Here is a 144,179-nt window from a genome sequence, read left to right on the forward strand (position 1 = left end):
AAAAATCGGAACAGAAACGAGTGTCAATATAAAGTAATTATTAAATAAAAATTAAATTAAAAAAAAAGAAAATCCTAGGATTAAAGGGGGATCAAAAAGGCTTCCTGTAGAAGGTGGGATTGTAGCTGAGAGTTTGGGGGGAAACAACTGGGGAAAATGCCCCGTTTCTGGAATGTTTCTGTCTCTGGAGTGCAGACATGTATTGTGTAAGAAGTCTGGGAAGGTTGGAAAGGCTATGAATGGCCGAGGATTTCCCAGCTGATCCTGGAGGTGATGGGCAAAGTTTATTGCATATGGAGGTGTCCTAGTCTGTGCTTTAGGAAGATTGCTTTGACAAACTGAGTAAAGGATGGGGAGAGACAAGCCGCTATTGCTCAGGTGTCCGGTGGTGAGGGCCTGTCCTGGGGGATTGTTAGTGGCACGGGGGCAAGGGTGCACGAATGGGAAAGGAACCAGGGAGGGAAAGAGTCTCGAAAGCAACAGATTGGAGGAGGACATGAGACGGGGTGAGGAGGCAGGTTCTCTCCTTACAGCCTGCAAGCAAGGCAAGCCCCCAAAGTCACGCTGACATCACCAAATTGTGTGAGAGCATTTCCACCTCAAAAATCAGCAAATGGCAAATCAGGACCCGGTTTATTGTTTTGTTGATTATCTAGACTTAAGAAGGGGATGGAAAAAATGTTAATAATGCCAACTAAACTAATAAGCTCTGCATGATCCCTCCCCCGGCCTCCAAAGCTGCTCGTTAAACACACGGAAGCTCACCACCCGGCCCTCTTCCTCCAGGCAGCATTTGCTCTGCCTTCAGACGTTGACTGGGGCCGGGAGCCCGGGCCTCTATTCCCTTTGATCTCTCTGTCCCTGCAGCAGTTTGGCCCGATTATTCAAATGACCCTGGGCTATTTGCCCAAACTCCTAGTTCTCTCTGCTGGCACCTGTGTCCAATGGCTTCTTGGTAGCAATAGAAGTGGCGAGGTCAGTAAATGTTCAATCCAGCACAATGGGAACGCTTCTTAAAGCGGGTAATTAAATGTTTGTTGAACTAGGGGCCTAACTCCCACAAAGGACCCTACAATGGAAAGCTGGGTGAGGAAAGAAAGGTGGGTGCTCACTTTCACAGGCGGTTGGGCTAGGTTTCTAAAGCGAAGGGAAATCTGAGTGTTTTCTCATTTAAGTCTCTTTGAGTAAGGGATAGAGGGGAGGTTACTTAGCATTTTAGTGACTGAATTTCAGGGACTTGGTCTTCTGGAGGCGGGGATGGCGTCTATGGCTGGCCTGTAAGGGGAACTGGCTTTCAGAATCTGCTTTTTCCTAAATCCTCCCTTTCTTCTCCTCTTCCCATCTCTCTCCCTCCTTCTCTTTTCTCTCTCTCCCTCCTCTTTTTCTCTTCCTCCTTTTCTCTTTCGCTCTCTTTCTCTCTCCCTCTTCCTCTCCTTTTCCCTCTTTCCCCCTCTCTCCTTTTCTCTTCTTCTCTCTCTCTTCTCCCTTCCCCCTTTCCCCTTCTTTCTTTTCCTCCCTCCATTTTCCTTCTCCCTCTCCTTCTCTCTCTCTCCTTCTTTTCCCTTTTCTCTTTTCCCTCATCTTCCCCTTTTTTGTGTCCTTCTTTATCTGATCTCCTCTTACCTCTTCTTCTTCCTCTCCCTCTCATCTCTCCCTTGCTTTTCCCCTCTTCTTTCCCCTTCTATTATTTTCCCCTCTTCCTCTTTTCTCCCTCCGACTCTTCTTGCTTCCCCTCCTATTTCATTCTCCTTACTTCTTCCTTCTCCTTCTGCCTTTATTCCCCTTCTCCCATCTTCCTCCTTTTTCTCCTCTCCTCTCATTCTTCCCCTATTTCTGGTATCCCCTTTTTATTCCATCCACTTCTTTCCTCTCCACCTTCTCTTTCTCCTTACCACCTTCCCCCAGCATCACCCTAAATTGAAATGAAGAAAATCTGATTAATATTTCCTATTTCCTGACTTCCCCGAGGGAAGGAAACTAGCTCACTTGGCAGGTTTGATATTTTCTTCTTGCATGGGAGGGGCATTCTTGGATTGGGCAAGAATTGAGATAAATTTAAAGATTTAGTTCTGGAAATCTAGAGAACTAGTGTGATCAGGTAGTGGGGCAGGAAAGCTCTAGCTAGGTAAGCTTATCCTAGCAAATATAGATACTGAGCCTGGCTAGGGATCCAGGGATTTAGGAAACTTGGACAAGAATCTCATACTAAATTCATCTACTTATAAAATTAATTGATAGTGTGTGTAATACATGCTGCCTGAATGAGTCAAGTTCCCGGATTGTGGCTAGCACATTTCCTCAAGGCTCCAGGGGTACCTCTGGGGGATACCTTAAGGCTTCCAGCCATGTTGTTCTTTGCTACATTATTAGTTGAAATCATGGTTTCTTAAACAGATTTTAGAAAGAGGTATTTACTAAGGTATACAGCAAGAATAATTGGCACAAAACATCCCCAAAGTCTGTGACACATAAGTACATACAAGAAGCCAGGAGAAAGTGGGTTCCAACTTAGAGAATGCATGTGTCAAAGGGGCCAGTCATATTATCTATTTTCTGGAAGATTCCCCCCCCCCCTTTTGGGGAATTCTCAAGAAGTTCCTCTTAAGCGTGGATGTATAGATTAATGAATAGGTGGAGAGATGGGTGTGTGGGTAGATGGATAGATAGATGGAAGGATTTTTGTGTGGCTGAATAGATAGGTACATGGATGATAGATAGATGAATGGATGGATGGATAAATAGAGCGGTAGATAAATAGGTGGATCAGCGGAATGACTTCCAGGTCTCAAATAGTTTGCTAACATATAAATTACCCCTAAGGGTATAGTGAAGTTTCCTCAGTCTATTGAAAACACTTTTGCACAACATCACTCCAAGTATTTTTTTTAAACAATGACTATAAGGTTTATTATAATATAGATACTCTTTTTGGGCCAAGCTGGTTTTATCATCCTCAGGTTCCAACGTATTCTGAAGGGTTTATGGGCTGTCACTTTTCTCAGCGGCCATTGGCTTGACATCTCATCAACTATATTCTCTTGTAATTATCCTCCCAGTTTCATTTAACTTTTACATTTAACTCAATATTTATTAGCATTTACACACTTCAAAGATATAATAAGAACAAATGTACAAAGATCTACCTCTCCACCCTCCCCTCCTGCCCCAGGCTACACTTTTCCCTGTACCATCTTGAACTCTGGGACAATAGGCTTAAAACTTGCCTCAGTTTTCTTTCTTTTTTCTTTTTTCCCCCTGAGGCAATTGGCACTAAGTGACTTATCCAGGGTCACACAGGGAGGAAGTGTTAAAGTGTCTGAGATCAGATATGAACTTCAAGCCTGGTGCCCTATCCACTGTGCCATCTACCTGCCCTCTTGGCTCAGGTTTCAAATAGCATTATTCACATCAAGTCCCTACACTTTATCATGGCTGTCTTGGATTCAGACGTCCAGGTTCTCCATGTGTACAGTTCTCTTGGGTTCTCTGCAAAAGCACCAGATCCATCTACTCTCACTTCACTCTACTTTCCACTCCCAGTACACTAAGATAGATTGATTGGTTGATTGAAACATGTTCACCTTGTGAAGGTATCAGGACATCTTATCACTTAAAGTGTAGCAGAATGACTTGGTTGAGTAAATGAACTGAACTCACTTTTACACATATAATCTGGTGACCATCCTCCTAGAGAAAGTGGCTAAGCCCTAAACAACCAGCTCAGTCCTGGCAGCCTTCTGGGGGTTCTGGTCAGCTGACAGATGGTAGGGGCGACATGAGGTTTTAAACTAGAGTAAACACTAGTAGGAATCTTGTATAAATTACAATTACAAATACAGAAATTATGTGTATATATGTGTGTATGCATATATGTATGTATATGTCTATGTATATGTGTATGTATGTGTGTGTATGTAGTGTGTGTGTGTGTGTGTTTCTGATAGTCTCTGAGGCTTGTTTTGGTTCCCCCCAGAATACCCCTAAAGACTGGAGATCTGGCTCATTCCTGACAAGTGTAGAGGCTGTCACCAGCTCTTATAGGCAGAGAGATGTGAAAGTCTTAAACATTTCTCTTTGGGCCTCTCTTTACCCAGACTCCTGCAAAGTTAATTAAAAGCACTGAAACATTGAACAGGTTTATTTAAAACTATGTAAAGGAGAGAGAAGAGATTTTCCATCTGAATCAAGGCAGCAAGGAAATAAATGGTTATGATCCTACAGAGCTCCTGGCCCCAACTAGTTAAGTTCCTGGCTAGTGCAAAGCCATCCCCTTTCCTGGGACTAGGTTGACCTAAGCCGTCTTCTCTTTGGTTCTGAGGCCAAAATACCTTGATTCAGGAACTGCTACCTTTCCCAGAATGGTCTTATAGTTATCACAGCCCCTGGCTTGACCTAGAACTCACCACACAGGCAATGCTGCCCCATTTTCGGCGCCTGTCCCTCATGTCAGCACAAGCCAGGTGGCTTTTGTCTGGCTCATATGAGGCTGCCCTCCCCCAGAGAATGCCCCTAAGAGCTTTCCATATACTTGCAACCCTGGGCCCTCTTCCAAACTGGTCAGAATAGCAGAGAGAGAATGGACTGACCTTTTTCTGATTGTTCTTGGGGCATTTTTGTTATATTCTCCATTCTCACTACTCCCATCCCATCTGATATATAAAGTATCAGATAATACATATTTAGAAGTCTAAAGTTCTTTACTGATGAGGAAACCAAGACCCAAAGAGATTGTGACTTGTCTAATGTCACTGAGTTTTGGAAGTAATTTGTGAACACTGGCCACATGCCTCCAAGGTCAGTCCAATTTTCATTGTACCACATTGTCTCCTCATATCACAAAACATGAATCTATGTTCCAACGGTCACGTGGGAATGTTACCTACAGTGGACCTTACATACAATCTGGGCGCCTTTCCTGGGGGTACTGTGGATCTTTGCACAGGTGTATTTGCTGGCTGGAGAATTTGGGCTTTTCTGCAATGACCCACTGTCCTTCTGAATGCTTGGTCTTTTATCTTTGACAGTAGAGCAGATTCTGGGCCTGCTGACTGGTGCCATGTCTGTGCCCTCTGTACAGGGTTCCCACTTCTGTATTTCTGGACTTGTATAGCCTAGTTCTGGACAGGATGGAATGGTCTCTGGATTAAATTATTCTCCCTTATCCAGGCTGAGTACGGATCCTGCCAGCTTCCCACCCCACCCATTAAGGCAGGAATGAAATCCTGCCTCCTCTCCAGCCAGATAAGTTCCTCTCTCTATAGGCCCCACAATCTAGCAACCACCAGCGAGCCAATTCCCTAATGATGCTTCTGTCCTCCTGGCAGAAGTTTAACAGCCCCATGGACAACAGGCAGCTCTGTACGAGTATGACCAATCTCTAGGATTCTTTACTAGCTAGTCCATCAATATTTATTTAACACTTATATGTCTGGCCTTGTGATAAGCTCTGGGAATATGAGGCAAGGCCAAAGAATGTCCTCCCACTACTGGAATGGGGTGAATCTTCCATCAGTCCATTATTCTGAGATTTCCCAACACAATATTTCAAAGTATAATTTTGCCTCTTGGACAGAGTTCTTGACAATGAATTTCTAGCATTATATTGTTAAGGGTTCTTCTCCATACTCTCCTAAGCCACAGCCAGAGGCAAGCAGTAGACCCCTCTTTGTTCTCTCAGCAAAGAGAGGTGCTTGTTGGGATATTTTCCCCACCATAGAGACTAACAATAATAATAATAATAAAACCCTTGTTCAGTCATGTCCGATTTTATAAGCATTTTTGCCATTTTATTCTCTGGTATGTTCCCATTTTACAGATGAGGAACTAAGGCAAATAGGAATTGTGATTTGCTCAGGCAAACACATAACTGGTAAGCATCCGAGTTTGGATTTGAACTCAGATCTTCCTGACTAGAGGATTGGCGCATTATCCACTGTACTCCCAATAATAATGCCCCAGAGTTACCTACAGACTTCCAGTGATAGTAATTCTCTTGGTTATAATACTGCCTTCAAACCATCCAGACCACCATTGTGCATGACACAAAGGGCTTGATTAAATTGGCCAAATCCAACACTCGCTAAAGTACACTAGGGGCAGCTGAACAAGTCAGGGTAGAAAAGATCTGCCACTTTTCCTGCTTGGGGAATCTTCAACAGGGGCCCAGGGTTGCAGAGGGTGTCATGTCAGAATGTTCTTCTCTGAGTTCCAGGAACAACAACAACTACATTCCAGAAAATTCCTACAGCCCTAGAAAATTCTTGAGATATAACTCTGCTGACAAGATCTTTGATGGTCCTAGGTCCCACATTCACTTCCTTGTCCTTGACATATTTGGCTATGCCCATTGAGAGCCTTCTACAGACCTGCAGACCATCAGATGCAACATCTTCTCAAGTATATTCTCATTTTAAGCAAAATTCAAGTAAAATTTTCTGGAGAAACCAATGTATCTAAGTGATTCAAGTCCCTCACTGCCTTTATTTACCATAAGTTGGTGAAAAGGGAATGAGGTAGACAGACTCTCCACACATCTGGTAAAATCACACTGGATCTTTTAAAGTTAATATGAAAGGTACAGTGGAAAGAGCTCACTATGTACCTTATTTATACATCACTTTTAAGATTTGCAAATATCTCCTTTGATTCTCAAAACCACTCTGAGAGCTGGGTGCTACTTCAATCCCATTTTACAGATGAACAGACACACAAAGTGGTTTGCCTAAAGAGACAGTAAGCATCTGAAACCAGATTTAAACTCAGGTTTTACTGACACTAGGCTCAGTGCTCTAACTACTGCAACACCTAGCTGCCAGCTGCTGTGCAAATTTTGACTTTGGAGAGAAGGAATGGGGGAGTTTTGCCCTGATCTTAGGACTAGCAGAAGAACTAAGTTGAACTCAAAAGTCCTCCCCTTCCACTTCTGGCCTTGGAAGAAGTAGGTTGAGAAGCTACAAGAGGCAAAGGTAGAACCAGCAGAAGGGGTACGTCCATGGGGTTGCAAGCATGGGTTGCTTGGATTGAAGGAGGCCTGAGGAAATCATTCATGAACCATAAGGTAGATCCAGTTTTGTTAAAAATCCACATGAATTGTAGACCAAACTCAGCTATTCTTCAATTATCCCTTTTTCTTCTATCTCTTGAGAAGGCTTAAGTGTCTTCACCCCAGACCCCTTACCTCCAGCCTTGGTTGGCTCACCATTTTTTTTTAAATGAATTTTTTGATAATTTTTTATAGTTTAAATTTACCCCTATACTATTCTCCCTCCCTGTTTCCCAAGAACTATACTTCATAAGTAATTTTTTTAAAGTCATCCAAACCTATTCATATATAATGTTCATGGGCCCCAACTTCTGTAAAGAGGCAACATCATAGGGAACAGGGAGGTATTATCCTTCTCTCTTCTTTGGGTCAAATACGCTTTTTATAAATTTTTTATTATTTTGTTACATCCAGTTTCTATTGCTTTGTTCTTTCCAGTTATTTTGTTGGTAGTCACTGTATAACTTATTTTCCTGGCTCTGCTTACTTTACTTTGCATCAGTTTTATCTAAGTCTTTCCATACTTTTCTATATTTATCATGTTATGTTTTATAGCAGGGATATTGTTCCTTTAATGTTCAACATTTTACCCATTCACCAATTGATATCTATTTATTCATTTAGTACCACAAAAAGCGCTTCTATAAATCCTTTGGTGTACATGGAGCCTTTCTTTTTTGTCAATGATCTTCTACCCTTACTTCTTAAAAGTGTTCAAGCTTTTTTAGTTAAAAGTTTTGTTGTTCAGTTGCAGCCAATTATTCACAAACTTATTGGGCTGATCTTGGCAAAGATACTGGAGTGGTTTGTCATTTCCTTTTCTAACTCATTTTGACAGATGAGGAAACAGCCTGAATTAAGTGACTTGCCTAGGATCACACCAATACTGTCTAAGAGGCTAGATTTGAACTCAGGTTTCCCTGAATCCAAGCTCAGCACTTTATCCACTGTACTATCTAGCTACCCTGGATTAAAGATGTACTGTCTCCTAAGCTGGCAAATACGATAAAACTGTTAGCCATTGCATTGTTACACTTTTGTGTGCAACTGTATGAAAAGAGCCTTGAACAAGGTGGTTGGGAGACATCTAGAGAAGGGGGAAAAAGTAGATTTAAAGCCAGATTATTTTGCTGGACCAAGATCTCTGACAGGCCTGGAGTTAGAAAAGAGAGAATTTATCTTCATAATTTCCCAGACAGAGGAAAAAGAATACATTGGACTTTCTTAGGCAGTTGAGTCAGCAGTAGCAGGAGCTGGACCAGTTATTGGTTGTGCTGGCTCTAGGGTAAGCATCTGTCATTTTCACAGGCCTGGTTTGAAATGAAGATCTTTCCTTGGGGGAGAAAGCAGTGCTACATAGGAAGTTGTACCTCAGGGAAGTTTGAAGCTTGGTCTCCAAAAAGGTGGGGAAGACTAAGAGTGCCTGGCTCCTATCTGTCTGCTTACCAGTTCCTCAGATAGCAACTACCACTGCTTTAAGTGGGAGTTCATCTAGTGATTTTAAAAAATATTTTTCTCTATCCTTTGATTCTGAATACTATTCTGTTTCTTTTAAGCAGGGTTTTCTGACATTACTGTTTTAAAAGCATTGGAGATATCCTTACTATGAAAAGATTTCCTAAAATATATTATTTCATTTATTGGTTGTTTAAATAAAATATGAATGCCATGCCATGCCATATATTACCATGCTATGGATTTAAAGCCTCGTGGGAGTTTACCCATGTTAGGTATGGACCCAGAGTTTAAACATAGTGACATGATGGGTATTGAAAGACACTGTTACATGGATGGGGAAGTAAAATAATAGTTTTGTGCTTTAAAAAGTTTTAAACTACAGAAACAGACAACTAGAGATATGTTCTATGAATTTCTAGGTACATTTGTTTCACTTAAAAATCCCTAGTAAAATCATAGAAGGAACCAAGACCTGGTAATTCCCATGCAAATCCACCTTAATGAGGAGATAGCCAAGAAATTTGTAGTCTTGCTGAGCCAAAGGGATGCCAGAAATTAAGCCAGAAATAGAAGCTCATAGGGGACTGAAATTGAGCCAACCTATGAGTGAAGCAAGAGCTAGATTCTGTGAACTAGACAGCAAGCAGAAACCACATCCTTTTTTACTTTTTTTTAGGAAGGGATCTTCTCCTATGGGAAGAGCAGACCCCTTGAATCAACAGAGAAACAATGACTGGGGTTGAGGCTCAGATAGATGTATCACTGCAGGAATATCATAAGCCTGAGTTAGAAATCTTCTGTGAGAGAGCACCTTGTCCTCATGTGGAACAAGCAGAACAAGTTTGGATCAGCAAGGTGATGGTTGCTATGGAAATTGCAGGCATCTGGGTTTTAAAAGATGAGTACATTAATGGGAATGTTTTAGAGGGTTGGGTTTGTGGACTTGCACAGGACCTGAAGGATATTCAAGCTGGAATCATGTGGCAAACTTGTCTGCAAAAATTAGATTTCACATTGGTGGAACTCTATGGCAATTATGAGATTGCTGCATTAAGACTTCTTTTCAGTGCAAAGGGAAAGAGCCCACTCACTTTGTAGCTCATGTGAAAAGTTGACAAAAAAGATTAGTAGGGAAAGGAGTGATAAAGCCTGAGGAAATGGATTCAGACTAGAACAAAAATCTGATGTCTTGATACACAGTGAAGAAATAAAATGGTACAATTCTGGATATGAAAATAGTCTCAGAAGAGCACAGCTCTTATACATGTTCTCCAAATCTAAAAAAGGCATAAGACTGAATAATGATTAAGAAATTCAAAGAGATAAAAGCAAATATTAAGGAATCATTTATTAAAAAACAAACAAACCCTCAAAACAAAATTGATTTAGAAAATGGGTCAAGGGAAGGTCACTTAAGAAACACTGAAGTTCTTAAAAGTCTGATCCTTTTTACCTATCCAAAATAGCCTGGATACCATATTTCCAAAAATAATAAGCTGAAAATTGCCCATCTCTTTTAGAACCAGAGGGCAAAATGAAGATAGAATCAATTTATTTCCTGAAAGAAATCCCAAAACAAAAAATTCCCAAAAATGTCTTTACCTAAATCCAGAGAAACCAGGTCAAAGGTGAAAAAAAAAAAATATACTGCAAGCAGCTGGAAAGTAACAATTCAAGTATCTAGGAGCCATAGTTATAATCATCTAGGTCTTGACAGTTAGTATTATCAAAGAGAGGAAATGCTGGGATATAATACTTGAAAAAGAAAAGATAAAAGCTTACAACCAAGAATAAATTACCCTGAGAAAACCAAGCATATTCCTAAAGGGGAAAAAAATGGCTCTAAAATGGAATAGAGGATTTTCAAGCATTTTTGCTTAAAAGATCAGAGCTGACTAGAAACTGAAATGCAAACATAAGTGTAAAGAGAAATCTAGAAAGATAAATTACTTTGAGCAGTTGGAAAGAGTTAAATGATGATTAAGTATTTGTATTTTAATTAGGGAGGAAGAACTTTTGTCCCTTTTGAACTGAACAAGAGGGAATTGGAAATACAGAGTTGGTGTAGGAATACATTAAATTCAACAGGGAAATGAGAGGGAACAAGGAGAGGAGAGAAAGGTGGTGGTGGTGGTGGTGGTGGTGGAGGCGGGCGGGTGGTTAAAAGAGATGATCGATTTGAAGATGGAACAGCCACAAGTAAAATAGCTTCTATTTTGGAGGGTAAATTGTGAAGGGGGAAAAAAAAGGGCAAGAATCAGCTATCAAGTTCTAAGTGCAGGTAAGAGAAGGTGGTCAGTATTCTAGAAGCAGAATGCACTCCTCTTTTGTCACCTTTTTCTTCTTTATAAGAAGGGAGTGGCAGGAGAGAAAAAATGTAAAATAGGATATGATGGAGGGAAATACATACCCAATCATAAGTGTGATTTTGAAGAGGATGAACTCATCATAAAATAGAATAGCAGCAGAATAGATTACAAAGCAGACTCCACCAATGTTATTTATAAAAAACACACTCAAAACAAAAAAAGATTCACACAGAATTAAAATGGAGACCGGAACACAACTTTTTCAGGCAAGTTCAAAAAATTAGAGGCAGCAAATATTATCCTGGATAAGGAAATGATAAAAATAGTTAAAAGAGAAAACAAAGAAATTGCATTATGCTTAAAGGTACAAAAGGAAACAATAATATTTCTTAATATTTATGCATCAAATGGTATAGTTTGCTTTAAGTACTTTACTTTAGTACTTTAAAAGAAAAATTGATAGAACTAAAGAGACATAGATTTAACTTTCCCATTCTGCAACAAATGAGGATTTCAATGTCTGGTTTCAAACCTAAAGAAATCTAACAAAAATACAAGTAAGAAAGACTAGGATTCTACAAAGAATTTTAGCAGTTTTTGAGAAAGGCAGTTGACAGAAGACTTAGATGAAGTCTTTTTGCCTAGTTCAGTCAGCATACTTCCTCCACGACAATCTAGAAAATGAACTAGACCAAATTTTGATGGGAAAAGTCAAGAAAAAAATCACAGGGAGTCATTTTTCCCAGCCCAGAGTTTAGGTGAAAGACAAAGAAATCTATGGATAGTAGAACAAGGAAATAACCAGAAGCATAGGTGATAGCAGGAACAGGAAGCATTCTTGACTTAGGGAAAGAAAGGACCAAGACAGATCAATAAGGCGAGAAGAGCAAATCAAGAGATCCTTAGGGATCCTTGAATTAGTGTTGGATGAAGGAATGGCAGCTCTGCTGTTCCATTGACTACTTCTGGGTCATGGATCCAGGATAGAGAGAAGATATAGCCAGCAAGCATGAGTTTGTCTTAGCTGTGTCCTGATTAAGGAACAAGATCCAGAAACATAGTGTGGCTCTGAGCCCAAAAACAGAACAGCTCTAGCCTTCAGCCCAGTACTTAAGCCTCAAAGGAATAACCAGAAATACCAAACCGAAATCTAGCTGGCAGTTCAGTTACTCTGAAATTGCAGAACTTCCAGTAGGCTAATTTGACTGAGTCTGGCAGTGGTTTACTGTAATTCAGCTGCACATAAGCCAACAGATCAAACCTGGGTTAGGAACTTGCAAAGCTCAGACCAAGAAGACAATGAACAGATTTCACCCTGAATCACATCATTAGAAAAACTGAAAACTGTGAAAGCAACAACAGAATGTAAAAGGATAAAAGTGCAGGCTGATCAGCCCTTCCAAAAGAGTCCAGAGTCTAGTATTAAGATAAAGTCCAAAGTTAAGAAGAATGCTGAACAAGAATAGTAAACAAAAAGAGACATACACAAGATATACACAAAAGAGAATGACTTAAAACATCTGTAAGCAAAGTCTCAAAGAAAAATGCAGATTGAACACAAGAGTAACATGAATTCCTAGGCGAAAAAACATTATTATTGTTTTTTAAAAAATCAAATTAGATCTATGAAAGAAAGCTATGAAGAGAGAATTAAAAGAAGTACAAAACCGTTCTGAAATTTAGTATTGGCAAAAGGGAAGCTAATGACTTTATGAGATGTTAAGAAATAATAAAAGTCTGAAAAAATAGAAATATGATATATTTCATGAGAAAAAAAACTGGCCTTAAAAAAAGATTGATGAAAAATAATTACAAAATCACCAGAGTACCTGAAAGCCAGGAAACAAAAAAAAGAACCTAGACATCATATTTCAAGAAATAATTTTAAAAAACAACAACTGTATACCCATCTTAGAAATAGGACAAGGTAGAAATTGAAAGAATTGACTGGTCTATTCCTAAAACCACGCCCAAAATAAAAACTCTCAGGAATATTATAGCGAAATTCCAGAGTTCCCCGATCAAAGGAAAAATACTGCAAACAGCCAGAAAAAAAAAAAAAAAAGCTTAAGTATCCTAGTATCACAATTAGGATCACACAAAATTTAGCATCTGCCATTGAAAAAGAAAAAGAGATTTTGGATTATAATATTCCAAAAAGGTTATAAACAGGGATAATCTACACAGCAAAACTGGGTATAATCCTACAGAAGATATCTTTAATGAAACAGAGGACTTTGAAGCAACATTGATGAAAAGACCATATTTGAGTAGACAATGCTATGCAAATATAGTACCAGAGAAGTATAAAAAGGTAAATATAAGGAAGAAATCATATAGGGCTAAGAAAATTTAAAATGTTTATATTCTTAACAAGTAATAATATTATATTCTAATACAAATAATCTTTCAGAATCTTATCATCATCAGGGATCAGAGAGGGAGTCTAATTAGATAGAGGGCCCAGTATTTATTCTATTATGTTTGGATGATCTTAAAAGAGTAGAAGAGTAGGAAGAGGAATGAATGCATTGGAGGTGGGGGGAGGAAGAGGGAAAGAATGGGGGGGGGATATTTCACATAAATGGAGAGCACAAGGAAGAGTTTATAAAGACATATAGAAAAAAATTAATAACAATACTACCTATGTATACATCAAATGTCATAGCATCCAAATTCTTCTTTTTTTAAATTATAGCTTTTTATTTATAAAACATATGCATGGAAATTAAGACAACTTTGAGATACCACTATACACCTGTCAGATTGGCTAGAATGACAGGGAAAGATAATGCGGAATGTTGGAGGGGATGCCGGAAAACAGGGATACTAATCCATTGTTGGTGGAATTGTGAATACATCGAGCCATTCTGGAGAGCAATTTGGAACTATGCTCAAAAAGTTATCAACCTGTACATACCCTTTGATCCATCAATGTTACTACTAGGCTTACACCCCAAAGAGATTTTAAAGGGAAAAAGACCTGTATGTGCAAGAATGTTTATGGCAGTTCTCTGTAGTGGTCAGAAACTAGAAATTGAGTAGATGCCCATCAATTGAAGAATGGCTGAATAAATTGTGGTATATGAATGTTATGGAATATTATTGTTCTGTAAGAAATGACTAACAGGAGGATTTCAGAAAGGCCTGGAGAGACTTACATGAACTGATGCTGAGTGAAATGGGCAGGACCAGAGATCATTATTTACTTCAACAACAATACTATATGATGATCAACTCTGATGGATGTGGCCATCTTCAGCAATAAGGAGGAACCAAATCAGTTCCAATAGAGCAGTAATGAACTGAACCAGTTACACCCAGCGAAAGAATTCTGGGAGATGACTATGAACCTAACTACATAGGTTTCTAACTACATAGAATTCCCAATCCCTCTATTTTTGTCTGCCTGCATTTTTGATTTCCTTCACAAGCTAATAGTACACTATTTCAAAGTCCGATTCTTTTTGTACAACAAAATAACTGTTAGGACATATATCCTTATTGTATTTAATTTATACTTTAACATATTTAATATGTATGGGTCAACCTGCCATCTGGGGGAGAGGGTGGAGGAAAGGAGGGGAAAAACTGGAACAAAAGCTTTGACAATTATCCATGCATATAACGTGTAAATAAAAGACTATAACAATAATTTTAAAAAATATATGCATGGGTAATTTTTTCAACCTTCTGTTCCAAAATTTTCCCTCCTTCCCCCCACCTCCTCCCCTAGATGACAGGTAGTCCCATACATGTTAAATATGTTAAAATATAGCATCCAAATTCTTAAAGGAAAATGTAAATGAATTATGAGGAAATAGACAATAAAATTGTACTATTAGAGAATCTCAATTACCCCTTTCAGAATTAGAGAAATCCAACCACAACATACATAAGAAAGAGACAAATAGAATTTTAGAAAAATTTGAAATGATAGACCTCTGGAGAAAGCTGAATGGGATTAGAAAAGAATATATCTTTTCTCAGATGTACCTAGCACCTTTACAAAAATTGTCCATGTACTAAAGCATAAAAATCTCACAAATAAATTCAAAAAAGAGAAATACTAAATACACCTTTTTCAGAACATGAAACAGTAAAAATTACATTCAATAAGGGCCTTGGAAGCAAAGATTTAAAATTAATTGGAAATGAAATAAGTTAATTCTAAAGAGTAAATCAAAAAACAAATAGAAATAATAGTTTCATTAAAAATAATGACAACTATGAGACATCATACCAAAATTTGTGGGATACAGTGAAAGTACTGAAGGAAAATTGTATATCTCTAAATGTTTACATATATAAAAAAGAAAAAGAATAGATCAATGTATTGGGCATGCAAAAAGTTAGAAAAAGAATAAATTTAAAATCCCCAATTATAAATATTGAAAATTGAAGGATATAAATTGAAAGCTAAAAAAATTGGGCTAGTAAATAAAATGAAGATTGTTTTATGGGGGGAAACAATGAAATTAAAAAGCTATTAGATAATTTGATTTTTTTTCATTTTTTATTGTTTAATTTTTTTGGTTTTACATATATATTTTTAAAATATACATTTCTTCATGAATCAAGTTATGAGAAAACAATCAGAACAAAAGAGAAAAATCACAAAAGGGGGGAAAAAAACAGAAAAAAAGAAGTGAAGAAGTGAACATAGCATGTGCTGATTTACATTTAATCTCCATAGTTCGCTTTCTGGATGCAGATGGCATTTTCTATCCAAAATTTATTGGGATTGTCTTGGATTATTGAATCACTGAGAAGAACCAAATCTTTCATAGTTGATCTTCTCACATTTCTTGCTGTTACTGTGTAATGTATTCTTGGTTCTGCTTGTTTGTCTCAGCATCAGTTCATGTAAATCTTCTCAGGCCTTTCTAAAATCAGCGTGCTCATCATTTTTTATAGAACAATAATATTCCATTACCTTCCTATATAACAATTTATTCAGCCATTCCCCATGCCAGGTACAATAGACAGAAACAATGAGCCATAACCTAGTGCTTGATAAAACCCAAAGATCCCAGCTACTAAATTTATGATTTGACAAAAACAAAGGAAAATTGAAAAGCAGTTTGGCAGAGACTAGATCTAAATTAACATTTTATATGGTATACTAGAACAAGCTTAAAATGGGTTCATGATTTAGAAATAAAAGGTAACATTAGCAAATCAATGGGGCATGAAAAGAATTACCTGTAAGATCTATAGATAGGGGAAGAGTCCATGAACAAATAAGAAGCAAGCTTCTAGGAGGTAAAATGAATAATTTTGTTTATATAAAATTTAAAAGTTTTTGCATAAACAAATCAATGCAGTTAAAAGTTAGAATGAAAGGAAACTGGGAAAAAGTCTTTGTGCCAAGTTTTTTCTCAAAAAGGTCTCATTTCTAAGGGAATTAATTCATTTCCCCAGTTGTCAAGTAGTCAAAGAATGTGAATAGGTAGTTTTTAGAAAAAGAAATCCAAATAGCTATATGAAAAAAAAAAGTCTCAATCACTAAATCAACTCTGAGGTACCACTTCACACACATCAGAGATTAACAAAGTTAACAAAAAAAGGGAAAATGAAAAATACTGGTGGAATATGGAAAAGCAGGACACAAATGCACTATTGGTAGAATTATAATCAAGTACAATAATTCTATAAAGTAATTTGGAAGTATCCTCCAAAAGTAATTAAATTGTGCATGTTCTTTAACTCAGTAGTATCAATACTAGGTATATTCTCCAAAATGAGAAGTAATCTCAAAGAGAAGGATCTGAGGAGGGGTATGACAGACTAGGAAGGCCTTTTGCAGAAGGAAGGAGTTTAGCTGAGTACAGAAGGAGGCCATGGAAGTGAGGAGATGGAGATAAGAAGGAAGAGCATTTCAAGAAAGAATAGCCAGTGACAAGGTGATTGCCAAGATGGCCCCCTGAAATGGAAGCAGGATGCCTAGCTCCCACATCTCTATTTCAGCAAAACCAGAAAGGTAAATTATTTGAACATTTTTTACCTAGAGAACTACATAAAAAGTCAACTGCCTTAGCCTGCCCTTCCCATCTGCTACACCACACCCCCTCTAGCCATGCCAGTGTCATTGTAGGGAAGCCTCTTGCTATGATCAAAGATGATCTGGACACATGGTAGGTAGGCTGAAATTCTTAGGCAAACAATAAAGGTTGGCCTGAGAACCTCCAAGAATAGTCAGAAAGCCCCAGGGTGGGGACCTTGGAAGCCCAGAGAACAGCTGAGGGCAGTGACCAACATGTCTGACCTAGAAAATAGCTCAAGGAAAGATAATGCAACAATCACTGAACTCACTGAAAATCATAATTTTAAAAAGTCTGGACATTTTATTTCAAAAAATCATAAGTGAAAACTGCCTTGATCTATTAGAAACAGAGGGCAAAGTGAACCTAGAATTTATTGTTCACTTCCAAACAAAACCAAAATCTCAGATCCTCATGAGAGAAAAAATACTACAAGTATCCAGAAAACAGTTCAAATACCAAGGAACCACAGTTGAGTTCCCACAAGACTTAGCAGCTTCTACCAAGCCATAGAGGAAATACTAGAATGCAATATTCCAAAAGGTAAAAAAAAAGATTTACAACCTAGAATCACTTACCCCAAAAAGCTGAACAGGGAAAAAACAAATTTTTAATGGGATAGAGGACTTTCTAGTATTATTGATGAAAAAGCCACAGTCAAGTAAGCATTTTGAAATACAAACACTTAAGTCCAGAGAAGTCTGCCTTGATGCAGTGCTAACATTCTAATAAGGGAGAAGAAACAAATGTCCCTTCAACTTTAATGTTTTTAAAGGATATTGAGGGAGTTAAATAAGAAAAATAGAGATCTTGGGGATAAATTGGTTTTATTCCACATATTTGAAGAAAGAGAAAGAGAAAAGATGATAAAAGGAGGAATATATTAGGGTAAAAAAGAGGTAGAGGTTGGAACTTGTTACATCTAGTAATTGAAATTTGTGAGAAGAACATACAAACATGGAGGAATGACTGTAAAGAATGGGTAGTATATAAACTTTTATCTGAAACAAATAAATGAAAATTGCACACACATATACAGTTTGGTACAGAAATACATTAAACTCAACAAATTAATAAGTTACTGAAGTTGAGAGAGTTATGAGGAAGTTCAATACCAAAAAGATAATAGTCATTACTGACAGAAAAGCACAGAGAAGCAGAAGAGTTTTGAAATAAAGTATAGAATTTTATATATATATATTTTAAATGATAAGCAATGTGAAATGGAGATTCATGGTTTTATTATGTATTCTGCTGTGCATATGAAAAATTTCTTTTTGTATTTAAGTTCTAAATTTAAAAAATTGGAAGATGAAATGTTGAATCTGAAGAATATCAATTAGGCCAGTATAGCTAGAATATAGAGTATTTAAGGAGGATAAGTGTAAGAAAAACTGAATTTTAGAAAGGGTTGTAAAGAGCTTCAAATACCATATCTTTTCATCAATCAAAAAGATACTAGAAAAACAACAAATTAACACTTTCATCTAACTAAACATCAAATTTAGAATGAAAAATTCTACAAATTGAATGGAACTGAAAGCAAAAAGTCCCATTAAATATTTAAATAAAAATATGTTTTTTTAAAATAATAAAAACCTCATTTTTGAAAAATGAGAAACCAAATTGCTAATATAAAAATTTTAAAACAATTAAAAACAAACCACGAAGAAATAAGGGAAATTATTAGAAACTATTTTGCCCAATTGTAGGCCAACAAAACCTGTAACTTAAGTGAAAGTGAGAAAGATATAAATGAATTCCCAACAATAACAACAACAAAACAGGACAAGATGGATTTTAAGTAAATTCTATCAAAGATTCAAAAAACAATTAATTCCACTATTATATGCTGTTTGTAAAACTAGAAAAATTAGGGATACTATAAAAGTCTTACTATGATACAAATATATGGTTTTAACTCCTAAACCAGGTTTCCCCAAAAGCAAAGAAATAAACCTATAGATTCCTATGTCTTATGTTTAATGAATTTTGCAAAAATATTGAATAAAATGTTGGGGAAAAGATTACAGCAACATATTAAAAAGATTATCTACTCTGATTCAATTTCATTTCCACCAGGAATCCAAGATTAGTTGAACATTAGGAAAACTATAAACATAGTAGCTCATAATATAGAAATAAAAATTACTTTTATTGCTAGAGCTACATAAAAGGCTTTTGAACAATACAACAATTTCTAGAAAAACCAAAACCAAACACATTTCCCCTAAACTCTAAAACTAAGAGGAATAAATGAACTTATCTTAGTATGGTAAATAAAATCTATCCAAAGCCAAATGGCTCAGATTAAATATAATGGAGGCCACTACATATGGCCATGCAGGCCTTTCGAACAAAAACATTTCCAATAATAGCAGGGGTAAAGCATAGATATCCATGATCACTATATTATTTTACATAGTGATAGAAATGCATGTAGTAGCATTAAAAAAGAAACTGATGGAATAAGCAGAGATAAAGAGGAAACACAATTATCATTTATTATAAATTATATAATGGTCTAAATAGAGATTCAACTAAAAATTAATAGAAACTGTAGCTACCTTTAAGTAAGAGGATAAAAATAAATCCACATAAATCATTACTTAGTTGTATATTACTAACAAAATACAGGGAGCAGAGAAAAAGAGAAATTCCATTAAAAATAACTACCAAATATATAAAATATTTGGGAGTCCACCTATCAAGACACATAGAGACTATATGACTACAATTACAAAATATTCTTTATAGAAATAAAGACAGACCTAAATAAAATGCAGAGAAATTAACTGTCATAGTTAGGACATGTCAATATAATAACAACACTCCATAAATTTACTTAGTGTCATACAAATTAAATTATCAGAAGGTTACTCTGTAGAGTGAGGGAAAAAAATTGAACTGGAGAAATAAAAGATCAAGAATCTCAAGAAGAATAATGAAAAAAATGGGAAGGGGACCTAGTAGTATCATATTTCAAACTATATTATAAAGCAATATTGATCAAAACTATCTGGTACCGGTTAAAAAAAAGAGATCAGTGAAACAGATTTAGTATTCAACATCCAGAAACATACAAACTAGTATAGTGTTTAATAAGTGTTCAAACTCCCAATAATTGGGGTGAGGGACTGTTAAATAAAAACTCCTGGGAAACTTGGAAAATGGCCTGAAATTAGTTTGCTACCAACTACTGATACCATATGTGACAAAAAGTTTCAAGTAAATATGTGACCTGATTATAAAAGGTTACATCCTAAACAAAATCTAAGCGCAGAAAAGGAGGAAACCTTTCACAGCTTTGGATAAAGGAAAACTTATTGACCAAGAAAGGAATAGAGAGGATCATAGAAAATAAAATAATCCTAATATATAAAATTGAAAATTTTCTGCATAAACAAAATCAATGCAGTTAAAATGAAAGGGTAAACAGTTCCAAACTGGGAGAAAAACATTTTTTGCACCATGTTTCTTTGATAAAAGTTTGATATGCAAGATATATTGAGACCTGATTCAAATATATAAGAACAAGAGTAATTTCCAATAGGTAAATAGTCAAAAGATATGAACAGTCAATTCTCAAAATAAGGCAAGTCACTATAACTACACGGGGAAGAATGTTCCCATGCACTGAGATATACAAATTTAAACTTGGAGATTCCATCCAACTTGCACCCAATAGATTGGCAAAGACCCCTTCCCAAAAAAAGAAAATAACTTGTCAAAGTGGTTTTGGGAAATCAGATACCCCAATGTACTGCTGGTGGAGTTGTGAATTGGTCCAGCCATTTTGGGAAAGAATTTGGAAACTACAGCCTCCAAATCACCATCTGACGCCTACTCTTTGGCCTAAAATTATAAAGTGTATATCCTAAAAAAACAAACAAATAAATAAATAAACAAAGGATCTAAATGTACTTTTGTTGAAGCAAAGAACTGGAAACTAAGGAAATGACCATCAACTGGGGAACTGTCAAACAAATTATGGTATATAAATATAATGGAATATTATCGTACTGCAAAAATGATTGAAAGGGATGGATTCAGAAAAACCAGAGATTTGTATGAATTGATATAGTGAACAGAACCAAGAGAACAATTTCTGTTACACTATAAAGGTCACTTTGAAAAACTTAAGAACTCTGATAAATGCAATGACCAACCACAACTGGAAATGAACAATGATGAAACATGCTTTCTACCTTCAACTAAGAAGTACTGGACTCAAGATAAAGGAGGAGATGATCGTTTTTGGACATGATCACTGTATGAATTTGTGTTGCTGGATTATGCTTATTTGTTATGAGGGAGTGTTTTGAAGTTGGGAGCGTTTGGTGAAGGGAAAATTAAGTCATTGTAATGCCTCATTCCTACTCCTCCCCACAAAAGAGCCGAGTCATTGAAAAAATTCAAATAAACGCACAGAAGAAAAACACTTCAGAAGGAAACAGACAAGTGAGCAGCTTATAAACGAACACATGAAATTTATTATGTAAAGAAAACAAGATGCACTAGAGATCTATGGTTTTATATATAAACCTTTTTTGCTGTTCTATTTGAGAATGTTCAAATTTAACTGTGTGATCTTGGGCAGCTCACTAAACTTCTGCCTGTTCCCTGATTTTTAAAATGAGGATAATAATCCCTATCTCCCAGGATTGTGTGAAGATTAAATAAGATTCTTTAAGAGCACAGTGTCTGGCACATATTATAAAAATCTAAACTATTATATTCACAGGCAGCTAAGTGCATTATGAATTAAGTGTGGTATGGAGTTGCAAACATTTAACTCCCTAAGTTCAAATCTAACTTCCACATTAGCTGTATGACTCCAGGCAAGTCACTTCACCCTGCTTGCCTCATTTTCCTCAATTGTAAAACAAACTGGAGAAGGAAATGGTAAATCACACCAGGATTTTTGCCGAGAGCCTTAAATGGGGGTCACTAAGAGCTGGGCACTCCTGAACAGCAATGACGTGTGTTGGTCAATAATACCAGAATAACAAAAGAGCACAATTATTTAAAAAATATTAAGCACCTGTTATGTGCAAGGTACCAGGCTTGTAATTAGGAATACAAAGGCCCAAATAAAAAGCAGTCCTACCCTTTTGAAACTTCCATTCTATCAGAATTTGCAAAAACAAGTAAATCATATAGGACAACTTGAGAGATGATTATAGGTTTGGATACTCTTCCCCTCAAGCATTAAAAAGCCAGGAGGTTCAGAAAAGGGTTTACACTCACCGGAGTTGAATCTTGAAATAAATTGAGGCAAAAGTAAAGAGGTCCAATTTGGGCAAAGGAAAGTTCAAAGCTGACCTGAGGCTTATTAATCAGCAAGGAACCTGAAATCTAGACTCCAATGTGTAAAGAGGTCTGGGGTCTAATTGGGGAAAAAATTAAAAGTCAGGCTTATTCCCTCCCTAAATCCTAGAAGCACTGGCGAATCACCTAATCTTCTGCACAGATAACATCTAGCCTGTTTTAAAATATTAACGGTAAACGGAGCAATCAGCACACAGGTGCTTCATATAACTTCCCTTGCTTTAGATCTGTAAACATTTACCTATATAGGTGATCCTGGGGAATCAAAGAATGCTTGATAAGGAAAACTAAGTCTTAAGGCCAGAGAATTTCATTCATTCAATTAACACTAATTGCCAGCTTGGGGATCTGAGGCCCTAAAGATTCCCAACCTTACAGAAATTGCCCTTTTATTAGGGCAGATCTGGGCTTGGGTGTGGAATTGGCCAAATGTGCAAAAAAGTCCTTCAGTTTAAGATCACTTTTGGGGAGCCATGGATACTAACAAAAATTTTCAGAGACCACATCCAAGTTGTTTCTGGGGAAGTGTGGAAGAAGCAAAGATGGACAAAAGATGGCAGGATCAGAATGGTTTAGTTCTGATTGGCTGCAGAGGCAAAGCTGAGTGAGGTGAGAATACTAGAAATGTAGGGTAGAGCAACTCAGTTGGTGAGGGCAAAGACCCAATGGACTAGGCATCCTGGTGCTTCAGGGAATTTATTTGTTAGGAGCAGGCCAGAGTGGACAGACTGGTTACATAACCCCAAGGACTTGGTAACCGATTGCTTTAGGAAATGAAAGAAAAGAACTAGAAGTCAGCAGTAGAAATACACTAGGTTGAAAGATGCAAGCCCCCCTTTGAAAAAGGGTTTCATAGAGAAGTGAGGGATGTGAATTTGCATGTGATATATTGGGTGACTTTCATACACCCAGGGGCAGATGTCCAGCAGATGCCTGGACATACAAAATAGGAGTATAAAAACAAGAGCACAGATCCAAACTCAGATGCTCCCTATGAGAATGATCAGAGATGAGGACCTTACAGGACTTGGAGAAACATTAAAGGGATGGAAGAGGTACCAACAAGAGGCAGGGATTCAGATCTGAAGGGATATTTAGTCACCCTTTTATCTTACACAAAGCCAATGGAGTCAGAGATGGGAAGTGATGACCTTTGAGAAGATTTATTCTGTAGCATGAGACTCAATCAGGGATTGAATTCCAATCACAAATTATGAAAACATAGAACTCATTTATTACCTCCTAATTACCAAATCTTTTCTCCAATATGCCAACAGAATGTTCTGGAAACGTCAGGGCAACAATTTAAACCTACTTGCTCACATTGGGGAAGGGCCTGACTCCTAAAGTATCAGTGAGTTGGTCTTAGAAGCCAGGCCTCCAGATTCTCCAATCTGGTGTACCTCCAGCATAACAAACTCTTTTTTCAGCCACATCATCAAGCTGAAATGGGGTAGTCCAATGTGGGACTAGACCCAGATTCTCTGGATTTACACCTAATACTCTGATCACCAAAGAGCCATTTTTATGCTCAATATGAACTGCTGGCACAAATATCCTTAACAAAGTAACTTTGGATTATAGCCTAAAGAATCAACACCACTGGATGATGAAAAGATGACAAGGCACATCCCAGAAAGCTGAAAACTACTGCTAAGAACTCAGATTACCAAAACTGGGCTCCACAGGAAATAGAAAAATATTTAAGAACAATCCAAGCCAAACTGTATCCAGCTTTATTAAAGATACTTTTCATAAACAATCATGGTAATTCAGGCAGGACATGGGCTACGATCGGCAACATTATACAACAACTTTCAAACTCCCCTCCTCCGTGGACTACCAAAAACATAAAGTCACTATAAAACCCAATGAAGAGTCTTTATTTTATACCTTAACAGGGAAAAGTTTAGAGTGAGGGTGGACACTTTCACATTGAGCTTATGTTGTTTAACAACTTTTCACGAGCCTACCCTGACTTTGAGGAAATGAAAACTGCAGAATTCTTAATTAGAAAAGATCCCCAATATGAAAGGAGCTGCGGCTTTTTGGGGGAGGCCTCCTTAGGGCCATAATTCAAGTTCAGATTACCTGAAAAACTGGTATCCAACACAATTGATTTGGGGGTGGAAGCAAAGAGGGAAATAGGGGCAGGTCCTGATAGGCCCCTGGGTTTGGAGGAGTCAAGTTGATGCTTATGGCAGACAGGGAAGAAGTACAAATTTTTGAAGTTATCCACTCCTACCCTCACCAGACAGGCTGAGGGTTATCAGTGTTCATATCTATGAATCTGTGTGTGTGTCTATGTGTCTGAGAGAAAGAGAGAGAGAGAGAATGTGTCAGGGAACCTCTCTTGGCATCCAAGAGAAGTCTTCTCAAAAACTAGGAGGAGAAGAAATCCCCACCTATTTCAATCCAGCTTCTGAGATATCCTATCTGTAACATCTGCCCCATCCCCCCCAAAACAACAACAAAGCGTTCTGTGTGCTAACAACATAGCTTAAAAAAAAAAGTAAAACAAAATTCTGCATTTTTATAAAACTTGATAAAAAATAGTATTTCAAACTGTACAGTCACCAGAAGTACACAGTTATCAAAAATTCACACAATTCACTTGGCATCTCCAGCACCTTCAGCTTTCTGTGCCTGAAAGAAAAAGAAAACAGTTATTAATAGCATGGACAGGCATGACCGGCAGCCAGATTCACTGGAGATTTGAGTTTTAAGAGTTCTGTCTAGGCACTAAATCTCAGTACGCCCCTAGGCAGCTTCCTGCTGCTCTTGGTCCAACTCTAGGATGGGAATCATATCCTTGCAGGGATACAATGAAAAAAGCACTTTGCAAATGATAAAAAGCCCTACATATATCTGTATATATGTGAACAAATGAGTAATCATGAATCTTGCCTGAAACCTACTATTCTATTCCTTTCACTGTTTTCTTCCCTCCCATGACCAGGTTTTAATTTTTTAGATTTGAAGCACTGTTGTGTACTGTAAAGAGACTAACCGTTATTTAAAATGCAGTTAAAGGTCACTACTACATGACTGTGGGCAAGTCATAGCCATAGTTAGAGCTATCAGGGACCTTTCAGGATCTAGTCTACTCCCCTCATTTTAGAGATGAGGGAAACTGAGTCCAAAAAGGAGAAGTGTCTTGCCCCCAGGCTGCCACTCCCTTCTGGGTTCCAATTTCCTCATCTGTAAAATGCTGTTAGACTAGATATTATTTGATGTCCTTTCTGGCTCTTAACATTTTACCATTTTATGAGTGGTGCTTCTGGAGTGGAGGGCAAAAATTTACGAGGTGCATGCAATATTCTCAGCAGTCTTTGGGAAAACTGGCAACACATGGCAGTGAAGGAGCAAATTTCTTATTGCAACTTAAAACGTCAGTTCAGTGAATTCCTGCTTTAAAATGGGCAGAAGGAAAAACTGCATTAACCGGAGGGTACACAAATGTTCAGATCCTAATGAGATTATGCTGTTGCCAATATATGCAATAGATAAGTCTTTGAGATCAATAACTGGCTGAAGGAACAAGACTTTACCTGGTCTGTTTTGGCATCTCCATTCTCTGCAGGGTTGTTCCCATCCTTACCGGAGTCAGCCTTTCCCTTTTTCCCTTTGGGTAACTTCTCTCCCTTCTAGCAAGAAAACAAAAATTTCTGTTAGAAATTGTTAGACTTTATACAATACATGCAAATGGAGTCTCCCACCTAAACTTTTGTAATGCAGCTTTATTTTATTACAACATATATAGGTATGCTGTAAGAGAACCCAGCCCCAAATTCCTTTTTCAAGTTCTGTGATCTCAGACAAGTTGCTTAAATGAGCACATATAGATATAAAACTGTCAGTCATTACAGTAACTTCTTATCAAGATAGTCCTGGTCTTATTCATGTTTCTTACCTCCCCTACCACAGGATCCATAGGCCTCAAGTGTCGAGTTAAATACATAAAGTCAAAACTCGTTAGATATCACTGATCAAGATTTTGTTGAAAATTCTGCTTTGCTTTCCCTTCTTCCCTCCCTTCCCCAACAGATCCACCAACTTACCTTTGCAGGGGCCTTTTTAGGTTTGGGTTCTGGCTTCGGAGGGGCAGGTTTCTAATTTCAAAATGGGAAGAAAAAAGGTCTAAAATTAAACAAACTATAGATTATGAAAAAACTCAGAGCTCCTAAATTCAATCTTTCATTTGAAACCTCTAGTCTCCCTTGAAATTCCCCATTTTATTTTAGGGTATCCTTCTTTAAACGCTGAGGCAGGGTCCGGTTTTGTGGACAAGGTTAAGGGCCAGTTTCCGGCAGAAGCTCGAGAGATCGTCCTGAAATCTCCGCTTCAACCAAGGACTAGTTAATGATAGTTAAGCTTTCTTTGGCGGAAGGATTACTTCTGCTTCTACCCTATCGCGAAGACAGAAAAGGAAGGTACTTACAGCAGATAACCGCGCAGATCTCCTCTGTGGCTAACAAAAAGAATGGGAGAGAGTCAAGTTCGGGCCGGGACCGTGAGAGCAGCTGTCTCCGAGTGCCCCGCGCAGACCATGCCGCCCGGGGCCGGACACAAGAGGCTCGTCAGTGACCTTCGGGGAGGGGGAGGGGCCTGTGCACGCCCGCCACCACTCCACCAGCCCCGCCGGGGTTACTGCGGCCCCTCCTCGCCCCTCCCCCCACCCCCCGCGCCTTCAGCGCTGCCCTCCCCGGGGGAGGAGACCAACTTACTTCGTCCTTAACCTTGGTCTTGTCTCCCTTAGCATCTCCTTCAGCCTATTAAAAGAAGGCGGGGAAAGGCTGTTAATGGGGGGGCTCCCAGGGGCCCCTCTCGAGGTCCCACGGCAGGGACGACCCGGGGGGCCTCCGCCTCCGCCGGGAGAGCCGCCAGGGTTGGGTGTCTCCACGAGAGGCAGAAGCAACAGCTGCAGATGGTGCAAATAACCCCCTTCCTCCTCCCCCGCCCTGGCAGAGGGGAGGGGCCCCGGGTGCCCGTTTCCATGGCAGCCGTCGAGCGCTGGAGCGCGCGCGCAGAGCAGCTGGCGCCGGGGGAAGAAAGGGGAGGGGATAGGGTGGAAAAAAGAGAATAATAAACCCCCGGCGCGCGCCGGCGTGGGGCTAGGGCGCGGGCCAGGGGGGCGTGGGCGGCCTCGCGCTCAGTGCGTCCCACTCCAGCTCTGCCGTCCCGCGCCGAGGGGCGGGGCACGGACACGTGGTGCAAAGCCCCGCCCCCACGGGGGGGGGAACGGTTGGTCCCGCCCCTCCCCTCCCCGCCGCGCGGCGGTTTTTTGGCGGCAGCGCGTCCTCCCCCCACCCCTTTTCTGCTCCCCTCCTCGCCCCCCCATCTCCTCAGCCCCCCCTCCCCATTCCATTAAGCCCCGCGCGCGCCTCGGCTTTCCCGCCCTTCGGGTTTGAATTGTCTGCCCGGAGGGGAGGGGGTTTGGCGCGCGGGGTCGCGCGGGCCCTCGAGGCCGACGGGAGGAGGAGGATGACAGGCCCCGAGGGGTAACAGGATCAACAGCCACCAACATGGCTCCTCCCGCCGCCGCTACCACGGCCCCTTCAATATGGCCCCTGCCGCTCGCGGGCGCCGGAGCTCGGAGAAGCCGCGCTCCTCCTGGCCCTACGGCCTCCCACCGCAGGCCTGCCCGCCCCCAGCAGCCCAAGGGAAGGCGGCGGCGGGACGGTTCTGCGCCCGAGTCGGGCCCCCGCGCCACGTACCTTTCTCTTGGGCATGGTGGTGACGGTGGAGGGGCGGGAGCAGAGGCAGCAGTGGAGTCTGGGCGCGGGTTGCAGCGGCGGCAGCGGCCGGTCCGGGGGTCGCTCCCGTCTCCTCTTCCTCACACTGCTTGGGCTCCGGGGGGTTTATAAAGTTTTTATAGCGCTGGGAGCCCCGGACCGGTTAGAACCGGATTTCACCTCCCGCCGCCGTTCATTGGCCCAGCTGGGGTCACGTGGGCGGGGTTTAAACTCACCTCCTCGGAGGGGATGGGGCGAGATTGGAGGGGGGAGCGCGAAGCGACTGCGCGCGGTGGGGGCGGGGGGCACCAGGCCGACTAGGGAGGCGCGCGCTAAATGCGAGGAGCACAGGGGGGTGGGCTTGGACTCCCGCCTAAGGCTTGGTTTTGCAAAGTTCCTTCCACCTTATGCAAGCGAGCTACTTCGTTTACTAGCAATACCCAGGACACATTCTGGATTCCCTCCCCCCTCCCCCGCCCCCTGCTAGGGGGCCCCAGGGGTGGGGGTTGCGAGTCTCCTCCGAAGGCAGCGGTTTGTTGCGCGCAGCTTGGCAGCGCCCAAGCCACCAGCCTGTGCTGCTCCCGCTGCTTCGCATGCACACAACGCTGAGGCGGGGAAGGAACGAAGTAGGGGATACGGCTTGGTGCAGCCGGACGTGCAGCTCTCGGAACTACCACTCTGCCGACATCTCTCAGACAACTCACCTGCAAACTGCTCTTTTCCCTAGCAGAGAGAGGTTCCGGGCTGGGCGTAACGGTACTATTCGGGTTTCGCGGGGCCCAAGTAGGCCAGATGGGAGCTGTCCTTTCAGCACCCTTCATGATCAGTAGCCACCCCACAAACAGCCCCCCACCCCCCATCCTGACCCCTCTAGTCACTCTCGCCCTACGGAGTTCGAGGCTGAAGGCAAAAAACCTGCCACACTCCGAGCAAAACTATCCTGGTCCTATTGAGACAGCAAAAATGATTAATGACCTCTCATGTCCCCATTAAAAACATTCCCCCCCTTTCAAAAAAAAAAAAAAAAAAAAAAACCCCGCATCTTTAAACAGCTTCACAAAGAGTTGCAGCGGACTCAAGAGATTAGAAAGCAAACCGGGAACGGGCTGTAAGGGGAAAGAGAAAAGGGCGTTTTCCCCGCTCCCTAAAAGGGTCACTAGAACTCTGGAGGCAGCTACTGAAACCATATAAGCAAGGCCTTCCATTGCATTAGTAGCAAACAACTTTTACAGGTGAGACGGATATTTTTTTTAATGTATTTGAAGCCCAGGAGACTACAGATTAATAAATGGGGGTAGATAACAGGAAGGGAAGGCTATTTAAATCGGATACCATCTGATTTCTAAGTCTAGAGTTTGATAAAGGGGCTAGGATGGAGATTAATAGTTCCTTGCAACTAAGGTGTAGCCACCACAGTACAAATTCAAAGCACCTGTATTTTGGAGCTCCTGCTGCAGCCTGGGACTGTGGTCTCTCTTCTTCCAAGCTCATTGCTACAACCCAAGGTGCCCTGAGGTGTAACTCCTCCCTGCTCCACCCCAAACACCTTTCCCAGAACCCAAAGACTGATGGCCAATTAAGGATACCAACTCCATTAATCACCAGAGCCATCCTCCCTAGTAACCCAAGTCAATCTTGACCGATCTTAGGCAGGTTGAGAAACAAGACTATACTACTCTTCATATGTCAATCAAGCTCATCTAAAGGCCAATTCTGTTCATTGCCTCCAGCCCCTTGTTCCCTCTTAATTGTAGGGCTCCAAATTATAGCATTATAATTCATGGCTCCCTAATTAAAGCTGTCAACAATCCCATTTTAAAGCTGGAAACTACATAGCACCTGCTCTTTGGGTACCCTGTGCCAATACAAGTGTTGGAGGGCTTGGGGGAAGGATTATTCGAAGGGAAAGGTAATGGCTTGTAACTTCAATATTTCTGGGGGAAATGTCTGAAAAGTGTTGTTGATAACAAAGCTATCTGAGGCATGGGGGAAGTAAGTCTGGAAATCTCAAAAGAAGGGACAAGAGTATCTGGCATCAGGACAGGATTACAGCCTTACACAGCTTTTGCTGCTATCCCAAGCACCTAAAGTAGAGGAGCTCAAGCAACACAGCCCCTTCAAAGCCGCAAAGGGGCCAGGCTGGTAATCCTCTGATCAGCTTTGCATCTTGGTAGGGCAAGAAGAACGAAAGGAAGGACATAGCCCTTGACCCTTCCCTCTGGTTCCTACTGTGGGGTCCACCAAGGCTGAAGACAGAGAAACTGCTGCCAAGTGGAAGTTTTTCAAGAAGGGTCAGACACGAGCTTTGTTTATCAAAAGGGTCGCTATTGCTACAGCCAGGGCCACGGCAGGCAGATATCAGTGCCAACAGGGAAGAGATGTCCTTGTCTGCTGGCCTTGGCAGGTCGCACGAAAAAGGAGTCCCAGCCAAATGGACATACTGGTTCATCCCAGTTAGCCAAGTTAAGAGGACAAGCTCTGGCAGGAGGGATGAGGCTGGCCCCATGACCCTGCCTGAGAAAAGCATGTGTGGGCTGAGTCAACAATAGGTAATTGGATTGTCTTCGAAGGCCTAGTTCCACCACTGGAGGAGCCTAGCTTTTCAGCAGAGCAACCAGGGCTGTACCTGACAAGTCAGGGGTGGGGGGACGATTCAATAGCAGAGCCCAAGTGGGAAAGCTCACGAGGGAAAGCAAATGATCAGCTTTCCATCTTCTCCTGCCCCCCATGCCCAAAACAATCCCCAGATTTCTGCTGTTAAATCCAAAATGAACTAAAACTTGTGAGGACAAAGGAGGCACAGAGGTAGTAGGAGGCTGGGCTGGGCAACACAGCAGTACTTTCTGGGGTGAGGACAATCCTGTATTAAAAAGCCCCTTAATGAGAGATGGTGTTTGTTGGAAGATAAAGAAATCTGGCCACCAGCAGCTCAGGAGGTGACAGGTCTGAAAGAACAGGTTGACTTTAGGACCTGATGCTCCTCAAGTTACTCATGAGTACTAAGACAGCTACAGGGTGCCACAAGGAAGACATTCACCTTCTGTCATCCCTAACCAAGCCCTCTGTGGGGGTTGGACAAAGGGCATCAATTGACAAAGAATCTAGCTGGGCAGAAAGGCCCAATCCCCACTGCACCTGTTCCCAGGATTACAGCAAAGCTCATTATCAAAACCCACGTTGACTCCCTTCAGGAATGGTGGAGCAGGTCCTCGGCTAGCAGACAGAACACGAGCAGCCCCCTCATGCGGAAGCTGTGCCGAGGCGGGCTAGCCACTCTTCACGTTTGCGCTCCAGAGCCTGCAGGAAGCCCTGGATACGTTCTTCTCGTCCTGATGAGCGTTTGTGCAAGAGAATGCGCCGAAGCTGGCCATCCCTGCCGGGCCCACAGCCCTCCTGGAGCAGCTGCTCTGTCACTGCGGCCTGGTCACTCTCCAGCTGCTGCCTCTTCCGTTCCTCCGCATACATCTCTCTGGCCTTCTGCCGAAGATAAGCAGGGGAAGGGGAGCATGGATAAGGTTCAAGCAGGGCAGAGGCTTGAGCAGGGTGGCCTGGGAGGTGGTGAAGCAGAGTGGAATAAGAACAAGTGCGAGGGATAGCTGAGCGATGCTGGAGAAAACCTTCCCATGCCCACTTAGCCCTTGGAGGACATCACCAGGGAAAGCCATGGGGAAGAAGGGGAAGACTGTACAGCTAACCTCCTCTGTGCCTCTGCTCGCCTCCTCCCAATCCTGCTTCTGCCTGGGAAATTCCAACTCCTGCTTCGGACACCACCAGGCAGCGGTTAAACAGCCCTTCAAATGTCCAGACCACCTGCCTTACAACTAGCTGGGAGAAGGTGCTGCCTTATTTCATAGGTTCAGAGAGGCCAGGAAGTTTGTCCAAGGTCCGTGTCACTTTGTAGGCCTCTGATTTCAAATCCAGTGTTCTTCTGCCATCATCCTGTTTCAACCTAAAAGCCAGAATAAAGCTCCAACTCCCATTGTTTCCTTATTCTGAACTCCCCTAGAATTACATTCATACCTCAGTCTATTTACTGCCTTAAATCTTCTACTAAACTACAAAGTCCATGGTAGTGGTGGTGGGGCATATGAAATAAGCATTTATTAAGCACCTACCATGCTAAACTTTACAGAGATCTCATGTCATCCTCACAGCAACCTTAGGAGATAGGTATTATAACTATCCTCATTTTCACAGTGAAGAAACTGAGGCAAACAGAGCCAAGTGACTTGCCCAGGATCACACACTGCTAGATAGTATCTGAAGTGGATTCAAACTTGGGCCTTCCTGATCCCAGGCCCAGCACTCTGTAACTCTATGACATTACCAGCTTCTTTCTTACTAGATCATCCATATATCCTCCATCAGAGGCATCAAACATGTAGCTCACATTCAGCTCCTTAGTTCGACCTTCTCTGATTTTAATGTGTTACTGTATTAATAAAAAAAGAGAAATATATATATACTTTTCTAAGTCAATGAGCAGGAATTCTCATGTACAGATTTTAGTTTCTGAGTTTGCCATGGCTGCTCTCTAGTGCAGAGCATGGATACTGAATGTCAGAGAAGAGACCTTAGTCTAACTCTCTCATTGGCAAAAGAACTCCCAAACCTGAGTCTACTGGATTCTAGGTCTGATGCTGTTTCCATTAAGCAGAACTTTGCCTTGAAGGTGGTCAGCTAAAATTTATTAATCCAATGCATTTACGGTTTATATCTGTACTTCCTTCAATGCCTGAAGTGCCTAACCAGAGTATGAATATAACAAAATTTTAAAATGAGATCCTGATGCCCTATTTGTCCATAACACCCATCTCAGCATTCACACATTTAAAAAAAAATATAACTGGACTGACATGAAATAATACTAAATTATAAACTCCTTGAGAGCAAGGATCCTATTAAATTTATTCTTGGAAGCGCCCAAAGCCAACCATTGGAATCTACATATTCCAATGTACCCAATGTTCCAATCTACATAATAAACTTCTAGCTAGAAATGGTACTATCTTTCTGTCTCTCAAGTGGCCCTAAATGATGTACACTTGATCAATACTCTGTGTTAGATGGGTAATACTCAGTATACTCCAGCATGTGGCTAGGATGTCTTTTCCAGGAGCATAGACTGGGGATCAGGCACAGGTGACTAGAAAGGCCTGCTGGGTCAGAACCAAGACCTTACTACTATCCCCCATTTGGCATTCTACTGCCAATCTGATGTTTATGCCATCTCATTCTGCCAAATCTATACACATAGAAAACTAATTCTGTTAGTCCAACTGTCTTCCTTCCTTCCCTTACTAATCACCTCTCCCCTCTTTGGAGTGCTTTCCACTTTTACACTATCTCACTTGAATTTGAGGACACTCCTCCATCAGGTAATGTGGCTGTCACATTAAGAGTTGGAGCTAAGTGTCAAAGTGAATCAAGACTTGAGTTCAAGTCCTACCCTCAGACTGGCTATGTAACCCTGAGAAAATTATTTCACCTATTTCCTCATCTATAAAATGGGATCCCATGAGATAATACATGCAAAGTGCTTTCATCATCATATCATCATTTTGAAATAGTCAATGTTCTGTTACAGAATCATAGAGACCTTAAAGGTCAGCTAGTTCAATCCCTTTCTTTTACAAACAAGAAAATTAAGCTCCAAAGAGGTCCAATGTCAGACATGCACTAAGGGCAAAGCCAAAGTTTGAATCCAAGTCCTTTGACTCCAAACTCATTGCTTTTTCAATTAACCACTTAGTGGACAGGACAGTAATCCTGTCCTGACCTACCATCCAAATCCTTGATGCTTCATCTTTAAGTTCATTGCAGTGGAATATAAGTGAATTGAAAGAAGTGACTGTCCCCCTTCTGCATTTACATTCCCAGTGTCTAGCACACAGAGGCACTTCAACGTGCTTTTTTCCCCCCTGAGGCAAATGGGGTTAAGTGACTTGCCCAGGATCACACAGCTGGAAGTGTTAAGTGTCTGAGACCAGATTTGAATTCAGGTCCTCCTGACTTCAGGACTGATACTCTATCCACTACAGCAACTAGCTGCCCCCTCAACATGCTTTTTGATCAAGTGATTGGCTCTATTTACTTATTGATGGACTCATGGCATTTATATAGAATTGCAGGATTTTTTTTTCCTTAAGTGTTGGAATGATCCTTAAAGGTCCACTAGACCCATTGCTCATTTTTAAGAAAGGAAATGGAGACCTATTAAGATTAGGTCAAATTGGATAAGAGGTTTCAAAATGAGGAGGGACACAAAAGTCCCTTGCTAATAGTCTATTGTCATTTAAACTATTTTGCAGCTAAGAAAATATCCAAATATTTGGAAGTTCTACCTCCTTCAGGAAGAACAGGCTTCCTACTCAATCAGGTACATTTGTGACATGAAGATTTTAGCAAGAATTCCTTATCCTGACTCTTGGGCCAACAAACCTACCAGTGATTGCTGTGCTCTGAATCACTATATTGCTATTCTCCTATACCAAACTTATCTCAAAATAAGGAATGAGCATTTAACTCCAGTCTACCAATGACATGTCACTTTCCCTTCCTCCCTCTCAGGCTCCTTGAAGGCACAGTTCTTGCCTAAACTTTCACATCTCACAAAGTACCCAGCACAGTGTTCTGGACACAACAGGTATTTAACTGTTTTCTATTTACATTTACTGAATTCCAGTCTTATGTTGGGAACAGGGAACGGGAAGGGAGAGGATGCCTATGTGCATGTCTAAGGTGCAAAAGGCTTTGTTTTAGGAATGAGATCCACCTTCTGATAAGAGCAGCCCCTACCCTTTTATGAATTAAGGAGGAAAGGCAGTATCAAAAGGGTTCTGAGGAGATGCTGAAGGAGCTCAGGCTCCCAGACTGCTCTGGTGGCTTCTGGCTCAGAGCATCAGAAACAGGAGTGATCCATCTCCTCACATTTGGTCTCTACTCAGTGTAACAAAAGACATCTGCCCAGATAATTTCCCTTTCATAAAATCATTTTTAGAGGTTGAAGAGTTCACAAACCTCTAACTTCTGTTGATGACCCCTTATCAACTAATTTATCACAGTGGGCTCTGTCCAAGCCCAGCTTATGAAACACAGGACAATGAACTACTAAGTGGTGTGATTTCCCGTGTATGACACTTTCACTTCTAAGGAGCTCCCATTTTAGGGCTGCAGCTTAGAGTTATACTGAATACTTTTTAAAAGTAAGAGGCAGAGTATAAAATAGAAAGTATATAGAATTACAAGTCAAGAAATCAGGTTCTGATCCCTCTGTGACACAGACTTTCTTGGTGACTGGGAAAAGAAGTCTCCTGCTCTCAAACTGTTTCTCCAAAATGAGGAGAGGGACAGGATTGGGGAAGGTTTTCAATACCCCTGGATCTCAGGTGCTGGGATTCCAGGACATTTCCAGCTGGCTGAACCACAAGTTTACACTCCTTGATGAAGCCTTACAAAGCCGCCTCTTCCTCTGCACAGAAATGCATGTGTCCAGAGGCTGACAGGTCCTGTCTGAAGGCTGCTGCCCTTCCTGTTCCTCCTCTGTGCCAATGGCCGTGCACACTGTGCTTTCTTACTGCCCGCCTAGATGCCCCCTGGCTTCTGCCTCTTCCTTGGCCCCAAGGTCAAGCCTCTATTAAGTCTGGTCCATCTCAAAGTCCAGATCAAGCTCTGCTTTCTTCACGAAGCTCTCCCTGATCAACTGAGCAAGAAGTGAATTTCCTTCAAAATCCTCTGTCACGTAATTTCACTTTGCAGATGAAGAAACTGAGCCCCAGGGTGGAAAGAAGATTTTTTCCAAGGTTATATAGCTAGTGAGTGGGAGACTTGGAATAAACCCTGGGTCTCCTGACTCTCTTTTCCACATATAATTTATACTATTAGCATACAAGTAACAGCACCTCAGTCTCTCAGATTTAGCTATCAGAGGCCCTCATGTTGCTCAGTATCTCTTTATGGCCACAAGTAATTTCACAACTCGATTCACAACTTAAGAGGCAGAACAACTTATTAATTTTCTTTGTATTAGAGAGTTGTGGAGAAAGTATTTCCCTCAACAGTCATGCTTGTTCCTTGTGCTGACAACAAATAGGAAATTCCTGACAAATCAGTTAATCGTTGTACCTTAATTTTCTACTCTGTAATGGTCAGAGTACATGATAAGGCAGTGCAGGGTAATGGATAGAGGGCTATCCAGAGCTGTCAATCTGCCTTAGAGTTTCCATACCATGTATTCCCTACAAGTATAAAACTGTAGATATGAACCCAAAAAATCCCTAAAAATATTTTTGTATCACAGGATTGTTGTGACAAGAACATACTTGGAACACTAAAATGCTTTACAAATGTGAATTATCGTTGTTATTGTTCTTACTGTTTTGACTGCTGGATCTTCTTCCCTTTAGTATATTATGTCAAATTTTACATTCGTGTCCACCAGTGCTTTCCCAAAGGCACACCATGACACCTGGACTCCTGGACTTCCTTTAATGCTGCTTTGCCAGGGCCAGGCAGACAAGGCAAAGCCCACAACCAGGAAATGCTCTCGACCCCTCTCCTCAGATGCTTCCCCTCATACTACTCATATGCTGGAGAGGAGGAAAACTGCCAACTTCTCCAAGCACTGGTCTGATGAATGCTAGGCCAGGATCCCTGTACTCAACCTCCATATCCCACATTCAATAAACATTTTAACTAATCAAGCTCACAGGTAACTTTTCTGAGAGTCAAACAACAGACTTTTACAGGGTCAAAACAAAATTATGGCTCTGGAAAGCTGACAGCCAGTCCCCTGTCTCTGAATCAGTCAGGACACTTCAGAACAGAGTCTAGACTACTGATTTTAAGGGGGATTGATTTATGTCTGGATTTTGTTTGCTCCTGGAAACCCTGACAGGAGGTTGCAGAATCCTGGCAACAAAGTTTGTTAGTAGATTATAATTCGTGTCAAACATCTGTAGGGTCCTGAACTGAATGAGGGGTGGAGAGAGGAGGAAATTCAAAAGTAAAAACTGCTTCTCAACAGCCATAGTTGTTGTCACAAAGTCCATGTTTCTTGTTCATTCAAGAGAGAGCCCCATAGGCCTCCCTTATTCAAAGCCTAGCCCTCTTTTAATTTTAGATACAATTCTAATTAGGTGAATTACCTAGTCTTTCCAGACTATAATAGATGTGAAGCAGCAAATCAGAAAGGACAGATTAAAAGAATGATTTTCAGTCATCAAGAAGGGTTAAATTATATGCAGTATACTTTGTTTAAGAAAGCAGGGAAGTCTGTAATGTATTTTAGGGCAATTTTCAGTTTTAAAATGGTTAAATTTTAAATGAAAAGATTTAGCTCCTAAATGGGTAAGCTTTAGATAGATGGAAAATTCCCCTTTGTGGAAAAGTTCATTCCCTTATGATATTCAATAAATGAGGCATTACTATATTTTTGAAGCCTGATGGTTAAGAAGCACATTGAAGAAGGGTCCCACGTTCTAGTAATCTGGTGCTTATTGTACAGGACCAAATCATTTTAGGCCAAGCCCTTAGCCTATCCTTTTAGTGACTGCCTTTTTGTTCCTCAGAGTCTGGAATACCCAGAAGCCCTTCTATCCACCCCTTTCCTAGATATTCCACGGGGTGTAGTAAGTATAAGTGCAAGGCCCAGAAAGATCATGGTTTTGTCCAAGAGCCCCTGGATGCTAATCTTCTGCGTGACTCAGGCCTCATTCACCACTGTAGTCTGATAATCTCAGGTGACAGAGGGCCATGGTGCTGAAAAGCCTCCTTTATGGCTCTCCTCCCTTGACTTTTACCCAGGCTGACTCTGGGGCTCTTACCTGTAACATGCTGTGGTTCACCTGGAACTGCAAGATGGCTTCACAGAGGTTCCAGAAGGAGTATTCTGGCCAGAGAATGGGTTGGAACACCAGGCAAGAGTGAGATGTCTAGCAGGGGTGGGCAGAGAAAGGAAGACCGTGAGCACAGCTAGCACTGTCTCAGACACCTCACTACCCCTTCCCGGCAGCCCAGTCCCAGGAGCTGGACCATGACTGAGGGCAGATGCTGGGAAACCCTGGGCAAAGGGAAAGCAGACCAGGGTGGTGGTTGGAACACCAGCCTGTAAGCCAGTCAAAAAGCCTTGGGTACAAATTCCACCCAACATTTACTTGCTATGGGGTCCTGGGCCAAAGTTGAGGTAGCCAGATAAGACTAAGAGAACTGGGAGGCCCTGATTAAATCCCACCTCAGACCCCACTAGCTGGGTGACTCTGGGCAAGTAACTTACCTCCTGTCTGTCTGAGCACAGTGTTGTGCTGAGGATCAAAGGAGGGCACACGTAAAGTATTCTGCAAACCCCACCAGGTCTATACTCTTACCCAATAGTGCCTGATTCACAAAGTGATTGCCAAGTTCAGCAGCAAGCATGTACACAAAGCTCTGTGCAGCCCTCTAAGTGCTGGGTGCTATAATGTGTGTGTGGAGGTCTAAGTGCTATAAATCCTCATGTTTCAAAGCTGCTCCAAAGCCAGAAGGGATCTAGTCCCAAATCCCCTGTAGTTTCCTGAATGGGATTCATGATCACCCCAGCTTGGCTCCAAAGCATAGAATGATGGAGGTGATTCTCCACACAGTAAGAACCCATCTCTTTATTCTCAGATTGAGCGAGAAACCGACCATGATCCCCATTTAGTGGGCACAATTCTGCCTTCCTTGATAAGAAGCCTCCTCAAAAACTCTTTTGAAGACAGTAATCCTATATCTCTTTAGTCTCATATTTAGGTTCACAGCTTGATTGTTCTTCATATGGCTTCCAGATTCCACCTTCTCAAGCATCTTTTTTGCTCTCCTGGATTCTCCCACTTAAAACATGGCTACACTGCCTGAACACAAAAGCCCAGATGTAGAATGACCAGCACTAACTAGTTAGTAGTTCTATCATTTCCCTTGATTGGATACCTACTTCTTTAAGGCAGCTGAAGACTGCATTCACTTACTTCGAAGTCTTTTCATCAAAACTCATGGTTGATTAAGTCCCTACCCCAACCCTTCACCCCTTTTCACTTGACCTGCAGCCAAGCAGGCTCCCCCACAGCTTAGACTTTGTTTTAGAGAGAATCTGCTCGGCTGACAAGGATCACCTCCCCTCAAGGTTCAGCTGGGCCCCAGCATCAATATATATATGTGCGCAATAGCTCTAAAATGCAACAGAAATTTTTCCACTGACAATAGTGAATAAAATCAAATTTGCAGATGTGATTTATAGCACAGGCTGTAGCCCTTTAGTAATAGTTCCACAGTGTCATATGATAAAGACATCACCTCAGAGTCAAAGATGCGGAGTTAAAATCCCCTCTTTCCTATTTAGTAAGTATTTACTCTAAGTATGCGAGTCACTTAAATTCCCTGGGCTTGATTTCTCATCTCTAAAAATGAGAAACTGGCTTCTATAGTCCCTTCAGGCTGTAAATCAATGACCCTAAAAGGCAGCTTTGATTTTCCTTCTTGTGACTTTAACTACACTCCCTGACAGATAACTGGAAAAATCATGGGTGCAGAGGAGAAGGATGAAGAGACAGAATAGATGATCATCAACTACACAGCCTCAAGTCCACCCTTTCTTCAAAATGTCAAACATGCCAAGTGGGGAAAAACAGGAGAGACCATACTCCTTAAGCTCGTTACTTTTCACACATTCTTCCATGGATTTCTGTGATACAGACAGAAACATCACTCAAGACTATTCACTCCACTTACACAAGAGCTCTTCAAATAGCTGAAAAAAAATCTATCATGTTTCCCTTAAAGTCTCTGGGTAAATTTCCTTTCCTAATTTCTCAGAATCCAGATTCCTTACCCATAGTTTCTAGTTTGTTAAAGTTGCTCTTAGAGGATGCCTAAATGGAAAAGATGGGGGCTTGGCTCAGTTAAGTGTGACAATTATTTTCCTTGAATAATCTGTGTGTTTTTATAAATGCTGTCTAAGAGAATATTCTTCCTAGTGGCCAAGAGGAATGAGGAACTATTTATCTTAAATGCCCTCTACTCCTCAAGGTCCATGTCTTTTTAAATCTTAAAAAACTTTCACAACCGTTCGCATTAGTCTTGGCTAAAGGAAAGTCTTTTAGAAGTTATAGGCTTTCACCTCTCCATGGCTTTCTCCTGAAGAAAGGTAGCTTTGTACACTTACAGCCTAGACCTCCTCGCTTCTAAAACTCTACAATCTGGTCTTTGACTGAAACTATTTCTCTGAAATTGCTGACTCCAGTACCAGTGATCTCTTAACTGCCAACCTAATAGCCTGCTCTTACTCCTTGTGCTTCTTGACCTCTCCACAATGGACTGACCTTGTCAGTCACCTTATTCTCTTTTCTCCAGGTGCTCATGACTACTATTCCTCCGTTCCCTTTGCTGACTCTTCATCTAAGTCACTCCCACTAACCCAAAACTCTATTCTGGGCCCTCTTCTCCCTTTATACTACAATGCTTGCTCTCACCTGCTCCCAGCAGTTTGGATGATCATTTCTATGTAGCTGACTACCGAGCTCTATATCCTGACCTAATCTCACTCCACAACTCCTGCAATATTAGCCTTTTACACACTCTGAAGTGAATATCTTATAGGCATCTCAAATTCCACCAGTTCTAAACAGAACTCTTATCTTTGCCTCCAAAGTCTCCCTAGTTCCCTATTATTGTACTACTGACATCCTACTCACCCACGCTGCCCCCCTTCACTCCTCAATCTCCCTCACTCCACACATCCAACCTGCAATCTTCACAACATCTTGTGCATACATCAGCTCTGACCTGAAGCCTGTAATAGCTTTCTGATAGTTTCCCTGCCTCAACTCTCTCCTATTGCTCTTCCATTTCAACTATTCCTTTTCCTCTTCCATTCATCTATCAAAATGATCTTTAAAGCACAAGTCTGACCAAGATTCCACTAGGAAGGAATCTCCCAGGAAATACATTTAATTAGCAAATCTCACTCCTCTGCTTCTCACATCCAGTATCATAGAGCTTTATAGCTAACCCAGTTGCCACTAGATGTATAAATGATTTTTGCATGTTGTTTATAAAGAACAAATGATCAGAGAAGTCTGAGGATGAGGACAGGATTACTAATGGTGCCAGTCGGGGGAAGGGGTGTTAGATTGTAGGAAATTAAGACAATAGTGGAGCTATTAAAAAAAAAAAAAAAACTCACAATGTTTTAAATAAATGAGTTCCACACTTGGAACTGGAAGGATTCTTAGAAGCATATGAATCCAACCTCTCATCCAGCATTGGAATTCCCTCTCCAGAATCCCTGTATGACAGATGGCCATTCCATCTTGGCTGGAATATGTCTGTCAACAATTGGACATGGAGAGAGAAGAACTGCTTCTGGGCATGGCTCCACCACATGCTATACCTTGGGCTCTGCAGTCTGTATTTCCTCATGTATAAAATGAGGGAACTGGCCTCCTTGATTTCCAAGGTCTCTTCCAATTGTAAAACTATGATCTCTCAACTGAAGTAAAGAAAGGTGAACTGTCCCAGATACTTAGGGACACTGCAGAAGGTGACAGATTCAGAGCTAAAAGGACAACAGAGATGGGTCATTGAGTTCAAAGCCCTTCTCTTCATCTGCAGTGCTTGTCTGCTGGTCCCATTAAGTCACAAACACCATCAGCTGGAGTCTTAGTGTGGTGCAATATAAATAGCACTGGCCCTGGATTCAGGGCACGTGGGCTTCTAGCCTGCTTCTGAGATTGACGGCCTGTCCCACTCACCCTGGGGATTAAGGGACTTTACCTACAAAAGAAGGGGTTGGAGGAAGTGGTCTCTGGCATCCTTTCATGCTCAAATCTGGAATCCCTGAGGGGCAGATTCATGTACCTTTTTACATGTAAAAACCCCCAAACTGAACATAATAAACTAATTATGGCTTGACAATGGCAGAGTATAATGGAATTATTGCTTTCCTAAAGGATCCAAGATGATTTCTCAAAGCTTTCATTTATTTTGGTGAGCACTGTTGGACAGCGCTGGTCACAAGAAACGTCTTTTATCCACCTACATCCTCCATCCCTGGCCAATAGATGCCCTGACTCCTCGAGAGGGTGATAAAAGGATTAAAAAACCAACACCTGAAAATTTGTTGAAAACTGAGGGACACATGCCCTGAAAAACAAAAACTGGTGTGTGTGTGTAGGGCTGTTGTAGAGGGTGTGTGAGAGAAATACATGATTGATTACCTAGCCCTGCTGCAAAGAATACTAATTTTAATAAGGAAAACTGAGGAGGACCCTTTTCCTGTTTTAAATCCAGAACCAGAACCAAATCCCAAAAGAGCAGCCTAAAAGCTCCAATGGACTTCCACCATCAGAGGCCTCTAAAGCAAAGAATGAATTGTTGAATTGAGGATGCTGACAAAGGGATTCCTTGGTCTAAATGATCTCTAAGGTCTATTTCAATAAAGACTTGGATCTGTGCTTCAGAAACAACTGTGTTCTCCCTTCCACACACTGAGCCTTCAGCTATCAAAAGTCTCACTGTGGGCTCTTTTCCCACAAGCTATCTTCACTTCAGAATAAATATCTTCAACTCATACAAGAGTCTTCGTAAGACTTCAACTGTCTTCAGCACTCTCCGATATGGTTGGTCTCTCTTAAAATCTAGCACCCAGAGCCAAGCACAATATTCTACATGGAGACAGATCAGGCAAGAATATGATGGGAGCCAACAGCTCCCTAAACTACATTTTATACTAATCTGGTTCCTAATGCCATATGCTCTGAGAGTAGAATGGTGTAGAGAGCTAGTCTGGGGTCAGGAAGAACTAGATCCACCTCTGACATACTGATGTGAGCCAGTCACTTAATCTCTTGGTGTCCTGGGCAACTCTGAGACTATAAATTCCAGAGCAGCTGCTAAATTGCACCAGTAAAAGGAAATTTTCTCACAAGGAAATCAGGATGGATGAGAATTAAAAATTTTAAAAAAGAATTAAAAAAAAGACAATCCAACCTATATGTAGGCAATCTATCAACAACCTCATTGCATCAGGGTTCAATTGTTGTACACAGAGATCTGCCTTCAGGACCCATAGAACAGCAACAAGTAAATGGTCATAAAGCACCTGAACTAAATGATTTCTTCTTGCTAAGCTCAACCCCTGTATGTGGGCCTTGACCACATATACTCCCTTCTTCTCCAACAGACTGAGCTCTCAAACATTCATCTTCTCCTTGCCCACTGGCTTCTCTCTACACCTTCAGCTAGGCCCAAACCTCCCCTTCTCAAGCTAACTCCTCACAGCCTCCACTTCTGACTCACTCCTGAGGCCTTTGCAATACAGCTTCTAAACTTCTCTCTCAACTGAAACAACTCTCTCAAAATAAACCAGTTATCATTAACTTCCCATAATGACCAAATAGGAAGGTTTCTTTCTGTTGCATTTACCATCACTGACTGCGCTCTTTGGGATGCTCTCCCTTCTCTGGAATGTGGGGATGGACTCCCCCTACTTATCTGACTTGTTGCCTTCTCGTTCTCCTTTGCTGGCTTATAATGTTCCCTAGCTGTGGGCTCTTCACAAGATTCTGTCCTATACTTTCTCCTGTCTCTCTGCACCAGCTTCTACTGATCTAACTACCAACTCTGCATAGAGGATTCCTAAATCTCTATCCCCTAATAAGGTGCTAATCTTTAGCACCCACAACCTATATCACCAGTTCCTTACTGGACATTTCAAATGGGATGCCCCAGATATACTTGAAATGCAACACAGCCCAAATGGAATGTATTCTCTTTTCCCCAAACCCTCCCTTTTCCTAAAACTCCCATTTCTGTCCATCATCATCCTTTCAGTATCCCAAGTATATAATTTCAGAATTATTCCAGACTGTTCCTTTACCCTACAAATCCAGTTGCCAAATCTTGTTCTTTGTACTTTCATTACACCTCTTTTATCCAACCTCTTCTCTCCACTCATAGCTACCACCTTACTTTAGACCATTACCTCAACTAGATTATTATAACAACAGCCTCCTACTTGTCTCCCTCCCTGAAACTTCTCATTTTTGTCCATCCCACACACTGATGTCACAGTACTTTCCCTTAAGCACAGATCTAACTACATGACTTCCATATTGAACCAACTTCTATGGCTTCTAGGATAAACTATAAACTCCACTATCTACCTTTTAAAAAAGGGATACAATCTGACCCCATTTTATCTTTCCAGAACAATGAGCATTACTCCTAAGCTTAATAAAATGTTTGAGTCAATTTCTCCAATGATAAAAGATGTCTGACTCTTAAAAAAGTATTTGTTTATAAGAAACAAGTATCAGAGGATACAGGAAAGTCTGTGACTCTAGAGAGCCTTTCAGACTTTCCAAGGGTTAGGTTTAATAGATGCCAATATTCCTGAAATTGCTCCTACTCAACCTTAGCATTTAACTCCTTATTCATAAAATTTAGCATACACTTTTCTTCTGGCACTTAAACACTAGGGATTTTTTAAAATGTATTCCAAAAAAGCAATAAATAACATTTATTTTTAGAAGGACATTAACAAGCTGAAGAACATTCAGAGAAATGGAACCAGAATGAAGGCGAAAGTATGCCAGTGAACTGAAGATGTCTAGCCTAGAGAAAATAAGACTTGGGAACTCTCTCTCTCGTACCCACACAAAGCCAACATATTAATTAAGCACCTACGATGTGCAGGATCTTGTACTGTACTCTCTATAAGTACATGAAGGTCTATCCTGTGGAACAGGATTTCAGTTTGTTCTGCTTGACCCTCCATGGGCAAGACTAAGAATAATGGGAAGAAACTGATTTAGGATGATGTTTAAGGAAAAACTTCCGGATGATTAAAGTTATCCCAAAGTATAATGAACTACTTCAAGTAGTTCCCCACAACTGGAACTTCAAGCAGACTTGCTGTTGGGTATGTTGCAAGGGAAGGTTTATGCTCTGGATTGGGGCTGGACTTGGTCATCTTTGAGAATCCTTCTCTGGGACCTCTGCTAGCTCCAATTCTCTAACCATCTCACCTTCTCCCTATGGTTTCACCTTGTAGGTGGAGAGAGGGGATGAGATCACGAGAGGAATAACATTCTCAAGTCTTACAGGCACGGGGCTCTTGGAATGACCGAATCATCTAAGCACTTTTACCAGAACATTCCTTGCCATCTGTCTATTTCTGGCCAAAGATATGGCTGAAGCGTACCTACCTGCCAGAGCAAGAAGTCACTCAGCCTCACTTCCCCAGAAGTCCGAATCAGGATGTCAGGATTGGGGGAGTTGTTGGTGTAGAGACACTTATCAAGTAGAGACTCTGACAAATCACTAAGGCAGGGAAAACAGAAGCATATTCAGTAGTAAAGTGACCAGCCCTCCCAGATTTGGTGATAGATGTTCATTGCTTCCCTATTACTCACACTAAGTTAAGCACCCAAGAACAAAAAATCCACATCTTTACTGACTGTATAGCATGAAACTCTCTTCAACCAAGGAAAGCTGTTATTTGAAAGGTTTCAATTAGTAGATTCCAACATTTAGCCACTCTAGTTCCCAGAATTATTTTGGCTTCTCTATTTCCAGAAATAAAAATAAGAAATGGACTTTTGCTGGTGTTATTATTTTTGGGGAGATTCAGAGAAAAATGTCAAAAGATTTTTATCTGTTAATGGTGACATAATTGTCTCAATCTCCCTCTCCTCTATTTTGAGGAAAGGGAACATCCATTAATTAAAAACCCACTATAAGATACATAGTATGCTATGCACTTTATCATTTGTTCCTCAAAACAACTCTGGGAGGTGGGGCTATTTTTATCTCTGTTTTACAGTTGAGGAAACTCAGGCAAACAAGTATTAGGTGACTTGCCCAGTGTCACAGCTAGAAGGTGTCTGGGACTGGATTTGAGATTCAGGTCCTCAGACCCAGTTCTCTATTCCATGCCATGAGCTATGCTTGATAAACCTTGGATTCAGTCGATAGCTCCTGGAGAGGGTCTTTGAGGCAGAGCCAACCAGGAGTCTTGGATGGAGTCTTAACATTTACCTGTTAGCCACTGTGGGCTTCCTTGCCTCCTTCTGCTTTCTCATTTGTCAAATGGGGATAATCACTGACATGCGATATCCCTCACAGCCCTGGGAATGGAAGTGCATTATATACTATTTATATACTTCATTGTTGGCACTTGGGAGATAAATGGAAAGATGAAGGCTGCCTCTGAAGAGGGTCACTGTAGCAGGGGCTGGGGTATGATATTCAATCTATCCCTGCAACAGGCTCTGATACAGAGACCTGGCTGGGGAGCCTGCAAGCTTGTGACCTCAGGCACAGCACTTCCCTGGCTCAGCTTCATCTGCAAGACAAGAAAACTTTTTTTTTTTTTAAGGATAGAAAAACTTAACGCCTTCCGCCTTGCTGAGTGCAGACCAGAGGCAGAGTTAAAAACTCAGCCCAAACTAATTATGGAGCCAAGAAAGTAGAGAAAAGGTAGGGACTCACCTGAGCTCTCCCAAATTCCCTCCAGACAATTTAAAATAATGTCTCAAAATGAATTTTGGAGAACCCACAAAAGGACGGGATGGAACCATTTTCCAGGCCAAGAAAGTCGTCAGGAAAGATCTGTACCACTGGAGTGAGGTTCAATGCAAGGCCCATCCCGGCAAACCAGCAGCAGGCCTCAAGGACAACTCCATTAGGAGATCTTGGCCCACAGATGGTAAGGTAGGGCCGGATGACAGGGAGGTTGCAGGGGACCCTTTACTGGCAGTGGGTGAGGAATTCTGCATTGCCTATAGGTGGATTCAGTCCCAAGCCTAGGTCCTAGTAACAGAGGGAGGGAGGTACTAGCAGACTAAAACTTGCAGCCATGGGAATTGGGGGGGGACGACCCCATTCACAGTTCTAGGGTGGAAAAGCATAGTCTCTGACAGCTCAGAGCATAGGCCATAAACACGTCTCTTAGATCATATCATACCACCTTGGAAAAACTGAAAACTTAATCTCCAGAACTGGCTATGGAAAGAACAGCACAAAAAAGTCCTGAAGCTTAGGAATGGTGCCTCTTCAATCCTGGCAGCAGAGCCCCATTTTAATATAAAGTTAAAAGTCAAGAAACAGGCTGAGAAAATGAGCAAAACAACAACAACAAACAAGGAAAGAATCTAACCATAGAAGGCTACAGTGATAAAAAGGAAGATCAAAACATAAATTCTGACAACAAATTCAACATAGCTACATATGTCTTTTACCATTTGGCCTATTCTGTTTTTTAAGATGTGATTTTCTTCAGTATTTTTTGGTGCTTCCTTTACCAAACTGCTGATACTATTTTCCCCCCATTATCTTTTTGCTTCACTTGAATTTCTTTTTCCAATTTTTCCTTCACCTTTCTCATTAGATTTTTAAAATCCTTTTTGACCTCTTCTAGGCATTCTTTTTGGGCCTAAGACCAATTCATATTTTTTGAAAAAGAGAAAGCAGAGGAATGAATTGAATATAATAGGACATTTAAAAAATATCAAATTAAATGTTGGGAAAGAAGGATGCAGTGGGAGAAGGAGGAAAGGAGAAATAGAGTAAAGTAAAATTATCTTACATAAAAGAGGCACCAAAAGGAAATGAAGGGGAAGATGCGTGAGGTAAGGGAGGAGCCCTTGAACCTTACTCTCATTGGAATTGACTCAGAAAGTAACACACAGATCCAGTTGGATACAGAAATTTATCTTACCCTATAGGAATGTCTGAGGGGAGAGGGATAGGAGACTGTTGGAAGGGCAGTTAGATTGGGAGAGACAGGAGTTTCTTTTGGGGATGGACAGAATGAAAGAAAAAAGACAGTGGAATAAATGGGAGAAATTGGATAGAGAGATACAGAGTAATCATAATTGTGAAAGAATTTTTACAGCAAATTTATTTCTAAAATATACAGAGAACTAAGTCAAATTAATAACAACACAAATTGTTCCTCAATTGATAAATGGTCAAAGGATAACAACCGTCAATTTTCAGACAAACTAATCAAAGATGTCTAGAATAATATGAAAAAATATTCTAAATCACTATTGATTAGTGAAATGCAAATTAAAACAACTCTGAGATACCACCTCATACCTATCATACTGGTTAATATGACAAAAAAGGAAAATGATAAATGTTGGAGGAAATATGGGGAAATTGGGATACTGTGGAGAATGGCTATACAAGTTGTGGTATATGATTGTAATAAAATACTACTGTGTTATAAGAAATGACAAGCAGAATGCTCCCAGAAAAACCTAAAATGATTAGATGAATTGATGCAGAATGAAATGAGCAGAAACAGGAAAGCATTATTCACAGTGATAGCAATAATGATATGTGATGATCAATGTGAATGGCTTAGCTATTCTCAGATCCAAGACAATCCAAAAGACTTATGAAAAATGCTGTCCATCTTCAGATGGAGTCTGATTATAGATCAAAGCATACTTTTTAAAGCTTTTTTGTTTGTTTTTTTCTTACAACACAACTAATATGGAAATATGTTTTGCATGACTATGCATGTACAGCTTATCAAATTGCTTGCTAGTCCAGGAAGGAGGCTGGGAGGGAAGGAAGAAGGTACAGAGAGAATTTCAAACTCAAAAAAAAAAAAAAAGTTTAAAATTCTTTTGACATATAATTAGGAAAAGATAAAACATTAAACAACAAAATAGCTGTAGGAAAAAGGGAAAAACATAAGCAGTGAAATACTCAGAATAATGGGATCCCATCAACTCCACAAGGAACTATTCCCAGTAGTAATTTATACTTATAGTATGATTTGGAAATCACTGAATTAAGAGGATTCCATAAATATAATTGGGAAAGTGTCAACTTAAAATGTAAGCAGTATAAAACAAGCAGTCACAAGGGCAGTGTTGAAATGAAAAGGACCTATTACAAAAATAGTAACCAAAAAGAAGAGGGAAAGTTAAGAGGAAAAAAGGAGACTACTATGTTCTAGTACAGCTCAGTAAATAGGAATATTGTGATCATTAAACTATTAGGCTGGTTTTCCAGATGGGGGAAACTCTGGAAAATAAGGAGCAATGAAAATTCTAGAAACCAAAAATGTTTCATTCTTTCTGCTTTGAATATTAATACAGTGGTCTCTTAGTAAAAACTTACTTTTAGTAAAAACTTGACTTGTGTACTTTGTATTACCTTAGAACCTAATCATCTGGAGATTAACTTGAACAGCTGAGTTTAGGACTGAAAGTTCAGACACTGGTAAGTCCTGGATCCAATCTGTCACTCTCTTTATTTACCACTAGACCTATCTCGGTGGACTACTAACTGCTAAAACATGACATACCCTGGAGCCCGGAGGACACGAGTTCAAATCTTGCCTCAGACACTTTATACTCACTAGATGTGTGACCCTGGGCAATTTTCTTAAGTCCAATAACTTTGCAAAAAATAAATAAATAAATAAATAAAAACAAAAACAAAAACATAGAAGTGCATGGGACAGATAGTCTGAATTAGGGGGGGAAGAATAATGGCCCAAGTGCCAGGTGACTTGAGCACTTCATGTTCCATATGTTATTTCCTCACCTACCAAATAGAGAAGGAAACACGGCCTAGCAAAGGCTGAGGGACTTGGGAGGGCCTGATCTGCATCAGAGCTCTGACTTGTCTTTGGAGAATGGGCAGGAAGCCTGGCAGCCTCTCTGGTCCAACACATTCCCCCAGAAGCTTCCAGTTTCTGTTACAGGTTCAGCCTGTTCCTCCTTAAGCAGCCTGGAGGGGATGGATGGACAATCAGGGATGATAGAAGCGGGCAGTGTTTTTCAATCTAAATGGCATTTACCCAAAGCAGACTCCTAGGAGCCTCTCTCCATGGGGTCAATGACTCCTAAGTGACCCCCAGAAAGCAGGAGGCAGCCTTTTCAACAAACCTCGCCTCTAGTGCAGGCGATTGAGGTTGCCTCTTGACCTGACTCTTTTCATCTCTGCTGGCTTTAAAGTGCCATTTCTGGGCAGATAGGTGGTACTGTGGATAGAGAATCGGCTCTGGAGTCAGGAGGACCTGAGTTAAAATCTGGCTTCAGACACTTAATATTTCCTAGTTGTGTGACAAGTCACAACTCCAACTGCCTTGCCAAAACAACACAAAAATTTAAAAAAAAATTAGCATTATCCCTTTCTTGTAGTTTGGGTAGCAGTGAGTTGGAGACAAGGGGATAAGGAAATCCTGAAGTAGGCGGTGGGTACAGAGACCTTAGCCCAGAAGTGGGTCGGTGACTTCAGAGCTGGAGCCAAGCTGGGGATCCCCCCAAAGCTGCTCTTGTAACACTGGTGGCTGCCAGGTGCAGAGGCTGGCCTGGTGACAGGGGGCTGGCCAAATGCAATGTCTATCCAAAGGGTATATTCCCAACCCCAGATCCCCAGGACTACCTTGGGTCCAGTAAACCTTGCTCTACTCCCCACGCCATTTCTTTCACAGCATTGCTGATTTCATGTCGGGATGTGTAGGCAAAGCAGACATTCAGGAAGCACCTGTAAAGGAGACAAACCAAACTAAATCACTAAGAAGTCAGGAGAGGTGGGAAGTGGGGGTGGGGGAGAGCCTAATATAAAGCAGTTCTCATCTGTAAAGGTCACTTGTCAGCTAGGAAAAACGTTCATTCAAGTTCTTAAACTTTGTTCATTCCCAGAGAAAAGGAGATCTCAAAATTCCAAACTAGATTTTAGCTGTCCCTGGGAATCTGGGAGGAGATCCAGTTGTGGTGGCTGAGGAGAGAGAGTGGGAGAGCAGAAAAGGGGGGGTCTATGATGGGCGGAGCCCCTCCTCTTTTCTAGTTCATTTGGCTCTGCTCAAACTAGGTCTCTGCTAAAGCTCCTGCAATGGTCACCACCCTCCCTGAGAGTCTGGGCTCAGAGGGAGCCAGCATCCGATGAGACCAGCACAGGGGAATGTGCAGGGTCCAGCGTCCAACAGTCATTCTTATAAAGACAGCCTAGTGTAGTGAACAGATCACTGAACTAGGAGTTCAGAGAAACTAAGACTGCTTTCTTTTTGTAGCCTTTTTGTTACTTCACCCATAACGTGATTAAGATTTCGAAACGGCCTTTTCTAACATCCAATGATTCTATGACCTTGTGTAAATTTTAATCCTAAGATTGTACCTGCCCCCCCACACCTGGTTCACCAGGTCACTGACCCTACTTTGGGTCAGTATGGTCTCTGGGAATTGGTAAGTCAAACCTTATGCAAAAGAAAGCCAAACAAATCACTTTTTGATTATCTAAATGCCATTCCCTTCTAAATCTGGGGAGCTATTTGACTTTTTCTACATTAGATCAGGACTCCTCCATGACGGCCTATCACACATCGCTTGTGATACTTGTTCTGAGGCCTCTCATGAAAGAGTAGATTGCGCCATGGGCTTGGAATCTCCAGGACCCCAGTTCAAATCATGTCTCTTAAGCTTCCTACTTTTGTGACCCTGGGCAGTATTGCTGAAACTCCTCCACTCAGCTGCCTCATCTGTAAGATGAGGATAATAATCCCACCTGGATGGTTGTGAGGATCGAATAAAAATGTGTGTAAAATGCTTTGTAAATGTAAGTGAGCTATATAAATGCTATTGTTATTCTTCTTGATATTGTTTTGTGTTTCATCTTGTTTAATTTGTACGTATATCCACACACACACGAGGTGATTTTTGCCTCCTCCTACATATTTCTAAAGAGAATGGTTGTATTCCAAGCAATTATCAACAGGACTAGAGTGAGAAATAGATTCAAGTAGAAGCAGTCTTGGGAATAGAATCTCCTATTCTTCCCCTTTCCTTTTCTCACAACGAAAAAGAGTTTGTGAGCACACTGAGAATAGGACATATTATAAAATGTGAACCCAGCTGTCCTCTTCTCATTCCCTAGACAGACAGACGGGTAGCTCTGAATAATCCAAATCATGAGAAGCCCGTCTGCCCATAACCTTAGGGAGGTCCAGAACAGCTAGTTCTAACAGGGGAGGAGGGGGACACGGAGAGGCTGACTGGGAGCTGAGCTCCTCACTTGTTGTAGTTTCGGGTGGCTTGAACAGCTTTGGCAATCAGCTCTTGGAGGTCAAGGGGCAAGAGCTGAAGATCACCCAGGACTCGGATACACACCCCATGCTTCTCCAGCTTCTCCCTGTGCAGAAATCAAGTCACAAAAATTTATGAAGCAATTAATAGAAAAAAGCATTATGCTAACTAATCACTAGAAACACAAAAGCAAAAACAGCTCCTGCCCTCCTAGATCACCCTTTCTGATACAGAAGGCATGGATCCGTATTAGTCCTTGTAAAAGCCCCTGGTAGAGAAAAACCTGCTGTCTGTTACTGCCCCCACTGCCCATGTGGGGAGTAATGCCTTTTGCACTTTGAATGAAAATTGCCAGAGTGCTGTGTATTCACACATGTGGCCCTACACATCTATACACGTCCTTGTCGCTAGACTGAGGTCTCCACCAAGGCGCAGAAACCATGAGCTTTGGGTTATCAATGCTTCTGCCCTGGCAGAGCTTTGCACACAGTAGGCGCTCCACCTCCTTTCCCAATTCTCTGACCAAACCTTCTCTTCTCAGACAATCCCCTGCTGTGTGATGATTTGGGTAAACCTTTCTCCCTCTCTGGGCCTGTCATTGTCCTCTCTCCAAGCTCTGCAGTCCCCAGGAGAATGGCCAATCCCAGAGAGCAGAACTCACTTTCCATTTTGTATCCGTGTCCCCCCGGGACAGGACCGTGCCTTTGCATCCAGCAGAAGCTGAATAGATGCTTGCAGGATTGAGACTGCAAGCTCCTCAAGAGTCGAAACCACATCAGGCTACTTTCAAACTTTCTCGCTGATCTAGACCTTCAGCTCCCATGCACAACCGGGAAGAAGAGCAGATGGGGCCAGAGGGTTAGGGGCACCTGTTCTCACAGAAGACCACCACCAGGAACCAGGCTCTCTACCTTCCCAAAGTGCAGTGTAATAAATGGAAGATCTGGTTGCAAGTCCCACCCTGCCATTAACTAGTCATATGACTTTTGGCACACTAAGCCTCAGCTTCCTTACCTATTAAATGGACAGAATATTTACAAAGTAGGATCAAATAAGAATAAAAACAAGATCAAATGAAAGAATTCAAGAGAGCCCTTTGCAAACCATAAAGTACTTTAGGTCAAGTACTTATATTATAACCTAAAAAGCATTTCTCAAAGGATGAAGGTAGACCCAAAAACCTTGGGTTTACCATAAACTCTTTTTTTATGTTTCCCTCACCTTAAGTACCATGGAACATAAACACAAGTACAAGCACCAGACAACCTTTTTGCTGGAAAATTGATTCTTCAGATGAAGAAATTTTGCACCTTTTATAAAATGATTTCCTAACACCACTTTTGTTAAGGGTAGCCAATCAGACCAAGGTCAAGGATTAGAAATGATACATCATTTACAAAAGGTCAAATAAATTTAAATGATTTGGTTTTAGCAGTGGTAGTGGTGAATGCATCTCTAAAAGGGTCACTTTTATGAAAATGCTTTTCTATCTTCATTTCTAGGTGGTTGAAGGATCCTTATATTGTATCTATATCATTTTAGGCTGTTAAAAGGATAGAGTACTACTTTCAATCAACATCAATATAATTTATAACTAATTTTTAAAATATTTACAATAGCTAGACATTAAACTCTGAAGCGCTTCTTTCTGGATAGCAACTCTGGAAACAGTTTTTATTTATTTCAAGACTAGGGAACATCCAGCACTCGGGTTGTATAAGGCCTTGTGAAATCATTTGCTGAGGCAACTGTAGGTGATGAGCTGATAGCTAGGTGCAACAATCTCCCACTGCTTTAGTTCTATAAGCTGATAATTTTGTATGGCCTGCAAATGATATCTGAATTATCCAAATGGCCCTTGGCAGAAAAAAAGGCTTCCCAGCCCTAATTTATTTATTTTCTATTTCAGTGTCACCTGGCCACTGGATTACTGGGTGAGCCAAGAGAGGCCAAAGTAGCAGAGATAGTTTTCTTTAAAGCTTGTTTTATGGAGCCTCCTTCTTGGATCTGCCTTGGCTAGAAGCCGCAGACGTTCTGGGCACTCATTCTTCCTGCTTGCCTTCTACTGGCCAGCTGAAGTTCCAAGCCTCAGAGTCAGCCATTCATGCCTGAGCTGCTTTCCTCAACAGTGAAAGAGAAAGGTGTCATTCAAGACTTCTCCCATACTCTCTCCCTGGACCAAACTTTTTATCAAACTGAACTGTCATTACCAAGCTTTTTGTAGGCACCAATTCCCCATGAATTGAGCCTTGGGGTCTTATGCCCATCCCAGGAGGACTCAGGATGTGTGCACAAGATCTCTCACACATACTCTCTAGGAACCTGAGGGACACATGGAATATCCTCCCTCCCCCCGCTGAATGACATCTTACTGTTCTTCCATCAATCGACTAAATTTCTGCCTGGCCAGCTCCATTAGCCCATCCACCTCATTCTTTGAGCGTTTGAAGTTCTCAATGCTGAAGGCATAGACAGTCACCTCTCGGATGCCCAGGTTCAAACACCAGCGCAGGGTCTAAGAAGGGAGAAAGGGAAAGTGCTAGGGACCCTGGGATGGGAGGTTAGAAAATAGACACTCCACATCCTGCCTCATAGTTAAGTGGGATAGAACCTGTGAAGATTACAGAGATGACTACCAAAAAAAATCCATTTATACGACAGGATTCTGGCTTTTGAATCCCTCATTAACTTGCTATGTAACTGTAGGTAAATCATTTAACCTCTATAGAACAGAGGAAGTGATTTCAATCTCACAATTATTGAGGAATGATATTAAAATACAAGAAATAATGATCTACAGCATCATTAACTGTTATGATTCTGGTAGAGAGAGAAGGATCAGTCAGTTACATACTACTCTATATCTGAGAATAAAGCTGGTGTCAGAAGATAAAAAGACTAAAAATGCTCGGAGGCTAAAAGGGATAACTTCCTCATGTCAACAGATGAGGGGATGAGGGGACATAGCTTCCTCTAAACCAAAGCATCTCAAACTGATGCTCAGACTTTTAACACTCCAATGAAAAAAGGACACACACCTGGTTCAGATCCAAAAGAATGGCAGCCACTCTGGGAAGTACCCATAAATGCTTTGCAATAAAAGACAAAACTGAATCTCTTTAATGTCAGGCAGAGGCTGACGTCAAACAAAATTCCAGGAGTTTTAGGAATAAGCTCTCTGCTTCCTCATTCAAGTATAAATCAAGAAAATTCAGGTTTTTATTGTGACGGTCTTCACTGAGGGAGGAAAGCAGACAAGCTGGTTGGCTGGGATTCTTGCCAGCATCCAGGGAGACTGACTCACATAATAATTTCTATTTACATAATCCTAAGCAAGAATCCTTCTTTCGACAGCTGGAGGCTGCTGGTGGCATGGTGGATAAAGCACCAAGATCACAAGGGGACCCGAGTTCAAATCTAGCCTTTGAAACTTACTAGTTTTGGGACCCTAGCCTAATCTGTGTCTACCTCAGTCTCCTTATCTGTAAAATGGAGGAAGAGGATCCTAATGGAAACTCCCTCACAAGGTTGTTGTGAGGTTCAGATGAGATAATTTCTGCAAAGTGTCGAGCACAAGTCGAGCCCAAGGTCTCGCATCAGGCACCCAGGCAGCGGTCCTTTCCCCTCCCACCTGTACCTGGGCAGAGAAGCCCCTGCAGTAAAGACCAAAGACTAAGGGTCCTAAGGACTAAAGGTCAAACAGTCTGATGTGAATGTTGATGTACACAAGCATTGCCCGGGGCACTGCCTCCCACCTCAGCCAATTTATTGAAGCCCTGCGTATGGCCCTCCTGGCGTTCCACTTGGCACTTCTGGGCGTAGCGGCGGTTTCCGTCCATGATGAATGCAATGTGCTTTGGCATCGGGCCTGCCTATGGGGGCAAGAGAGACATCATGTGCAGGCCTGTGGCAAGAGAGAAGCCGGGAGGGAGGAAGATGCTCATTCCCAAGCTAACAGGGACTGAGCAGTATGAAAGCCTAAGAATCCAGACCACTCCCACCTCCTCCCAGCTCCCAGAGTGCCCACGAAAGTGTTGTGGAAAAGTATTCCAGAGGAAAGGTAGGAAAACTAGTAACAGAAACTAGCCCCTCTCTTTCCTTTCTCATCAAGAAATTAGAGTGACTCCATATTGCCCCCATGATCAATTTAGTAGAGTCTAAGCTCTCAAAGAGACTGTTTTCCATTTCATCTTGATATCCTAATTGCCTAACCTGGTGTCTTTTTTCATTATAATTGTTCTTTTCTTTTCTTTTTTTTTTTTTTTTTACATTTCCAGTTCCAAATTCTGTTGCTGCAGCCCCACCCCCACTCACTGAAAAAGCCAGCTCTATAACATGAAGCCATGAACACAGAGCACGAACATCACTGACTGAAGAAATGATTCTTAGATTGTAACCTTGACTTCTTTTACCTGTTGGTGAGTTTGCAGCTGCTCTTCCCAGGTTATCTCAAGCCCAGCCTCCACACACTTCTCTGTATTGCCCTCACACCAGCCAAACCAATCTATTTGCTGTCACTAACTACAGATATCCCCAAACTTTTCCAAAAAATTTTCCCCCATTTCAAGTGCCAAGGGCAGGAGCAGTAGGGAAGGAAGGGGAAAGAGTGGCGACAGTAACGTTAACAAACAGCATTAGTCATACATTTAGGGCCTGAAGGAAGCTTCACATCCAACCCCCTCATTTTACAAATAAGGAAATTGAGGTCCAGACCAGTTCTAGTTACCTTACCTAAGTCATACAGGGAGTTAAGTGGCAGGGCAAGGATTAGCAGCCTAATCACCTGACTCTGATGTCCCCTGCTGTCCTCACAAAAAGAATAATCCAAATCTTATGGAGATTGGAATGAAAACAGCAATTGGCTTAAAGCTCTATCTCCTAGATGTTGGAGAACATTCTACCCTTGGGGTAATCTTGCTAACAACAACACTAAAAAAAAGGTACTATATATTGTATTCCTCATTAATGATAACTATTCCAAGAATTAATGAATTCAATGGCATGGTGACTTCCTCTAACAAAAACTGTTCTCAATTCTCTTTAAACCTTTAGGAGGCTGCTGAATGCTTTAAAAAAAAAAAAAGTTGTGGCTAAAAAACAATTTATGATCAAATTTTGAGAAATCTGTCTGATCTCTGCTAGGCTGGTCTTTTAGCAGACTTTCTTGGTCAGCAGAAACTGAGCAAAGCTTCAATCCTGCTCTGATAAGTCACAGAAGAACCTTACTAGAGGAACAAGAGCTAATATAACCATTTCGATGAGCAATTAAAGTATTATTATTGTCAATTTATATAGAGAACAACCAAGGTTTGGCAAAGTTGCTTCTCTACCATTCTTCCTTCACCCCATATATCTGAAATCCTTTTAGGCCTATAGCAAATCATCTTTCATAAAGTGTCACTACCCATTCTTCCAACCTTTCCCCATTTTCATCATCATAGCTTGTTTAAACATGTCAGGTTAGAGTCGTTTTAGTTGTATGCCATATTTTTCTCTTATGTCTATTCTTTCTTCAAGACCAAACTCAAAATATGACTTCTTTAGGAAGGCTTCCAAGATGGAACCTTCTCTTTACCTTTACCATTTTTAAGTCACTTCTGCAAGAACCAGCATTAATGCTATATTCAAAATTAAATAAATTCAAAATTTGTTTGTTTGACTTGCCCAATAGAATTTAAAAAGCAAACTCAAGAAGTAGAATAAGCTATAATTAGTATAGCACTAAGTACACAATAAATGATTAATTGTTTTATCCTTTCAATCAAGTCCTATTCCTGTAACTTCCTTAAGGCCATGCCAATGACCCTGAGGCCCCACACCAAACTGGAAGAGCTTGAAGGATGGGCATGAGCATACAATGTATGTCTGTTCTCTGAGTGCTAACCTGGTTAAGTAGAGATTCATTGCTAGAGGGCTGGGCAAGCAAATGATAAAAGTTTTATCACAGAAATTCATGAAGATCTAACTAAGGTGTGGAAGAGTTGTATTCCAACTGGGTGAAAGAACCAACATCAATTAAATTCTTCAATATTTCAAAATAACTTATTCATTAAAAGATATTCAATATTTCAAGGTGCAAAATGGGAAGAAACTTCAAGATATGAACAGAAATTTTCAGATGAAGAAAAAAGCATCTATAGTCATATGAAAAAAAGGCTCTAAATCACTACTGATTAGAGAAATGAAAATTAAAACAATTCACACCTCTCAAATTGTCTAAGATGACAAGAAAAGTTAAAGATAAATGTTGGGAAAACTGGGACACTAATACATTGTTGGTGGAATTGTGAAATGATCCAGCCATTCTAGAGAATAATTTAAAACTATGCCCAAAGTGTTATCAAACTGTGCATACATTTTGACCCAGTAGTGCTACTAGTGGGTTGGTATCCCAAGGAAATCTTAAAAGATAAAAAAGGACCTACATGTGCAAAAACATTTGTAGCAGCTCTTTTTGTAGTGACAAGGAACTGGAAAACGAGTAGAGGCCCATCAACTGGAGAATGGCTGATTAAGTTATGGTATTTGAAAGTAATGGAATGTTATTGTTCTATTAAAAAAAATGATGAACGAACTGATTTTAGAAATGTCTGGAAAAATTTACATGAACTGATGCTGAGCAAAACAAGGAGAACCAGGAGTAAGTAGATTGTACATAATATCGGCAAGAATGTTCAGTGACCAAAGGACTTGGCTCTTCTCATTGGTTCAGTGATCCAAGATAATCCCAATAAACTTTGGATGGAAAATACCATCTGCATCCAAAGAGAGAACTTTGTAAACTGAATGTAAATCAACACATGCTATACTCATTTTTCTTTTTTTCTCTTGTGGTTTTTCCCTTTTGTCCTGATTTTTCTCTCCCAACGTGATTTACAAGGAAATGTGTTTAAAAATAAATGTATTGAGGGGGAGGAGAGGAAGGGGAGGAAAGAAACTAACTGTCTGAATTCTTAAGTCTGCCTCTAGGAACCAACAGTAGCTGGAATGAATGCAAGGGGAAAAGAACTAATCTGAGAGCTGGGACCCTGGGCTTCTAATCTTGATCCTACTCATGCCTGAGATAAGTAACCTATAGATTCATAGGATAAAGAGGGAGAATCCATCTAATCAAAACACTGTTCAATTCTCCTCATGTTACAAACTCATCTTCCTGAGTTCAAATCTGGTCTCAGACACTTAGTGTGCGACTCTGGGCAAATCACTTTACCCTGCTTGCCTCAGTTTACTCATCTGTTAAATGAGCAGGAGAATAAAACAGCAAATCACTCCAGTATTTTTGCCAAGAAAACCTCAAAGGAGATCATGAAGACTCAGACATGACTGGAAAGAACAACATGCTTCCACAACCATACCCAAGCGCCTTTCTAAATTAACCTTTAACTTCTTTCAAAGATTTTGCCAACCAGAGGAATCTAAAGATACATTTGTAAAAACAATAGCACAACAACAAAAACCAACAGCCCTAGCTTCCAAGCCGAAAAGTCCCGAGCTGAAGCCCCACGGCCCATGCTGGGTTCAGCAAATGTCCTCAGAGCACAAACTGTAAAGCTGACAGAAGATTATTTAAGGATGAGGCTGCCGGAGGACTTTCAGTCTGATGGTTTTCTCCCCTTGTGCTATGATAGACTGCCACTGCACTCCCCTTCACCAGCACCCCCACCCCTCACCTTCCGTAGCACTGAGTAAGGCTGAGCTTAAGGGGCTCGAGTTTGGCTGGGACAGAGACTACAAGGAGCCGGCCCGCGCTCCTTCTGCCTCGAGCAGAGCCTGAGCTGACGTCAGTGATCGCCCTCCCTCTCCCGCCCTCCCACAGAGGCAAGGTGTGTGTGGTTGCTGCCACTGTGCCCCCAGTGCTACAGGCGGCGTCCAAGCACGGCTGACATGACGTCACAGGAATTATGCCCTAAGAAATGAAGCCATGGTCTCAGAGGAGCCTTGGGAAGACTTGGATAAAACGATGCCGAGGAAAGCAAGAGAACAACAGCTACAGCCACGACACTAAAATGAAAGACTGCAGAACTCTCATCAGTGAAATGACCTGCGAACAAATGCTGGGTCAGGGGGCCCACCTTCTGACCGCAGGGACTCAGGATGCAAAAACAAACATGGCCAAAAAGAGACTTATTTTTGTTTGTGCATATTTCTGACAAGAATCTTGTTTTTCTTTTTTTTAATTAATGGGGGAGGAGTAAGAAAGTAACTACTAATTGAAAAACATTTAGTTAAAATAAGTGTCAATAAAAATTAGTCGTATCCCCTGTTGAAGCTGGGAAGAATGTCCTCATTAAGAATACACTGCCTATATAACAGCCTACTTAAGGGCATGTGGCCTACCCTTTTTCTTACCTTAATGATGTTGGCACAGAAGCGCTCTAAGAGAGTAAGCTCTCCTTCCTTGATCCACGACATGGTCTCTGGCACTTCAGGAAACCAGGCCTGGTTCTCCTGAGACGGAGAAGCACCTGGGAAAAGTTGACACAATCAATAAGAAGTTCCAGGATCTGATCTAGGCCCTCCAGGGGACACTGACTTTTCTTGTTCCTTGGAAACTAGGGAAGAGCCAGAAATAAATGCCCCAGCCGGAGATGATCTTATCAGGCCCAGGCCTTGTCCAACCTTCCACCCCGGAGTTACAGGGCATCCCAGTATGGGACACACGAGGAAGAGACCGTAACAGTGCCGAGGGCAGCTGGGCAGAGAGCCCCAGCCTGCCGGCAGGAGGGGGCGTCTTCCAGTTCAAACCCAGCCTCAGACATTTCCTAGCTGGGCGACTCTGGACAAGTCACTTCTCCCGTCTGCCTCAGTTTCCTCCTCTGTAAATGAGCTGGAGAAGGAAGCAGCCAACCCTTGCAGCATCTCTGCCAAAAAAACTCCAAATGGGGTGGGGGGCGGGGACATGTAAAGAGGGGGATCAAGCAGAGTCGGATTTGACTCCAACAGTAACCTCGGATACTCTTCCCACTATCCCACCCACTCCCTCAAAACCAAGTGAACGCCACTAAGTGGTCTCTCCCTTGCCCCTCCCACACCCAAAGGAGCCCCCTCCTCTCTTCTCCTTCCCCTCCCTTTCTCCACACCCAATAAGAGCTTTTCCCTCTCTTCTCCCCCCACCCCATTCCTTCCCCTCGAGGGATTCCCTCTTCTCTTCCCCCTCCTTCTCCAAGTTAGCCCCCTCCTTTCTTCCCCCCTTCCGTAGCTTTTCTGTCCCTCCGCTCCCAGTACCCCTGACCTTAGAGACCCTCCTGCCTTCCTCGCTCGGTCTTCCTTTCTCCCCAGCATGTTCCTCCTCGCCCGTTCCCTCCCCCTCCCTCCCCCAGTCCTCCTTGGGCCCAACGCTCCACCTGGGGGGCCCTGCCCTCCTCAACGCTGGCCGTTGGCCCGGCGGTGCTCCGGCAGGGACCTTTAGCGATCTCAGAGGGAGGCCGGTACTTCCTAAGAGCTCGTCGCCAGAAGAATACGTCATCGCCAGCCGCCAGGACTCTCCCCCTCCTCCCCTATATGCCTTCGTGTCGCAATCTCGTAGCCTCCGGGAAAGGGCTTGAAGCTACGCATGCGTACAATGAGGAGCCCGCTCGCCTCGGATTGCTCGCTGTTTGGAGCGTACCACTGGGACTTGAAGGGGGGATGACGTTCCCGCTGTCTGAGGACGAGACCACGTAGACTAGGAAGGGGAATTTGGGTCTGAGGGAGTCCTGATCCCTAGGGCAGCAGCTGGGAGAGTAAGAGTAGGGTTCTATGCAGCGCCCGGCGGGGCGGAGGGGGGAAAGGGGGCTGGGAGAGATCTGGGCACAGAGACCTATAACGGCAGTGCCTTGGGGTGGGAAAAGACGGGGAAAGACACAGAGCTAGAACATTCTCCAATGTTAAATGGTCAGAGAACGTGAACGGTTTTCGGTTAAGACCATTTTTGCCCATACGAAAAAATGCTCTAAATCACCATTGATCAGAGAAGTGCAAACTAAGACAATGCTTAGGAACCGTTTCATACCTCTCAGACTGGCTAGAATGACAGGGAAAGACAATGATGAATGTTGGAAGGGATGCGGGAAAACGGGGACACTGATGCATTGTTGGTGGAGTTGTGAACGGATCCAACCGTTCTGGAGAGCGATCTGGAATTATCCCTAAAAAGTTATCAAACTGTGCATACCCTTTGACCCAGCAGTGTTTCTACTGGGCTTATACCCCAAAGAGATCTTAAAGAAGGGAAAGGAACCTGTATGTGCCAAAATGTTTGTGGCAGCCCTGTTTGTAGTGGCCAGAAACTGGAAAATGAATGGATGCCCATCAATTGGAGAATGGCTGGGTAAATTGTGGTATATGAATGTGATGGAATATTATTGTTCTGTAAGAAATGACCAGCAGGAGGATTCCAGAAAGTCCTGGAGAGACTCACATGGACTAATGCTGAGGGAAATGAGCAGGACCTGGAGATCATTATATACCTCAACAACAATACTATATGAGGATCAATTCTGATGGACCTGGCCATCCTCAGCAATGAGATGACTTAGGCCACTTCCAGCAGTCTTGTGATGGAGAGAGCCATCTGCACCTAGAGAGAGGCCTATGGGACTGAGCGTGGCTCACAACACAGTATTTTCACTTTTTTTGTTGTTTGCTTTTTGTTTTCTTTCTCATTTTTTCTCCTTTTTGATCTGATTTTTCTTGCACAGCTTAATTGTGAAAATATATGTAGAAGAATTGCACACTTAACCTACTGGATTGCTTGCCATCTAGGGGAGGGGGTGGGGGATAGGGATGGAGAAAGAAAATTACAACAGGATTTTGCAAGGGTGAGTGTTGAAACTCTGTGTGTGTGTGTGTTTATATATATATATATGTAATATATATATATTTTTTTTTCCCCTGAGGCAATTAGGGTTAAGTGACTTGCGCAGGGTCACACAGCTAGGAAGTGTTAAGTGTTTCAAGCCAGATCAGGTCCTCCTGACTTCAGGGCTGGTGCTCTATCCACTGCGCCACCTAGCTGCCCCTATGTATATATTTTGAAAACCAAAAGCTTTTAAAAAAAAAAACAAAAAACCAAAAGGATTGTACATGTATAACTCATATCAGATTGCCTGCTGTCTTGGGGAGGGAGAAACTCAAAATCTTACAAAAATGAATGTTGAAAACTATCTTTACATATATTTGGAAAATTAAAATACCATTGAGGGAAAAAAAAGCCCCAGCTAGAAAGGTCCTTAGACCAAAGAGTCAGAATGGAGAGGGCCTTAGAATGTGTGATGTCAGAGCAGGGAGGAGCCCCCTTAGAACACAGAATAACAGTTGAGAGGGCCCTTACAACATGGAATGAGGGAGCTTGAAAGCGCCTTAGAAACAGAGGGAAACAAGTATTTATTAAGTGCCTACTATGTACTGGATTTTCCTGATTCCTGAGCTAGAAGTGATTTTCCATAGAGAGAGTTATGTGGCACAGTAGTTAAGAGTGCTAGGCCTGGAGTTAGGAAAGATAAGAGTTCCACCTTAAGACACTTACTACCTGTGTAATTAACACTTGACAAATTACTTAACTACTGCTTGTCTCAGTTTCCTCATCTCTAAAACAGGTATAATAATAATACCCACCTTCCAAAGCAGTAGTGAGAATCAAGTGAGATTTTTGTAAAATGGTTAACACTGCTTGTGGCACTTAGAAAGTGCTTAATAAATGCTTGTTTCTTCCCTTCTTCTTCTTAGAATATAAAATGTCAGCTACCTCCCATGTTAGATTAAGGGTCAGAATTGATTTTTTAATTTCAGTTAGAAATTGACTCAAAAGGAACAACAGCAGATGGGTCATTAGATTTATTTTTATTTTTTTTTATTAGGTTTGTTTTTAATCAGAGGGTTGGAGACACCAGAATCATAAACTGATCAGAGCAAGAAAGATCCTTAAGATCATAAAGGATAAAATGATTTACTCAGAATCATCCTCCAAGCTTATGTCTGGTTTGGGACTAGAAGCTCAAAGTCCTACCAGCAGGCCCAGTCATCTTTCCAATAGACAGGCCACTCAGGTTCTAAGAACAATGACTTTCAAGTTTTAATTAATTCAAGAAAAGAAAAAGAGGAGAAAGTGCATTCAAATAAATATCCATGTCATTTATGTGCTTTTGTAGACAGAGTCTGATAGTATTTTTCTAAAAGTTTAAAGGATGCTTTCATTTAAAAAATTACTTCATATAATCTTCCTCATTATCAGTCCATCAAAATTATAGGAAGGAAAACCATTTTGAGCAAGTCTGACAATGTTTTTTTTTTTTTTTAACATTTTGATAACTATTTCAATATAATTCATTTCCCTTGTAATTCCACATATTTTATAATTTAAAAACAGTATTTTGAAAAGCCTTACCACATTGCTGAAGGATTCCTTGACATAACATCTTTAAATAAAAGCTAATAAAAAGTTAAGGACTCCTATCTTAGAGGAGGAAATAAGGTGGTTAGTGCAAGAATTGGAATGAGGAGATCTGGGTCAATCCTCGACAAGGACACCCACTGGCTGTGACCTTAGCAACTTATTCAATCTCAATTTCCTCATCCCGAGAGTAAGGACAATAAGAATATCTGTCAAAGTTGATGTGGGTTCATTTATTTAAACCCCTATAAATGTGAGCCATGATTCAGCCCTCTGGACCCTGTATTAGTCTGAAGAAAATTTCCCTTGGGTCATGTGGATCGACAAGACTGAAGCAGATTGGAAATTATTTCTATCACATACTCTTTCTTCTAAATTGGGACTGATATGTCAGGGCAAGACAGGCTTTTCTAAAGCTCTCTTGTTCCTTGTTCCATTTCCAACATCCTGACTCTTAAATGTCAGTTTTGACATTCGACTCAATTCAGCTCCTAAAGAGGACACAAAAGGTTAGTCTGAGCACTGGAGTGGAAATGGGGAAATGGTTCTTTGAACCCCTCTTTGGATGAGGACTCCTGAGTGAGAGGATTTGATACTATGGAAGCTGTTGACATGCCATTCTACGGGATCCTCCGAAAGACACTCCTCTTTTATTTTCTTCCCCCTCCTCCCGAATATTTACAAAATGTTTTTAGAAGGTTCTTTCTGAACACAAAAAGCATTAGATAATCAGGCTTGCCCCTTCTGATCCTGTGACCTATAAGAACAAAGATTTCTGAATCGGGCTGGGGGGTGGTATGTTGGAGAAATCATGGGCTCATCTTCATTCTAGCGTAGGTCCCTTTCACTTCTTTATATACCCTCACTTGTCACTTTACTCAACCGGTGGCCGATTCTTCTTGCCTCAGTTTCCCCAGCTTCAGGCTTTCAAACCTCCCTCCCTGGGGAGTTGGGTAGGACTGTTAATTAATGACGGTTTGTAAAGGTCTTTGAGGGAGAAGGCGCCAGGAGCTGGACAAAGTGTTATTAGGGTCTCATGCCCCGAGCTGTGGCCCCAGCCTTTCATCCCAGCCAGGGGCACAGGCGACCCCATTCTCATGCATGCCAAATCCTTAATCCTCTCCTGAATGTGGCAGCTTCCAAGAGGCCTGAACCAGAAACAAAAATCTGCTGTAATTAGGTGCAAGAGGACTGGACTTTAAAGATTCAGTCCTAATAAGCTAAGACTAGTCAGTAACTTAAGTGCTCCTCTCTTAGGGCCCCAGCTTCCCCAGCTTAGAGGAAGCAGCAAAGGATGGGGGGTGGAGAGTGGGAGGCGGTGAAATTTCCCGGGGGAAAGGAGAAAAACTGCCCAAAAGTCTGATAAGAAAGAGACAGCAGAGGCTCTCAGTACCAATAAGTCTTTATTCATTGTATTTTCCCAGGGTGGAAGGGGGGGAAGAGGGAGAAGGGGGAGGGGGTTAGCATGTGTCACAAAACAAGATAGAGGAGGGAAGGGAAAGGAAGAAGCCCTAACTGCAAAGTATCAAACACAATTGCCCCAAGATCAGGGCGCTGCCCAAGGGGGGCTTGGTCTCCAGCAGCTCAGGAATGAGGGCAAAGGAGGGGAGGAAAAAGACACAGATTAAGACAATCATCCTCTTTCCCTCCTCCTTCCCTTCCTCCCTTCATATAAATTCAAGAATTTCACAAAAAGCTTTGGTTTCTAGCAGTAAACATGGAGTTACATTCGTCCGTCTCCTATAAGACAATCTTGTGGCCACTTTGAAAAGAATTTCTTGCACCAACAGAAAAGAGATCCTTGGCGGGGTACTTGGGTATACATTCATTTCCCTTCTCCAGGTCTCCCACCGATCCTGCCCTTCCCAGTCCTCCCTCAGGATCCCTCCAAAGGCTGCCATTGCTGCATGAACTGGGCTCGAGCTCCAAATAATCAAGTAAACATTTGGTAAGTCTCCTACATTCCTCACCCACAAGAGGGTTTTGACAGTGGGTTTCTGGTTCCCTGGATTTTTTTTTTTTTTTTGGCAGAAATCTGTGGAGGCATCTGGGAAAACAGATGTAATTTGGGGGGGGGATATCAAGTGATTAGCAAGACTTGAAAGTCTGGGCTTTGGGACCTAATTGATGGCAGAGGAGAAAAACAGAAGCCATCTGAAACCTTGGAGAGGAGGAACCAACCAAGTCCTGGTTTCAAGATCTCTGTTTGCCTGGTGCAGAATCCCTTTGACAAGAGATGTTTTGGCTATTTTCTTTTCAATACAAAAAAAAAAGTTTGTAAACAATAAAAACCCCAAGGGAAGGTGGAGAAAGATCGACAGCATATTTACACAGACTAGCCCACCTAGCAATCACCAAATCAGCAACTTGTGAAGCCCTATACAGCTCAGACACAAAAACTAGAGGGGGAAATTGAGGGGCAAGGGGGGCATGCAGCATTTGGAGGAGCCAAGAAACCCGGATCAGACTCCATTGTCACCCAGTGCCTTCTATTGCATTTGCCCTATTTCAGCACACAGTCAGTGAGGTAGGTTTGGACAGATCTCCCAGCAGCATTCACCAAATCCCTTTTCTCCCTCGGCTGCTACTTTACCACTGAGGCACTGACAGCAAAGCAGGAAACTATGCTGACTTTCAGGCCCCTGAAATGTCCTGCATACAGACACCTAGCCACAAGGCCCTGTGCTTGAGACACACCAGAGGAGAAAAGAAAGTCCAGCATTTTAAGGGTTAAAGATCAGGCGTTTATGATCTGTCAAACCTGCCCTTCTTCTGGGCAGTTTGATGGGAAGAGTACAGAGAGAGGGGTGATTTCATTGAACTCAAACGTCCCCAGGTCTAAGATACATCTCCATTTCCCTTTCCTGCCTGGCTTAGTCTCACACTCACACCCACCTTTCTGCAGAATAATGATGGCTCAACTGTTTGCAAGATAGATGTGGGGTGCGGTAGGACAAAAGTTCCAAGCCTCATGCCTGGAAGCTATTTGACTGTACTTCAAAAGGGTGACAAGTCAGGGCAGAAATCCTTCCCACCAATGCCTCAAGCCTGCTAGCTGGCTCACCTCCATCAAGTTCTCTCTCTCTCTGTTCCCAGCACTCACTGGGATAAACCTTCTCTCCTTGTGTATGCCCACAAGATGCCCCATTACAATCAACCCTCTCTTCCCCTATCTAAGGATTTTAAGGAGAGACAGACAGAATGAGAGAGATAGTGCGTGTATTGAAGGAAAGACTGAGCAAGTCAGTAAGGACACAGGAGGAAAGCTTGCATAAGAACTCATAAACTTGAGGTAGATGAACGGAACTGTTTGTACAATACAATCAGCTGCTGTGTCTTTGTGTTGTTAAGAATAGGTTAGTATATTCATTCCTGCTGGGTAGTCCTAGAGCTGCCACTGAATTATCCCTGAGATTGCTCACATACCTGAGAACACAGTGCAGGAATGAGGGCCTCTTAGATTAAAATATACAAAAATACAAAACCAGAATATTTATATTAAAAAAAAAAAACAACAAAAAAGAAAAGCCGCAGACGTGATTCATCCCAACCAGAGCCAGTTGATGTCCCGTCTGCGATATGGGGTCCCCCCTCAAGGGTGCAGAGGGGGCAGGTGTAGGGCCCAAGGTGCAGACGTCCAAGTGAGCAAAATAAATAAAATCAATATGGGAGGGGTGCCCTGGGCAAGAAGAAGAGCCAGAGCTGTAGCAGTCTCACCCTCAATCCCATTGCTAAGGGAAGGGGGGTAAGGCTGGATAGAGCACTGAACCTGGAGAAGACCCAAGACAAAGAGGACCCTTACCCACCCCCCACCATTCCCACTGTCCCCACCCCCTCCCAGGGACTCTCGTCCCCAGGCAGCAAAAAAAGATGTGGGAGTGGGGGCCCCTAGGCTTTGGTCCATCCATCCAAGGCTATGCCTCCTGCCACTCTGGTTTAAGGAATCACTCTCTTTCCCTATGCCCCCCTGTCTTTGCCTTCACTGAGGTCTCCCTCAGAGAAGCCATAGTTTATGTGGCTGGTGATTCTAGGATGGAGGCAGGCCATGGATGGAGAGGCCTGTGGATATGGCCCTTCTCCCTCTCCTCAAGGGGAAGGGGACAGTGCTGAGGATTCTGGACCCAAGACACTTAGTAGTGCCAGCTAGCTCCCCCCCCACCCTGCCCCATCCTATCCCACCCTGACATTCCCCACTCCCTAGTGACTGACGCCTGCTCCTTAAAGCCTTCCCATCCCATTGGGATGGTCCCAGACCCCACTTCAATCTTGGGCCTCAGGGAGTAGGGCTGGGCTGTGGATCTCCTCCTCCTCTCGGAAGTAAGCTGGTTTCCCCTGTGAACTGGGTGACTGCTGAGCCTTCAGAGGGCAGGAGGCCACCATGTGACTGATGCTTTGGCAGAAATGGCATTTCTTGGGCTGGGGTGGCAGCTTGCACTCCTTGGCGTGATGATCCAACCCTCCACAGTTGTAGCACCTGTGGCGTGCGAAAGGAGAGGTCATACATCCGGACCGCGACAGATTTGCCTACTCTAGCATAGCATGAGCCCTCACAGAGAGGCTACTTCCTAGCAAAACGATCCTCGCCCCAAGACACACAAAAGACATTAATCTTCCGGAGCGTTAGAGCACACTGGAGCATTTTTTCCACCAGTAAGTCTTCATTTTCTCGCTCTTTAACATGGTGTCACATCTGCTAGAGAAGCAGAACCACGTAATAACATCCTCCAATTTATCTAGCCCACGCTGCCAGATATACCTTAATTTAACCTCCCTCAGTCTCAGTTTCTTCATTTGTAAGAGAAGATGACAATAATACTGAGCCTCAAAGATCATGGTGAGGATCAGAGGGATAACATGAAAAACCCTTGCTTTAATGAACTGGATAAGTACCACTTATTATTATCATTACAAGAGTATCTGTAAAATGCTTCAAGGTTAGCAAAGCACTTTACAAATATATTTTATTTCATTTGATCCTCATAATCACTCTGTAAAAGAGGGAATATTATCATCTCTATCATCCTCTATGAGGAAACAAAGATTAATTGACTTTCTCAGAGTCACCTTTCTATTACTTACCTTATCATATCTAAACTCCTGGCATTCAAGACTTTCTATGCAACCTGTTTCTAATCTTTGTTTCCAATTTTGTTTTCTTCTTGTATAACCTGCGCTTCAGTCTAATAAGACTTTTTAAAACATTTTTTATTATAGCTTTTTATTTACAAGATATATGCATGGGTAATTTTTCAGCATTGACAATTGCAAAATCTTTTGTTCCAATTTTTCCCCTCCTTCCCCACCCCTTCCCCAAGATGGCAGGTTGGCCAATACATGTTACATATGTTAAATACAATATATGTATACATATTCATATAGTTATCTTGCTGCACAAGAATCGGACTTTGAAATAGTGTACAATTAACCTGTGAAGGAAATAAAAAATGCAGGTGGACAAAAATAGAGGGATTAGGAATTCTATGTAAGTAGTTCATACTCATTTCCCAGAGTTCTTTTGCTGGATGTAGCTAATACGACTTTTACCAGCACATTCGGGGCTTTTTAATTCCCTACCCATCCCCAATGTTATTATAATATATTTGGAACTCTGTCTACACTCATCACCACCTGCCGAAATTGTCCCCATCCTTTAAAGACTCCCTCCTATTGTCATGAAGCTTTCCCTGATCTCAGTCAAAAGTGAGCTTAGCAAGATATAACAAAGAATATTCAATCTAAGGTGAGAAGACATGGGTTTGGTGCTCAGCTTTACTATTTGCTACCTATTTAACATGGAGCAAATAACCATTTCTCTCTCTGGGGCACAGTTTCCTCATTTACAAAATTAAATTGGACCAGATCAGGGATTCTTAGCTGTTTTACTGTCAAGAACTCTACTTGTCACTCCAACCCCAGTCTGGTGAAGCCCATAGATCCCTTTCTCAGAATAATGTTTTTAAATTAGAAAAATAAAACACAGAATTGCAAAGGAGACAATATATAATGAAATTATTATAAAATATTTTGTTTAAAACCTCTTTTGGATCCCAGGTTAAATAGCTTTGTGCATAGATGATCTACTGTAAATGATTTCCATGATCAGCTGACTATGGTCTTAAGCAAACTACTTCTTATTTTATGATTATACAGATCAAGAAAGTAGGCTATTAGGGGCAGCTAGGTGGCGCAGTGGATAGAGCACCAACCCTGAAGTTAGGAGGACCTGAGTTTAAATTTGACCTCCGACACTTAATACTTCCTAGCTGTGTGATCCTGGGCAAGTCACTTAACCCCAATTGCCTCAGCCAAAAAAAAAAAAAAATACTTAATTAAAAAAAATTTTTTTTAAATAAAGTTAGGCTATTTACTAACTTGAGTTATGACTGTCAGTTCATTTGAGGAGAAGAGGGTTCCCCTATAGGATAATTCTTACATCAACCTGGGAGAAATCTTAGCATGTTCAAATCTTTTAAGATTTAAAATCATCTCTTCCAATACCCTCTCTTGACAGGTGAAGAAATCAAGATCCATAGTAGAGAATTCATTTGACCAAGTGAAATTAGTGGTTCCATGGATTCAGGTTTTCCTTGAGTGGAGATGGAAGAGGTGAATAGTACAGACCAAACTCAATCTCCCAAATCTTCCCAATAAGTGTACTAGTTAGGATTCGACTGCTAGAGTTGATAAGGATCTCAAAAACTATCACACATATAAGATTGAGCCTGAAAGAGGTAAAGGCCTCAAAACTGGTCAGTTGCTAAGTCTACTTCAACCTAGATCTTCTAACCCTAAGTCAATTTTGTTTGCTATCCCTAGGGCAAGTGGCTGCATTCATACCTGAGCCCTTCCCCACTTTTTTCCATCCAAATTCCATCACCAGAACCCTACTTCCCTCTCCCACAACACCTTCCTTTCCTTTTTTCTATCTCTCCTCAAGATGTTGAGGCTGATAATCTAAATATGGGAGACATGAAATCTCCCTGTTCTAGAGAAAGCTTTTCTGTAAGTATTGTGAGACCTGAACTGATAAAGAGCTATCCCGGTTTGGATGGGATCAGGGGAGTGTACTCAAAGATTCCTTCTTCCATCCACCTCCCATGGGAGGAAGCAATAGGATAAGGTGTCAAATCTCTACCTCAGGAAGAGTTAGGGAAAGAGGGCCTCTCCAAAGCCCTAGAGAGGTAAGGAACAACCATCAAGAGGAGGGACCCAAAAGGGACCAAAAGGACCTTCGCCTTCCTCCACGAACATTTCTGAATGTGCCCCCTATAGCCTCAGCCCAACCTTGCCCATCATCATACCTGTCTCCTTTGGATCTGCGTTTCTGAAGTGTTTTCCCCTTGGGCCGTCTTTCACTCCCAAGACAGAATACACCACCAGGCCCTGTCACCCGGATTGATTCAAGGCCCTTTGCTGACTTCTTAAAGGTGAACTCCACAGCTTCCCCTTCCTTCAGGCTGCGGAACCCTTCCATATGTAGCTTACTCTAAGGGATAGAAAGACATTGAAGGCTTTAGGTCATTTGTACTGCGACCTTTGTAACTCCAGCACCAAGGAGAGTACCTTGCATAGCAGAGACACTGATTCATACACATTTGTTAAAGGAAGGAATGTATTTAACCAAGAAGGTAAGAGAAAGCATGGCACTGTAGGAATTCATCCTTGTTCCCAATGGAATTGGTGAAACAGGAGGGGTTGGAGAAGTGTACCTGGGAAATAAACCAGCTCCTTTGGGACAGAACTGCAGCTACTGCAGACACTAAAAATGCAAAGATCATATATGTTATGGATAGGTGCATATGCATGCATCATGTTTGAGAAAAAGCATATTTTCTACTTCTTTTAGCACCAGCATTTGCCTGATAATGCTATTATGAAGCATAGAAGAGTACAGTAGTCAAAGAATCATAATTATAAGTGTTCCAAAAACCAATAGAGAAGTATCTAGTATGGAAGGTGGGAAGATGCAAAGCATCACCCAAAATAAGCAGAAAAGATCTCATTAAAAATGGGATGATGGGAAAAGGAGGTGGGTCATGTCACGTGTCCAAAGTTTGGACTAGAACTCAGCTCTTCCTGACTAACAGATAGGGGCTGAGAGAGAAATGATGAGTCAAGAATTTGAGTGCTTCCCTAGAAACCCAACAGATTAAAAAGACCTTGAGGAAGGTCTCCAGAAAGGTTGCTCTCTGCATCAAGGGACAGAGAAGGCCTCCACATCCCACAGATTATAAATGTGAAAGCGGGATGATCAAAGTTGTCTCTAGTAGATAAGAATATTGGGTCCATAGACAGGAAGAACCTGAGTTTAAATCCAGCCTCCCTCATTCACTAATGGTGAGAACCTGGGCAAGTCACTTAACTGCTGACTGCTTCAGTTTCCTCATCTGTATAATGGGGATAATACTAACACTGACTCTGAAGGTTGTTGTGAAGATCAAACAATTTAATAATGGCAAATGTTTATCCTAGCACATAGTAAGCACCATACAAATGTTAATTACATGTATACATAGTTTTTGGTGTGTGTTTGTGAGACTTGTGACTTCATTAATATAGAGAATTCCAGGTCAGGAAACTACATTTATCAATGCAAATCATTAGCTGGTTGGCAATTTAGAGAATTGGCTCTGGCATAAGAACTAAATAACTTGCCCAAGGTGACACAGCCACTGTGGATTATATGCAGTACTTGAATGAGTCCAGGTCTCCTGTCTCCAAGGACAATTTGATAGCAACTCTTTGCTGTCTCTATAAAACCGTATATGGGTATATCTACGTGCACAAGAGCACCATAGGTAGGTGGGATTGGTATTGGTCCTGAGATTTCACTGGTATAAGGAAATCTGGATGAGTTAAGTTTCTTCCACTGATGCAGATCAGTAGCCTCTCTGCAACTAGAGGATTGGCTGGGATACTGAGAGATGAAGAAATTTGCCCAGGATTACAAGCAAGGAAATCATAAGAAATCTTATGTCTAATATAAAAGAAAAATGCTAGAGCTGCAATCAGGAAAAACCGAGTTCAAATGCTACCTCGGATACTTATTGGTTATGTGATCTCTCAGCCTCTGTATTTATCTGTAAAACGAATATAAGCATACCTATCTCATAGTCTTTCCATGAACCTTAAATAATGCAATAGGATTTTCAAACTTAAAAAAAGCCTTTAAATTTTATAAATGCCAATTATCTTGGGAGCCTGCAGGGGGCACATGCTCAGTCTATGAAGAATAAAATCAATCCCTTGGCATAAAGCTAGATTTAAAAACTTCATGAATGTTCTCTCTTTCCTTCAGAGAATCTGGAATTTGAATCCCACTTTGGTCACTACCTACATGGCACCTCCTCTTCTTAATCCACAGATTCCTCAAATGTAAAATGAGGATTGAATGAGATGATCTCCAAGGAATCTTCTGTCTCAAAATCTCTCTTTCTATCAACTACCAACTCAAAATCCCAACTCATGGTTACAGTTACAAAATCATCTGGAGATAGTCTTTCTGTAGATACAGAGTTGGGAGCAGACAACATGTCTTCATTGTTGACTCCCTACCTGTCACTCCATATACAAAACAGCTCATGTGTCACATGCCTCATCCCACTCTCCCAAAGTCACATAGACAGTCACAAAATACATCTTGGCTACTCTGCTCATGTAAAGTACCTCTTCAGCAACTCTTAAGCAAGTCAAGAGACAGTGTGTCCTAATAGAAAGAATGCTAAACTTAGTTGTCAGTTATCTTCTGTGGTTTCCAATTGCTGATAGGATAAAACCCTTAACCTGGAATTCAAAGCCTTCATAACCTGGCTCCACCTTACCTCTTCAGCATTACTGTCCATTACCCAGAACCCACCTTAGTTGCACACATTCAGACCATCTCTGTCCTTTCCCTTGCTCCTTCTTCCCCCGTTATTCAATTTGGCCTGTTGAAATCCTTTTTTTTGGAGGTCCAGCTCAGGTTTGATCTCTTCCAAAGGACCTTTTCCTAATCTTTCTCCATGAATGTTCCCTCCTTTCTCAGCATTCAAAGAAATGACTCAAATTTTTTATTGACTCTTTTAGTGACCTGGATTTCAGTCTTAGTTCTGTTAACTAACCAGCTGGTCTTAGGGAAGTTTTCCTCAAGGTCTCAGCAGCCAATTCATCTGAAAATGGGGCTAGCTACTCAGTTACTTCATCTTAGAAGATTGATGAGAAAGAACTACATATGTATTGCAAACTGCTGAAGAAAATATGAACTCCTATTCTTACTACTTGTTTTTCTTTTTTGTTGCCTTGACTGGAGAGTCAGGATCTCAAGGAAAACTGCTGAAAGGGGTGAGAGTAGCTGAGACCCCAAGTCTAGGTAAGTCCCTCAGGGTTTAGGAGATTGGAAAAGATTCTGAATTCATTGTATATATGTAGATGCATTTATATTTACATGCATACATATGAGGTTATGAAGAGTCAGACATGACTGAAATGACCAAACATACACACACACCATGTGTGGATGGATGGAAGGACAAACAGACAGCTGGATGGGAAGACCAGAACCCTCATTCTAATTCCCCTGTAGTTCCCTTCCCCCCAGCTACACATTTAGACACCCAGGAATTAACTTGCTCTTCTTCATGTTTCTTTCCCTTTTGACATTCTGCCCTCTCTCACTGATCAGTGTGTTAATTGAAGTTTTCCCTCTGAGCCCCTTCCCAAGAGATTGTGGTTGAGTTGTTTGGGGATGGGGAAAAGCCCCATTATCCTCAGCCCTTATACTCTAATCCCTCCCCACCCCCAAGCTCAGAGCCTTTTGTCCCTTCCTGGTTGCAGAATATCCAGGTTCTTTCTACCAAGCCTGGGCCCCTGGGCTATACAGATCACACATACCTTTTGTCTCATATCTTCCCTAGGAAATCAATAGCAAGAAAAAAAAAATCAAACATAAGATGGCCACACTAGAGCCCTATCTGGATTCTTTTGCATTCCTTCTGATCACCCTCCTTGAGTTCCTCTATCTTCTTGGCCCCTTTTCTTTCTTTCTCAAAATTTTTCAATAGTATTTTACTTTTCCAAATACATGTAAAGATAGTTTTCCACATTAATTCTTGTAAGACTTTGTATTCCAAATTTTTCTCTCTTCCTCCCTTACTTCTCCTCTCCCCAAGACAGCAAAATATCTGATGTAGGTTAAATATACACAATTCTTTTAAGCATTTTCGTATTTGTCAAGTTACTCAAGAAAAATCAACCAAAAGGGGGAAAGAAAAAAAAAGCACAAACAATTGAACAAAAAAAGAGTGAAAATACTATGCTTTGATCCACATTTAGTCTCCATAATCCTCTCTCTGGATGTGGATGGCTCTTTCCACCCCAAATCTATTGGAATTGTCTTGGGTCACCACATTGTTGAGAAGAGCCAATTCCATCACAGTTGATTGTCACACAATTTTGTTGTTTCTGTGTACAACGTTCTCTTGTTTCTGCTTACTTCACTCAGCATCAGTTCATGTAAGTCTTTCCAGACTTTTAGTAAAACCAACCTGCTCATCATTTCTTGTAGAACAATAATATTCCATGATATTCACATACCATAACTTATTCAGCCATCCTCCCAATGTTGTGAGGATTAAATGAAAATAAGTGGATTTTCCATTTCCTTGACACTACAAAAAGGGTTGCTACAAAGCATTTTTACTCATGTAGGTTCTTTTTCCTCTTTTGTGATCTCTTTGGGATATAGACCCAGTAATGACACTGTCGGATTAAAGAGTATTTGGCCTCTTTTCTTTGAAATTAGTTCCTGAATCTGCTTTCCAGCTGAATGAAGTTTACCTCTCACCCCAACTAAAGTCCTGCTTTCAGGATTCTCTAGTCTTTTGCTCCAAGGAAAGAATTGATATATACTTTTACTCTGTCAATCAATCAATCAGTTAATCAGCACATATTAGCACTGGATTATATACTTGTAGCCCTAGAGCTAGGACTAGATATTTAATACATTTGTGGATTAATACTTATTAATTGATCTTATGATTTCCTCTCTCTAGGGCTCAGTTTCTTTTGTTGAAAAAGGAGGTTGAATTATGGTTCCTTCTAGCCCTAATATTCCAGGATTCTTTCTACTCTGCAACTTTTCCTCAGTCTAGCCCATTTCCCATCCCTTATCCTCAGAATACCCTTTCTTAACCACAAGAGAACAGATGATGAAATCCCCTGCTCTGAATAAGGGATATCTCCACTGGGGGAATCATGAGAAAAATAATGAACAGCAAAAAGTCTTCTAGAAGCAGCTACGTGACAAAGTGGATAAAGCACTGTGCCAAGAGGCAGAAAGACCAGAGTTCAAATATGATCTCATATACTTAATAGCTCAGCAAATCATTTATTCTTGTTCTGCTTTACAGATTACCCCATCTGTAAAATGGGGATAATGGCAATACTCAACTCCTTGTACCAACACATTTTACAGATACTAAAATGTATATATAAATGCTAGATATTATTCTAGTCCTAATAACCTACATTCTTAAATCCTTTCTATGGTCTCACAGCATTTTGTCTATATTCCCCCTATACTTATCATACTTTTGTTAGGTATTTGGGTCATTTATATCTTTGTCTTTTATCTTTTCTCCATTAAACTTGATACTTACTGTGATTCTGGGCAAATTTTTAACCTATTCCTACCTTTGTTTCCTCATTTGTAAAATGGGGATGATAATATAGCATAAACTTCCCAGAGTTGTTGTGAGGATTAAATGAGGCAATAATTGTAAATGGTTTAGTCCTTGGCACATAGTAGGTGCTATAAAAAGTGAGCTATTATTATTATTGTCATTTTAGAAGTGGAATTATAGGTTCTTCATTGAAAGTCAGAACTGAAGCCCAGAGGTGAAAGAATTTGTTCAAGTAAACTAAGAGAAAATAAAAAGCCAAATGGTATTGGAGGTAGGAATACTTCCAGCCAGCCTGGAAGCCAGAACAGTTTGGGTTAAAATGGTTTCTCTGAACTTGGGAAAGGGAGCAAGCCATTTATATAGCACCTACTATGTGCACCAGGCCTGTGCTAAGCACTTGGGTGGCCCACAACCTCTTAGTTGCAGAGAAAAGCATAGGAGCTTTCTCAGCCGCACGTAATCCCAGTGCCTTTCTTCTATTAATTATTTCTTATCTATCTTACATATAGCTTAATTTGTAGGTGCAGTTAGGTGGGAAAGTGAACAGGACATAAATAGATGGAGGGAATAGAGACTTATATTCCTGAGTTCAAATCCAGCCTCAGACACTTACTAATCATGTGATGCTAGGTAAGTCACCTATTCTATTTGCCTCAGTTTTCCCATCTTTAAAATGAACTGGAGAAGGAAATAGCAAACCACGCCAGGATCAATATCTTTGCCAAGAAAACTCCAAACGGGGTTGAACACAACTAAACAAATTGTTTGTTTGTATGTATATTTGTTTGCATGTTGTTCTCTATTAAGTTAAAGCTTATTAAGAAGCCAGGGATTGTCTTTTGCCTCTATTTGTATCCCATATTTAGCACATTGCCTGACACATAGGAGGTTCTTAATAAGTGCTTTTTGAATTGACTGAGAAAGTGCCAACCTTAATAAGAACAGGTTTCCTATTAGGGAGATCCCAGTTCCAGTAAAATCACAGATCCTGTCCCTAACATTCTTAGCCCAATCGCAGGTGGGTGACAGTGTTGACAATGCCTACTTACCATCCAATAATATCAATTCTCCTTTCTATAGGACTTTGAGAATTGCAAAACATTTTCCTCACAACTACCAGGTGAGATGAAGCAATAGAAGTATTGTCATTTCCATGTTACAAAAGACAACTTAAAATTAGGGAATTAAAATGACATGATCCAAGTCAAACAACTATTAAGTGTAAGTTTCAGACTGATGGGATAAATGGACTCCAGCAAAATATCATGTTCTTAGTAGCAACCCACTATCTAAATAAGCCCCAGTGAGGAGAAAGCTGACTCTAGAATTATCTAGTACTGATATAACTATCTCTGCTGACACCCACTATTATCATACAATTTGGAGATTAAGCTACAGACCTCAACTCCATAGGGTATCTTATACTTACAAAATTAGCAAAGTTAGCACACCTTGCCCTAGGTTATTTCCCTAGGTTAATTGAGAGTTAATTATGAACTTTACCCTCCTTATGGCATCACAATAAAGCCTTGACTCTTGGCTTGAAGACGGTTTGAGCCTCTGAATTCATTCTAGTAACTCCCCGCTTTTGTGATTTATTGTATGTCATCATCACTTGCTGTAACTCATCAGAATCATAGCTTACTTATCTTTTTGCACCATACACTCATCCCAGAACCTAAAAAAAAGGCAGATAGAAGGAACATTCTTCGAACATTTCAGAATCACAGGTCTGGGGCAAAGTCACCCGATTCTTTCCATCTTTAAAAATTCCACTTGGTCCATTTCTGTTCTCACTGCGGTAATTATCTCTATTATCTATCTTTCTAAAGCAGTGATTCCCAATCTTTTTCAGACTCCACGACCCTTGGTCTTCAGTCTCCTATTCAACATGAAATGAAATAAAATCATGGGTAGACATTTAAGAAATAGAGATTCACTATTTCAAATGGAGAAATAGTTATTTGTCCACTATTTCCTATACCCCTTGGACAAGCTTCTTAATGCCCTTGGGACATGGGAACCCCTGTTATAAATCGTGGTCCTCATTTTTTTCCATATTGCAAAGGCACCTGTCTACTTGTATGGGTTAGAATGGGTCCCATCTACCCTTTTTCTTGCTCTAACCAGTTTTCCTAGTTTGGATGACTACATTCTAAAACTCCCAACTCTAAACAGACTCAATTAAGTATTTATGTGGGCCCAAGGACCCCCCAAAATGTGGTTCTTGCTCCTAAATAGCTTACTTTCCAATTAAAAAGACAAATGAAAGGTCTGAGTTTTTTTCTGTCTTGGTGAGTGAACCTTTCTGGACCTCAGTTTCCTCAGCTGTAAAATGAGGTAACTAGATTAAACGGCTTTAAAAGATGCCTAATTACCAGTTCACATATTTGGTGTTCTAAAATTCTTGTTCTCACCATTAACAATCTGGGCTGAAGTCCCTTTTCCTTTCACATTCTCTTCATACATTCTCAGTTTTAATAACTCTTCCTTTTGCTAACAGTATAAAGACCCTTCCAGTTCTGACAACTTCTATTAACATGATTTAGAAATAAATTTAAAAAAGAAAAAAACGAACCATAGCATGAATGAAAATTCAGAAACGAGAAACTCTTGTTAATCAGTAGTTATTATCCACCATCACTGCCCTAGGCTTTGAGCTGAACAGAGACAGAATGGTGGTCTCCAGGGTTCCCTCCTCCACAGACTGCCCCCCCCTCCCAAAACACACATATTTTGAATTCCTCTGTTATCAGATAGGTAATCAGCACATCCCAAAAGCCAGCCTCCTAACTCCTGCATTTGAAAGGAAGGGGCCCAGAATTCCTCCCCAATCCCTCCTCCCCCAACCACACACAAAGCAAGACATTCCCAAGCTAGGCCCTGCCTATCTTTCCTTCTCCCCCCATTCTTCACCCCCCAAAAAGAAAAGGCATGGGGGAGGGGCAAAGGGCTGAGCTTCCCTTCTGTAGGGCCTAGCCAGGAAAACAAAGAACTGACGCTGGTTGGTCCCAGTGGCCAAATTCCAGGAGAAGCAGAGGTGGCAACCCTCCCCCACGCTCCTGAGAATCTGAAAGCTCCCCTTCCTCATCTTTCCCTTTGCATTCTCAGAAGTCCCACAAGACAGAGATGCTGACCAAACTCCCATCCCCCCCTTTACTCTCTAGACTCATATGAAACGAGGGACACACACATAGCTCCTTATCCCCCCACCCACCCAAGCTTCTGGCTGGTAACAGCTGCATTACATCCAAAGTGGACAGGCAGGACAGGATGCCCCATCTCCAAGGGCTTACTCTATCTAGCTCCCCTTTCACTAATCAGGGCAAGGGGGCGGGGGTGGCTCAGGGAGAAGCTGCCTTCAGATTCATCCTCCCTCCCGCTGCAGTAAAGTCCCAACTTTTAACAACTTGGGAGGAGAGAAGCTGTGAAGGAATCGAAGTCTCCCCTGTGCTTAATAAGTGTTTTTTCATTCATGTATTCCATTTCACATTTGAAGACCCAGGAGCAGGGTGCCTGATTCTCTACAGCCCAGCTGGTCAGAGTATTCTGAAGGACCATCTCTAGAAGCATTCAGGGCTCAGTAGTAGAGATCTCTTTCAAGTAACTTACCCAGATCCTACTTTGTAATCCTTAAAAATTTTGATTTGGTAATTCTTTTCGAGCAGAGTTCTTATTTGGGGACCCCAGGTTCTTTGGCAGCAGAACACAAGCTCTGGCAAGGCAGTGCCAGCTGAAAAGCCTTGGATCATCAGCCCAATGATGTCATAGCTCAGATAAGTTTGGATAAGCTCAGGACCAGGTCCATCTGCTGTAGGGTGATGGAATTGTTTAATCATAATAGAGGGGCTTGAGAGCTGATCCACAAATCCTGAAAATACTAAAGAAAAGTATAATTATCTGTACTAGAGAGTAGCACACAGTTATTGTGTGTGTGTGTGTGTGTGTGTGTGTGTGTGTGTGTGTGTGTGTGTGTATGAGAGAAAGAGAGAAAGTATCTGAGACTTAGTTAAACGTTGACTCTACTTAATGACCTACCACAATGCTCTGAAAGAAGGTAGTTAATGAATGCTTTTTGAATAGATAAATGTTTGTTGAATGGAAAGGCAGAGGCAGAAAGGCTCCAGTAAAAAGGGACATGATTTTCAAAGGATGGATCCCTCTCCATATTCTTCAGTCTGTCTCTCCCCTACTCTCCAGTCTGTCTGATACACACCCTAACCCCATCCCGAGACTTTGGAAAGACAAGAAAACTGACAAATCACCCCCATCCTAACTCCTAGGATCCCAAACAAGGTTCATTGGTAGACTGAGGGAGTGTATTGAGCTCAGAATAATAACTCACATTTCTATACTTTTCCTTTATACTCATCCTGTAAAGGGGATCTTAGAGTTGTTCCTATGAGAAACTCAAAGCACAGAAGTTAACTGACTCACCACAAGAGAATAGCTTCTATTAAACATCTCTCTTCGCCCTCCCATCCTCCACCCTAGCCCTTTAAAGTTTGCAAATTTCTTTCCATATACTACAGGTATCATCTTCATTTTTAAGGTGGGAAAATTGAGGCAGAGATTAAGTGCCTTGACTCAGCATCCCATGAGGATACCAGTAAGGATGAATCAAGATCCCAAACTGGTATTCTTGCCTCCAAGTCCAATAGTCTACCATGAGGCAGCTGTTGTTAAGTTGGCTGAGTCATGTCCGATTCTTCCTGACCCCACTTGGAGTTTTTCTTTGCAAAGATACTGGAGTGGCTTGCCATTTCCTTCTCCAGATCATTTTACTGATGAGGAAACTGAAGCATAAGGTTTAAGTGAATTGCTCTGAGTCACACAGCTAGTGTTTGAATCAAATTTGAAATCAGGTCTTTCATAGGATTTACCTGAGTTTCTAGCTCTATCCACTGTTATCACCTAATTGAGGCAGCTAGGTGTTGGTAGATAGAGTGTTATATTTGATTCAGAGTGACCTCAGATACTTACTAGCTATGTGACTAGACTATTCACCTAACTCCACTTTCTGCTTCAATTTTCCCATCTGCAAAATTAGGCTGGACTTTATGACCTCTCTGTTAGCTCTCAGCTCTAAAGCCTCTGCCTTTTAATTAGAGCCCTCCTCTTCTTACACCTTATATCTTTCATCCATCCAGTGACACTGCCTTCTTTGCTACTCCTCATCTAAGATACTCCATCTTCACAATCAAAGGCATTTTCACTGACTGTGTGCCATTTCCAAAACGCTTTCCCTCTTCATCCCTGCCTATTAACTTCCTTAAGTTCCAGCTGAAATTCCACTTTCTGCAAGAAGCCTTTCTCAAGCCCCTTTAAAGCTGTTGCTAGCCTACAGTTTGTCCTCTACATGTCTTATTTGTTATGTTTGCACGATGTCTCCTTTGCCAGACTATAAGTTCCTTGAAATGTTTTTTTTTTTTTTGCCTCTTTTTATAGGGCCTTTCGTATATTAAACAATTAATAAATAAAATATTAACTGAATGACCATAGGTGCCCAATATCCTGAACTCCCCTGAATCCCCACCATGAAAAGAAGGGGATGTAATGTATTTCCTTTAACAATCCTTCTGCTAGGTAGAAAATTCACATTTCTCCCTTAAATGCTTGTTGAATGGGAGGGCTAGGAGGCAGATTAGGCACATTTTACAAACATTGAATCGTTAAGACCTAGTATTCGGGTTTCTGCCTGTCATTTTCCCACTAAATAATGTTACCCTTACCTCTTCCAAGACAATTCTTTAGAAACAGAGGAGGTGGAAAGAAAAAACAAGAAATCCCAGTCTCCCCTCTGAATCCTTGTTGGCTTAACTTGACCAGCAGATGGCGCTGCTGGAATGTCTAAGGAATCCACTGTTCTTTAATACAAGTATTTTCTGGGCTTTTCAGTCCCTGTACTCCTTGGTTTTCAGTCAAACATTCTATACTCCCCTTTTATTAAAAAGGAAAAAAATTCTATTGTCTATCATTAATATACACGCAGGGAAAAGCCACAAATCTTCTTCACTAAGAAAGGAAATTAATCTTAAAATTTACTATGTATATGCACTTGTGAAATAAACCACATTAATCACCTACACTAGGATAAGAACAATCTACTACATCCTCAGGAGGAGCCTTTAGGCTGAAAAGTCCAACTTGCATGGGAAGCCATGGAAAGTAGAAAGTAATCACTAACTTTTTGTAGCAACAAAGTATCAGTCTATCAAATGAGAGATCTATAAACATTCTTTGCTACATAGCCAGGCTGCCCAGGAGCAAAAGAGATATATGAGAAATTGCAGGTGATGTAGAAGAAACAAAAGACAGCAAATGATCCCTCCACCCACTCTAAGAGAGCAATGACTCCTAAGGAGATTGATTCTATATGGCAGGAGCAAAGGCTGGGGTTAAATGCACCTCCAGTACAGAAGGAACTCGATTATTATCTTCAACACATGTCCCTTCACAGCCTGCAATTCAGGTAGGTTTTCTCGAACATTGTTCTCCTGTTCCTTTTCTAGGGGCCTTCAAGAGGATTTAGGATTACAGATCTAGGTAGAACCAGAAGAGATTTCAAAGGCCATCTAGAAACTTCAAGAAACTCAGGGAGATTAAGTTATTTATTCATGGTCACACAATAGTAAACATTCTGGAAGGGATTTAACCCATAGCTCCTTTCTCTTCAGAGCCAGTGCTCAGCCCAACAAAACCCACTCTAATTCTGGGAGGCCATGAATGATATGCAACTGAAACAAAAGTGTACTAGGAGTCAAGAATCTTGGGTTCTAGTTTCTCTACTAACAAGGTGACTCTGGACAGTTCAGTGTCTCTGGACCTCAATTCCTTATACAACAAAAGCAACAAACATTTATTAAGCATCTAGTGTGTGCTGGTGAGATTTAAAGCTAAGATAATACAGGGACTGTGACCTCTTGGAAATCAGTCTGGTAAGTTATGGTGGACTTTAGTTCCTCCTCCAGCTCTTAATATTCTATGATTTTGTCAACACCATGTAGTATGACCTGCCTGAATTACCCCTTAAGTTAGATGACCTACCCCATGAAAATAAGAGTAATTCAATTTCGTTACTCAAACCTGGAAGGTAGGGGGTAAAAGTGAAAGCTTCACTACAGAGACTGAGAGACAGAAACAGAGATAAGGGGAATAAAGCAGCATAGCTGGTTCTGTAGTGATTAGAGAGGTTCCTCCTTCCTTCATTTAATTAAAAGGAGGACTATATTCCCAATAGAACATTTTTACCTCACTAACTGGTTCCCATTTTGGATACCCCTCCATTCCAGGGGTAGAAGACAAACCCATCCTTATGCCAGATTAATTCAACAAACATTTACTAAGTACTTAACTAGGTTCTGGGGAATACAAAGACTTTTTTTTTTTTTTTTTTTTTTTAAGGGAAACTAGCTTACAATTCACTATCTCAAGAGATAATTTTTGGCTCCTCTGCAATCTCTCTTCTTTTCTCCCTTCTCCTAAACTGCAGGATATCAAATCACTTAATGATTTCCAGGGAAGAAATGATCTTCTGGAATATTGGACTGAAAAATTATATGACCAAGTCAACCTTTCTACCGTGTGCACAGCCACCACTGTATCTAAGTTGTCATGGTCTATACCTCTGCGCCAGGCTACTTTAGGCTCTCCTTCCCAGAAAGAGGCTTCATGATTCGAGTTCATAGCCAAACTGAAAATAAATTTCTTCTACCTTACTCAGGAAGCTTGCACACTCATATGGACCCTTGCCCTTAAGCCATGACCATTTACTCATATCACATACATACATACTACATATTACATACATACATACTACATATCACAGCCCTATTATAGGCGGAGTACTATGGGAGATAGAGAGATGAAAGTCTCTCCTTGTCAGAAGACAAGGACTTTGTATTAGGGGTGGAAATAAGACATAGGAATTAGAACCAGAAGTTAGAGATCCTCTCAGCTAACCCCTACATTTTACAGATCAGGAAACTAAGGAGAAAAGGGAGTGATTTGTCCAAGGTCACATGGGGCACTCTGAAAGCGGGTGGTAGCACAGGGAGCATTCTTGACCAAACAAAGAATAGGTGGTCAGAAGAGATAAAAAATTTTAAAAATTTGCTTACATAAAACTGAAAAACTTTTACACAAACAAAAGCAATGCAACTAGGCTAAGAGAAAGCCTGAGGGTGAAAATCTTTGTATTAGTTATCCAAGATTTATAGAGAATTGACACGAATATAAAACAGCCATTCAGTCATTTTCCAGTGGATAAGTAGTCATCAAAGGATGTGATAGGCCATTTTCCAAAATACTATTAACTTTTAACAACCATGGGAAAGATTGCTCCAAATTACTGCTACTAAAACACACAATAGCTCTCACTGGGGTTTTACTTCATATCTAGAAAATTGGCAAAGATGACCAAAAAAAGATAATAATAAAATGTTGGAGTGATTATAAAACTACAAGCATGTATTTAGTAAAATATTGGAGCTTTGAAGTAACTATTCTGGAAAACAATTTTGGAATAAAGTGACTAAAACATCCATATCCTTTGACCCAGAGATGCGGCTGCTTTGGAATATGCTCCCAAGTTGCTTAAGACAGATAGATTCCACATACAATACTATATTTATGGTAATATTTATGATAGCAGAGAACTGAAAACAAGGTGATCACCTATCAATTGGGAAGTAGCTAAACAAATTATAGTATGAAAATATAGTAGAATATTATTACATTGTAAGAAAAGACAAGTAGAAAGAATCTAGAAAAAGCAGAAGCTGAGTAAAATAAACAGACATAAGAAAAAACACAATTATATAAATGATAACAGCAATGTAAACAGAAGTCATCACTACAACTACCACCACAACAAAATTTTGGGATATTGTGCAATTATAATGGCCCTAGACGAAATGAATTAATGTTCTCTCTCCTTTTGCTGAGACAACTGTATATATTGTCAGACTTGGTTACTTAGTTTTGCTGATTTTCTTTTTGCTTCACTCTTCTCTCTTTTTTAAATTATTATATCAAGATAGATGTTGCTAGAATAGGAGCGCTGGGAGTGGAGTCAGGAAAATCTGAGCTCAAATCTAACTTTGGACATTTACTAGCTGTATGTTTTTGAGTAAGTCACTTAACCTCTACCTCAGTTTCCTCAACTATAAAATGGGGATAATAAATAGCAACTCAATCCATTTGCTTGTTGTGAAATCAAATGCAATAATATTTGTAAAGTACTTATCACAGTATCTGGCACACACTAGGAACTTAATATAAAACTTTAAAAAAAAGAATTTACTAAAAAGAAGAAACTACTTAAAATCATCAGCAAATATTATCTTTAATAGGGATAAGCTAGAAGCCTTCCCAATGGGACCAGCAGCGAAGCAGGGATGCCAATTATCAGCACTATTATTCAATATAGTGCTAGAAATGTTAGCTACAGCAACAAGAAAAAGAAATTAAAGGGATAGGCAATGAGGAAACTCTTTGGAGATGATATGATGATATGCCTAGAGAATCCTAAAGCATCAACTAAAAAAGAAACCACATATGTCTCTTTTCTAGAGATTAAAGTCAACTTCCACCCTTTCTGTTCTAGGCAGAATTGGAAATAACAGCTTTAATGATTATCCTCCAGGTTTATATGGATCCACCTTGTTGACCTCCATCAGGTACCTAGGAAATCACCCAGTTCACACAATTACAGTAAAGAGACACAAAGGGTGAGACCCAGATCCCAGTTCTATAGGTATCATAGATTTCTAGCTATATTTATATGACTATTTCATGACTATTCCAAAGTCCACAATCTGCTATGCCCCTTCCAACTCTCGGGCAAAAGGGGCTGTACAATCATGTTCATTGTGACCCAAGACAATAAAGGTATCATCTAATGCATCCTTCTGCATCTACACTCCCTATACCTTCAAGTCACAAAACCCCATCATCTTTGCCCACTTAAAACACTTTCTTCAGAATCAATTATTGCCCTATAATTCAATTCTCCTAACTTCCTGAGAATCACCAAATGATGTTAGCTAGTTTAAGTACACCTGTCAACCTACTGCTAGAAAATCATTCCAAAAATAAATGAAGATCCTAAATGGTAAGTGATATATGCCCCAGAATATTCTGCAATATACTGGCATGGCTGGTGTTAGAACTCTGATTGCTAGGATCTCTTTCTGCTGCACTACCCTGAGGTTTTGGAGGATTTTTTTTTTTTTGGTAAAACTTTTGGGACATCCTGTACAAAGCCTTTGAAGTTTGCAAAACCACTTTCTTCACAGCTACAGGGTACTGTATTATTTGCCCCACTTTATATTTCAAGAAACTGAAGCTCAATAAGATGTGTCTTATAGGAAGTGGCAGACTACAGTACTCAAATCCAGATACTTCTGACTCTTAGTCAAGTGCTATTTCTCCTATAACCAGCTTGTTATTCTTCTCTTAGCTTGGAAATATCCTCAATTTCTTCATATAGAGGCCAGCATACTCCTTCTCTATATTCTGCATTCTGAGATGAGGAGTATATATGAGAATGGGTGAGATGGGTAAGAACTCAGATTCCATCAGTTACAAACTATGGAGAGCATTAGCATTTGCTGCCTCAAAGGGCTATCACAAGGGAAACATTGCATTATCACAAACCACCATTATCATAAAGCACCATAGAAATGAGGGGGGTGGTGATCAACAAAGTAACTGACATTCAAAAACTATTTATCTCTTTTGATCTTAACTTGGGAGACAGATGAGACAGATGTGATGATTTTATAAAACCCTCTCAGAGAATCATTGATTCAGAGCAAGAAGGGATCTGGAAAGACCAGTGAGTATTTTCTGGATGAGAAACCGAGGCACAGAAAAGTCAAGTGATTTGCCTAGCATAACAAGGCCAGTGTTTGAGGCAGTCAGTTTTTCTGATTCCAAGTCCATCAAACTGTACTTATCACTCACTAAGGTTACTTACTTACCTATCATTTACTCTGTAAGCATATTGTATCTGCCAGTTTATACATGTTTTCAGCACCATTAGAATGCAAGTTCATTGAGAGGAAGGATTGTTTTTTGCTGTTTCCTTCAAATCACAAGTGATTAGAACAGTGTTTTTATATACAGTAAAAGTTTAATAAATGCTGGATGACTGATTGCCATCAGACTTTCCTCAAAACTCAACGTCAATAATAAGAGATGGGGGTAGCTAGATGGCCCAGTGAATAAGAGAACCGGTCCTGAAGTCAGGAGGGTCTGAGTTCAAATTTAGCTTCAGACACTTAACATTTACTACTGTGTGATTCTGGGCAAGTCACTTAACCCAAATTGTCTCACAAAAAAAAGAGTTGAAAGAGAAAAGAATAAGACATGGAAACTCTTAAAATCCATTGTGACTCAGAGAAATGGTTTTATTGCTTCCCTGTTCAGTTATTTCAATAGGGATAGACCAAGGAGGGGTATTTTTTAGGGCTGCCCTGTTTTACTCCCAGAAAGAAGGTCTCAAGTTATCCCCACCTCTTCCCCACCCCTTAAATCTCATTTTCATGGTGCTTTAGAAGTTCTTCCCTCAAAACCCAACTTAAGGCAGATAGTATAATTACTATCATCCTTTTTTTTTTTTTTTTTTTTTTAAACAGATGAAGACAACTGACATTTGAACAGAAGCAATTTCAGGCTAAGAATCTGCAGTCCAGGGCCTCAAATCTTAATTCTGTGACTCTATCCTTTTTTGACTTTAAGTTAATCACTTTCCTTTCCTGGCTTTTAGTTTCTTCATCCATAAAATGAAGGGAAAGCTATTGGTTTCTTGCCCCTGGAGGACTCTGAGCCATAGCTAGATTGATCACTTGTCAGGGGTGTGAGAGGAGGGACTCTTCTTTGGAGTGTGAATTGGACTGGATTAGATGGCCATCGGAAAGCCCTTCCAACTTGAAAATCTGTGACATCGTCTTCTAGATGGCTAATAAGGTCTCTTCATGGATCTAAATTGTAGGTTCTTTCACTACCCCCAAAAAGCATTTCAGGGAAGGTCTTTCTTAGATCCCTTTTCCAGTATAAGGCATTTGCTATTAGAAGCAGACTGGGCTGGGAAAACAGGAGGGAAATGGCAATGGATTTTTCTTCTTAAGGGGCAATGAAAGAGAATGGCTTGGAAAGAGGGACTGCTCTTCATTCCCAGGGGGAGAACTTGGTCAATTGGAAGAGAAAGGAGACTAATTAAGATGCAAATAAGTACCACCCCCATCCCCATTAGAGCCAGACAGGGAAACTGGCCTGGAACCTAGAAGGTTGGAGGGGTACAAATTGAAGGAGGGGGGCAGAGCAAAGCATCTTCCTCCCATCCATACACAGGCAAGGAGAATAGGAAGTCCCAAAGGGGGGACTATCATAGCTCATAGCAGTGCCAAAGAAATTCTATTTCCTATGTAAAGAAGAACTGCACATATTTAACATATATTGGATTACTTGCCATCTAGGTGAGGGGATGGGGGAAGGGAGGGAGAAAAAATTTGGAGCATAACGTTTTGCAAAAGTGAATGCTGGAAACTATCTATGTATATGTTTTGAAAACAAAAAGCTTTTTAAAAAAAGAAATTCTATTTTCTCATAGTAAAATGCAAACTTTCAAGAGACACCTTCTGTCTAGATATTCTCAGGATCCAGACTCACAAAGCTTTGTACATAGTAGGGTCTTAATAAATACTTATTGAATTAATTTGAAGGAAGAAGAGCAGCAGGGGTTTTAAACCCAGGATTTATAAAACTGTTTTTTTTTAATTTTTGATAACTGTATTTCTATAAGAATTGATTTTCTTTGCAACTCTATTTTATTTATGCATTTAAAAAATCCTTCTGAGAAGGGGGTCTATTGGCTTTACCCAAGGGCTCCAGGACACAGAAAAAGGCTGACAAATCCTGTTATAGAGTTTAGAAAATTTGAAAGTAGAACACAGCACAGTAAATCAGATTTATTTTTTATGTTTTATATATTTTTATGTGCTGCTTTTTATCTCTTTTTAATTCTTTGTTACAAGAATGCTTGTGGGGGGGGGAAGAATTATATTGAGAAATAAAAGTGATAATCAACCCAAAAGATATCAATAAAATTTTAAATTAAGAAAAATAAGGGGCAAGGAGAAAGTAAAAAGATCAATTGTGGGGAGAGGGAAGGAGTGGAAAAAGGAAAAAGACATAGTAGTTTGTTAGCAGGGACTGGTAAAGAGAGTTGATAAATTTTTTTTCCCTTCTTCCCTTTTCCTCAGAAAAGGGAACTCCCAAGTTCACCTCCTCCTTGCCAGATGCTACCTTCTGGGGTTCCCCACAAACATATGTTTCCTTGTCCCCCTAACTGTAAGCCCTGGATAGTACTCCCCTCATACCATGAACTTTAGAAAAGGGACATAAATTCCAAAGAATTTTTCCCTCCTCAGGCCATCAGAAATCAGCTTTGGAAAATCCCAGCTTCTTGGTATTAGGATACTATAATTCAATTCAACAAATACATCTTAAGCATCTACTATATTACATGCAAGACACTTCAAGATAACAGGGAAAACATCAAATTAGTTTCTGCAAGTCAACTAATAACATATTCTACTGGAGCGCCAATGGTTAAACATATACACAAACTGGCTAGAAAGATCACTAAAGAGGGAGAATGGGAAATATAGATGGCAAGAGCCACAGCTTGAGAATCAGAGAGGATTGCCATTCGAATGCAGCTGTCTGTTAGATAATGACTACAAGACTCTAAAAAGAGTGAGATCTTTTCCCTATCTGGGCTTCATTTCCCCTATCCATCAGTCAACAAACATTTACTAAGATATTCCTTTGTGTCAGGCAGTATATTAGATGTGATGCAAAGAAAAACTAAATCTGGGTCCCTGCACTCAAAGGGCTCATAATTTAAGGGGAGAAACAATATTCATGAATATATGCAGGTACATGGAAGGTGATGTCAAAACAGGGAAGAGGAAGGAGAAATAGAAATAGAAATAGAAATAGAAAAAGTCTCCTGTACAAGCCTTACCCTGACCCAGTCTACCAAGGGAATGAAGGAGTCAGATTAAATGATCTGGGAGGTCCATTCAATCAATCAATCAGCAAGCATTTATTATGTGCTAACTGGGTGTTAGGCACATAAATTAGATAGAAAATAGAATGTGCAAAAAAAAAAAAGTAAATAGGTAATTTTTGGAGGAGAGGCAATTGCAATAGCAGGTAAAATTGTAAGAAAGGACTTCCCAGGTAGCTGTAGATAGGTGGAGGCACTGGAGTTTTAAAGGAGGCTAGGAAATCTAAGAAGAGATGAGGGGAGGGAGTGCATTCCAGGTATGGGGGACAGCCAGCTCAAAGGCATGGAGCTGGATAGGTTTGGAATGTGACTAGTCAGATTAGAATTCAGGTTGTAAAAGGCTTTAAATGCCAGAGGAGTTCATTTTTGATCTTGGATGTAATTGGTAACTACTGGAGTTCATTCAACAAGGCTAAATCCTATGATCCTATAACGTGTCTTCTTCCCTTCTACCCAATTCTTGCAAAAAACCTTTTTTAGTCATTTAACAGTAAGTGCAGGTACCTATTCCTCCATCATCAATCTTTCACAAGAGAGATGGTTTCAGTATTGGGCAGAGACAACTTGTTTAAGACTATGGGAGATCCAGAGAAGGCTCATTCCTGCACATACTACCTTTCCCAAGGTTAGGTGAGCTAACTGGAAATTCTGGAAACCAGAGGACTAGGAGAGTTTATCGTTTTCTTTCCTCTCCCAGGCAGTAGGATCCTGCCTGGTCACCCTCAGAGAAAGTCCTAGAAACACTGTGTAGACATTAGATGTTCACTACTAGGTCAGTCACTAAGTTCAAATATGGTAAAAATGTACATCATGAGCAGATGGTGCTAAAAAAAATAACACTGAACTGGAACTTGTGATAAGTCACTTCGTTTCTGAATGCTGTTAGACTGGAAGACCTCTCCATTCAAGTTTTTCTATGTCTCTGTATCTCCATTACCTTGAGCAGTCTCTTAATAAATGTATAATTCCATGATTCTTCCCAGCTCTGACTTTCTATGTTCTAACACTCCATTCACCTTAATTAATGTTTGATTCTATGATGGCATGATTGCAAGACTATATGGCTGATGACTCATCAATGTAGTTTAATTAGCATCAACTAGTGTGGATTCTGGTCTCTGGACACAGAGCCTCACCTGCTCCCCCAAACCTAACTCTTCCCCTAAAAAATGAGGGAAGAAGTGAAAAATCAGTGTAAAAGTCCAAGAATTCAAGAGGAAAACCACTTTATCCCCTCTGTGGTTCAGTAGCCTTGAGGAAGGTGGGGGGAAGACCGGAGTTGAGTTTAACTGACTCCTTCATTGCAGCCTCACAAAGTTGGGGAAGCTGCCCAGTTAGTCTCCAGTCCTACAGAGATTTTAATCTCTTTGTGATCAGATAAAGGGGAGAGAGGGGGAGCATTGCCTCCCTGCTGGGGAGGGCCATTCAAAGCTGGTTCCTGTAATAAAGTGATTTAATAGATCTAAAGAGGCCAATTCCCTTCTTTCTCCCACAATTACTTCCTGTGGGTTATTCACATATGTAAATGAGGCAGGAAGGGGGGCAAAGGAGAAAACTTTAAACTAGAGGTCTGGTTGGGGAGGGGAATGTATGGAAGTAGAGTAGAGACTAACAATCACTTTGAAATCCCCATCAACCAAAGTCCCCCTAAACCTCCATTGACCAACATGTCTTCTTCCCACATCTCATCATTTTCCCTTTCCCTAAGTCACTGCTCTCCAATCTCTCCAGTTCCTCTAACTATTGATCTCCACATCACTCTCCAAATCATTATTCTTTAGGCTTTCTCCTCTTCAGTCAAAATTGGCTTTCCTCTCGTTTGCAATGGTTTTTGGGGATACAGTCTGCCAGGATCCTTCCCTATCCCCACAATGTCCTCTCTTTCCAGCTGCATTCCTGGCCATATTTTTAATCACAATTCGAATACCACTCTCTATGATGTTTGACGAAGCTCTGGTGTGCTTCTGGAACGCATTTTGACCCAAAACTATACAGGGTATGAATACATCATCTCCTTCACATTGGACTTTAAGCTCTTTGAGGACTGCCTCTTCCTTAAAATTTAGCCTAGTGCTTGAAGTGTCCCAAAGTAGGCAAGTGCAGAGAAGTCATGTCTAAACTCAAAAACCCTAGGAAATAATCAAACCTGCAGAACTTTAGTTATCTCACATTCACAGTCCTCCTGAACACTGGCTGTTTGTGATGGCAAGCTAAGCCCATTCTTTCTCCCAATCTTCTCCTCCCCCAAATAGTCCCCAATTCCCCCCTCCTTGGGCTCCAATTCTCAATCCCCTTCATCCCCCCCACCTCTAAACCAAAGGCATAGAGAAAAAATCTCAGTCCTTCAAAAGCAACCCCTAAATCTTTGGGCCAGATAGGGTGGTAGTGACAGGGGGAGGGGAGAGAAGGTCCTAAGTGTGAGTCCAGAATTAAGATCTAGGTTGCACCCCTTCACACTGGCCCAAATGCAACCTGGGGCACTTCCCCCTAAAAAAGAGATAAAGAACTCAGGACAGGACAATTTAGCTTGGGGGAGGGGGTGCAGATGAGAGATCTCTACATTCCCTATCTTTCTGTCTAGGCATGAGGGAGACTGCAGACAGACTAGACAAATCAAGGGTAGGGCAGATGAGTGAAAGGGTGGGGGGAGGTCCACGAGTCCCAGGCCCCTTCTGTTTGTGTCTTGGAATGTTAGGGCAGCAATTTGAGAGCCGTCTGGGGCCATAAATGCCAAGTCTGGAAGAATAGATCCAGAGCCTAGACTGCCCTCCCTCCCCCTAGCCCTGCCGAGCTGGGGCGACACTGAATTTCACCCCCACCGAGCTGAGCTGCTTGCTTTCACTGAGAACTTGGGGTTGCTCCAGCCTGGAAGAACAGCCCCAGCCACTGGCTCTAGGCGAATGTCTCTTTCTTGGTCAGCTCCAAATGCAAGAAGCATCTGAATCAATGAGTTTGGAGGCTTAGGGCGTGTGCGCAGAGCTTCTACTGGGGGAGGAGGGAGAAGAGTGGACATAATCAGAGTTAAGTCTCCTTTCCTCTTTGCTATCCTTTGCTGCAAATCACAGGGTTTGTCATTTCCACAGCTCTAATGGATGGCACCCAGGGAGGGGGAAATCCAGCTGTTTTAAATCCCTAGCTCCCCCAGAAGCTCTCTTTCTCGGCCAACTCCGATTAAACATTGGTAGACAAATCCTATAGCCCAGTGCCTTCCAGTCACTGTAAGTGTTTCCCCCAGCGAGCCCCCCTCCCCACCAAAACTCCTTTGACCTGATAGCTCACAGTTCACCACCACCACCTCCCACCAGGCTGGACAAAATCACCTCAATTTTTGCCACATGGGGTCACCTCCCTGGCCCCTGCCCGCCCCCCCCTCCGAGAAAGAGGTATAACGTACACGTGGCGAGTCGGATAAGGAAAAGGGAAGCTCTGAGGGGTCCAAGCTAGAGGGAAGAGATGTGATAGGATTAATTACGGGGCTCACACCATGTCCACTGGAAAAGCACTTTGGGGGCGAGGCGTGAATAGTAGGGAGATTCTCAAAGGAGTGGAGGCAAAATTGGGGGTCTCTCCCTTTGGTCTTGCTGAGAAGGCACTGGGGGCGCGGCGACAGAGAAGGGGGATAAGAACACCTCTCACCTGGTGCACAAAGACGTCCACAGGCGGGTCGAGCGCTACGCCCGCGCGGGCGGTCATGGACAGGAAACCGAAGCCCATGCGCACATTAAACCACTTACAGATGCCGGCGCCGTGGAGCGGCTGCGGCTCTTCGCCAGCCCGGGCCGAGTCTCCGGTAGCCGCCTCCTCCGCTGCCTTTGCGCAGCTACCTGGGTGGGGAAAGGGGCCACAGCAACAGCTCAGGTCAGCTCGGCTCAACCCAAGAGCCCGCGCCCCACCTCTCCTGCAACCTGGACCCTTCTAGGCGGCGCGTGGGAACCCCAGGGTCTGGGGCTTCTAGTCCGGGAGATGGGAGAGCTAGGGAGCTGATCCGAACCATCTGCCCCTCTCCTCCTTTCCCTCCCACCAAACACAGCAAGTCACGAAAATTCTAGATGGCCCCCGAAAGTTTCATCTTCCTCCAGTAACTCCGAACTGTCTCCGCGCTTTCTCCGGACCGGCGGACCGGCAAATATCCCGAATCGCTAGGGGATGGATGCCCCTCCTCTCCCCGCTTGCCCCCGCCCCTGCCGGGAAGCGGCAACCCCGGAGCGCGTGCTGGCGGGACTCCTGGGTTCTTGGGTGCCGCTCTAAATGGGGTGGGTTCCAGGTCCCTCGGGGTGCCCTGTCCTACGTCCCTTTTCCCTGACCCAAAGATGTTCCTATCCTTGCCCAAGTTCCCAATCGCGAGACCGAACCTGCAAACTGCTGGTTGGATACAGAGCCCATGGTGGTCGGCTCAGCACCCGCGGCCCCGGGCCCCTGGTCCGGCGGCTGCAGGCCCCAGAAAAAACGTCCGAAGGCAAAGAAGGGATCCGGGAGGAGGCCGCTACATCTCCACCGGCACAAAGGCGGTGGGAGGGCCCACGGCTTTTCAAAGGCTCCCAAATTCTAAAAGACAATAACCCCCCGCGGGCAGCCCCCTCCTCTCCTCTTCCCTCCCCTCCCCTCCCCCACCTCCAGCTCTGCTCTGCCCGGCTCTCCCTCCGTCCCTCCTCCCCCCCCAACCCCCCCACCCCATGCCTCGGGCCTCTGACACCTCTGAGCTCTCCTAGCTCTGCACCTGGAGGGTCACTGGACAAACCTCAGGCCAAGGGGACCCCTTTTTATGACCCCTCCTGGAAATTTTGAGAAACCTTGAATTTGGGGTCATTCCCATTTATAGGTTTAATAGGGGCCGTTAGGGAAGAGGAGACACTTTGAAGGGGGGGTCTCTTGGGGGGGTCTTCCCAGGGTCCCCCCTTTCCCCAGCCACGTGACTACACCCCCCTCCCATCTCCCGGAGAGGATAATTACACATTCCTGAGAGTTGGGGGAGGGAGGTGTGAGTCGGAAAGCGTGGACCAATCAGGGACACAAACCACCTGTCAAGGGAAAAATGGATGAGCCCTCCCCCTCCCTCCCACCGAGTTCCCCTCCCCCTTCCCCTCCCCCCCTCCGGCCCCTGGGCTGACCAGCCTGTTTGGCGCTGACCCACAGTCCTTCCTCCACCCCCCACCCAAGTTCCCTGCCCCTTCTCTGAAAGGGATGTGGGAGAGAGGGAGGGGAAAGAGAACTGCATACATTGCCTCCTAACTCAGCGCCTAGTGACTTGCTTTTTGCCTGTCCATTTCTGAGTGTGTTGCTTCATTCAACAAAATTCAGATCTAACACGTGTTCCTCTCAGAGTGTGTCGGTCCTCCTCTCAGCTTGTTTCTGCTTCCCTTCTCCCTCAGCACCCACGTGAAGCTACCCTCTCCCCATCTACGCAGTCCAGACTACAGCCTCCCGGGTTTTCAAGTGGAGGATATAATTCCAGGATTTCCCCATCCGTGCACTCTGGAGCAGGAGCCTAATCCCAACTCGATCCCGAGGCGGGGAGTGGACTAAGATCCACTTATCGTTCCAAGGCCCGCCTCGGTCTCCTCCTCCTCCCCCTCCACCCTGGGAGCTAGGGATGGGATGCCTCCATAGCCTCAGGTGCTGCAGCCTCTGATCTGTGTCTCCATCCCCACGCGCAGAAAATGCAACCTTCAGGATCCCCCGGGGAAGCAGAATCCCCGGGGCGGAGACTAGGGGAGGCAGGTTACTCCAAGAAGACTGGAGGAATCTTTCCTTTTGGAAGAGAGGATGGTGGAAGCGGGAAGATATCCCAGTTAGAAGAGGAAACTCAGGGACGTGATTTCCCAGTTGGGAGGGGAGGAGGCAGCCAAGCTCGCAGCCCTCCTGGGGTGTGTAACCAGAAGGAAGGGAATAAGCAAGAAGGTGGCTACGGCCCTGGCCGGTGCTGGACAATGGCCCAGGGCTCTGCGCGCGGCCCCAGCCCTGCCCCTTCACTTCCGGTACTCATTTCAAACTGGACAATGCCAGCTCCGGCCAGTTCCCCACCCTCCTTCCCTTCCCCCACCACTCCTGCCCATTTAAAGGGACAGAGCATCCTTTCCGGGACATCGCCTTCTTCAGAGTCCCTTCTTCTGCCCACGGGAACTCTTCACCTTCTCTTGTCTGATCCTCACACCCTAAAAGCTCCAGTTAGAAGTGACAGGGAGATCACTTCCCCTTTCACCCTCAAGGGGGCGCTTAGAGGAGTGCTACCACCGGGGCATTCGAGGGCTGGGAGCAGGCGGCGGGAGGTGATGGTATGGGGAAAAAGTTGGAAAGAACATTGCCTGTGGAAAGCTCAGGCTCTGGAACTATCTCCGAACCTCAATTTCTTTATCTGTAAAATGAAGGGATTGAACTAGAATCTAGTCATTAGATGAGCTCTAAAAACCCTTCCAGCTGTAACATTCTGTGATTTAGTAAATTAAATGGAAAAAAAGCTGTACACCCCAAACCTTCTACCAAAAAATATGATTGATCATCTTTAATAATGTGGACTCACCTTGTCGTTTCCTAGTACTTCCACTCATTTTAAAAATTTAATCTCAGATTTTCAAGCGCTTCTTTGATGCCAAAGTATTTTCCTTTTCCATCACACAGAACTGTAAAAGAACCTTTGGGTTTTCCTCCTATTTTCAGTAGCCCTCTTGGTCTCGGATCTCTCTTTAAAAAAAACAAACAAACAAATAAACCAAAATCCTAACTATCTGAGGAGGTTGTGGCGACTTTAGCAGAAAGAAGTGAAGGATCTTCGATATCAGGCCTCTAGGGGCCCAACGGCCCTTTCTCTTCATTTCCCTTGTCTTACTGCAGAGTTGCTTGTTGAAGAGCATCCAGCTAGATCCCAAGAATGAATTCGCCCTCTGTCCAGGGTGCTGAGTTTGCGTCGTGCCTCTGTCCGTGGTGCTGATCTCTGCCGGTGCTCAGTTCGGCAACCCAGGCGTTGGTGCAATATTCGACAAGATTCTCATTTTGAATCTGCGTCCTCTCTCCCCACCTTTCGAAACCTTTCCTTCCCCTCACACACAAAAAACATGTCTCCTCCACGTACCCATCCAAACCTGCTAGCTTAGAATTCACTCAGAATAGCATTCTCAACAAGTGTTCATGGCTTCTGCTTGAGGATTTTCCAGAGATTAAAAATAAAAGTCCTCCACCTTCAGAAACAATTTGTTTCACTGTTGAAAAATGAAACATACCCTAAGCGACCTATTTGATATGCAACGAATGGAAAATTGAGGGATTAAAAGGGGAAATGAACCTGGGAGTGGGCTCTCATCCAAAACACAATGCTGGGAAACTGGCAACCAAAGTCCCTTTCTGAACTTGTTTTCTATTTCTGAAAAATGAACTGAACTATTCTTGTATACCTGAACTGAGAAGACAGATGAAATAAGCAGAGAAATCCAGAACAGAATTCAATCATAATGAAAAATGAATGTCTGGTGAAAATGTTTAACACTAATTCATGTATTTAGGGAGCCTAGTTCCCATTTAATTCCTGAAGGGAAAAGAAAGACCTCCTCACTTCTAGAGAGTGTGAGAAGAATGATAATAGGTGAACAGACACCTGGTTCCATTTATTAATTATATGATCTTGGTCAGAACATCTTATTTTTCTAATCCTCGATTTTCTCATCTATAAAATGAGTATTTGTACTTAAAGCTTTTTTTAATGTTTCTTCTATTTATATTTATTGGTAAATAGTAATATTTAATAAATGCTTTTCCATTCTATTCTATTCTTCCATTTCTAACATTCTATGACTTCATCAAGATTCAGTACTTAGAAGTGGGATATGGGGATTATGAAGAGATGCGATTTCATACTGAATTTCACTTTCTTCTTTTCCCTCTCCCCTGCCACAAATAAGTGTATTTCATTCCATCTATAAAGGGGGGTTATAGTATGCTCAAACTGAAAAAGACCCTAAAATATAGTGTGTTACAACAAAGAATACTTAGTACAGCTAGAAAAGACCGTATAATATTGAATGTTAGAGATAGAAAGAAAATCATCTGGTCAAACTCAGTCATTCATTTTATATTAAAGGGAATAGATCCAAAGAGAGGAAGTAACTTTTCTGAGATTGCACAGAGAGTTGAGTCACTCCCACTCTTCTCTTCTGAACTCTCTTCCCTTCTCTATGACTTTCAGGAGATGTAGTCAGAGTTGCCAAGAGCCATGAGTTGGGTCTTTCAGTGGCCTTTCATTTGCAAAATATTTCAAGGCCCTCTCTTCTGTCATATTTGTATATGCAAGATTATGCACATACAGGTCAATGTGCTTTTGTGTACATATATTTGAGGAAATGTGTGTGTATCTTGTGCATATATTCATGTGTATATGGCTCTCATGTACTCACATTATATTTATTTGTGGATGTGCATATGTAGCATGGATAAAATTGAATAAAACTGACCCTCTGTGAGCTCAATTTCTTCCTCTATCAGATGAACCAATTGAACAACATGATTTTTAATTGGGCCTGTGCTGCTATTCTATTGTGGTATTGAATGCACTCATGTGTAGGTGGACAGGGAGAGAAAAACAAAGAAAGATAGAGAGATATTTGAAGACAGGGGAGAAAGGAGAGAGGGAAGAAAGAAGAAAAGGTGAGGGGAGAAAGAAGAAAAAGTGAAGAGAGAAAGAAATGGAAAAAGAAATGGAAAGAAAATGTGGAGAGTAAGGAGAGAGATAAGAGAGAAAGGTAAATATGAAGGGAAGGCATAAAACAAAGATAGGGATAAATAGAGGAGGGAGAGGGACAGAGAAAAGAGAGAGATGAAGGGAAGGGAAAGAGAAAGGAGAAAGAGAAAAGGGGAAAGAGACATAGAGGAATGGGAGAAGGGGAGAGATTCCTTCTTAATTGTATGGACTTATCTGGGCCTACTGCTGGGTGTGTCAATTTCTCTCACCCCTTTTATTCTGACCCAGAAAGTGAGACTTCCAGTGCCCAGCTTGAGCTGTGCTGCCCTCTGAGGCCTGTTGAATTGTGCTGAGGGTAAGCCAAAGGATTCCTTCCTGTCCTTTCAGCCCCATTCTCTATGCTAGCCGCGCTTCATGCAGGACACAGCGTACTGGCTTTCACAAATAATGGCTTCATTAGATTGAAAGAAGAAGAGAGTGACCTCAATGAAATGGACTTCCTGACCCCAGCTGACCTTTGACCCTCACCCTGACAGCCTCTAAATCTTTTCCTCTGCCCTGTTTCTCTTGAGTTATCCCTTCAAGGTGAGAGCAGGAAGCAAGAACTGTGTCCTACTGTAACTCACTGCATGGCAGACTATAACTCACCAGGTGTCCAACTACAGAATAACTGACGGCATATTGACTGTAACTTCCTGCCAGTGTGAACTCTAGCTGTTACTCATGGTGTGCCTGACTGTCACTCACCTGGTATTCCCTGGGAGTGTACCCAAGTGTAAATGCAAGGGGAGTAAAAAGCATTATTGTGCCTCCTCCTCTCCACTCTAGATGTGTTGATTGCAATTTGTTTGGTGTCAGACTATAACAATATAATCAACTGTCACTTACCTTAATCCAGTCCTTTGCAGGTAGGCATTTAAGTCACCCAGACAATACAAATTATAGGGTGTTTTCAATTACAGAGAAGTGAAGATTTTCCTGGCATCAGGGAAAGTGAGATAGCTAGTAAACTATAAAACTGTAAAAAAACATAGAAACATATAAAAGGTAATAATGAGAATGTGCCTTAAGAAAAAAGAATATGAGAGGCAAAAATTACTTTAAACCTAGTTGGAACTAGAAACACCCTTAGAAGACAGAAAGTTAGGAATTTCTCAATAGAGCAGCTAACATTCTCCCCTTCATCAAGTCCTGAACTAAAGAAGCACTTCCTAGATCAAGGGATGTCCAGTTCCAGCTCCAGCATTCTAAGGTTCTGTGCAAAAGTGGAGCTAAAAATATTCCACTCACTCAGTCCCAGTCCCAGGGGTAGATTGATTCTTACAATTTTCCATTGTTTCTTAGACTCTAGATGTCATCAGGAGGCTATCAGTCAATCAATTGATCTATCTATCCTCAATGAGCTCAGAAAATAAATACATGGAGTGTTATAAGTAGAGGCAATCTCAAAGATAATCTATTACAATTCTTTGCTTTAAAGTTATAGAAAATGAGACACAGGGAGGGAAATGAATGATCCAAAGTTATATAATACGACAATATAGAATTGAAATTAGGATCTGGTTCCCCTGACTTTCAATACACTTCTCATTCTACCATGTTTCAAGACTATTGTATCTATGCTGGCCCCAGTACCTGATACACTTGATCATAGAATTGAAAGGACTAAAATTGGAAAGAAAGTTAAAGGCACCCAAAGAGGTCTTTATCTAGCCTAGAGCCAAATGAAAGTTCATTCTGAGAAAGCTACCTACTTACACTGAAAAATGAAAAAACTATCAGGGGTATATCCTTTCCAGATGTAAGAAGTGGGAATAATTTTGAAAATTTAGCTTTGAAGCATAGTCTTGCTCTGTAGAAGTCCCTGAGGGCCCAAGCTGGAGCAACGCTGTTTCTTCTGTCCCCCACCTCACCCCCTGTGATGACCTTTAGTAGCTTAGATCAATAGACCAGGCCCCTCCAATTCCCAAGTGACCATGAGCAACTCAAGAGAGCAGGCCTGAGTCTGGGTCATTAAGTAACTGTCACTCACTCAGCCCCACTGGGGGCAGGGCCCTGAGGGTGTGAAAGAGACACAGGTGTGGCCATATCATTCCCAACTCCCAACCTGCCAAACCCTGAATTTCCGGTCCCTGTCCCCCATCTGCTCTTCCTTTATCATCTTCTTATAGTTCCTTCAATGGCAGTTAGGATGAATTTATAGAATTCCAGTCCTGGTGAACAACCTCCTTCTCTTTATCCCTCTTCCTCCTGGATTTATGAGCAAGCCTTTATGCTTTGGTCACTAAGACCTCTTTTCCTTGCTAATTCCAAATCCCCTTCAATGAACTCCTATATGTTTATAGGGTCTCAAATTTATGTCACATCTCTGAGAGCCCATTCCTTTCTCAGAGCACTCACATTCGACATGGAATCCCTGTCCCTTCACTGAGTCTGTATCCATCACACTGAGCCCCAATCCTCTTCATCAAGTTCCCATTTTCCAAGTTTCCATTTGAGTGCTCTACCCATATCAAATTTCCACTTTGTCATTTAGTCATTTTTTAAGTACCAGACACAGTGCTAAGCACTATAAATGCAAAGGCCAAAAAAAATATGCTTCCTACCCTCAAGCAACTCATAGTTTAATGGGGAAAGACATACACAGTAAAAATAGGAGATAATTTTAGAGGGAAGATTCTAACAGAGAGAAGGGAGAAAAGGGGAATCCAGGAAAAGCCTCCAACAAGATGGAATTTGAATTGAATCTTTTTTTTTAATAGATGACGCCACAATTTTGTTTATTGGCTCAACAAGTCAGTATTCATAGTCAAATTGCTATCTGTGACTAGAAATGAAGTCTCCTGAGTCTTTTGCCATTGATCTTCTTATTTCTTAAAATTGTCTGTCATAATGTCTTTAACATATTTTTTCTTATTGAATTTAATCTTAAAGGAATCCAATGAAGTCAGGGACAGCCAGTGAAAAAGGAGAGCATGTTATGTTTGAGAAATAGCATATAGTCTAGTGTAGCTAGATCATAAAGTTCATGGAGGGGAATATTGTATCAGGAGAAGGCAAAAGTAGGAGCCATTCAAGTTGTTAAGGGACTTAAATGAAAAATAGTGTATTTTATAACAGATCCTGGAAGTGATAAGAAATTTATTGGGTAGAGTTGTGACTCTTTGGCAGCTGATGGGAATGCTTTACAATGAGCAGATCCATCAAACCCCTCACTGAGTCTCTATCCTCCTTACTAGATGCCCATACTATTCACATCTTCCTCATTGAACCCTCATCCCTCCAATAGAGACCATATCCTTTCACTGAATTCTTACCACATCCTTGAGATCCACACATTTTCTGATCACCTATATCAATCACTTTTACTGATCCCTGTCCTACCTACAGAATCTTAAAACTTCATTGAATCTCCATGCCCTCACTAAATTTCCATTCCATCACAGAACTTCCATATCTTCATTGAGTTTCTTTTTAAAAAATTAAATTCTATTTTCTTTTCTAAGAATAGTCTTCTCTCCTCAACTCCACTCCCACTGAGAAAGCAAGAAAAACAAAACTTGTCACACCACTGTTGTTACTGCTACTACTGTTGCTGCTGGCTTCTGAACTTCCTCCTTTCTCTGTTTACCACCCAGGGCCTCCCTATCCAGAATGTCATGCACTAGTTCCCTTCTCATCCCACCTTGGATCTTTCACAGAGAGTTGGGTAGTAAGTTCCAAGCTACCAATTGGCACTGGGTAGTACCCTGTATGAATCTGTGGTGCTGGAGATTTTGAAAGTCCTCTGGACAGTAAGGAAGGCAAATCAGTCAACGCTTAAAGAAATTAATTCAGGATTATTCACTAGAAGGTCAAACACTGAAAATGAAACAAATACTTTGGCCACATAATGTGAAGATGAAACTCATTGGAAAAGACCCTGTTGCTGGAAAAGTTTGAAAGCAAAAGGAGAAGGGGATGTCAGAGAAAGGGATGGATAGATAATACTATGAAAAATGAGCATGAACTTGAACAGATTTTGAGAGATAGGATGGATAAAATGATCTGAAGTGTTATGATCCATGGAGTCATGAAGCATCAGATCTGACCAAATGATCGACCATCAATTAAACCAGTAGTCCCTGACATTGTAGGTACCCTTTTGATCAACTTCTACCAAAAGAAGGGGATTTTTTTCCTCATCTGTTTCAACTAACAGAATTCTGTGTTTAATGTTTTTGTTTACATTCCTGTAATCATTGTGTATCTTATTATTCTGCTTATTTCATTTTGTATCAGTTCACACAAGTCTTCCCAGGTTCTCTGATTTCCTCATTATTTCTTATAGCACAACACTATTCTGTTCTCTCTACTACATTTTGTTTACCTAAACAACAGAAACTACTTAGTTTCTAATTGTTTGCTACTACAATAAAGTCCTGCTGTACCTATTGGGAACATACATGGAGCCTTTTATTTTTTGACCTCTTTGGAGTTTTTATCCAGTTGTGAAATTACTGGGTCAAAAGGGATAAATATTTTGGTCATTTCATAAAAGAAGCATAATTCCAATTTGTTTTCTAGAATGCTTGGACGAATTCACAAACCTACTAAGTATACTGGGAAGGAAAGAAAGGAAAGAACATTTATTAAGCACCTATCATTTCATTTGTTCCACCTATTTTCCTCCAATCATTCCAATTTTTTAATTTTTGCATTTTATTATCCTCATTAATTTCATAGGTATAATCTGAAGTCTCAGGTTTGCTTTAATTTGCCTATCTCCTATTAGTGAATTGGAACCTTTTTATTGTTACTTTGCATTTCTTCTTTCAAAAACATTTTTCATATCTTTTGTTCATGTATATACTTAAGAATTACAATGTATTTGAAAACAAATATTTATCTTACTTTTACTTATGTGTTTAAATCATTGCCATTTCCATATGTGTTCTTCCCTTATATACTCATCAAGCCTATCCCTGTAATTAAAGGGGAAAAAAGCACTTGAACAAAATTAACCAGTGTGACACAACAGAAAGAATATGGACTCAAGAGTTAGAGCCTGGGTTCAGATCTCAGCTCTGCGATCTTAGGCAAACTATTTAAACTTCCTAGACTTTAGTTTCCTCAGACCTTAAGTATAAAAATGAAGAGAGGGGATTAAAAAACCTTTGCAGTTTTGCAGTCCCTTCCAATTCTAGATCTATGATCCTATAATTTGAGTCTAACCAACCCATCAATCAAGTTAAACAATTTATGCAATATTCCACATCCATCCTCTCTCACCTCAGCAATGAAGGGAGGAAGAGTACAGTTTTTCTCAATTCTTCCCTCTGGTCATGTTTGGTCATAATATTACATATCATTCTGTTTTATTTATTCTTTTTATTTACATTGTTGCAGTCACTTTGTACATTATTTTCTTCTTCTATCTTTCTTCTGGATCAATTTAGATGTCTTCCCACACTTCTCTGAATTCCTTGTATTCATAATTTCTAACTCCATAATGATATTCCATTACATTCATGTATCACAATTTTGTTAACCTTTTCCCAATCTACTTTGTTTCCAATTTCCTGCTACTGCAAAATGTACCTCTATGAATATTTTGGTGTAAATGGTATTTTTCTTCCTGTCATTGACCACCTTAGGAGATCTATGCCTAGCAATAAGATCTCTTGAGTCAAAGGGTATGGAAATTTTATTCACTTTATTTGCATAATTCCAAAATTGCTTTTCAAACTAGTTGGGCTAATTCACATCTCTAATAACATTATATGGGTGTGCCCGTCTTCCCACCATCTCTCCAACATTGATTCTCTCTGTTTTTTTATTACCTTTACCAATTTGATGGCTATTAGCTGAAATTTCAGAGTTGTTTCAATTTGCATTTATCCTACATAAGTAGTTTGGAGTATTGTAAATATCTGTGTGTTCATAGCCTGCATTTCTCCTTTTGGGATTCCCCATCTCTTTGATTCACTTACTTATGGGAGAAAGGACATTTACTTCCAATGAAGTCCCAGAAGACGGAAAATATATAAGCTGTCAAAGCAACTTTGAGAGCCCTCCAACTCCTTATGCAGTTATAATTCAGAAGGATATTTTTCTAAAGACCCCAAGACTCAGTTTCCAACTAGAACAAGGGCACAGTCCTGCCATTTCTCAGAGTTGAAATAGCCTGTTCAGGGAACTTGTCCTGAGACTGAAAACTACGTCTGTCTCTCCTCCCCCAGCCTTCCTTTTCCCTTAGGCATAGCAGGCTTCCCCTCCAGCTCCGTTTTGCCCTGGTCAATCACCACTGATTGATTGATTGGAGCGGGGAGGGGAAAGGGAGAAAGGATCGATGAAGGAATCTGGATCTATTCACATTGGCTGCTAATGATCCGGGGAGAAAAGAAGGGGAATTAATAGTGGGAAGGCAATACTCAAACTCCTCATCTAGGCTTTATAGTATTGGGTTTCTCTTCTTCAAGATATCCTCCGTCCTTCAGCCATGGGAGGATGTGATAAGGGAGAGAGGCAGGCCGGATGAGGCTCAGGACATGATCTACCATTAGATTAGTGTCACTGATTTTTTTTTTTAACACTATAGTGTATTAGGTCAGACGCTCAGTCTAGACCTCTCCAATCATTCCTGAAACACCCCCTGCCCACCATGATACTTTCTCCCTTTCATTCTCCACAGCCCCATCCCTCTCTACAGCCCAATTCTCTTCTCTTCCCAAGGGAGGAGATGACAATTCCTTTTTTCTTGCTCCATCTCTCTCCTTTCACAGAACCTGTTTATTCTTGTCTTTTTCTCAGTCTTTGTACCTCTAGTTCTGTTTCTCCATCTGTCTCTGTGTGATATGAATTTAAAGTCAGAAGACCTGGATTTGGACTCAAATTTGCCCTATATTAGATGGGTGACCTCGAACACGTAAACTATGGGTCTCAATTTGTTCATCTGTAAAAGTGAAAGGATCAGACAAGATGATTCTTAAGGTCTTTTCCTAATTTAAACTTGCAATTTATATGGCACAGGACATGATTTAGGGGAGAGAAATCCTATGTTCTCTGCCTTCATCTCTGTACTCTCTGTTCCTTCATTTCTGTACCTATAGTCTTTTGGGGGGGAGGTTTCTGTCTCTCTCATCCCTTTCTTTCCTGTTCCTTTGGCTATCTCTGTCTCTTCTCCTGAGTCCCTTTGGATAGGGTGATGACTGAACTAGGAGTCACAGGAGACCTGAGATGCCTGAATATAAGCCTAAGGAAGATTTGACCACACGTGATCTGTAGCCCAACACTGCCTGGCTCATTGGATTTCATCGAATTCTTTGCTCATAGAAGACTTCCACTCAAATTGGGCAATATTTCTAGAGGCTCAACATTTGGCAGTGACAAGGATGTCAAATGCTGTCTGAATCCCTGCTCCTATTTCCATCTCTACTCCTGTTTCTCCCTTACCCTTTCCTTCTCTTTCACACTTGAGCTAACTTTTTCAAACCTGCTTTCCAACTACACACAATGCTCTCTAATACCCCAAGAAGTCTTCTCCCTAAGACCAAACTCTTAGGGATGGTGATAACTTTCCTGAACTCATTTATTTATGATTAATAAATTCTCACCATCTCCCTGTCCTAGTAATTCTGAACACTTGGGTATCATTGCTCAAATGCCATTTGCCAGTCTTCAATACCTATACCCTTATTCCCTTCCTCTTCAATGCCCTCTCACCCAATGTCCCACTTTAAAGCTCCCTACCCCTTCCACTGTGCTCTCTGGAATACCTGTTCTTTTTCCTTTCATAGTTCTTTTATCTTCTTGCCCCCACTGAAAACTGGCTGACCCTTTCCAGCACTGGTCAGTCAAACTTTCACTTGTATTCTCTCTTCCTCCAATCTCATTGGTCACAAGCAAATTATACTAGTTTGCTCCACTTCCAGGCTTTTCTTTTACTTCCAACTCTAAGTAACCTCTTCTCCTTTGAAGTTCTTTCAATCCATGTGGAATACTTTTATCAAGATTCTGGTAGTTGTTATCTACTGACTTCTTTCCTCAATTAATTCAGTGTCTGGGTTCACAGTGTTCCTCTGCTGCCCATCTCCTGTGCTCATATTATGGGACTTCAAAATATATCGATACTATCCGGATTTCCCTAACTCCCCGTTCTTTAACTTATTTATATTCCATGACCTTGCCTCAATTATACACAGAAATGGTCACACACTTGATCTTCCTGTCACCCACAAGTGTTCTATTTCCATGGTTATGGACTTTGAAATTCCCTTATCTGATAACAGTTTGTGGGCATTTCACCTCTCCCTCTGCACTGCAACCCTAAACCCTTCTTTGTGTTCTTACCATGACTTCCAATGACTGTCAGTTTTTACCCTGTGTTAACTATTTTCTCACTCTTTTTCATATAGGCTTTAGTGAACTAGTTCAAAGCTAACTTGTCTTTTTCTCTTAAGTCCTGTGCTCCCATATCCTATTACCAAACTTGCCCCACCAAACCTCAGCCTCAGATCACACTGACATTTGATGTCTTTACTCCTACTCATGTTCTGCTGAATGAAGCTGAAGAAAATCACACAATTGTGTTGATTCTATCCGCCATCCATTTGTTGCAATTGGGCTCTCACAGTAGTAAGGCAAAGTTTTTACATATCTTTAATTAATTTACTATTGCACATACCATAGAAGCTTTTCTAAACCATCTCATCCCTCCTCCAACCTGTACCCCAACATTTCAGCTGAAAATCTTGCTTTAGATTTCACTGAAAAAAAAATTTAAGGCCCTTCACAGAAAGCTTCTTCTTACCCCCATCTTCTCATCCCACATCACTAATTTGCTTTCTGTCACTATCTCCTGCTTGATCCCTGACTCCCAAGAAGAGTGGCCCTTCTCTTTGCAAAGAAAGATCTTCTATATGCACAAGAGATTTCATTCCAAGCCATTCTTTCTCAGCAGTTTTTCTCCTTTGTTATTCTTACTCTTTAATCTTTAATCTCCTCTTGTCTTCTGGCTGCTTCCCTACTGCTTATAGACATGCCCAAGTCTCCCCCCATCCTCAAAAAAGTTTCACTTGATACTTCCATCCAGGCTAGCCATTGTCCTATAGCTCTCTTCCCTTTTGTGGCTAAATTCTTTAAGAAAATGCTCTGCAATCCCCACTGCTACTTCTTTTCCTCTCATTTTCTTATTAACTCTCTGCATTCTAGCTTCAAATCCCATCATTAACCAAGACTGCTTTCTCCAAAATGCCCAATGACCTACTAATTGCTAAATCTAATGACCCCTTTTCATTCCATAATGACCCCGTTTCATTCAAACCTCTCTGCACCCTTTGACATTGTTGGCCACCCTCTTCTTGAGAATTCCTTCTTTTTTAGGTTTTTACAACACTGCTCTTCCCTAATTCTTTTCCCACCTAGATAACGGTTGCATCTCCATCTATATTATGCCCCTTAATCATGGGGATCTCCTAAATCTGTCTTGGGTCCTCTTCTCTCTCATTATATTTCACTTGGTGATCTCATCAGCTCCTCTGGGTTCAATTATCAACTCCATGAAGATGACTCTCAGATCTATTTGCCTAGCCCTAACCTCTCTCTTCATCTTTAGTCAAAAGACACATCCAGCTGCCTTTTGAACATTAAGAACTGGATATTCTGTAGGCATATTAAACTAAAACTGTTCAAAAAGGAATTATTTATTCACCTCCTCTTTTCCAAACTCTCCTTTCTTTCTAACTGTGCTGTTACTGCCAAGGGCACCATCATTGTCCCAATTATCCAGACTTACAAACTAAATGTCACACTTGATTCCTCTAACTCCCTCTCATTCCCCATGCCCAATCTGTGACCAGATGACACTGATTTTATCTTTATTACATGTGTCCTTCCATCCTTCCATCTTTCTCTTCTCTGAAACTGCCACCATCCTGGTGCAGATTCTATTGGACTATTTTAATAGACTCATTGACTAGAATCCCCATCTCTAATCTCTCCTCACTCCACTCCATTCTTCACTCAGCCATCAAATTGATTTTCCTAAAGACAGAGTCTGATCATGTCATAACCCCATCCCTAGGATCAAGTACAAAATTCTATTTAATGTTCAAAACCCTTCAGAATTTGGTTCCGTCCTGTTTTTTTATTTTCAGTCTTTTTGTTCATCTGACATTGTCCTCCTCGTTGTTCCTCATGCAAGACATTCCATATCCTGACTCCAGGCAACTCTGACTGTCATGCATGCCTGAAATTCTCCCCTTCCTCATCTCCACCTCTTAGCTTTCCTGGCTTCTTCTAAGTCCCAGCTAAAATCTCACCTTAATGCTAGTGCTTTTCCGCTGTTAATTACCTCCAATTTGTCTTGTACACATCTTGTTTGTAGACAGTCATTTCCATGTTGCCTTCTCCATTAGACTGTAAACTCCCAGAGGGAAGGGATTAAGGCAGTCTTCTTGTGTTCCCACTTTGGCATAGTACCTGGCACATAGTAGACGCCTAATATTTAATTAATTTATAATAATAACAAAAATAAGCAAACAAATGAATAAAAATTTATTTGTGGATTATTATAATAATAAATAAATTATCAATTTAATAATTTGAATGAATGAATAAAATAAATAAAAAATAATAAACACTTAATAAAAGTTTGTTCAGTGGCTGGCTGACTCTTCCTTCTCTGCATCTGTTTTTATCCCTATCCTTGCTTCTGCTTCTGCCCTTATCTGTCTCTGTCTCTGTCCTGTCTGTCTCTGTGTCCTGATATCTATCTTTGTACCATATCTTCTTGACCCTTAGGCTAGAGTTCTTTCCACACACTTTGTAAATAGTAAAGAAGCAAGGGAAAAATATTTTAAAATATTACACAAACTGCCTTAAAGTCATAGATTGTCAGAGAGAGAAAGGTCCTTAACACATAGAATGTCAAAAGTGGAAAGGATCTTGGAAATAGAACTTCAGAGCTGGAAGGAAGCCTTAGACTATGGAGTGCTAGCAGTGGAAAAGGTCTTAGAGCATATCATGTTAGTATGGTGGAAAGAATACTGGATTTGGGATTTAGAAATTTAGATTCAAATACCAATTCTACTACTTTCTGCCTAAATCACTTTAACCAAGTCATTTATTTCTCTAAGTTTGTGTCCTCATTTACGAAAGGGGGAAATAGGTGTCCTTTAGTGTCTTATTTACAAAAAATGTCAGAGCTGATAGGGATTTCAGACTATAGAATGGCAGTGATACAGGTTATGTTAGAGGTCGTTTGGTTGAATACTTTCCCCCTTGGGAGCATTGTTAATTATCTTTTCATGTGTGTGTTCTGTCTCTCTTACTAGACATTCATCTTTGTATCTCCCTCAAAGGGCTCCAGGGGCAGCTAAGAGACACAGTAGATAGAGTGCCTGGCTTAGAGTCATCAGACCTGAATTCAAATGTGGCCTCAGGTGTGTGGCCTTAGCAAGTCACTCAACCCTACTTGCCTCAGTTTCCTCAGCTGTACAATAAGCTGGAGGAAAGCAAAATAGCCAACTACTCCAAGGTTTTTGCTAAGAAAACCCCAAATGGGATCACAAATTCTTGGCCATGACTGAAAATAAGTAAATAACTCAGGATTCTATGAATAGTAGGTATTTAATACTTTTTAATAGAATGACTGAGTGCTACATTTTGCCAAGGGGAAGGAGGATAATAGTTGACATTTATAAAGTTTTTTTTTTTAATGTGAATTATTTCACTTGGTCCTTCCAATAATATCATATCACTGCTTTAAGCCATTTTGGGTGTTTTCTGTTTCAAACACTTATTCTAGTGTTATAGTCTCTGGAATTTATACACCAAAAGTCTCCCGAATAGCTAAATTATTATCTTTCTTTTACAGATAACGTCTAGAAGTTAAAGCACTTGTTTGTCTGGTAAATATCAGAGATGAGATTTGAATTGCAATTTCTCCCATCCCAGGTTTGTCTTTCCTTCCATTATGCTCTACTGTTTCTCAGTATCACCAGCAAAATTTTGCAGGGTGGGAATTCCCATATAGGACAATCTATTAATAAATTTGCCAAAAAATTACTTTCTTTCCTGTGTTCAGCAATCCTTAGTTCCTCCCTCTGTTCACAAAGGTTTATTACTGATGCCAGGTAGGCTGTGGGACCAATAGAGGGTGGCCTGAGCCAGATTTCCCCAGTAAAAAGCCTCAAGCTAATGTGAAAGACATTTTGACCCTTCTGATCCTACTGACCCACCCTCTCTGCCGTAAACCTGAAGTCCCCATCTTTCCAAATATTCAGGATTGCTGAGAATCTGGTTTTTCCAGATTCTCCCCATGATACTACTCTAGGAAGGGTACAGTCAAGGGATAGGTAAACCATTTAGAGATAATTTCTATCTCAACCCTTTTCTTCTCAACATCTGCTTATCAGGCAATTCAACGCACTTTTCAGAAATTGAAGAATATGATGGATAAGGGGACCCATAAATCCTATCTTACAGTTCAAGACCTTAACTAATTACCTATAGGATTTTGCTATTCTAAATGTGGGAATGGGGCTAGGAAGGAGGAAGCATATGATCAGAGATCCCAGAAGTAAAGATTTTGAGTTCAAGGATACCTTAGAAATAATTTAGTCTTATCTTTCTTTTTTATAGATGAGAAAACTGAGATCTAAGTGACTTGCTCATGATAATACAGTGGGAAATGTCTGAATTAGAAATTAAAACATAAGTTCTGTGACTTCAATTAACCACTCAAAAAGCAAAGATCTGACCATCTTGAGCTAAATCCCTGGAATGAAATCACTAGAGAGCTAATCTCTTATGTCTTTTCTTCTATCACATGTACATATCTACACAAGACTAATAAGTCAGAGGTCAACTTGGTATGGTCTCTTGAACTCAGTGGGAGGAAATCAAAATCTGATATGAACTCTGCCACTAACTAGCTGTGTGACCTTAGGCAACTTATGATGGTCACCTGGGCCTTGATAACTTATCTATAAAATTAGGCTTCAGAAGAGAGTGACCATTTTCATTTAGACATGATCAGATGAGTGACCTTGTGGTAAATTCAATATTGGGAAGGACACTGATATTAAAATTCAACCTTAGAAATTTCCTAGTTGTGTGATCATAAACAAGTCACTTAACTTCTTAGGGTCTTAAGTTTCTTTATCTGCAAAATGAGGATAATATTTGAAATTCATACCTCACAAGGTTGTTTAATTGGTTAAATATTTATTAAGCCCTATTATGTATCAGGCATGAGGTTTATAAAGAAAAAATGAAACAGTTCCTGTCTTTAAGGAGTTTATATTCTCTCAAGGGATAATAACATATACACATATAATGGCATATAAAATACGTACAAAAACAGAAGATAATTTTTGGAAGTGGGAGAGAGGCACTAGAGGGGAAGAGGCTTGGAAAAAGCTTCTTGTAAGAAGTGGCACTGAATTGTGATAGGCACTTGTGTTAAAAAGACAAAGAAATGGTCTGTGCTCTCAAGGACTTTGTATTATATGAATTGTAGTGAAAAAGCACAATTATCCAGCCTATGTAAAGACACAGAAATGAAAGTGTTTGAGCAACTTCAAGAAAACCAGATGACATTTTGCCAAATTATACTTGATTTTTTTTCTGATTTGGAATTTCATTACTTGTTGAACAGTTTCTTCCTACTAATTTACTTTGTTGTTGTTGTTGTTGTTGTTATAAAATCCAGAAATATTCAGTCATAACAATATCTGGGTAAATCTCTTCCTCCCATTCCATACTATTAGAGAGACTGAACTAGTAGCAGAAACCACATCCAGCTCAGAGCAGAGAGAGATACACTAAGGACAAATACAGGGGAGAGAATGGATACATAGAGATAGCTCCCTAAAAAAGGAAGCAAAAATGTGGCACCTTGTAGTAGAGGAAAATGCCAGCTATGAACACATGAAAAGACTTTTAGACCATTACATACTAAAAACAATTTATATAGCTTGTACATGTATCTCACTATTGTGGTACTCTAATTCCAGTTTAATTCTTCCCATAGACTTGAGTGTTTTTGTGAAAAAATGTTTTTGGTTTTACCAATTAAACCTTCTTAGTAAATATCTTTCTTAAAAGCTGATTGAGATGATTGACAGATTGCTAAATGGAAGCACACTGATAGGGGCTCATGAATAATAGTACTAGAAACCTCAGCTCCTCAGAATTACTCCTAGAATTCTGAAGGAGGTTCTGAATAGTATAAGTAGGAGATAGGAAACTAACCCCAGAGGGGATATTATAATTGCATACCCCAAACTACCAAAGCCAGCATTTTATGAGACACACAAAAGAAGCTCTATACAGCCCAAAGTACACTGTCTCTGAATTCAAAGGACTTGGGTTCAAATTTTGCTTCTGATGCTTAGTAGCTGAGTGAACTTGGGCAAGTCAATTTACTTCCTTGACCTTCAGTTTCCACATATATAAAATAAGGGGGTTGGACTATAGCTTCTAGGATCCCTTCTAGCTCTTAATTTGTGACCCTATGATCTAAGTATTTTATTGGCCCACATAAATCCCATTAGCAGCTCTGGAGATGAAGCTTGTAACATAAAATCTGAAAAAAAATCTCCACCTAGAAATATTCAGCAAGGTACATTCCTCCCCTCCTATGGATGATATTTAAACGTATTGTTCCTCTGTCCTTCCCTCCCTCAAATGTCACACAAAACAATGGGAATATCCCAACTCTGTCATTGTTTACCATTATTATCATATCATTGGTTTCTATCGGCATTGTTCTGCATACGTCAAAGCAAAGCTTCAGAGAATACACTCCTCTTTTGCCCTCTTACTTGCCTTCCTGAACTAAGGTTTGGTGCCTCAGCTTATTTCCTATTTACCATAACCTGGTCCTTGCTAGTTTGGCATTCCTGTGGCCTTCTGGGAAAAGGCCCTTCTCTTGCTGATGTCCTGAATTTCTGAAATTAAATGCTTGAAAATTAATTCCTAAAGAAAAAATAGAAAGATGAATTTCTAAATATTATAGGGACATGTATTTCCTCATCCTAGCTCTTGCTGCTAGCAAGTTTTCCTTTAATTCTTTGATTTCTATAACAAGACAAGCATCAACAGCAAATTTAGAAGCAAGGATATAAATAAATAGATATGGCATGTAATTACAGGCACTTCAACCTGATGCATTCAAACAAAATACTGTTGCAAAAAAAAAGTGATCTAGGGAAAACACACTAGCCTGTATAAGCAATATAAAGCACAACCAGAACCTGAAAACTGCCTCAAACAGCAGACATCTGACTTTTTCAAGAAGAGAGATATGAAAACTAAAGATGATATTAATTTAAAAGTTATCGAATCTGATGAGGTATGAAATTATGAGAAATAATGGAAGAAAAAAGTTTGCAAAAATCAGTAACGGTATAATTGGTCAGTGTGAAAGAGAGTATTTAGTACGGTGCCCTTGGGTCTGGGTTGCTTGAGATTTTTTTTATAAAAGCTTTTTATTTTTCAAAATACATGCAAAAGTAGTTTTAAATATTCATTCTTCCCCCGCTTTTTATTATAGCTTTTTATTTACAAAACATATGCACGGGTAATTTTTCAACATTGACTGTTGCAAAACCTTCTGTTCCAACTTTTCCCCTGCTTCCCCCCATCCCCTCCCCTAGATGGCAGGTAGTCCAACACATATCAATTATGTTAAAGTATATGTTAAATACAATATATGTATACATATTTATACAGTTATCTTGCTGCATAAGAAAAATCAGATCTAGAAAGAAAGTAAAAAAAACCTGAGAAGGAAAACAAAATGCAAGTAAACAATAACAGAAAGAGTGGAAACGCTATGCTGTGGTCCACCCTCATTTCCCATAGTTCTCTCTCTGGGTGTAGCTGATTCACTTCATTACTGAACAATTGGAACTGATTTGAATCATCTCATTGTTGAAGAGGGCCATGTCCCAATAGATACAATTGATCACCATACAGTATCGTTATTGGAGTATATAATGATCTCCTGGTTCTGCTCATTTCACTCAACATCAGTTCATGTAAGTCTCTCCAAGTCTCTCTGAAATCTTCCTACTGGTCATTTCTTACAGAACAATAATATTCCATAACATTCATATATCACAATTTGTTCAGCCATTCTCCAATTGCTGGGCATCCACTCAGTTTCCAGTTTCTGGCCACTACAAGAAGGGCTGTGACAAACATTTTTGCACCTGTGAGTCCCTTTCCCTTCTTTAGTATCTCTCTGGGATATAAGCCCAGTAGTAGCACTGCTGGATCAAAGGATATGCACAGTTTGATAACTTTTTGAGCATAGTTCCAAATTGTTCTCCAGAATGGTTGGATTCATTCACATTCCACCAACAATGTGTCAGGGTCCCAGTCTTTCCACATTCCCTCCAACATTCGTCATTATCTTTTCCTGTTACCTTAGCCAATCTGAGAGGTAAATATTCACTCATAAAAACTTGTGTTCCAAATTTTCTCCTTCCTTTCCCTCCTTTCTCCTTCCCCTCCTTCCTCCTTTCAAGATAGCAAGTAATCCAATCTAGATTAAACATGTACATTTGCCATATTGCATTAAAAAATCAGATCAAAAGAAAAAAAGACAAGAAAGAAAAAAAAAATGTTTGAGATTTAGATCAATGACTTTGAAAAAGATATAGATGGCAAGCTTATCAAATTTACAGTAAGCACTAAGCAAAAAGAAATAGCTGTCATGTTGGATGATAAAATGAGGATCCAAAAAGATACTGACAGGTTAGAACATGAATCACGTCTAATAAGATGAAAATTAAATACAAATAAATGTAAAGTTTTACATTTGGGTTCAAGAAATTAATTTCACAAACACAAACATGTTTAGATGATATATTTTCATTCATTTGAAAAAGATTAATGGATTTCAATGGACTATAAGCTGAGTCAACAGTGTAAAATAGGAAAATTAACCAAAAATGCCATTTCAATCATAATCTGTATTAAGAGAGTCATGATGTTCAGAACAAGGGAAATGAAAATATACTACCCTAGTCAGATTATAACTATAGATTGTGTCTAATTCTGAAGGACACATTTTAGAATAGATGTTAAGTAAATTGGAGAGTATCTGGTAAAGGGTTGTGGTATGGGAGGATCAGTTAAAGAGATGAGAAGACCTAGAGAAGATATGATAGATCTTCAAACATTTGAAGGGCTAAACCTAGAAGAAGGGTTAGCCCATTCAAAGGACAGAATTAGGGACAATAAGAGAATGTGGTAACAAAACAAATTCAGTCTTAATCTCAAGAAAAATTGACAGTGGAGTAGGCTGCCCTGGGAGGTAGTAAGTTCTATCTCATTGCAGGTCTTCAATAAATGGCTGAATGATCACTTGCTGGGGAAGTTGAAGAGATGATTCTTTTTCAAATACAATTTGGACCAGATGGATACTGAGATCACTTTCCTTCCTGAGGTTCTGTGATTTTGTGAGATTCTGTGAGAAGGTTGGACTGTGTAGGTCCATTTTAGTTCCAATCATGTTCTGCAAAAGGATTTGCTACTGTCAATGCTGAAAAATTACTTATGCATATATCTTGTAAATAAAAAGCTATAATAATAATAAAAAACAAAAAAACCCCAAAAACAAAAACAAAAACAAAAAACCAATAGTGTTCTGTACTATGCTCTGATAGCTTATTTCTTTTCTAACTTCAACATTGGTTGTTCCAATATCACTTCTAACTCTGACATTCTGTATTTAATACTCTGCCTAGCTTTGATATTTGAATTTAAAGAACTCCCAGTTCTGATATTCCATGTTCTAAGGCTCCTCCCAGCTCTGATAGTCTATATTCTAAGACCACTTCCATTTCTGACATTCTGTATTGTAAAATCATTTCCAAGTCTGATATTGTATATTCTAAGGCCCCTTTTCAGCTCTGAAAATTGTTATTCAAATTTTATATGATTCTAAGTTTTCAGTATGTCTTACTGTCTATATTACCTATGTGAATTATTTCTGTGCTTGTGGTAGATATCCTGACACACTATTTGGTGAGAAGGTAAAATTCAGAGGTAACATAAAAAGCAGAAGGCAACAAAAGTGTGATACCTCATCAGAGGGACTCTCTCAACTGAGCACTCATATTCACAGGGTGACATTCACAGATAGTGGGTGTGTTCCTTTTCTTAAATTCTAGGGGTAATTTAGGCTGAAGGTTTCTAAGACTGTCGCTCACATATGTGTATATTTGGATTATTTAAGTTTAGATTGCTATTTGAGGAAGGGAGTCTCTCTTTAGTAAATCAGAGATGTCTTCTAATACGAGGCAAAAATTAGAAGCCCCTTTAATCTAGGTTTATGTATAGGGGGTGTGTGTGTGTGTGTGTGTGTATGTGTGTGTGTGTTGATTCCCTATCCATTTAACCAGCAGGAATGAAGGACAAAAAGCAACCAACTCTACCCCATTTCCCCCACTTTGTTAAGCAAGCTCTGGAGATGAAATAACTGGGAATAGAAGTGGGAATCGAAAGGAAGTCTCCTTCATGACCCAACTCTGAGTAGACCACAAGGAAATCCTAGGTAGAATTCAAGAACTGCCAGAAGATAATTCAAAAGAGATCCTGACTCTAAGCCTGAGTACTTTTCTCACCCAGTTTTGAATCTAATTTTCCCAAAGGGCTAAGACACCTCAAGAGTGGTCATTGAAGGGATCCGGTTTAGGAGAACACCAGCAGATGGCAACAAAGCTCAGTGGACGTTGAGGTTGGAGGCACCATTGCAGAGACCAGCAGGTGGCAGCGCAGTGAAGGGACTGACTACTGTCCGGTACCTTAACTAGCCATCAACAGACCAGTCTATGGCCAGATAACAAGCCGCATGTTAATCCTCGCCCTAGTAACTCCTGCGAAAGGGAGCATGGGAAAGTAAGAGATTAAGCCTGGGGCTTGGAGTAGGGAAGCCTGCTTCACAGGTTACTGTGATATGTGATCTCTTAGACAAGTGACAGAAAAGTCCATCTATAAAGGGGTTCCGCGGGCCAGATGCGGCAGCTGAGGACGTTTATCCCCCTCACCCAGGGCTATGAAGTTTCTTTATTTAAAGGCCCACAAAACAAAGTTTTTATTTTTTACTATAGCCCAGCCCTCCAACAGTCTGAGGGACAGTGAACTGGTCCCCTATTTAAAAAGTTTGAGGACCCCTGAATTGGACTCAATGACTCCTAAGTTCCCTTCTAGCTCAAAATTTAGGATTCTATGATCCTGAGGGGTCAAGACCCACTATAGCAATGCCAGTGACTATTGAAGTTGTATAGTGTGCCCTGATGCATTGAGCAGTGGATCTCAAATAAAAATTACATTTATCATTTTATGAAAGACCTTTGCAGTATATTCTTGGTCCAAAGCTTAGTTGTAGTGGACTGAGGGAGTGCTACCAGTATTTGGGTTGTAGAAATGGGAACTTGAAGTTGCCTAAGTGATTTGTGGTGATCAGCTAGAAGATGAACAATATGGCTCCAGTATATATAGAAGTAACAAACATCTCTGGAAAGTCAGCATTAGTTAACCATCAACTCCAGACTGCTCAAAGTACTAGCTGACTACTACAAGCAACAATCTGGGAAGTAATACTTAGACACTGATAATTTGTGACTTCTATATGGAAACAAACAACAAAATAGAGGCCAGAGGTGACATAGCTGATCTCCTCTCTCTATCTCAAAGGAAATCCAGAAAAGTTCAACTTTGGTAATTCTCTGGTACCGGAAAGGACTATATAAAGAGTAATTAAAATTGAGAATAACAATATATTTTATTTGAATTTAATAAGCCCTCAAGAATTATATGAAGGAGAACTATAGAGAAGAATGGAAGAACTATATGAATAATTAAAATGAACTTTAAAAATACTCAATAAAAATAGCATTTCTTCTACATAGAATACAAAAAGAAAGGATGAATCTCTATTATGTCCAGCTCATTCCTCTTTATAAATTAATTATAAATTCAACATGTAATTTCTTTTGTTGTTTTTTGAGAACAGGTCTTCCTGTCTTAGCCAGTCTGGAATTACAGCAGCCATTCATCAACTGATTTCAATACTGATGGGCATGGAAGCTTTAAGGTGCTCTGTTGACCAGTTACTTTCTTCTTAAGTAGTCTGGTGGCCCTCTACTCCCTGGGCTTATTGATGATGATTAAAATGAAAAGAGTTCATCAAATCAGCCCACTGCTGTTCAAGATTTGCAAATTTAAGAGATCCACCAGCTTTAATCTCCATGGCAGAGACTGCATGGGCATAGAGGCATTGTGGTAAAGGACTTTGTAATCTCCCATACCTGGTAACATGTAATTTTCACTGTAGTCCTGCTTCTCTGTAATTCTTTCTGGTCTTTCTGTACTTTCTATGCATTTTAAAAAGTGCTTCAATGACTCTTCTTTTCTTCTTTTTCTCCCTTTTTGTTCCCATATCCCTAACCTTCTTCTTTCTTCTACTCTACCCCCCCCCCCAAATGAAAAGAAAAAAGAAAAACAAAATCTGTGTAATTATGCCTCATTAAACAAAATAAATTCCCACATGGATTGTACCCAAAAATGTATGTTTTCATGCATCTTAAGCCCATCACTCCTCAGGACTGGGAACATGTCTCTCATTGGTCCTCTAGAGTTATATAGTTGGTCACTGTACTCAGCAGAGTTCATAAGTCTTTTGAAGTAGTTTGACTTTATGATGTTTCTGTTATTTTTTAAGAATTATATTTGCTTTATTCTGCTTATAAATCTGTCCATGTTTTTCTGAAACCATGCTTTTCATCATTTCTTACAGTACAATTATATTCCATAGACTACAATTTGTTCAAACATTTCCCAATTGGTAGACACCTCCTTAATTTCCAATTCTTTGCTAAAGCAAAAATGAACTGCTATAAATATGTAACGTGGGTTCTTTTTCTCTTTCTTTGACATTTTTGGGGCAAAAAACCATTGTGGTATAGCTGAATTAAAGTTGAATACACAATTTAGTAATGGGGGGCATAGTTCTAAATTGCTTTTTATAATGGCTGGACCGATTTACAGCTCCATGAACAGTACATTATTTTGCCTGTCTTCCCACAGCCCCTCCAACATTTGCCATCTTTACCAATCTGAGGAGTGTGAAGTAGAACCTTGTAACATTTTTTTTCATTTAATTGTTGATAGCTTAAATTTCTTTCTTTGAAAATTACCTGTATTTTCCCCTCCTCGGCCTCTCAGTCTTCTCGATTCACTTCTTCCTTCTACTTCCCTTTTCCTCCCCTTCTTGCTCCCTTCTCCTTCCTCCCCCCTTCCTCTTCATCTTCTCCTCTCCCATCCAAATCCTTCTCTCTATTCTTTCTCCTTCCTCTGTTTCCCAGCTTAGATGATGCAATGTTGGAGACAGTTAAGGAGGCCATGGAGCCTGTCACGGTGGACATCATGGGACTGTGCCAGGCCATGTTCTCCAAGATGGCCACATACCTGACTGATGAGCTGACAGCCACCAGTGAAGACTATAAGCTTTTGGGAAATATGAACAATCTGACCAACTTGAAGCATCTAGAAATGAAAGATATTGCAGTAAATACAAGTAGAAACCTAAAGGATCTAAACCAGAAATACACAGCATTTCAGCCTTATCTGCCTGGATCAGATCACTTTAACTGAAGAACAAGTAGCATCTCTTGAGCAGGAAGCCTGCAAGTTGGATGCATCTTCAAAGAAACTAGAAAAAGAAGAGGGATGTCTTATAGCTGGCAAGAGAAGAGAGACAGAGATGGTTCAAACAATTACTAAGAAGCAAAATACAAGACATTAGAGAGGCGATGAAAATTTTTTTAACGCAAAGACTTTAACTCCAAGAAGGTTTCCTAAGAGTTGAAACTTCTAAGGCTTCAGTTTGGCAGTGGTGATGCTGCTCCAAGGAGAATCGCAGACCTACCTTTGGATGAATGTGTAACTTTGGCCACTATTTCGTGTCTTCTTAAAACTGTACCTTGGAGCTCTACTTTATCATGTGCTTCATTGGGTACCCTGGACTAAGACTCAGAAATCAGGATCAACTTCCCCCTCCCCCAAGCAGACACATATGAGCGACTTTGGTCTCCTTGTTTCCTCCCCTTCCTTTCCCTCTTTGGCTGCTTTGAATGTGCTTCCATCCCCTAATAACATGTTCTTGAACTTATATAATAAATGCCAATTTATGAAAAAAAAAGAAAAACACCTGTTCATATTCTTTGACTACTTACCTGCTGAGGAATGATTCTTTTTTTTTTTTCTAACTTTGTAATTTAGTCTGTGTACATTTTATATACTGTTGTATGTACACATGTTGTTTCTTTAAGGGAAGGAACTGATTTATTTTTTGTTTGTGTATTTCCAGTCCATAGCATAGTACCTGGTCCTTAGGAGGCACTTAATAAGTATTTTTTGGTTCATAGGTAGCACAATGCATGAAGTGCTGGACTTGGAGTCATCAACATGAGACATTTAGCTCTGTGACCTTGAGCAAGTAACTTAAGCTTCCTAAATTTCAGTTACTTCATCTGTAAAATGACAAAATCTTGAGTTCATGGTATGACATACTGGTGACCTATGATGACTGCATATTTAAAGTCAGCCGGAGTCAGGAATTCAGGTTAAGGGAAAAATATTCAATCTTTATTGTCCCTAGAGGTGAAAAAAGATTGCGATAGCAATATGGGCAGTGAAGAAGGATTGTGATAACAATACGGGCAGCTGCGACAGGAAGCCAACTAGCAGAGGGGGATCAGAGGTGAAGGGCTGTCTCAATAGCAGTGCGAGCAGCTGTGACAAGACGCCAGCCAGCAGTCTCCCTTTCCACTTCCTTCTCTACTCCCCTGCCTCCACCTACCAAAAACATCATTTCGTATACAACACATCAGGACTTGCACAAAAAGTGGGTGGGGCCATTCTTTCTCCAAGAATATATATTAATAGAGTATGGTCCAATTACTATTTAACCTCACGTGCTTGGGACTCAGTGCATCAACTCGAGCCTCAGCCCATTACATCTCCCGCTTTCTTTTGTTTTAGAACACAGGTGGTCATGCCATCTCTGACTCCTCAGGGAGGTCAGAGCCCCCAAGGGGAGGTGATCATACCCTTCCTGACTTCTCAGGAAGGGAGATGAAAAGCACCAAAGGGAAGTGGGGGTTGCTAGCAGGTTTCTGGGCTGAAGGGTCTTATTAGAAACAGGTATGCACAAACCCATCAGCATGGGAGGTATTACATAAGCACATAGCAATAATGCAGAGGCTATTAGTGATGACTCTCCTCACAGTCAGTGCAGGCTTGATGTGGTGTAACAAACATGAATTGTACACGCAAGTAATGGTATAACAAACAATATAAATCAACATGATGTTGTAAAAGATTGCCAGAAGTCCTAGAAGGAGAGTATGTAAACAGCAGTCACACATACGCCTTCTTCAGCAGCCAAGAGAGAGTCCAAAACCAGTCTATTGTCCATTGCTTCACATGTCAGGGAATCCAATGATCCCCCCAAGTTTTTGAAGTCTTGCAAAAGTCTTTTTATGTGTTAGGGAATCCAATGATTCCAGCAGATTTTGAAGTCCTGTAACAGTCTTATCATTTCTCAGAAAATCCAATGATTCCTAAGGGCTTTCAAGTCTTATGTCTCAAAGAATCCAATGATTCCCGAGGGTTTTCAAGTCCTACAACAATCTTATGTCTCAGAGAATCCAATGATTTCTGAGGGTTTTCAAGTCTTACAACAATCTTATGTCTCAGAGAATCCAATGATTCCTGAGCGTTTTGAAATCCAACAATTTTCTATGTCCATGAGTCAAACGCCTGCCATGCTCTTTCAATGGTGAGCACAATCAGCAATAGAACCACCCGATATTTCTTGGGTCTTCTCCTTCTTTTCAAGGAGAAGGGGACAAGGGGAATACGGCTCATTGGCACCCATCTGATTCCTTCTCCACCTGTAAAAATACAAGCAAACCCTCTCCCCCAAGCAATTAGCCTATCTAATTCCCTTCTATTTACCACTTTCTGGATCTCTCCACATCACCTGGCGATTATCTAAATATAGTGGAGGTGTTTGCACTGGACACTGCTCTGTTGTGTTAAAAGGCCTGTAACCTCCCCAACTGTAATCCTGATTGCTTTTCTGTTAGTTGATGTCCTGAATTTCTGAAGACTCTCTGGGTATAACCTCAATTGCTATCATGCCCCACTATCTTTTGATTGATACCTTGGAGCTGGGCCCTGCTTCTCATTTCTCTGGGTCAATCTACATTCAGAGGCCCAGTGAAAGCTCGGTTACATTTTGGACATGGGGTTTTGGGTTTTATTCTCTCACCCTGTCTTCTCATTCTGTCTCTATATCTACAATGAGCTCTCAAATGTCCAACTTTTCCACACTGAAAGCATCAACAAGTCTCTCTGGAAGTCTCTTGCCAGAAGGGATCTTGTCTCCCCATGTTGGGATCTTGGGAAGTCTGCATCATAGCCTGGCTATAAAAGGCATTTGTGCCCACTGTGGCACAACATCTTATGAGCTCCTCTAAAGGAGCATCCTTGCGTAGTCCTAGTATAATTCTTCTGCAAATCTCATTAGCATTTTCCTTAGCAAGTTGCCTTATCAAAATGTCTGTTACTGCATTTTCCCCATTAGTTTTTGTGATAGCTGTCTGCAAACGTCCCACAAAGTCAGCAAAGGGTTCATTTGGCCCTTGTGTTATTTTTATTGAATTTTTATGAAGGCCTCACCCTTGTCATCTTCATTGTGGAGAGAAGCCCAAGCTTTGATAGCATTAGCAACAATTTGCTCATATGCTGCTATGGAATAATTAATCTGTACTGCGATGTCTGCATAGGAAACTACACCTGTTAGTAGGTCACAGGTGATTGTAGCATGAACTCCACTTTGACTATTTTGTTGGGCTTGTATCCTAAAGAGCTCACTATATTCAGAAAGCTACAAGTAGTTTTGTCCAGGTTCTAGGAATATCCTTACTATAGATTTCCAATCATTAGGGGTCAAGATTTCAAAAGCCAAATTCTGTATAACATCTTAACATAAGCTGATGTAGCCCCATAAAGAATGCAAACCTTTTTCAGGTCTTTGAGGATTTCTATATCAAAAGGAGCGGATTTTCTACTTTCTTGACCTGAAGAATTAAACTGTTGAATTACAGGAAAAATGTGGTGTTGAAATTCCAATACATTTCTCCTTTCCTCTTTGGCCTTTAATTAGTCCCTTTTGCAATCTAGTCATAGGAGTGGCTGGTGCTGTCACTGCCCCCCCCCCCCTCCCCACTATCCCTTCTCCTTCCATCCCAGAGGGTGGAGTTGATGGAGGAGATTACCTGCTCCTTAGCTGGGGCTGAAGCTGCCTCAGATTCACCATACCCTTGAGTCTCACTTAAGTCTCCATGCCCTGTGGGGATATAGTCATTAATCTGTTCATTATCTTCCTCCTTTATCTCAGGCTTCCCCATTTGGCTATTCCTAGAGTTTTTTCCTTTTCTTCTAGAACTTATACGGTTTCTTAAGGCCAACTGTATTATATTGTATAAATAGAATGCCTCGATGGAAATTGAATGAGGACCGTTTTTGTTGTAATATGCGGAGAGCTGTTGCCCAATCAATGCCCAATTATCTGGAGAGATTTGCTCTTCCTCTAAGAACTAAGGGGACGGGCATTTTAATGTACCAAGAAGTCTAGCTATCTGTTCCCAAGTTATAAGTAGCCCTTGATCTTCTATCAGCTTAAGCAGGCTTTCTATAGCACCACTCCTGGGTGGGGCTGGGGTTGGGTGGGGTTGGGGTGGGGGATGGAGAATCTTTACCTAGGATCTGTCCCATTTCAGCCAAAAAAGGTTACTAATTTAATCTTTAAGAAAATAAGTTCCCTGTTTGTCTTATACTCACCTAAGTTCCTGGGTCACTGGAGACTTCTTCAGTGAAAGTAGGGTCCTTGGTTCCCACACTTGGGCGCCAACTGTAAGGATCGCGTATTTAAAATCAGCTGGAGTCAGGAATTCAGATTAAGGGGAAAATCTTCAATCTTTATTCTCAATAGAGGTGAAAAAGGATTGTGATAGCAATATGGGCAGCTGCAACAGGAAGCCAGCTAGCAGAGGAGGGTCGGAGGTGAAGGGCTGTCATGATAGCAATGTGAGCAGCTGTGACAAGATGCCAGCCAGCACTCTCTCCTTCCCCTTCCCTTTCCACTCCCCTGCCTCCACCCACCAAAAACGTCATTTCCTATACAACACATCAGGACTTGCACAAAGAGTGAACGGGGGCCATTCTTTCTCCAAGTATATATATTAATAGAGTATGGTCCAATTACTATTTAGCCTCATGTGCTTGGGACCTCAGTGCATCAACTCGAGCCTCAGCCCATTACAGTGACTCTTCAGTCAGTTTGGTTTAGTTCAGAGGTACAACAGTACCTTTCTTCTTGAGTCATGAGGATTAAATGAGTATAATAGAGAGGGTCATTGTGAGGACGAAATGAGAATCTCTCTCTAAATATATATATGTGTGTGTGTATGTGTATGTGTATACATACAAGAATACATTTTTATGCCCATTTTACAGTTGAGAAACAAAAGATAAGTGACTTGCCCAGTTGTCTGATGTTAGATTTGAAGTCACATCTTCCTGACTCCAGGCCCAGCTCTCTATACAGCACTACTAATTAATTGATTCATCAACCAAATACACCCATACCTCCGGTCTTTCATATGATCAGTCACTTTTTCTCATAAGTAATAAGAAAGTGACAGGTTCTAGAAATGTTATAGAGCATGTGCTCAAACTGGTAGAATCCTATTAGGCAGATGAAGATCATCTTTTGTTCATCCTCCTCTGTCCCAGGGATCTGACAGTATCCACTGTCAGAATCAAGAAGCAAGATTTGAACTCAAGTCTTCCTAAAGCACTATACTGCTGATGTTTTTCAGTTATGATTGACTTTTTGTGACCCCATTTGGAGCTTTCTTGGCAAAGATACCAGAAGGGTTTGCCATTTCCTTATCCAGCTCATTTTAGAGATGAGGAAACTGAGGTGAACAGGATACAGTGTCTTACCCAGAATTACACAACTACTAAGTATCTGAGGCTGAATTTGAACTCAGAAAAATGAGTCTTCCTAACTCCAGACCCAGCTCTCTCTGCACTGCACCATCATAGTACAAAGTACTATGTAAATGCTGACTATTATGAGCATGCTCAGAATCAAGGTGAAAAAGAGCTTCCTTGATAATTCCCAAACTTTTTGAGAATGAGCTTGAAAAATTGCTCTACAGGAGAGAGAAGAATTAGGAAGCACCTGAAAGAACTCGACTTCTAATATCCTCATGGAATCTTAACACTCCTTTAACAGAGGGCTTGAGAAATGGCTGTAGAAGCCTGGAGAACTGAAGGATCACCAGTATGTCATATCATGAACTCAGGATACTCTGGATTGCCTGTGAGGTAGTCAATGGTTTTCAATGTTGAACTGGCACAGTGGATACTGTCAGATCCCTGGGACAGAGGAGGATGAACAAAAGATGATCTTCATCTGCCTAATAGGATTCTACCAGTTTGAGCACATGCTCTATAACATTTCTAGAACCTGTCACTTTCTTATTACTTATGAGAAAAAGTGACTGATCATATGAAAGACCGGAGGTATGGGTGTATTTGGTTGATGAATCAATTAATTAGTAGTGCTGTATAGAGAGCTGGGCCTGGAGTCAGGAAGATGTGACTTCAAATCTAACATCAGACAACTGGGCAAGTCACTTATCTTTTGTTTCTCAACTGTAAAATGGGCATAAAAATAATATAGCACCTGCCTACTAGAATTATTGTGAGCACATTCATTAAGCATCGACTGTATGTCCTGAATAGAATTAAATGCTGGGGATACAAATGGTGGCAAAAACCAATCTCAGTCCTGAAGGAGTTTACAATGTAGTGGGGGAGATAAATAAGAACATATGGAAAGGATTAAATGAGAAAATGCATTTAAAGCACTTAGCATAATGCCAGACACGCAGTAAGTGCTATACAAATGCTAACTACTACTACTACTACTACTACTACTACTACTACTACTTCTACTACTACTACTACTGTTATCATCATCTCAGTACATTTAGAAAAACTTTAGAGGAGCTTGAGGAAAGGTTGGTGAAGCTATGAGATTGTTAGAGAAAACTGTGGTAAGGAGCCATTGATGGACAACTCTAATTCTACTGGAGAACCTCTGTTAAGTCTGGGGGTCACAGCATGGAATGAATACTCATGATGAAAAGAGAGATGGGCTCAACTAGTCTAGTTCAGAGTACTGTCAAAAGTCAGATTTGTGACCCTGGACAAGTCACTTAACCCCAATTGCCTCAGGGGAAAAAAGAGTCAGAGATTTTCCTAGATTTTGGTCAATGGCTACTATTGGAAATTTGCAAAAAATTAAGGCATTGTCACCAGATTTCTCAAAGAAGTCTCTTTATAGGAGACAAATATTGCCCAGGGAAAGTGAGTAGCCAGGACATTCTATCTCTGTATTTTAGGGACCAGGAAAGACAGGGAAGCCAAATCCTTGGAAAGGGAATAAAGGAAAGAGAAAGAAGAGAAATTGATCCAATCTTCTGTCAGATGATGGAGGCTCCAGTCTGAAAGGGGAGACAGATCAAAGTCCCAATCCTCAGGAAGTTCTTGATCTAAGACAAAAATATAGACCTTGTCCTTGGGAAGGCTCTGTTCTGATGGGATAAATACAGGGAGTTCTTGGCCCTATACACTAACCTCTCTCAAACTAAGCAACCCCTGCCCTTCCCACAATCTGAATCTGAGATCCCTTTTTCAATATGGAGCTTGGCATACTCTTTTCACCTTTTTTAGTTTGCTTTTTTTCTCTTTCTCATGATTTTTTTCCTTTTGTACTGATTTTTCTTTCACAACATGACAAATATGGAAATATGTTTAAAATGACTGATGTTTAAATATGATTAAAATGATCAGATTGCTTACTGTCTTAGGGAGTAGGAAGATAAAGGAAAGAGGGAGAAAAAATCGGCAGAATCTTACAGAAATGAACATTGAAAGCTATCTTTATATATAATTAGGAAAATAAAATACTATTGAGGAAAAAAATGGAGTTTGAAAACCAATAATTTACCCCTTCTTAACTTCTCCCCCATCTTTTCCAGAAGCCCCTTTGATTTCCCCAAACCTGTTTTTTAAGTGGGTTCACTTTCACATAAACCCCTCTTTTGTTCACGAGGCCTTGGGGTTTCCTGGAAACCAGGGAGTGGTAAATAAGTGGGCTTTAAAGTTATTGCTGACCTTTCATATTTGAAGGCAACAGCTTGTAAAACACCACAGCACATCCTCCGCCCACCTTCACCTCTACCCACAACTCCCTCTGAAGAGAGGAACACCTAAAAGTTCTACCCAAAGAAGAGGCCAGGAGATCTCTTCCTACAGTGGCAGGATGGAAGCAGGGTTGAGGGAGGTAGATGACAATGCACCCTATTTCAGTAGGTGCTGGGTAGGTGGATTATTGAAAATAGAGGAAACAGAACATAAACATATAAGAGCTGGAATAGTCCTTAGAAGGCAATATGTCAGAGCTGGGAGAGCCCTTAGAACCCAGGATGTCAGAGCTGGGAGGCCCTTAGAACATTAGAGATCAGAGCAGGGAGGGCCCTTAGAACCCAGGATGTCAGACTTGGGAGGCCCTTAGAACATTAGAGGTCAGAGCTGGGAGGCCCCTTAGAACCCAAAAGGTCAGAGCTAGGTGGGCCCTTAGAACCCAAGAGGTTAGAGCTGGGAGGGTCCTTAGAATCCAGGAGATCAGAGCTAGGAGGGTCCTCAGAACATGAGATGTCTGAGCTGGGAGGGCCCTTAGAATAGAGAATATCAGAGCTCAATAGAAAAAGTGGTATGATATAGTGGGAAGAGTGTCAAATTTGGAATTAAAAGGATATGAGTTCAAATCCCATCTCTGACACTTATAGATTCTATGACCTCTTGTTATACCTCAGTTTCCTCATCTGAAAAAAGTGGGAGATAATGATAGCATCCATCTCACCTTATGAAGATCAAGTGAGTATGTAGGCAAAATGGTTTGCAAACTTTAAAACATTATGTACGACATTGGATATTATTATTAAATTGAAATTGAAATAAAATTATAAAAATATTTGAAAATGAAGTTTCCAGACCCCAGATTGAGAATTACTGCTGGAGAGAGAGAGTGGCTGGTCCTCACAATTGGAGTCCCGGACAATTCCTCTGGGGGGAGAATAGTGACAGGAGAACCCTAAGAAAGAAATCCACACCTTCCAATTCTTTCTAATTCCTAATGGAAGGCAGGGCAGTGGAAAAAACCCTCCTGGGACACAGATAGATCACCTAAGGCTGACGATATGTTAGAGGTCAAAGAGTCCAAACCCTCCTTTTAAAAAGGAGGCAAACATCTGCATCCAGAGAAGGGACTATGGGGACTGAATGTGGATCACAACATAATATCTCCACCTTTGCTGTTGTTGTTTGATTGGTTTTATTCCTCTCATTCCCCTCCCCTCTGCTTTTTCTTCTACAGCATGATAAATGTGATATCTAAGGGAAGGGGGAGGTGGGGAGGGAGGGAGAAGATTTGCAACACAAGGTTTTGCAAGGGTGAATGTTGAAAATTATCTTTGCATGTATTTTGAAAAAAATAAAAGCTTGACCTGAGTTCAAATCTGGCCTCAGATACTTAATACTTCCTAGCTGTGTGACCCTGGGCAAGTCACTTAACCCCAATTGCCTCAGCAAAAAAAAAAAAAAAAAAGTAAAAACTATTATTAAAAAAATAAATAAATAAAAAGGAGACAAAAAGAAGTTCCAGTTGCAGTTTTGAGTTTGAATTCTGCCATTGATTATGTGATCTTGGAGAAGTCCATTGAATTGTTTGGTACTTAATTTCTTCATTTGTAAAATGAAGTGAGAGGAGATGAGAGAAGAGTCAAAGAGTGGAGGGAGTTGAGGTGAGTGGAGATACTAGTGTTCACTACTAGGAATACCAGCCCCTGTTGTGCTGTGCAGCCTCAGACAAGGAACTAATCAATCTGAGTCTCAATTTCCTCAGTTATAACACTGACATCCTGATCTATATCTGGCCACTGGATCCACATGGCTCTGGAAGGAAAAATGAAGCAGGTGACCTTCCTCCCTTAGGCAGCCTTTCCCCTTAAATTCAGAATTTGAAGCCTAGCCTTAAATCCAACTCACCTATATGGCATGGAATCATCTCCCTGATGTCAGGGTTTTCTTCAAGAAAGAAGGACAAATAACAACAACATTGACATTAAAAATCCCATTTAATTTTCCTTAAATAGATTGTTTGAGGATGAAGAAGAAAACAAAATAGATGGGCAAGCTCCCTGAATGGGTGATTTGTTGGTCTAGCATTAAGGAGTATTATTAATATTAATAACATTCACTTAGGGCTTTATGGTTACAAAGCACTTTCTATTCTCGGTCTCATTTAGCCTACATGTCATCTCTGTAAGAGAAGCAGGACAAGTATTAGAATCCCTATTTTACAAATGGAGAAACTGAGGTTATTATTATTTTTTAGTTTCTTTTTTTTTTAAATTTTTATTTAATAATTACTTTATATTGACACTCGTTTCTGTTCCGATTTTTTTTTTTCCCTCCCTCCCTCCACCCCCTCCCCTAGATGGCAAGCAGTCCTTTATATGTTGGATATGTTGCAGTATATGCTAGATACAATATATGTTTGCAGATGAGGTTATTATTAAAATAAGATTGGATGGAGAAGGCAGAAGGGGACTCATGTTTTAAGATAAGAATGTATGCTGAACCACCCACAGAAAACCCCTGCTTCCTGCCTCGACTGCCTGAAATGCTCTGCTGCTCTCAGCCCTAGCCAACCACCCCGGTCTCAAGGATGCAGCTTGACCCCTGGATGTTCAGTCCCAAGGTGAAGGCCCTATCTGGGTTCTGCATGATCCATGGAAAGCAGGGGCAGAACACACCTGGAGAGACAAGGCCTGGAGGGGGAGGCTGAGGGCTTGCCTCGGGTCCCAGTGTGCCCCTCCCCATGTCCACCATGCAGAAAGCAGAGTCCTAGGTCAGATAACTGTGCTAATTATTCTCTCCCCACCCCCAACCTTAAGGCCCTGTGGTTGGCACTTCCCTCAGTTTGACACCTTATTCACCCCACACCCAGCAGCCTGTCTGTCAGAAGAGACAGAATGGTAATGGCTTCACACCCCAGAGGTGGGGGGACCTGCGGTTTGGGGAGCGAGGTCACCGAGATAGGTGTTGCTTCCAGCTCAGAGAGCTGCAGGAGCTGTCTTAAAGCCATTGTGTTCACCACCATCCATCTTCTGAGCCCCGGGGAGGAAACAGATCGCCAAGATAGCAGCAGAGCTCGCCAGAAGGTTATCTTGCCCACCTTCCTTCCCCTGCCCCTGCAGCCAGATGGGTGGGGGAGGAAAGGATGCACTTTCTTGGATTGGATGATTCAACCTGGCATAGAGAAAGAAGGCCAGGCTTCAAATTCTGGCTTCTTTCTCCAGATGGATCTGAAACCTCTCACAAGGTCACTTCTGATCTCTGGACTCAGTTTTCTTGTCTTTCAATAAGGAGTTCAATGTAGGCGATCCCTTCCAACTCTGACATTCTGTGTTCTAAGGTCCCTTGCCATCTCTGACATTCTGTGTTCTAAGGTCCTTCCCGTCTCTGTTATGCTATATTTGAAATACTTCCAAGTTCTGACATTATATCTTTCAAGGTACCTCCACAATCTGAACATTCTATGTTCTAAGACATTTACTATCTCTGACATTCTGTGTTCTAAGAACTTTCTCATCTCGGACTTCTGTTTTAAAATACCCCCCACCTTAGAAATTTTATGTTCTAAGTTCTTTTCCATTTCTGACATTTCATATTCTAAAGCCCTTCCCCCCTCTGACATTCTCTGTTCTAAGGTCCTTCCCCCCTTTGACATTCTCTGTTCTAAGGTTCTTCCCCCCCCCCCTCTGACATTCTCTGTTCTAAGGTCCTTCTATCTCTGACATTCTCTGTTCTAAGGTTCTTCCCCCTTTGACATTCTCTGTTCTAAGGTCCTTCTATCTCTGACATTCTCTGTTCTAAGGTCCTTCTATCTCTGACATTCTCTGTTCTAAGGTTCTTCCCCACTCTGACATTCTCTGTTCTAAGGTCCTTCTATCTCTGACATTCTCTGTTCTAAGGTTCTTCTCCCCTCTGACATTCTCTGTTCTAAGGTCCTTCTATCTCTGACATTCTCTGTTCTAAGGTTCTTCCCCCCTCTGACATTCTCTGTTCTAAGGTCCTTCTATCTCTGACAGTCTATGTTCTAAAGTCTTTCTGTCTCTGACATTCTCTGTTCTAAAGATTCTGCCTGATCTGCTCACCAGATGTAATTGGCAGAGCCATTGGCTTCAGCCCTGCTTTCACATCTCTGCCTTTTATTAAACTTAGCCATCTGCAAAAAGTAATGGGCGCTGCCCTATAGAGGGCATCAAGTCCATGGTCATTTGGTGGGACCTCAAATTGAGGAGGTTTTGTGAGTCCATTTCCTGTAACACTGCAGGGTTTGAAAAGATCCTTTCATTACAACAATCCTAGGGGGACACAGGCTGGGGGGCATATAGTTCAAGTGTCATTATGCACATTTTCTAGATAAGAAAACCAAATCCCAGAGAAGTAACATGATGCCCTCAAGCTGATAAATATCTGACCCAGGACTCAACCTGAGGTTCCAGCATCAGTACATCGTGCTACCTCTCTGAACCAGCCAAGGTGCCATACCAAAAATGAGCAGTATTGAGTAAACAGGTGTCAGGCCGATGAGGGTGTCAACCACAGAGAGAGTGGCAGGATGAGCACAGGTACCTGGCCCTTGAGCTTGACTTTCTGCATGACAGGAATGAAGAGGGACCTCTGAGACCCTTGGGCCCCAGAATCACCTTTCAGTTCTGGTCCCTCTCTGTGCTTTCCACCCTATTCATTCCATGAACGAATCCAAGGACCGGAGAGGGATCGAACTCCAGACCTGAGGATCCATTGATCAAGCGGTGACTTTGAGGTAGAGTTGAGAGTGGTAGAGTATTTTAGGTGGAGGGAGGAAACAGGGCTTCCGGTATCACTTCCTTATGAGTTATTGATAAAATCAACTGTTTCTACTCTCCCTTTCCTTTTTCTCCCTTTACTTGTTTTTAAAAATTGTAATAGCTTTTTATTTTCAAAATACATGCAAAGACAGCTTCCAGCACTTATCTTTGTAAAACCTTGTACTCCAAACCTTTCTCCCTCCTTTCTCCCACCACCTCCCCTAGACAATCCAATGCAGGCTAAACGTGCAATTCTTCTATACGTATTTCCACAATTATCATGTTGCACAAGAAAAATCAGATCCAAAAAGAAACAAATGAGAAAGAAAAAAAGCAAGCAAACAACAATAAAAAGGTGAAAATACTATGTTGTGCTCCACATACATCACCATAGACCTCTTTCTGGATGCAGATGACTCTTTCCATTACAAATCTATTGAAACTGACCTGAATCACCTCATTATTGAAAAGATTCAAGTCCATCAGAGTTTATCATTACATAATCTTGTTGCTGCCACGTACCATGAACTCCTGATTCTACTAATTTCACTACATATCAGTTCATGTAAGTCTTTCCAGGTCTCTCTTAAATCCTGCTGGTCATTTCTTATAGAACAATAATATTCCATAACATTCATATACTATAATTTATTCAGCTGTTTCCCAGATGATGGTCATCCACAGTTTCCAGTTCTTTGCCACTACAAAATGAGCCATTATAAACATTTTTGCTCATGTTGGGACGATTTCCCCCCCTTTTTATGATCTCTTTGAGATACAGACCTACTAGAGATTCTGCTGGCTCAACATCTCCCTTTCTCTTGCCCTGCTCTCCTTTCATCTCTCAAATCCCTCCCTACGTTCATCTTCTTGAGGCCCTTACAGATCATTGGATCATAGACCAAGAACTGAAAAGGCGAATACAGGACTTGCTGAACACAGTGACTGCCAATAGTAGGTGTTTAATAAATGTTCAGGGTTGATTTATTGAATCTGACGTCTTCATCTTACAAATGATGAAATGAAGCTCAGATTAGGGAAAGTTACTAACCCAAGATCACACAGGGGGTAGAGGTAAGAGTCAGAATCAGGATTTGAACCCAGGACCAAGGCTTTCTACTTCATCAAAACTGAGATATATTTTACACTCTCTTCCCTGAAGTTCATCACCATAGATTATTAGAGCTGATGGGGGACTTAAAAACAAAAAAAACTTAAAACATGATGTGTCAGAGCTAGAGGAGGCCTTAGTACAGGGAATGTCAGACCTGGGAGGGTCCTTAAATCACAGAATGTCAGAGCTGGGAGAGCCCTTAATACAGGATGTCAGAGCTAGGAGGAGTGTTGGAACACAGAATTTCAGTTGTAATTCAACCCAATTCAACTTTTAAAAAGTTTAAATTGGATCCATTCTTCTATACGTATTTCCACAATTATCATGTTGCACAAAAAAATCACAGGTCCTTCACAGGTCCTAGATCCTAGTGGGCCAGAATCTTTTTGTACCCATCAGTTACAAAAACTGTGGTGTTTTGCATATAATGAGTCATTTTACTGCATAAGTGGTCTTAATAAAGATTCTGTGCTAGGTATTATTAGAAAGGGACTTGGAAACCAGATTGATCTAACGGAAGTCCTATCCCCTCCATAAAGCCTTCTGGGACTAGCCAGACCATGTCAATCTCTCCTGTCATTGAATTCCTAAAGTACTTAAAGCCTGAACTGTGTTACCTAAGATGGATTTTGTACTTTATCCAATATTGTTACCCTAAAGGAAACTCCCTATTCCTGTTAGTTAAAGCTGCAACTTTAATCATAGTCCCCTTCTGGTCTGCCCTGATCAGATCACACCTGGGGTATTTAGTTCTGGGTACCACATTTCAGAAAGGGAATTGACAAACTGGAAAGTACATAATGGAGAGTGACTAGGTTAGTTTTCACTCGAGAGAATGGAATGGGGAGGAGAATTGGACTCTGAATTAATTTTTAAATTTTTTATTTATTTAATATTTTCCCCAGTCACATGCAAAACAATTTAAAAACTATTTTTTCCCTGAGGCAGTTGGGGTTAAGTGACTTGCCCAGGGTCATATAGCCAGGAAGTGTTAAGTGTCTGAGGCAAGATTTGAACTCAGGTCCTCCTGACTTCAGAGCTGTTACTCTATCCACTGTACCACCTAGCTGCCCCTTATTTCAGTTTTTAAAATTTTGTGCTTTAGATTCTCTTCCTTATCCCCATCTACAATTAAGAAACCATTTGTGAAGTTATGCAAAATATTTCTATAAAAATCAAGTTGTGAAAAAACCACCATAGATCTCTCATTCTAATGAAAATAAAAACCCTCAAGAAAAATTAAGAGAGAGATTAAAGAAAGAGTGAGAGAGGAAGAGAAAGAGAATACTTCAATCTGTATTCAGACATAATCAGTTCCCTCTCTGGGTATGGGTAGGATTTTTCATCATAAATCCTTCAGAGTAGTTGTGGACCATTATATTACTGAGAATAGCAAAGTCATTTGCACCATCCTAAAACATAGCTATTACTTTGTATACAGTACATTTCACTTTGCCTGAATTCATGAAGGACTTTCTAGGTTTTTTTTTTCCTTAAGAGCATGCTGTTCATCATTTCCCATACAGCAATAACATTCCATCATAAACACACACTGTAGCTTATTGAACTATTCCCCAATTGATGGGTATCCCCTCAATTTCCATTTTTTTGCCCTGAGAAGAGATTGTTATGAATATTTTTTGTTCATATGAGAAACTGAATTTAAAAACTTAGGTTTGAATATCACTATTAACTTTATTGCCTCCCCTTCTAGATCACTGCCTATTTGTGGCTCAATGAAACCATGGACTATGCTGTGCAGGGTTACCCAAGACAGAGAGGTCATAGTGGAGGGTGCCTAAGATATTCAAAATATGCTTCTGAACAAAAAGAAAATAGCAAATAATTCCAGTATCTTTGCCAAGAAAACCTCATGGACAGTACTAAAATAGAAAAGACATGACATTGAAAGAAGAGCGCCTCAGGTCAGAAGGTGTCCAACACACTATGGGGGAGAGCAAAGGAAAACTACAAGGAAGTTGAGAAAGAAAGAAACAGCTGGGCCAGAGCCAAAAGGAAGCTCAGCCATGGATGCATCTGGTGTTAAAAGGAAAGTCTGATGCTGTAAAGGACAGAAACCTGGAATGTAGGATCTATGAACCAAGGTAAACTGGATGTAGTCAAATAGGGGATGGAAAAATTAAACTTTAGCATCTTCAGTATCAATGAATTTAAATGGACAGGAATGGGTGGATTTAATTTTTAAATAATTTGGCCACATAATGAGAAGACAGGACTCATTGGAAAAAGATCCTGAGGTTAGGAAAGATTGAGGGAAAGGAAAGGGAATAAAATGGACAGATAGTGTCATGGAAATAAGAAGTATGATCTTGGACAGATTTCAAGTAATAGGGGAGCATAAAAAGACCTGGTATGCTATGGTTCACTGGGTCACAAAGAGTTGGAGATGACTGAACAATTAACTTAATTTGGGCTATCAGGCAAGTCATATCCCTCTTTGAGCTTAGTTTCACTGTCCCACCTTGAAAAATCAGAGAATTTTATTTCTGTGTTCTAGTTACAGAGGTAGCTTTGATGGTAGTATATAGAATACTGAGCCTGTAATCAAGATCTGAGTTAAAATCTGATCTCAGATACTTACTAGATGTGTGATCTTGGGTAAGTCACTTAACCTTAGTTTCCTCAACTATCAAATCAAGATAAAAATGACACCTACCTTGCAAGGTTGCTGTGAGCATCAAAAGAGATAACATTTATAAAATATACTTAGCACAGTACCTAACACATAGTAGGCACTATATAAATGTTTATTCCCCTTTGCATCCTGTGGACCCCTTTTCAGCTATGGTCTATAATCTTATCAAGGAAAGAAAATAAATGCATTTCCTTCTAAGTCTTTAGAATATATGTGTGAAAGGAAATAAATGCATTTACTTCTAAGTTTTTAGAATATATGTGTGAAAGGAAATAAATGCATTTCCTTTATTTCTAGAATATATGTGTGAAAAGCATTATTGAAGAGGCATTTTTAGGGATCTCCCTCCCAAGAACAACCTGTCTGTTCTATTAATTCTACCCCTTTCTGTCTCCTCTTGAAGTTTTCCCCATAAATCAAACCTTCTCCTATCCTAATTTTCATTCTCTCTTAATCTACTGTTCCTTAATACCTACAAACATGCCTACCTCTTTCCCATCTCAAAAAGCCTTCACATGGAACTGATCCAACAATCCCAGAGAGCAATTTGGAATTATGCCCAAAGGGCTATAAAACCATGCATAGACTTTGATCAAGCAATAACACTACTAGGTCTATATTTCAAAGAGATCATAAAAAAGGGAAAAGGACCCACATCTACAAAAATATTTATAGCAGCTCTTTTTCTTTTGGCAAGGAATTGGAAACTGGGGGATGCCCATCAATTGGGGAATAGCAGAGCAAGTTATAGTATATGAAACTAATGGAATACTATTGTGCTATAAGAAATGATGAGTAGTCACTAAGGTTCTACCTCTTATGGGAAGCTTTTGCTGGTCCCTCAATTGTTCATTCTCTCCCCCATTTCAAGTTATATTGTATTTACTAATCTGCATAAATACTTAGAATGGAATAGGGAGTCCTTGAAGGCTATTTTTTTGTCCTGGAATACCTAAAATTAAAGCACAGCCTTGCTTGATCAATGTTTATTAAATAAAAAAAAAAGAAATGATGAACAGGCAGAATTCAGAAAAATCTGGAAAGATTTATATGAATTGATGCTGAATGAAGTGAGCAGAACCAGAATATTGTACATAGTAACAGCAATATTGTGTGATAATCAACTTTAATAGACTTTGCTCTCCTTAGAAATACAATGATCCAAGACAATTCTAAAAGACTTGTGATGGAAAATGTCATCCACATCGGGAGAAAGAACTGTGAGTCTGAATATAGATCAAAGCATACTATTTTCACCTCTTTGTTTTTTTTTTTTCTTTTTTCTGGTTTCCCCTTTTTGTTTTGATTCTCCTTTCACAATAAGACTAATGTAGAAATATGTTTGATATGATTGTACATGTATAACCTATATCAGATTATTTGCTGTCTTGGAGAGAGAGAAGGGAGAAAAAATTGGAACTCAAAATCTTATAAAAGTGAATTGAAAACAACAACCAAAAAAAATCTTCACATGATCCTATCCTATTACCAAGCTATTCTGCTACATCGCTCCTCTTTCTCATAGCCTAGAAATAGCTGCCTACGTTCATTAGCTCCACTTTCTTTATCACCCTCTCCCGTCATATCCCACAAAGTCTGGTTTCTGTCAGCACCACTCAATTGACACTATTTTCTCCAAGGTCGCCAGTGACTCCTTATCTCCTAATCCAAAGGTCTTTGTTCAGTTCTTTTTTTGGGTGGGTGGGGAGGAAGGCAATTGGGGTTAACTGACTTGTCCAGGAGCACACAGTGTCTGAGGTTGGATTTGAACTCAAGTCCTCCTTACTTCAGGGCTGGCTCTCTATCAGCTGCCCCACCTCATCCTTTTTTGAACCCTGTAGAACTGTTACTTTTGATCACCCTTCCTAGACATTGTACATTTCACTGTACATTGTTACATGTCCTACCACTTATATATGAGAAATAATAACAGCTACTACTACAATAATAATGGCAATAAAGACTACCATCATCATAATAATCACTTTATATAGTATACTAATATGTAGTAGTATACTATATATATCAATCTGGAATCTACAGCATCCATAAGAGTAATTATAGCTAGAATTTAGACAATCCACTTTCTACAAGAAGCCCTTCCCCACCTCCCTGATGTTAATGTCTTCCCTCTGTTGATCATCCCCAACTTATACATAGTTACTTGCATATTGTCCCTTGTTGTTACACTGGGAACTCCTGGAGAGCAGGAACTGTCTTTTTGGTTTTCTTTGTGTGTTAAAATTGTATCTTGTTCTGGTGCCTTTGATCCCATTCTAGTGAGTGGAGTAGGTAAATTTATAAGTAGCCAGTATAAAAGGGCAGTAGCCAAAAAAAAAAAAAAAATTGCAAAGGGGAACCTGGAAGTCACATAACAACTGTCCCAAAGATAAAAAGAGCAAAATTTACAAATCACTTCATCTATTAACTAAAATTCACATCCTGGTACTATGTGCTGAATCAGTAGAAACTGCTTTAAAACTGATGTCGGGGTTCTGTTCTATGATATATAAACTTCAGAAAAATTCCAGATTGCCACAGTTCCAGACCAGTAGAACAGCAACAAGTCTGCTGATAACTTTCAGATGGCATGGATATGTTAACTTTGAAGTTTTACAGATAACTTTGAGATTATTTAGATTTGTTAATAAATTAATCCCAAGGTAGCACAGATAGGAGCTGGTCTGTTTTCCCTCAAGGAACCTATAAAAATGAATCTCAAGTTCCTGTACCCCAGCCTTTTTCCTTCTCATCAAGTTCATACAGCTGAGTGCTCCCAACTGTAATCCATATTTATGTAAGTAATATTCTCTGTTTCTCCCCACTTTCCATTCTTTTCCTCATGATGCCTTATTTTACCATCTCATTCCTCCTTCCATCCCCAAGTCACACTGCCTACCTCTGTGTACCTATGAGTGATTGCCTCTATGCCTAAAATGTGATTGCTGTTTTCATTTTCCACTCCATATAAAGCCTTTTCTGGGAAGTACCCAAAGAATTGGGCATGTGTTTTATTTCATAATTTCATAAATTAATTACCAACTTACTTTTGCATAGTGTCTGCTATATCATAGGTGCTTAATAAATGCTTGTTGATTTGACTTTACACTATTCCAAATGTGGTCTGACCACATTTGGCAGACTACGAAGTTTTTCTTGAAAACTGTACCCCTCTTAAGATGACCCTTTGACTGCCTCACCACAATTAAATTGAGCTGGAAGTCTATTCAAACCTCTGGATTTTTTCCAGCCAAATTAGTAGCTAGCTATCTGTCTAGCTTTGGGCAAAAGTTGATGAGCATACCATCTATGCCCTCATCCAAATAATTAATTAAAATGTTAAAAAGCACAGAACCAAATATAGAATCCTAGGGCACTCCACTGAAGACCTTTCTAAAACATGGCTCTGAGATCTGAAGATAACACTTTAGATAGTACACATGCATATATACACATAGTAAAGTCAAGTCAGTTTTTTTTTAATTTCAATTAAACACAACATTTTTAACATTCATTTTTAAACAATAGCTTTTTATTTTCAAAATACATGCAAAGATAGTTTTCAACATTCATCCTTGCAAAACCTTGTGTTCCAAATTTTTCTCTCTCCCTTCTCATCTTCCCCTCCCCCAAAGATCAAGTAATCCAATATATATTAAACATGTGCAATTCTCCTATACATATTTCCACATTTGTCATGCTGTACAAGAAAAATTAGATCAAAAAGGAAAAAAAATGAGAAAAAAAACCGAAGCTAACAATAACAAAAAAGTGAAAATACTATGTTGTGACCTACACTCAGTCCCCATAGTCCTCTCTCTGAATGCAGATGATTCTTTCCATCACATGGAATTGGCCTGAATCACCTGATTGTTGAAAAGAACCACATCCATCACAGTTGATCATCATATAATTTGGTTTTTGTGTACAATGTTCTCTTGGTTCTATTCACTTCATTTAGCATGATTTCATATAAGTATCTCCAGGACTTTCTGAAATCATCCTGCTGATTATTTCTTTTAGAACAATGATATTCCATAACAAAAATATGCCATAACTTATTCAGCCATTCCCCAACTGATGGGTATCCACTCAATTTCCAGTTCCTTGCCACTACTAAAAGGGCTGCTGAAAACATTTCTGCACATAACCTTCATTTTTAAAAATTATAGTATGTTTAATTTTTTAATGTGTATTTTTAATATTTGTTTTATGAATATCATTGCTGTATGAATCATGTTGGGAGGAGGATGCCATGGGGAATCATGGCAAAAGGGAAAACTATGAGAAAGATTAAAAAAAAAACAGAAAAAAGTGAACATAGAATGTGTGATTTATATTCAGTCTCAATTCTTTTTTTTCTGGATGCAGATAGAATTTCTTGTCCAAAGTCTATTGGAATTGCTTTAGATCATTGAACTACTGAAAAGAAGCAAGTCTTTCATAGCTGATCATAGCATATTCTTATCATGTACAATGTATTTGTGGTTCTGCTTGATTCTTTCAGCATTAGTTCATGATAAAATCTTCATTTAATGATAAATGTTGGAAGGGATATGGGAAAACTGGGATACTAATGTGTTGTTATTGGAGTTGTAAATGATCCAGCCATTCTGGAGAGCAATTTGGAACTATGCTCAAAGGGCTATCAATTTTTAAGGAGGGAAAAAGATTTACATGCTACAATATATTTGTTTTTTTAATAACTTTTTATTGATAGAACTCATGCCAGGGTAATTTTTTACAGCATTATCCCTTGCATTCACTTCTGTTCCGATTTTTCCCGTCCCTCCCTCCACTGCCTCCCCCAGATGGCAAGCAGTCCTTTACATGTTGAATAGGTTACAGTATATCCTGGATACAATATATGTGTGTGTAGAACCGAACAGTTTTCTTGTTGCACAGGGAGAATTGAATTCAGAAGGTATAAATAATCTGGGAAGAAAAACAAAAATGCAAGCAGTTTATATTCATCTCCCAGTGTTCTTTCTTTGGGTGTAGCTGTTTCTGCCCATCTTTGATCAATTGAAACTGAATTAGCTCACTTTATCGAAGAGATCCACTTCCATCAGAATACATCCTCAAACAATATCATTGTTGAGGTATATAATGATCTCCTGGTTCTGCTCATTTCACTTAGCATCAGTTCATGTAAGTCTCGCCAGTCCTCTCTATATTCATCCTGCTGGTCATTCCTTACAGAACAATAATATTCCATAACGTTCACATACCACAATTTACTCAACCATTCTCCAATTGATGGGCATCCATTCATTTTCCAGCTTCTAGCCACTACAAACAGGGCTGCCACAAACATTTTGGCACATACAGGTCCCTTTCCCTTCTTTATTATCTCTTTGGGGTATAAGCCCAGTAGAGACACTGCTGGATGAAAGGGTATGCAGTTTGATAACTTTTTGAGCATAGTTCCAAATTGCTCTCCAGAATGGCTGGATGTGTTCCACCAATAATGTATCAGTGTCCCTGTTTTCCCACATTCCCTCCAACATTCCATATACAATATATTTGTAGTGGCTCTTTTTGTGGTGGCAAAGAATTGCAAAGTGAATAGATGCTCTTCAATTGGGGAATGGCTGAATAAGTATATGAAAGTAATGGAACATTATTGTTCTATAAAAATGATGAACAAGCTGATTTTAGAAAAGCCTAGAAAGATTTACATGAAGTGATGCTGAGCAAAACAACAGGAAAAAGGGATACATTGTACACAACAGTAAGATTGTGCGATGATCAACTATGAAAGACTTGGTTCTTCTCAGCAGTTCAGTGATCCAAGATAATTCCAATAAAACTTTGGCTACAAAATGCCATCTGTATTCAGAGAGAGAACTATGGACAATGAATGTAAATCAACATATGTTATGTCCACTTTTTTTTCTTTTTCTTCTGCTTTTTTTTTTCTTTTGTGGCTTTTCCCTTTTGTTCTGATTCTTTTCTCAATATGTTTCATAAAGAAATATATATTTCTTTACACATTTCTTTATGTACTTAAAAACAATTAATGTACATGTATAACCAAAAATAACTTGCATTTTTATATATTCTTTATGTTTGAGAAATGAGAACTTTGTTAGAGAAACTCACTATAAAAATTTCCCCCCAGTTTTCTGCTTTCTTAATCTTGGCTGTCTTGGTTTTGTTTGTGCAAAACCTTTTTAATTTAATATAATCAAAATTATCCATTTTATAAATTGTAATGCTCCATATTTCTTTCTTAGTCCCTTAGCCATAGATCTGATAGTAACTATTCCATTCTCCTCTAATTTGCTTTTTGTTTGACTGATTCTTGAAATCTTATTGAGTTATTCACTTCCATTTGTTCAATTCTAATTTTTAGTGTATTATTTTCTTCAGTTACCTTTTCTAGCTCCTTTTGTATTTGGCCAATTGAATTATTTTGTCATTGCATTTTTTTCCATTTCACAAATTTTGTTTTTCAGTGAATTGGTTTTTTTTCATATCTATTTTGTAAGGCATTATATGCTTTTTCCATTCCTTCTTGCAAT

At 40.8% G+C, this 144,179-nt stretch overlaps 3 protein-coding genes across 7 annotated transcripts; all 3 read right to left on the minus strand.

The window, feature by feature from the left end:
* Positions 1-23,897: 23,897 nt before the first annotated feature.
* HMGN2 (high mobility group nucleosomal binding domain 2) lies at positions 23,898-28,750 on the minus strand. Of its 3 annotated transcripts, none has more exons than XM_051988133.1 (6): positions 27,902-28,746; positions 26,912-26,956; positions 26,626-26,655; positions 26,246-26,296; positions 25,736-25,831; positions 23,898-24,830 (listed from the first exon to the last, which is right to left on the minus strand). In XM_051988133.1, the coding sequence occupies exons 1-6, from the start codon at positions 27,914-27,916 to the stop codon at positions 24,795-24,797; spliced, it is 273 nt and encodes a 90-aa protein (XP_051844093.1). In that variant the 5' UTR covers positions 27,917-28,746; the 3' UTR covers positions 23,898-24,794. The 3 variants fall into 3 exon arrangements, with proteins under 3 accessions (XP_051844093.1, XP_051844094.1, XP_051844095.1); XM_051988134.1 differs by lacking the exon at positions 23,898-24,830 and adding an exon at positions 24,837-25,595 and having other exon boundaries at positions 27,902-28,750; XM_051988135.1 differs by lacking the exon at positions 23,898-24,830 and adding an exon at positions 24,837-25,592 and having other exon boundaries at positions 27,902-28,749.
* A 393-nt stretch (positions 28,751-29,143) lies between these two features.
* DHDDS (dehydrodolichyl diphosphate synthase subunit) lies at positions 29,144-61,444 on the minus strand. 3 transcript variants are annotated; one of them, XM_051988129.1, is made up of 9 exons: positions 61,326-61,444; positions 60,331-60,446; positions 55,737-55,853; positions 54,354-54,496; positions 51,971-52,087; positions 50,345-50,446; positions 45,139-45,253; positions 37,744-37,851; positions 29,144-31,396 (listed from the first exon to the last, which is right to left on the minus strand). In XM_051988129.1, the coding sequence occupies exons 2-9, from the start codon at positions 60,391-60,393 to the stop codon at positions 31,160-31,162; spliced, it is 1,002 nt and encodes a 333-aa protein (XP_051844089.1). In that variant the 5' UTR covers positions 60,394-60,446; positions 61,326-61,444; the 3' UTR covers positions 29,144-31,159. The 3 variants fall into 3 exon arrangements, with proteins under 3 accessions (XP_051844089.1, XP_051844090.1, XP_051844092.1); XM_051988130.1 differs by lacking the exon at positions 61,326-61,444 and adding an exon at positions 61,214-61,278; XM_051988132.1 differs by lacking the exon at positions 61,326-61,444 and having other exon boundaries at positions 55,737-55,885; positions 60,331-60,429.
* Positions 61,445-68,611: 7,167 nt separating this feature from the next.
* Positions 68,612-95,473, minus strand: LIN28A (lin-28 homolog A). The gene is made up of 4 exons (XM_051991377.1): positions 95,443-95,473; positions 94,727-94,914; positions 71,653-71,837; positions 68,612-68,825 (listed from the first exon to the last, which is right to left on the minus strand). The coding sequence occupies exons 1-4, from the start codon at positions 95,471-95,473 to the stop codon at positions 68,612-68,614; spliced, it is 618 nt and encodes a 205-aa protein (XP_051847337.1).
* Positions 95,474-144,179: the final 48,706 nt, after the last annotated feature.

The sequence above is a fragment of the Antechinus flavipes genome, chromosome 3, assembly GCF_016432865.1.
Source record: "Antechinus flavipes isolate AdamAnt ecotype Samford, QLD, Australia chromosome 3, AdamAnt_v2, whole genome shotgun sequence".
NCBI lineage: Eukaryota > Metazoa > Chordata > Mammalia > Dasyuromorphia > Dasyuridae > Antechinus > Antechinus flavipes.

What these genes read in the sequence shown, in the direction of transcription:
- HMGN2 (XM_051988133.1), bottom strand. An exon ending in GATCTGCGCGGTTATCTGCT is followed by an intron (nt 26,297 to 26,625) that starts GTAAGTACCTTC and finishes TTTTGAAATTAG; the next exon opens with AAACCTGCCCCTCCGAAGCC. An exon ending in CTAAAAAGGCCCCTGCAAAG is followed by an intron (nt 25,832 to 26,245) that starts GTAAGTTGGTGG and finishes TTTTCTTGCTAG; the next exon opens with AAGGGAGAGAAGTTACCCAA.
- DHDDS (XM_051988129.1), bottom strand. Translation starts at nt 60,393, where the DNA reads ATGTCGTGGATCAAGGAAGGAGAGCTTACTCTCTTAGAGCGCTTCTGT. An exon ending in AGTCGATTGATGGAAGAACA is followed by an intron (nt 52,088 to 54,353) that starts GTAAGATGTCAT and finishes ATTTCTGCACAG; the next exon opens with GGAGAAGCTGGAGAAGCATG. An exon ending in GCCACCCGAAACTACAACAA is followed by an intron (nt 50,447 to 51,970) that starts GTGAGGAGCTCA and finishes TCTCCTTTACAG; the next exon opens with GTGCTTCCTGAATGTCTGCT.
- LIN28A (XM_051991377.1), bottom strand. Translation starts at nt 95,473, where the DNA reads ATGGGCTCTGTATCCAACCAGCAGTTTGCAG. An exon ending in ATCCAACCAGCAGTTTGCAG is followed by an intron (nt 94,915 to 95,442) that starts GTTCGGTCTCGC and finishes TTCCCCACCCAG; the next exon opens with GTAGCTGCGCAAAGGCAGCG. An exon ending in CGCAGATCCAAAGGAGACAG is followed by an intron (nt 68,826 to 71,652) that starts GTATGATGATGG and finishes CGCACGCCACAG; the next exon opens with GTGCTACAACTGTGGAGGGT.